The sequence below is a fragment of the Rhinopithecus roxellana genome, chromosome 9 (genome assembly GCF_007565055.1).
Source record: "Rhinopithecus roxellana isolate Shanxi Qingling chromosome 9, ASM756505v1, whole genome shotgun sequence".
NCBI classification, from domain to species: Eukaryota; Metazoa; Chordata; class Mammalia; order Primates; family Cercopithecidae; genus Rhinopithecus; species Rhinopithecus roxellana.
The window spans coordinates 45,400,923-45,545,101 of NC_044557.1; the positions used below are offsets into that span (position 1 = coordinate 45,400,923).

Below are 144,179 nucleotides of genomic sequence, written 5' to 3' on the forward strand. Positions count from 1 at the left end.
CTCTCAGGCCAGTATAAATGGGTTCATTTCCATGGTAATATTTTGCTATGTATTTTATAGTAGTTATTTCCTCAATCATTATATGCTCTATACCATAATTTGCCAGTAACCTAGTGACTTAAGAGTATGATAGCTGTCATTCAGATTTATTAACTTTTCTTTGTATGTTTGAAAGTCATTAGGAGTGTACTGGCTTAAGCTAATAGCAGATTAGTAAAAATTGAAAGAGTCATCTTGCCATTTGAAGTGTTTTCTGGCTAGAATAAATGTTTGTTCAGGTTGTAGCCCTACCCAGGTAATCACCAGGTAAAAATACAGGATCCACTTCCAGTGCTGGAACAAGTAGGAAAAATTACTAGGTGCAGGAATGAGTTTTATGGTGGATCTCGCTTAACCTATTATTTAGGTTTATATTTTAATGGGGAATTATCTATGCCTACTCCTATTACACTGGACAGAGTAAAACAAACTAAAAGGAGGAAACAGAACAGAGGTTATTTCAGGACAATAGTTATAAAAATAAGATCAAACAGGGTGATCCCAAATATCACAAATCGGGAGGCCTAGCCTGTCATCCAAACTTTATTAAAATCACAGGGGTGGTTCTCCTCTCCTTGTTAAGTCTTTTCTGTATGAGGAGTTTTGAAAGATAAATTTGCCAACTGATTCCTTGCAGTTCTTCCTTCATGTCACCTGATTGTTTTCTCCATAGTCCAATTGTGCTCTTAACTGATAACTAGCATCTTAGGTCAAGATATCAGGTCCTGATATCTTTCACTCACTTTGTGTGTGTGTGTGTGTGTGTGTGTGTGTCTGTGTGTGTGTGTGTGATGGAGTCTCTGTTGCTCAGGCTAGAGTGCAGAGGTGGGATCTCGGTTCACTGCAACGTCCACCTCCCAGTTCAAGCAATTTTCCTGCCTCAGGCTCCTGAGTAGCTGGGATTATAGGCACCTGCCACCATCGTCAGCTAATTTTTTGTATTTTTAGTAGAGATGGGGTTTCACCATGTAGGCCGGGTCTGGAACTCCTGACCTCAGGTAATCTGTCCACCTCAGCCTCCCAAAGTGCTGGGATTATAGGAATGAGCCACCGTGCCCAGCCTCAGTCACTATTTTTATTTTATACATAACAACTTCCTTGACAAGCCTTTCTTCAAGCAGATGGATCCACACTAAGATCCTCTAAGGAGGATTTTTACCTCTGATCTCATCCTTTTGCATTTCTGCAATCGCCTCTTTTCCCATAGTGTCAACTATCACCTCAGCAGAAAATCTCATTCTTCCTAATTCTCCCTTCCCAAACTCAGGTGGCGATTCCAGCTGCCCTCTGGGCATCTCTAATTGGACTTCCTACTGTTGCTTGAAGCTCAACATGCCCCCAAAAGAACTCATCCCCAAATCTGCTTCTGTGTCACTGTCTCCCTAATCTTTGCCAAAATCCCATGGATGATATCTCCACCAAGAGTTTTGGATCTGTCCCCATCCTGTGAGTTTCTGCTGCCTACAGTCAGGTTTCCGTCACTCATTCTTTCTTGGACTATCGTAAGTCTTTTAACTGGCTTCAGTCATTTCCAAATATACTCCTGTCTGCATGCTGCTATTCAACAACCTCTAAATCCTGTGTGCTAGCTGCCATCAATCTTTCCACTGCTCCACAACCTTGAACAGTCCCTTGGCAAATTAGAAACTCCTCAGCCCAGCCTGGCATCCAAGACCTTGCACAACAGGTCCCTCCCGAGAGTTGCTTAGATTTACCGTGCATGTCCCTTAAATCGGAGTTCTCACCCTTCCCTAAACTAACCAATCCTTCTCTGTCTCCCAGGGTTTTCTCCTGGTGTTTCCCCTTCATGGTATGCCAATCCCCCTCCAGCTTTCCAGATTTCATCCATTCTTTACGGCCTTAAATTCAAAAACCAACTTTTCTATGAAGTATTTCCAATTCCTCCTGAAAGTTTTCCTTAGAAATCTTTTTTGTTTTGTCTTGTTTTGAGATAGGGTCTCACTCTGTTGGCCAGGCTGGACTACAGTGGTGAGATCACAGCTCACTGCAGCCTCCACTTCGCAGTCTCAGGCAATTCTCCTGCTTAGCATCCTGAGTAGCTGGGACCACAGGCACATACCACCACACCTGGTTAATTTTTAAACTATTTGTAGAAACAGGTGTCTCCCTGTGTTGCCCAGGCTAGTCTCAAACTCCTGGGCTCAATCAATCCTCCTACTTCTGCCTCTCAAAGTGCTCGGATTACAGGTATGAACCACCACACTGGCACCTCCAAATCTTTATAGCACATAATTGGTCTTATTCCATCAAACTTTCCTTATATTCTTCTTCTTAGTATTGTAGCTAATTATATTAAACCATGTATATTAACTGCCAGGTGCTCACTAAATGCTGCTCTTATTAACTATCATTATCCAAAAAGAGAGCACTCAGCCTTCCCATCTCCAGACCCCTGCAGTGCCCTTGCCCACACCTCCAGAAAACAGGTGCTCTGAAGTTTGGTTGAACTGAAGGACCTTGTCTTTACGTAGGTCCCTTTGCTTAGTACTTATCTCAGAATTTAGAAGCAGTTTGACAAGCACTGTGCTGACTGACAGAGCACTAAAGGATATCCCCCATTAGATTAATCAGGCTCTAGGCTTTCAGCTGGACCAAAATAGCCCAATTCTTACCCAATTATTATAAAGCTGTTCTTGGTATGGTGAAGCACAGCCAACAGTGTTTCAGAATGCATGGAACCATGATACAAGCAAGTATCCAAAAAAGTGAAAACCCAGCAAATGCAGTGATACCCAACCTTTTCAATCCTAAATTCCTAAGGCAGAAAGTGGCATCGGGCTACATCCCCTAATGTCTCCCTGAGGTCAGCTGAGAGGTCTCAAATTTTGATCTCACTGGAGCTTCTTCATGGTAATGACTGCGGAGAGTAATACAAGATAAGAAGATCTGGTTTGCCTGGCCTGGCCGTAACACATGACCACTTGTCAGATAGATATATCAAATAGTTTTTCTATGTGGTATTGAGGCAGGAAAATAGGGGCTGGAGGGAGGGAATGTAAGGCCAGTTCACACTTCAGCTATAATAGGAAATATCCTCTCCTTAGGGCATATGCCTAAATGACTTTGTAAGTTTACTTCCTCCTCTCTATTTACATAGGGCTTATGGCAAGTAACAAAGGGAATTATCTCGGGGGTATTTAAACTCCCAAAAATTCTGTAACAGGGCCTTTGAGCCCCTGTGCTCAGGCCTGCTCCCACACTGTGGAGTATATTTTCATTTTTAACTAAAACCCTCCATTCTTTACTTGCTTTGTGCATTTTGTCCAATTCTTTGTTCAAGATGCCAAGAACCTGGACACCCTCTACTGTTACCAGTGTAATTCTCAGGCTCAACCCCATTATGGTGATTCTCACAGGCAGGGTGGTTGTAGTACAGATAGAAAAATGGAAAGTGAATTTCCTTTTATGGAAACATATCAAAACAATCTAGGGGAGGCCTTCACTCTCAGGAATTCTCAGAATTACTCTCTAAAGCTGTTGTAAATTAATGCCTTCGTAGGGATTAGCTAGTAGGTAACAAAGACAACTAAGGTGGAAAGGTTTGTGGCCAAGCAAGAAAGGGCACAAAAGAAGGTAAGGATTTGTTTTATCATCCACATTACTGTTTCACATGAGCTTTCTAGCAAGTACATGTACCATGAATTGAATGAAGAGCAACAAGGAAATACAGTTGTTTCTTTTATTTATATTTTATTTTATTTGAGATGGAGTCTTGCTCTATTGCCCAGGCTGGAGTGCAGTGGCACAATCTCGGCTCACTGCAAGCTCCGCCTCCCTGGTTCACGCCATTCTCCTGCCTCAGCCTCCAAGTAGCTGGGACTATAGGTGCCCACCACCATGCCTGGCTAATTTTTTTTTTTTTTGTCTTTTTAGTAGAAACAAGGTTTTTGGGACAGTGTCTCACTCTGTCACTCAGGCTTGAGTGCAGTGGTGCCATATAAATCACTGTAACCTCCAACTCCTGGGCTCAAGCATGTTCTTTCCTCAGACTCCTTAGCTAGGACTACAGGTGCATGCTACCATACTCATCTAATTTTTAAAATTTCATATAGATGGGGTCTTGCTATGTTGCCCAAGCTGGTCTCAAAATCCTGGCCTCAAGTGACCTTTCTGCCTCAGCCTCCTAAAGTGCTGGCATTACAGGCAGGAACCACTGAACCCAACCAATAGTTGCCTTTTGATGGAAAAGTAAAAAGTCATTCACTAGTCAACAAACACAATAGTTTTCTAATTCACATGTATGACTTCCTCTCACCTACTTCCTCAAACAACACATACACACAATACATGCACACACACACACACATACGCACACACACACACACGCACGACCTTCTCCAGGCTTGCCAAGGGTGCTTACTCTGCACCAGTTGCCAAGAATACCTTGTTCTCTACAGAAGCTGAGTATAATAACTATTTTTCTATTTGGCTATCTACCTGCCTGTTTCTGGCTATGTCTCAAAAAAGACTTAAGATGGCTTATGTGGATATGTCATATGACAAGAACTTAAATTAGAAGTGAAATGAAAATAGAAATAAAAATAAACCAAAGGTAAACCCACAGCAGACAGAGAAATAACTAAAAATCATAATGTTCCACACATCTGCTACCAGTGAACCACAAATTTGCCTCTAAGCTTTCCAGTGGCCAAGTCTGAAGAGAAGCCTAGTCAATTATATAATTCCTCTCTATAAGAGGGATTCCCAAATTTTGTGTGCATCGGAATCACCTGAAGAGTTTATAAAACTAGAATCACTAGGCCCCACTTACAGAATTTCAAATTCTGTAGATCTAGGATGCGATGCTGGAACTTATAATTTCCTCAAGTTCCCACTGATCTTTCAGGTACTAACAAATGAATCACTCAGGATAACAACAGTTATTTCTGATATTAAAATCATATAGGATTTTCTTCTAGGAAGTGACAAAGAGAACCTTGTAAGACACAATGAACAAACATAGAGATGAGTTTCAGAGGTCATGGGCTATTGCTTACAATAAACAATAACTTTCAATAGAGACTTTTACAGAGCTATTTAAAAGTGATTATGTTGAGATTTGGTGAAAGTGGGGCCAAGACAAAAGATATGTTTTACATGAAGTTTTTTATTTTATTTTATTTTTACCAGTTTGTCTTGACCCAAGGTAGGAACTAAAAAGGACTTTATTTAATCTCATTATCTTTCTACCAAGTAGAAACTTAAGAACCCCTTAGTAAATATGATAGCAAGGCATACAAGCTACAGGGCCTTGGCAGCACTGTTTATCTACAAACTATAATATACTGTTGGAAGAATGTAATCTAGTTAATCATATCTTTAAAGTTTATTCTCCCTCAGAGTTTGAATTGTGATGGAGGGAGGAGGCAGAGAGAGCGGGAATGGAAGGGACTGAGTTCATCACCACTATGGCAATTGCTCTTTGCGAAGACCTAAGTCTGTTTTTAGCGGGCCCAAATCATCTAAAGCAAGCTTGGCTATCCTGCTGCCCATAGGCTGCATGTGGCCCAGGATAGCTTTGAATGTGGACCAACACAAATTTGTAAACTTTCTTAAAGCATTAAGACTTTTTTGCTTTTTTTGTTTAAGTTCATCAGCTATCATTTGTGTTAGTGTTAGTGTATGTTATGTGTGGCCCAAGACAATTCTTCTTCCAATGTGGCCCAGGGAGGCCAAAAGATTGGACACCCCTGATACATTCTCAATATGGTGAAGTTCTCGGTATACCTGAATTTTGCATGGTCACGCAAAGTTACATCCATTTTGATTTTAGAGCAGAACGGACAGAAATTTTATTATATTTTTCATATCTCATATCTGTCCCTTTGAATCTGAAGTGAATCCGCAAGACTTTGGGGTTCTTCATAGTTTGGCTTAAAAAAAAAAACAAATCAAGTACTAGATGGGCTGGTCTTTAGCTTTTCTGGGAAAGGGAAAAATTGGGGTGGTTCTAGGCAATCTATTATTTGCAGGCATGCATAAATTATGGTTGTCAAACCTGGGTACAAGATGTCGTAAGAGAGGTGTCGTTAGGTATTGACACCTCAAGTATTCCACAAATATTTATAGAGGGTTTGTTATTAACCAAGCACTGCACCGGATGTTGAGAATATAAGAATGAGCAAAGGAACGCCTCCATCCTCCATGGTGTTCACAGGACCATCTTTACCTACAAGAGGCAGTTATAACAAAGCAGGTAAGCTGTCTGAATGAAGAAATGCAGAGCACTCAGGAGAGGAAATACATCCACACTTCAGTGGTCAAAGGATTTTGCAGGAAACTAAAAGAAAGCTAAAACCAAATATGTGGGTAATATGTAAATAGATATTAAACATGTAAAGGTAGGTTAAGCCTGAGTTAAGATGAGGTTCAAAGGGGAAGGTAAGAGAGAGTATTATGATAAACAAAATAAAGCAAAATGAGCCAGCTTGTTGTGAAGGTTCATAGGCTAGAAGAAGGCATGCTGTGGAAGCTGAAAAAAAATCCAATCTGACCTCTATGTATGTGAGGTTGGAGGTGAAAAGGATCAGAGACAAGGAGCGGGGACCAGATCGTGAATGGCTTCTAATCTAAATTAAGGAATTTAGACTTTATCCCAAGAAAACTGAGAAACCATTAGGCTGGTGATCATGTATTTGCATTTAAAAAGATTACTTGAACCTCTACATCCCTCAAACCTGGCCAGGCCCGGTAGCTCATGCCTGTAACCCCAGGACTTTTCAGGCTGAGGCAGGAGGATTGTTTGAGACTAGGAGTTTGAGATCAGCCTGGGGAACACCGCAAGACCCAGTCTCTACAAAAAATTTAAAAATTAGCCAGATGTTGTGGCATATGCCTATAGTCCCAGCTATTTGGGAGACTGAGAGGGGAAGGTCAATAGGTCAACTGAGTCTATCAATTAGAGGTTACAGTGAGCTATGATGACACCACTGCACTCCAGCCTGAGCAACAGAGCAAGACAGTCATTCATTCATACACACAAAGTACTTTAAAAAAAAAAAAACAAATCCCTCACACCTCACCTTTATGTGTAAGCTCAGAGGAGTGATGTTGCCAACTCTGAGGTAGCTGGACGAGTACTGCCACTTTGAGGTCAGGGATATGAAGGTATTTTACCAGTTATGAGAGACTAAATCAATGACAATGTTATTACACTGTTCCTCAATGTAAGTAATGCATACTTCTCTCATACTGTTTCTCACATACCCCACCTCCATTACTTCATCATCCAAGCAAACAGTTTCTGAGGAAAAAGAACAGGAAAGTGGGCATACAGTAGCATCGAAGCGCCCCCTGCCTTGTATCCCTAGAGATATGACAAGCTCCCTGAAAGTTAAGCAGGTATTTGTAAACGTTTTTATTAGTGAGTCAATTATTTAATAGGGATATTGACATATATTGGCAGAAAAGTGTTCTCAGGAGTGATAAGAATTTTGTTTTCTATATGTTTATGATTAATAAACATCTTTTAACAGTTGAACCTTTAAGACAACTGAAATCCAGGCCATAGTGTATCCAGGGCGCCTATGGCTCTGCTGAAGGGAATGCTAGTTAACCCATGACCTGGAGTAATTAAATTTATGAAGAATTATCTTGGTTTTAATACTATATTACTAAACTCAAATATTGGCTAATGAGGTTATTTGAAGAAAAAATAAAGTGTTTCAGAAATGGAAATGCTTCATATGATTCCCTGTGTGTAGTTTGCCATCTAGTGTTAATTTGTGGAAATAAAAAAGGCAGGTACAATAATTTCCAAGCAGGCTCATCAGGTGGCAAAGGCATGGCTCACAGCAACATTTCCATGTAAAGGTATCAAGTCATACTCTAAGACCCTGTGAGGTTTGTTGAGGTGGGTGAGTGGGTGAGTTGGCTACTTCTAAGAAATCAGTTACTCTTGGAAAACAAAATAATTATCAATCCTGGCTGCCTGATATTGTTACCCGAAAACTTGAAAAAAATACACAGATGGCCAGGCGACCCTCCAAACCTGGTCAGTCAGATCCACTCCGGAGGGACCCCAGCAGTGGATGGTCTGTGTGCTCCCCAGGTGGTTCCCATGTGCAGCTGAAGGGGGAGGATCCCTTGGCAAGGGGGTTAAGATTGCAGACCCTAGCTGTGTCACTGCAAGAGTGTCACCACTTACCTGTGTCACCTTAGCAGGGAAATTGGGCTAAACATGTGCTTTGGTACAATGAAGATAACATCTCCTGGTGTTATTGTGAGGTTTAATTATCATCATGAATATTTAGTGCTTAACACAAGGCATGGTACGGTGCACTCAACAAATGCTAAATATCATAAATGACATTTATTATCAAGGAAAATATTTTAAGAGCCATTTGGAGGAAGAAACTACCTAAGGGATATGAACATATTACATATGACATATTAGAATTTAGAACATATTACCTATGAAATATTCTCATTCTTCTTAAACAGGTAGCCTTGTGGGATTGAATGCTGATACCCAGCTCAATCTGAAGGGTGCCTCCTGAGATGCATGTTACTTCTTATCCAGTGCTGACCTAAAGTGATTCCCAATTATTTCCAATCTCTGTCTTTGGGTTCAAAATTTCCAATACCCTAGCAAATTTCATGTGTCTTCTTGAGTCAGATATCCTCTTCTGAAGTAAACAGAGAACAGTCCCACCAACTACAGACATGGTAACAGTAAGCACAGCCTTTTGTTGGGAGCATTTCCCAGAGAAAGGAGAATCACTGTGACTTTATCTTCACAATTATAAAAAAAATTAACCTACTATTACCGTAAGTTGTTCTGGGGAGAAGGACTATCACCTGAAAAGGTTCAGAGGAGGCCAGTGAAGAGCTACTGGTTCAGTCTGGCAGGAGTATTCAGTGGGAATGTTAGGTGGGGCCAAATGATAAAAAAAACTTGGCTATGAAAAATTGGATGTGAGGACTACGGAAGGAGAAACATCAAATATATCAAATGCTAACTTGAAAGGGCAGAGGAAAATGAAAACAGTTGAGTAGCAGAAAATTCTGAGCAAAAATTCATTTGTTTTATTTGAGACATATTGAAATCAAGAAGAGGGTGGTCAGAAGGGGGCATCCAGGAAGGAGCTGGAGAGGCGGTGGCAGGGAAGGGATGAAATTCAGAAAGAAATTATGGGCTGTAGGTCAATATTTGGGAGTCAGTAGAATGGATGCGATGATAGAAGTCATGGGGCATGCATGAGTTTCCCTACAGTGACTTGATAGAAGAGAAACCACCAGCCCAGCCTGGTAGCGCAGGCTTTGTAATCCAGCACTTGGGAGGCCAAGTGGGGAGGTTCCTTGAGCCCAGGAATTTGAGACCAGCCTCTCAAATTAAGAGGCAACAAAGTGACACCCCATCTCTACAAAAAAAGATTTTGTTTAAATTAGCTGAGTATGGTGGCACCTGCCTGTAAGTCCAGCTACTCAGGAGGCTGAGGTGGGAGGAATGCTGGAACCCAGGAATTCAAGGTTGCAGTGAGCCATGATCAAGCCACTGTGCCCCAGTCTGGGCAACAGAGTGAGACTCCATTTCAAAAAGAAAAAAAAAAAAAAAGAAAAAGAAAATCCATCTGTTACTGGTAGACTTTTGCATTGTTTACCGTTTAGGGCTAAGAGAATGCTACTATGAAAATAGTTGTATGTGCCTTTTGGTGATATGTGTGTGCATGTGTGCTGAATAGGTGCAGAGGAATGAAGCTGCTGGATCCTATGACAAACAGATGATTAGCTTTAGTAGATATCACCAGAGTTTCCTAAAGTAGTTATATCAATGAACATCCCTGGCAATAGCATATGATGTTGGGGGTTTATTATTTAGTTTACGTGTTCACTGGATTTATTATTTGCTCTAGCCATTCTGATGTATGTAGTGGTAAAAGATTGTTTTAATTTACATTTTTTGATGACTAATAACATTGAACACTTTTATATTTGTTTATTGTTTGAACATATAATTTTGTGGAGTATGTAGTAAAATTATTTGCCTATTTTGTAATTGGATTTTTTTTTTTTTTTTTTTTTACTACATAGGAGTTATTTATAGCCTCAATATAATTTCTCAGACAAGATGTATTGCAAACTCTGTGGGTTGCCCTTCTGACTCTCTTAATGGTGTATTTTAATGATAAACCTATTAATGCAGCCCAATTTATCAGTCTTTCTTTAGGGTTAGGGCTTTTTTGTATCCTGTTTTTTGTACCCTGTCTTTGCCTACCAAGGTATCTTCTAGAAGCTTTCTTTCACCTTTTATTTTTTAGGTCTAGGATCATCTGGAATTGATTTGTGTGCATGGCATGATGGGACCAATATTTTATGTTCTCCTTTAATATGGATATCCAACTGCTTCCACACCACTTACTGAAAAGACGATCATTTCCTTACCACATTGCAATGACATCATTTTTATATGTTTGTATAAACGTATAAAACTAGGTAGTTCTATACGTTTGGGTTCATTTCTGGACACTCTGTCCCACTGGTCTATTTGTCTAGCCTTGTGCTAATATCACTGTTGTAATTACAGATCTTTACAAGTCTTGGTATCTAGTGGTCTAGTCTTCTAACATAGCTCTTCAGCTTTAAAATGGTTTTAGCTATTTTGGGCTATGTTTCATATGCATTTCAGTCCTCCCTCTTTACTCCCTCCCCCAAGCATTATTGGGATTTTCTGGAATCTGCAGATAAATTTGGGAAGGATTGCCATCTGAGCAATATTGAGTGTTCCAAACCATAAACATAGTATATTATGCCATTTACTATAATCTTTTACATTTTTCACAGCAATATTTTGGTTTTATAGTTTTTCCTGTGTGGAGCTTTTGCATGTCTGTCAGAACAGAACAATATCTAGGTATCCGATGGCTTTAAAAAACATTACTGTAAATACTATCTTCACCAAATTCTATCTTAAGTATTGCTAGCTTATACAAATGCAGTTGATTTTTGTACACTGACCTTATCTCTAGTGATATCACTAAAGACACTAATTCTAATGGTTTATCTGCAGATTTTTTTTGGATTTTCTAAGTGGACAATCACATGGACTATGAAATATTTTTATTTCTAACAATCAATCCCTCTATTTCCCTAATTTCCAGCTAAGGTTATAGATCTGCCTATCAGCAGTACTTTTACCAGTATCTCATACATTTTAGTACATTTATAAAGCAAAGGACGATTAGATAGTTGAGGATGCTAAAAAATGAAAGAGAACAAATAAAAAAGACAACCAAAGAACAAAAAGCAACTAAAAATTGAGGAACTTGAAAGGGACAATGCAGGACCTAGAATATGTTTTAAAATATATAAAGGAATATCATGAGAAAGATAACATATTTAGTCAATGAAATAAGAATTGAGTGATTTTTTAAAAGTTAATAGGTTGGAAGATAAAGTTATGGAAATCTCCTAGAAGCTAAAGTAAAGAGATGTTTTTTGTTTGTTTGTTTGTTTTGAGATGGAGTTTCACTCTTATTGCCCAGGCTGGAGTGCAGTGGCTTGATCTCGGCTCACTGCAACCTCCACCTCCGGAGTTCATGCGATTCTCCTGCCTCAGCCTCCTGAGTAGCTGGGATTACAGGCACCCGCCACCACGCCCAGCTAATTTTTGTAGTTTTAGTAGAGATGACGTTTTGCCAGTTAGCCAGGCTGGTCTCAAACTCCTGACCTCAGGTGATCCACCCGCCTCAGCCTCCCAAAGTACTGGGATTATAGGCGCAAGCCACTGTGCCCAGCCACAAGAAGATGTTAAACAGAGGAAATAAGTTGATAAATGTAGAGGGTTCAATAACTGAAAAACAGAAATTCTAGAAAGAGAAGAGACTAAGGAAGGGGGAAGTTACCACAGAAACAAAACACTAAAGACTGGATGAATTTCCAGCATAAGAAGACATGAATAATTAACACAAGGAATGAAAAAGATGTAAGTCAGTGATCATCACAGGGAAATCAGAAAACTCCAGATAAGAGAAAATCCTAAGATCTTCAACAGAAAAGAGTACACACAGTGTACTGTGACACTGATGGAGTGACCGTCAGAACAGTGTCTCATCAGCAATGCTGAAAGCTCTGAGAGTGAAGCAATGCTTTAAAAATTCTGAGGGAGGCCGGGCGCGGTGGCTGAAGCCTGTAATCCCAGCACTTTGGGAGGCCGAGACGGGCGGATCACGAGGTCAGGAGATCGAGACCATCCTGGCTAATACGGTGAAACCCCGTCTCTACTAAAGAATACAAAAAACTAGCCGGGCGACGAGGCGGGCGCCTGTAGTCCCAGCTACTTGGGAGGCTGAGGCAGGAGAATGGCGTAAACCTGGGAGGCGGAGCTTGCAGTGAGCTGAGATCCGGCCACCGCACTCCAGCCTGGGCGACAGAGCCAGACTCCGTCTTAACAAAAAAAAAAAAAAAAAAAAAAAATTCTGAGGGAAACATTGCTGCAACCTAGAGTTCTAGACCTAGGCAAACTATGAATGCAGCAAGCAGGAATAGACATCTGCTGATACCAGAGATCACAAGATTTTACCTCCCAAGTACTTTCACAGGAAGTATTTGGAAGATGGGCTCATCAAAATGAGTTAAGAAAGACCCAGGGTATGAAAATTCAGCACAGAAGCAGAGGCAAGCCCTGAAGGACGGTGCAGCACACCTGGCCAGCCACCAGTTGAAACAGAAGAAAAGGAAAAGGGCCCCAAAAGGGCTATCTCCAGAGAGAAAAAAAATAGTTCTCACAGAATAGAATACTTGAGTATGGTAAACAAATAGAAAATAAAGTAGTTTTACAATCCTGGGAGAAATTTGTTAATTTCAGAAAGTATAAAAAGTTGCAAAGAAACTGTTGTCATAAAACACTACTTAGCTAACCAAATAATAAAAGTCGTAAGTTAAACAATGGACATAATATTAACAAAAAAATTTATATATCACTATTGTAGAAGGATGGAAAGGACAAAAAAGTAACTCATGGGGTCTGCTTCCATAATACCAAGTTAACTGAGATGAAGTGAAGCCAATAAATAATGATTTAGCAGAACATATCTATCCTTTTCAAAGATGGAGGTAAATATCAGCAACAACTGCTAGAAGAGTTTAAGGAGATGAACTCAGGTGGGATAGAATGGAACAGGAAAATGCTGGTTTTCATTCTGAACTGTGTAGCAGTATTTGAAATTTTAAACTGTGTGTGTGACTAAATAGTAATAAAAAGTACATATATTTTTCTAAATGAGGCAGGGTAAACATAAGGAACTGAGGTAAAAGGAAAGTTTAAAATAATTATTTTTGTTTTCTTTAAACACGGTATTTTAGGCTCTAGACTAGATCTTAAAATTAAAGACAAATGAGTGGAAATAATACATATCCCAGGAAAACTTCTGATTTAGCATTGTAAACCAATTCTAAGAAAGGCTGGTAATTCATAATAAAGCCAAATAATGCTTCACAAGTATAGGACAGAATGAACATAATTAAGTTAAAAGGCAAATACATATATTTTATGTGTTCAAGTACATATATTTTATGTATCTGTGTATGTATACACATGCAGAAAGATAATATACCCTGACTACAACATATACATGTGAAGTCTAAGAAGTCCTGTTACTCAAAGAAATATTTTCAAATATTATTAGATAATTCACTTGTCAATCATCCTTTTTCAGCATCTAAAGAAATTTCAGACACAAAATATGCAATTGCATTTAGAATAAATAGATGTAAAAGCTATTATAGAAAAAAATGTAGGGTTTTAGAAAAGTTGGAAATATTACAGGCAAAAAATAAGGATGTATATTAAATAATATTTGCAAGTTTCAAATATTTGTAACTTAAGACAAAAACCTCTAAAAGTATGTTGGGCACAATGGCTTACCTCTGTAATTCCAGCACTTTGGAAGGCTGAGGCAGGAGGATCACTTGAGCCCAATGAGACCAGCCTTAGCAACATAGGAAGATTCTGTCTCTACAAAAAATAAAAAATTAGCCAGGCATGGTGGTATGTGCCTGTGGTTCCAGTTACTAGGGAGGCTGAGGTGGGAGGACTGCTTGAGCACAGATGATTGAGACTGCAATGAGTGGTGATCATGCCACTGCATTCCTGTTTGAGCAGAAGAGCAAGACACTGTCTTCAAAAAACAAAAACAAAACAAAGCCTCTAAAAGTAGTTTGAACTATTAACTTTAATAATGTAAATATCATGGCCTGGTTTGGTGGCTCACATCTGTAATCCCAGCACTCTGGGAGGTCAAGGAGCCTGGAAAACATAGGAAGACTTCATCTTTATAAAAATAAAATTAAAACATTAGCAGGGCATTGTGGCATGAACTTATAGTCCCAGCTACTCAGGAGACTGAAAGAGGAGGATCACTTTAGCCCAGGAATTTGAGGATACAGTGAACTATGACTGCACCACAGCAGTCAGAGTGAGACCCTGGGCAACAGAGTGAGATCCTGAATCTAAAAATAATAATAACGATAATGGCAACAATAATACAAATTAATTTAAAGTTTTATTCATGATCATCTTCTTAATTAAAATAAATTTAATTGCAAAAACAACCTGCAACCTTAGAACACAGTATCAGATTTTTTTTTTTTTTTTTTTTTTTTGAGACGGAGTCTCACTCTGTTGCCGAAGCTGCAGTACAGTGGCACGATCTCAGCTCACTGCAAGCTCTACCTCCCGGGTTCATGGCATTCTCCTGCCTCAGCTTCCCAAGTAGCTGGGACTACAAGCACCCGCCTCCATGTTCAGCTAATTTTTTGTATTTTTAGTAGAGACAGGGTTTCACCATGTTAGCCAGGATGGTCTCGATCTCCTGACCTTGTGATCCACCTGCCTCGACCTCCCAAAGTGCTGGGATTATAGGCGTGAGCCACCACGTCCGGCTGAGAATACAGTATCAGATGTTTTAAGTACATGTGATCAACAGTACAAATATAGTAATTATAGCACTTAAACCTTAGTATCACACATCTTTAATATATTAGATATAAACAACAATGAAATCACTCCCTACCTTGAAAACTTTATAGAAGCACTTTTCATTTTACAACACAAAGCTCATATGAACCTACAATAAGTCTAGTAGTCTGTTCACATGCCAAGGGATAAGGCTGAACAATAAATTAACCCTTTAAAAATGTCTATGAACCAGTACAATTTTCTATTTGAGTTCTGCAGAGCAATGACAACTAAGAAATATTTTTAAAGGCTGAAGAGAATCCAGTGGCAATGAAGTTAATTAACTAACAAGACTAAGAGAAAAATAAATAGTTCAATATTAACAATACAGTATATTTGCCAGCACAATCAAATCAGTATAAACACCTACTGAACTTAGTAAAATGTTATATTGTATCTAATTATGTCAGATATCTGATGAGAGTGCTTTGTATTATAGAAATAGTTTCTTCTCTCTTACACAGGACTTTAAAGCAAATCCAAACTGACAATTTAACTGTTTTGGAAAAGGTATTCACTGCAGAAATGCCCACAATAAGCAATGTTATCTGATGGCATGGTAATGTGAAACATAAAAATTTTAACTAGGTAATTTTTATTTCAAACCTGAAGCAAAAATACAGAATGCTGATTTCATTACTTTATGTATCTATTATAACTAGGAATTACTACCTTAAAAATATTCATTCTCACAATGTTTGTTTTTAGTTGCCCAGACATGTAATGGGCCAGGTGCTACATGAACACTGAAGAATAAAACACAAAAGGTTCTCTGCAAAGAAAAAAACGTTGGCTTAGGGTACTTAGTATGTCCTTACAAATTTAATTATATATGGTTTCTGAAACTAAAGAGAAATGTTTTTCCAAACAGTTAACTTTCTAAGTGGGTGTCTCTGCACCTATATAGTAAGTCAAAATTTCAGGGGACCACAGATATTTAGAAACACAAAATTGCTAATTGATTATTTCAGTTGATGTTATATTTATCAACTGTACTTCCTGGGTATGTCTTCTAAAATACATCCTTACATGCAAAATGTTTTAAATCAGTGAAACAAACATTATGTCAATTCTTGCAAACCTAGTCATAGTAAAATAAGGAACAAGTTCCAAATTTTTAACCTGGACGAAGAATCTAAACCAAGAATATCATACATCCAAAACACATATCCATCGATGAGTCACCAAATCTGGGGAAAAGCAACTGGGATTGACTATGAGGCTGCCGTAATTAATCTTCATCGTCTCGTTGCAAAGGTATAACCTGAATTTCTTTGGCTATCCTTTCTGCTAATATTCTATTATTTGCAGCAATTACTCTTCGTGACATCAAATCAAATGGTCCACCTAAGAGCAAACAAGTATGAAAAATAGTTTTATCTGGTACAAAAATAATTCACATAAAACGAGTATAGCAATATGTACTATGGTCACATAACATTTTAATACTTTCAGTTTTTCTTTTTTCTTTTTTTTTTTTTTTGAGATGGAGTCTTGCTGTGTCGCCCAGGCTGGAGTGCAGTGGCGCGATCTCGGCTCACTGCAAGCTCCGCCTCCCGGGTTCACGCCATTCTCCCGCCTCAGCCTCCGAGTAGCTGGGACTACAGGCGTCTGCCACCACGCCCGGCTAGTTTTTTGTATTTTTAGTAGAGACGGGGTTTCACCATGTTAGCCAGGATGGTCTTGATCTCCTGACCTCGTGATCCACCCGCCTCGGCCTCCCAAAGTGCTGGGATTACAGGCTTGAGCCACCGCGCCCGGCCACTTTCAGTTTTCTTAAACAAAAATCTACTCTGTTACATTTCTACAACGTATAAGCTTAGACAATATATAACTAAGTTTCCAAGCATAATGTTTGAGTAAATAATGAAGTCATACCAGTTAGAAAATGTCTTATTTTCTCTATTTCTATTTTTGTACATTCTTATTACCTCTTTATTGTTTAAGAATCTATGGACAGGGCTGGGCGCAGTGGCTCATGCCTGTAATCCCAGTACTTTGGGAGGCCGAGGTGGGTAGATCACAAGGTCAGGAGATCGAGACCATCCTGGCTAACATGGTGCAACCCCGTCTCCACTAAAAATACAAAAAATAAAATTAGCTGGGTGTGGTGGCAGGCACCTGTAGTCCCAGCTACTAGGGAGGCTGAGGCAGGAGAATGGCGTGAACCCGGAAGGCAGAGCTTGCAGTGAGCTGAGATTGCACCACTGCACTCCAGCCTGCGTGACACAGCGAGACTCCATCTCAGAAAAAAGAATCTATGGACAGAAAGTGTGAATCCAATGATTTTCATACCACTGTCCTTCCCAATTCCTTATTTCTTTGTTGCCTTTCTCCCAGATCACTGGTCAATTCTTTCTTTCAACCCAGATTCACACTTTAGTTTAAAATTTTCACGATCAGTTGAAAGCAATTATTTAATTTCTCTAGTCTCAACACAGTGATGATGGAGGAAGTCCATCATCAACTATCACCACTGTCACCATTCAAAGAGCTCTAGGTATAAGCCTCAGACTCAGTGACTGTCTGGGCCAAGGGTGTCCAATATTTTGGTTTCCCTGGGCCACACTGGAAGAATAAGAATTGTCTTGAGTCACACATAACATACACTAGCACTAATGATGCCTGATGAGCTAAAAATAAATTTTAAATTGCAAGAAAACTCATTATGTTTTAAGAAAGTTTACAAAGTTGTGTTGGGCCGCATTCAAAGCCATCTTGAGCCACATGTGGCCCATGGGCTGCAGGTTGGACAAACTTGGTCTAGGCTTTTTCTACAGCCTTTCAGGAGTACCTGAAACTCACACTAGAAAAGGATTAGCCATTTATCATTGTAAGTCTCACATTACCATTACCTCTTATCCTTACCTCTATCTCCTAAAGCTTATTTTGATTTTATACATAATTACATAGCTTGTTTCTGCTTCAAAAGATGCAGTATAATGTATATCAAAAAGCTTTTTAAATTTTACATATGGAGAAAAGTCCAACAGATGTGTGGAGATCTGCTTCACTCTCCATAATTCTACCTGTAACATCCATTAGTACGCCACCAGCTTCAGTCACAATAATGCCAGCTCCTGCAACATCCCAACAGTGAATTCCCATTTCATAATATGCATCTGCTCCACCAGTTGCCACAAGGCACATATTAACAGCTGCTGTTCCAACACTCCGGATCCTAACAAATAGAATTTAGAAATAAAATTGGAAAAAATAATCCATTCAAGTAAGATATTCCTCCTTAACTTCACTTTAAGTGTCAACTGAAGAAACTTGGAACAGTCTAGAGGATAAAGATTTTAAGAGGTGATATCTAATTGTAAAATAAAAATATGTATAAATCTAATTATCATGGTATATAAATCACAAAACCCTCACAAAGCAATACTTTAATAAGATAAACATTAAAACAATAATTTTTCATAAAAATAAAGATAATGGTTAATTCTACAACAATGAAATGCAAGTATATTAATATTTGTCTAAATCCAGTTACTAAAGCTTATATTATTTTACACACATATACACATACCCACAATGCAAACAGTCTCTAGAAGGTGTAAAATATCATGGTATGGGTCATTCTCAACTGGGTGTGCGTCATACATGTGCCTAAAGCAACAACAGCATGCCAGGCTCTGCACAGACCTAAGCCTGCCGTGGAAAATTACTGTAGGTTTGCCCTCTCATAGCACCTCTTCCTTGAATCCAAGTTAAGTTGAATATGACTACACTTGATAGCAATTGTAGAAATAACTTATTTAGTAAAGAATAATCAATGTTAAAATTAATGGGTGAAAGTCTGATATTTATAGAGTGTCAAAGTGTCTCTCCACAAGATACATAATAAGTACAATAGAAAAATAGCATCTTTACAATGGTCTACCATTACCAAGTGATCCAAGTTATATCACTCAAAATGGGACAAAAAGAAATGTGCCTGATAAAATGCACTGAGAAGGACAGAACATTACTTTTGTGGCATTCCTGCCAAAAATCCATGATCCAAACATAATCATAAGGAAACCAGACAAATTCAAATTCAAGAGACAGACTGCAAAATAACTGGCCTATACTTCTGAAAAATGTCAAGGTCATAAAAGACAAAGACTAGGCAAGTTCTAAATTAAAGGAAATTGATGAGAAATGACAACTAAATGCAATCTATGACTCTAGACTGAACGTTGGATTAAAATTTTCAAAATTTGAATAAAGTCTTTATATTAGATTATGTATCCATGTTAATTCTCTTTTATCATTGTACTGTGGCTATGTTACACAATGTCCCTTTTATTAAAGACATACACACTGAAATGTGTATTTAGAAGACAAACGTCATCATGTCTGCTAGTTACTTTCAAGTGGTTTTTACACAAATTCCTTCTGTAACTGTTTAAAGCGATGGTAATAAGGGAGTGAGTTCTGTTCAATGAGATCTTTCACCGTTTACTTATTTAAAAACATGGGAAACTGATGACTAATGTGGCATTTGTTTTATATCTCAAAAATAAAAACAAAAAAATTGCACCTAAGTACATCCTTTACGCCAAAGAAATTTTAAAAAGGATTAGAATAACATGATGTCATTGATTTGACATGTTTTCCATCATATGTTTTTGAAGCACATCAAATCTGAGAAAGTACTAGTAAGTGCACCAAATTTCCACAGATGTTTGTTTCCCAGATAAATAAAATCAAATTAACTTTAGTGGCAGTTTTTTAGTTATAAAGAAAAGTGCATTTCCCCACTTCTCACGAGATATGTGATATTTGATATCTCATATCATAGAATGCAAATACCAAGGTCTTTCATAATTAATTCCCTGGTATTCTATTCAGATATAGAATCCTAGGCTAGCCGAACAACAGTGATACCTACTTGAGGTGCTTCCGTCACTTCTAATGAGCATCATGGGATTTCAAGCAAGCGGTCTTGCAATCAGCAAGAGAATATTCTTTTATGGAAAATATTACGAAAGGATTACCAAATAGATTACTTAACTACCAGGTAATTAAGACTACGGTGTAGATTCTGCACTATGTGTTCCGAATCTTATCTTATGTGGTCCTCCTATACAGCTGTGGTCCACCTATATAGGTAACATGCTATATTGTAAAAAGGATTACATTTGATGTCACAAAGATTTGAGTTTGCTCCCATGTCATGTTATCAAATAAAGATTCCAATTTATTTTAGACAAATGTAGTAATGACTACAGCTAGTATCTGTAAAGCACCTAGCAGAGTGCCTAGCATATAAAATGTCCATAATAAAAATAGCTAATTTTATGACAAAATTATTCTCTAAACCATAATGTCAGAAAATATCATATACCATACATAGTGGATTTCATCTGCATGAATTCCTGAAAATTAAACAAAGGAAATGGATTCAGAATAATGTACTTTGCCTCATAAATATTGGTTCTTAGGAACTTATTAGACTGTTTCTGCTTGTTTAAAGCATTCATTCAGATTATAACTCTCTTTAGTTTAATTGTTTTGTATAAGTAATTCTGAAATCCCATTGTAAAACTGAAGAATCAGCTGAATGCAAAAGATTATAAAAGCAATCAGTAAGTTAGTACTTCTTAGTAATATTTTCCTGGTTATACTTTTGAAAAAAATCTGAAGTAAAAATTAGTTTTTATTTCAGCCAACAGCAAAATTAAAGGTTAAAGTTGTAAACCTCTTGCAGTTTTTTTATGAGTAACATAACCTTTTTATAGCCCGTGGTTACAGTCCTTGCTTCAAGACAGCACAGTGTAGCAGCAAGTTTATTGCCCTTCCCTCAAGGGCATCATTCTGGGAGGTTCTGTAGCTATTTGACAGAGACTCTCTTTTACTTTACTCATTACTATATAGACCACATATGCATAGTACATAATTAGTTTGTACATAGTCAAACTGTATTTTGAAGGGTCTGACTCCCAAGAGAAGTGCAATATTGAAGAAAGAGAAATGATGTGGGAGCCAGGATTCTAGTCACACTTCCATCCAGCTGTGCCATCTCAAGCAGCCACATCACCTACTTGAACCTCAGTCAACTCATCTACAAAATAAGGCTGGATTATTAGATGATCTTTGATCAGTTCTAAGACTCTTATAACTCAGTGATATTTTCACAAAGAAAAAGATAGAAATATTAGGTGGTGAAAATATTACCTGTTGTTATTCACAATCACCATATTTTGTTCAATAAAGGATTTTTATGATTTTTCATATAAACAACTATGGTCAAAGAAATAATATTTAATGGCCGGCTGCGGTGGCTCAAGCCTGTAATCCCAGCACTTTTGGAGGCCAAGGCAAGTGAATTACAAGGTCAAGAGATCGAGACCATCCTGACTAACATGATGAAACCCCATCTCTACTAAAAATACAAAAAAATTAGCTGGGCGTGGTGGTGGGCACCTATAGTCCCAGCTACTCCGGAGACTGAGGCAGAAGAATCACTTGAACCCCCGAGGCAGTGGTTGCAGTGAGCCAAGCTTGCGCCACTGCACTCCAGCCTGGTGACAGAGTGAGACTCTGTCTCAGAAAAAAAATAAAAATAAAAAATAAGATATAGTATTAACTACACTAAAGTGATGGACCTCAAACCTCTAGCTTTTCTTGAAGATTTAAGGATAAAAGTAAGGATAAATATTTCCTTTTAATTTCTTCATTTATGAAACTGTCATTACAGAGGGACTCTGAGGTTTGGAGAATAATAATGGCATGCCAATTTGGAACTCCCTATACATCCTCCTGGAATATAATAAAACGAAATCAACCAGGAGGAAAAATAAAACCCATAGGACCCATTCCATCAGCTAGAAATCAGGAAACACAAACTCTCAAACTACATCTAAGTAGAAGAAAAACAAACATATAAATTCTAACAGAGCACCGGAGGCCCGAACATACACAGAGTAGGGGAGAGAAGGCAGAAAAGACTTTGTGAGGAAGAACAGGGAGGAGCAGAGGACCCACAGGGAACAAAGACAAAACCACCCTCAGAAAAGAGTCAGTGAGACAATAAACACAAAAACAGAAACACCGAGCACAGATCAGCACTTGGTAATTCATAGTCCTGGCTACAGGTAACGGGCTAGAAAACATGCAGAATCTGACCAGGCAGCCTCAGAGAAGCTGTGATTCTGAAGGAGAATCAGATAAGATAGCAGAGATGGTACTCCTTGGAAACAAGTGAAGGAAAAGTAGGAACTAAGAATGAAAACTTAAGGATCCTGCAGAAATGAATGATAAACAAAAGACAAGCCAACTCTATCTACAACCAGTAGATATTCATAAAAGAAAACGCACAGAAGGGCATAACTGGCAAAATAAGAAATTCGGAAAGCAGGAACCCTGATCACAAAATGAAGTGAAAGTAGAAAAAAGTAGACCACATTCACACAAAACTACTGCAAAACATCAGACGCTGTTAATAAAATGGTTTTGTTTTTTTGTTTGTTGTAAAGTCTCTCCCCCAAAACCAACAATGAAGGGGAATAAAATGAGTATCAATCCAGTCCGAATTAAATACTTTCAAACAAAAACTTGTGAATACTGAAAAAAAAGTTACATCAGCAATATAGAAACTAAGAGCAGAAATGGACCAAAATACATACATAAAACAAGATGGCTGAACTCAGGAAAGAAATGGGAGGGGGGGAATAAAAGACAAAATAATGTCAGGAATGAAGAATAAATTACAAGGTGTCAATAAAAGAATAGATGAAAAGAAAACTTAATAAAGAGAAATTAGGAAAAGCAATAAAAGAAGTAAAAAGAAACAGAGAAAATGGCTGAAATGAAGACACAAAGGAGATGGAGCATTCCTACTGGTGTCTTTAAAGAAAAAAATAACAGAAGTGCACTAGTACTTAAACTATATCTTAAGGAAACTTCCCAGAAATTAAAAAGACATGAGCCTATATACTGAAACAGATAACTGACCCAGAATGAGCAATTCTAAGATACATCCTTTAAAAACTGTTAGCCAACAATTAAGGCGGAAAAAAAAAAACAGCCTCCAATTAAAAGATAAAATAATGTAAAAGCCAAGAAAAATTAGATGTGCATCAGATTTCTCAAAAACACTATACAAAGCAAGGCAACAGTGAAAGAACATTTTCAAGAAATTTATACTTTCATTAAGGATACTATATCCAGCCAAGCTGTCCTTCAAGTCTCAAGGCCACAGAAAAGCATTTTGGAAAATACCCAAACTCAGGGAAAACTGTGCACATATCCCCCAAGGAATCTACTAAAGGATGAACTTCATCCAATTAAAAAGGTGGCTGGAACACTTCACAAAAGGACTGCGAACATTTTATAATGTCAAATGAAGAACTAGGATCAAAGAGTGGGGTCATGGGTTGAAGAATATGTAAATATAATATCTTCTGGCAAAGTAGACAGAATGCAACTTTAAAACTGGATAAAGAGAGAGAAAAGGGGACTGGGAGACTGTTACATAGGCAGTAGGTGAAGCCAAAACATTCTAGATAGTAAATAGTCAAGTAAGAAAAGAATATTAAAGGTACTATAAAAGTTTTATTACAAAAGAAACCTGCTGGAATAAAACGTAATCTTTATAAACACAAAAAGAAATTTTAAAAGAGGCAGAGAAGGCACATCAAATGAACACAGTAACTATAACATCATACAGACAGTAATTATAACACACAACAATACAACAGAATTGAGACGAAAGCAGTCATATCAATAAATTAATAGGCCTAACCTATCTGTTAAAAAGATTTCAAATTGACTTATAAAGTGAAATTTCACGCAATGCTGTATACAACTTCAAATGCAGTGGTTCAAAGGACTAAAAATAAAAGGGTGGACAAAGATTTATCGGGCAAACAGGAAAAGTAAGAAAGCAGGGGCCAGGCACAGTGGCTAACGCCTGTAATCCCAGCACTTTGGGAGGCAGAGGTGGGTGGATCACTTGAGGTCAGGAGTTCCAGACCAGCCTGGCCAACATGGCGAAACCCCGTCTTTACTAAAAATACAAAAGCCGGGCATAGTGATGCATACCTGTAATTCCAGCTACTCAGGAGGCTGAGGTAGGAGAATTGCTTGAACTTGGGATGCGGAGGTTGCAGTGAACCGAGACTGTACCACTACACTCCAGCCTGGGTGACAGAGCGAGACTCTGTCTCCAAAAAAAAAAAAAAAAAAGGCAGGAATTGCAATTCTGATGTCAATGTAAAATTCAAGCACAAATGCATGAAACAAGACAAAGAATACATAAAAAGTATACAATAAACTAAGTATGTAACTATTATGAAAAGACATCAAATAACATAGCTTCCACCTACATAAAATAAAAGAGTTGCAAGGAGAAATACAGAGAAACACACTAATAATAAAAGACTGATACATCAGAGACTCTCAGTATAAGACAGGGCAAATAGATCAAAAAAAAATTTAATTAAGTAAATCTTTTGGCTATATATTGAATGTTATACCCTGGAAATAAGGAATTTTACTATTTTTCAGTGCATATGAAACTTATAAAAATTGATCACAGAATAGGGCACAAAGAAAACATCAGGTTTCAGAAAGCAGAATTGTTATAATGTAATAAAACCAGAGATTAAAGATGAAATTTTTAAAAAACCAAAAAGGTGTCTGCTATGGTTGAATGTTTGTTCCCTCCAAAACACATGTTGAAATTTAATCCCCAATGTGGTGGTATTGGTGGGGGTGCCTTTTAAGAGGTATTAGGTTATAAGGGCTTTGCCTTCTAGGTTCATGGCTTACAGGTTAAGGGTGGGGTGATGCTGATAACAAATACTTGAAAATGCAGAAACGACTTTGAAATGAGTAATAGGTAGAAGATAGAAGAATTCAGAGGAGCAGGCTAGAAAATGCCTGCATTTCCGTGAATGAAGCATTAAGGAAAATTTTGGTGAGGGCTTAGAAGACAAGGCCAGGGAAAGTTTGGAATGCCTTAGAGATTGGGTTAAGTGGGTCTGACCAGAATGCTGATAGAAATAGGAACAGTATTCTGATGCGGTCTCAGATAAAACTGAGGAACAAGGTATCGGATCCTGGAGGAAAGGCCATCCTGGTTATAAACTGGCAAAGAACTTGTCTGAACTGTGTCCATGACTGAGGGTTTCTTTTTTTTTTGAGACGGAGTCTCGCTCTGTCGCCCAGGCTGGAGTGCAGCAGCATGATCTCGGCTCACTGCAAGCTTTGCCTCCCAGGTTCACGCCATCCTCCTGCCTCCACCTCCCGAGTCGCTGGGACTACAGGTGCCCGCCACCACGCCTGGCTAATTTTTTGTATTTTTAGTAGAGACAGGGTTTCACCATGTTAGCCAGGATGGTCTCGATCTCCTGATCTCGTGATCCACCCCCCTCGACCTCCCAAAGTGCTGGGATTACAGGTGTGAGCTACCGCGGCCAGCCGACTGAGAGTTTCTTGAAAGCCTAAACTTGAGAGTAATGAATTAGGGTATCTGGCAGAAGAAATTTCTAAACAAATTATAGAAGTAGCTGCATGGTTGCTTTTGGCCACTTTGCTGAGATTTGCAAGCACAGGAGTAATTTAAAGACAAATTTATAACTAAAGGGGAAGCGGAGTGGCCAGATGCAGTGGCTTACACCTATCATCCCAGCATTTTGGGAAGCCAACTTGGGCACATTGCTTGAGCCCAGGAGTTGGAGATCAGGCTGGGCAGCATGGCAAAACCCCATTTCTACATAAAATACCAAAAATACAAAAATTAACTGGATGTGGTGATGCAAATCTGTGGTCCCAGCTACTTGGGAGGCTGAAGTGGGAGGACTGCTTGAGCCCAGGAGGTGAGTCTGCAGTGAGCTATAACTGCACCACTGCAATCCAGCCTGGGCAACAGAGTGAGATCCCATCTCCAAAAAGCAAAGCAAACAAACAAACAACCAAAAAGAAAGGAAGCAGAGCAAAAAAATTTGGAAAACTCTTAGCCTGGCCAAGTAAAGAGTGAAAAGGTGTGTTCAAAGGAGGAAACCAAGAGTTAGCCGGGAACCATTTGCTAAACAGATTAGCACAGCTACACGGGAGCCAGGTGTTATTTCTAAAGACAATGAAAGAAAGGACCTGAAGGCATTTAAGAGATCTTCAAGGCTGCCTCCCTTTACAGGCCCAGAGGAGCGCAGAATGGTTTCACGGCATGGGCCTGGGATACTCTCCAATGCTGGTTGCCCAGGGCCACCCTAGACTGTGCTCCTTGCACCCCAGCCAAGGTCAAGTGACCCTAGGTGTGGCTTATACTACATCTCTACAAGGTATAAGTTGTAAATGTTGGCAGCAAGATACCAATTCTGCAAGCTTGCATAAAGGAAGAGCTGTGGAGGCTTTCCAGCCTCCACTTGGCCTCAAAGATTGTCCTCAGAAGCCTGGGAGCCCAGAAAGAGACTTGTCTGAAGGGCAGAGCCACAGTGGAACTGTGGGGTTACTGGTAGCAGAGACTCTCCACCAAGGTAAAGCCTAGTAGAGCCCAGGAAGTAAGGCCACCACAGAGAGCCCCCAACAGGGTAATGCCTGACTAGTGGAGCCATGAAAGCAGGACCACCACCTGGGCTTCAGAACTATGGAGTCACCAGCAGCATGCAAGGTACACCTTGGAAAGTTTCAGGCACTGGACTCCAACCCATGCCAGTAGCCATACGGGCTATACCCTGCAAAGCCACAGGGGTAGGGCTGCCAGAGGCCTTCACCCAGCCCTCGACCCCCAGTGTCTCCACGAGGTGGTACATGCAGTCAAAAGTGATTATTCTTCGGCTTTAAGATTTCATGTCTGCCCTGCTGGGTTCTGGACTTGCATAGAGCCTGTTCTTTCTTTTTGCCTAATTTTCCCTTTCGGAATGGGAATGTTTGTCTTATGCTTGTGTCATTATTGTATCTTTGAAGCAGATAGCTTGTTTTGATTTCACAGGCTCACAAATGAGACTCTGGACTTTAAACTTTTACGTTTGTGATAGAACAAGTGAAGACTTTGGGACACTGGGATGGAATGAGTGTATTTGTATGGAAAAAGACAAATCTGGGGAGTGTCAGGGGTGGAATGCTGTGGTTTGAATGTTTGTTCCCTCCAAAACTTATGTTGAAACTTAACCCCCAATCTAGCAGTACTGAGAGGTGGGGTCCCTAAGAGGGCTATGCCTTCATGAATGGATTAATCCACTCATGGGTTAATAGATTAATGAGTTATCATAGGACTAGGACGGGTGGCTTCATAAGAAGAACAGAAACCTGAGCTAGTATGCTCAGCCCCACCATGTCACATTCTGTGCTGCCTCAGGACTCTACAAAGAATCCCCACCAGCAAGAAGGCCCTCATCAGATGCAGGCCCTTGACCTTGGACCTCTGAGCCTCTATAACTGTAAGAAATAAATTCCTTTTCTTTATACGTATACATTACCCAGTTTCAGGTATTGTGAGCAACAGAAAATGGACTAAGACAGACCCTAGTTGTGAAAATTTAATATAACTCTTCAGTAAAAGAGGAAATACAAGCAAATTACAGAATTCATGAAAAATAATTATAATGAAAACAGTTAAGTATCAGTATTTATGGGATATAATGAAAACAGTGATCTGATGAAAATTCATAGCCTAAATACCTACATCAATAAACATAAAGGAATTAAAATAAATTTTCTAATCAAAAAGGAAAAAAAAAGGAAACAAAGTAAACCAAAAGAAAGCACGAGGATGAAAATAATTGTGCAGAAAAGAAAAAACCATCTAAAGTTAAAATCCTGATTCTTTGAGAAAAAAGAACAAGGAAAAAAGCACAAATAGACAAAATAGGTGACAAAGGGGAAATAACCACTGATATAGAGAAGCCAGAAATTAATTATAAGAGTCTATCTTACAGACTTCTATGCAAATAATTTGAAAACTTAAAGGAAGTAATTTCATAGGCTGTGGAAATGTTCCAGATCAAATAAGGCTAAGGAGACACGACAACTAAAAGTAATAATGCTGACTCTAGACTGAATCCTACTCTGTTGGAAGACAAATCTATAAAGAACATTAGCAGATTAACTGACAAAACTGAATATGGATGACAAATTAGATTAAAAAGTATATTTATGAAATCAATGTTTTCATGGTTATGGAACAGAATCTCCCTATTCTTCAGAAACCATGATGTATGTAATTCATTCTAAAATGGTACAGGAAAAAAAAAGGTGTGTGTATGCACATACACATTAATACAGAGAGAGAGAGAGAGAGAGAATAATGGTAAAGAGCTTACCCATGAACAGGAATGCAAAAAAGCTTTTCCATATTAGAAAGAACAATTCTTACAGTCTCTGGTGTTCTGGAAGAGCCCAACTCAGTCACCAAGAGTGATTTGGTAATATCTAGAAAGAAAGAGTTAGGTTTCAATATTTAGAATTCTAGAAAATATCTGACACTTGTAATTCAGAAGAGGGCATTTGTATCCCTCTTCCTTGTTTTATCATGTTTCTTTATAAGCGTTTAAATAATAAAATACTGATAAATTAATTATCCCCAAGCGATCCTTTTTATAAGCATCAGAGTCCAGCTGCTTAGGCCCTTCCTGAAAAAGTATATAATGTAACCAGTTTGCCTGCATACATAATACCTTTAGTGGGAAACAGCAAATGCCTTAAATATTTAAAAAGGAAAAAGGAGAGATTAAATTCAATAAGGGATTTATGTATAGATTTGAAAGAAAACAAATTACAGTAAAAGTAAAAATTTTACTTTTACAACAAAAGTAAAATTCTCTGACATCCATTTACAAGACTGACAGGTTATCCAAGGTTTTCCATTTGAAGCTCAGGACACACCCAACACCCCACATCTCACCTCCTCTCAGCAGTTGAGATGTATGTTCACCAGCTGTGTTTGAGCATTTCTGTAACTGTTTTACTACTTTTAATAGTCATATAATTTAGGGCTGGGTACGGTGGTTCACACCTGTAATCCCAGCACTTTGGGAGGCGGAGGTGGGCAGATCACGAGGTCAGGAGTTCGAGACCAGCCTGTCCAACATGGTGAAACCCCGTCTCTACTAAAAATACAAAAAATTAGTTGGGCATGGTGGTGCGTACCTGTACTCCCAGCTACTCCAGCGGCTGAGGCAGGAGAATAGCTTAAACCCAGGAGGCGGAGGTTGCAGTGATCCGAGATCACGCCACTGCACTCCAGCCTGGGTGACAGAGCAACTCTGTCTCGGGGGAAAAAAAAAAAAAGGTTACATAATTTAGTACTTTGTAAAGTGAAGAACGACTATGCAAAGGAAAAGAGTTGTTTCTATGAAAGCTACCATATTCCTTCAGGTCTAAGATTTGTATTTTCTCACATGTTGACATCTAGAAAAATAAGAATGCATCCTCCATTTCATGGGGTCTTAGATTTTAATAAAAAGGAAATAGCCTAAAAATCTGCTCTTAAATTAAGTGTTTGATTGAGGGGAAAAAGTATAAAAGCCTAGAAAGATTCTAAACTCAAATTGTTTTGCAAGTACTTCTAAGTTCTTGCTGCACTGAAAAGAATCTCAAAGTGCAAACTGTGGGAAATGTTTGATGTGGTTTATGGAAGAACAGTAACTCAAAACTTCAATAAGCTGGGAGAAAGAAAAAGAAAAGTTTTAATCTGCAGAATGCCAGTACCTTTAAATTATAAAGCCCAAAGAGGCATTTAAAATATGCCAACACAGAGTCTCACTCCCCTGGAGTTAAATAATTACCACTTGAAGCCGCTTGCTATGTGGGCTCTAGACTCACTGATGCCAAGCAGCCATAAAATGCCATACATCTTACAATTCAACAGTGTATAGCCAATCACTAAGCAATGTTATTTCTGTAAACCAATGAGAATTCCTGAAGTACAACTTTTCTAATCATCCCCTCTCCCAGTGTGTCCCTTTTTCTTTAAAAACCTGAGCCTCTGCTAAGTTCTCTGGAGCACACTCCAAGGTAATCTAGAAGTGTGTCCTGGGCTGCAGTCTTCAACTTTGGCCCAAATAAACTCTCTACATTAATTTTGCCTGTGCTTCCTTTTTTGAGGCCGACAGATGTAATAGAGAAGGAAGAACTTAAATTGCCATTTGGCTCATATAAAATATATGTCTCATTTTCAGTGATTCCCAGCTTTAATGGGCTTCCCCTCCCCCCCCCATTTACTTTGTAGTAATTGGTCCTAGGGGCATCAGATCAGAGGAATTCTATAAAGAATTTTAGATGCAGTAGATAAAACATAAACCATGAACTCCACAAGGACAGTGTGAAAGGAAAATAAATCTGAGGACCCAAAAATCACTGAGCCAGGGGAAAAGTCAAGCCGGGAACTGTGTCAGGCAATCCTGTCTCCCATTTAATTCCTAAATAAGACACCTACAAAGACAAAAGAGCTACATACCTCCCTTACAATTTCCCCAAAAGGAAATTCCTTGTGGACCTCAAGATCTTTACCCTAAAACAGTTCTGGCTGAATTTTGCCCTGGCAATGTAGACTGATAGCTTATCTTCACAGGTGTGGGACAGAAAGTCATCCGTCTGCTCACCTGAGACAAATTCATATCTGATTGCTTCGTCTGCCCTATTGTTTATGTAAAAATGCAGATTCACTGAGCCAGACTCAACTGTGTATTTAAAGGCTGATTACAGACTTAAAAGAATGTAATCATTTGTCATTTATCTACCTATAACCTGAATACCACCCCCTTCCCCACTTCTAGTTGTCCTGTCTTTATGTACATCTTACACATATTGATGTTTCATGACTATAAAAGCAAACTGTACCCCAACCACCTTGGGCACATGTCGTCAGGACCTCCTGAGGCTGTGTCACGAATGCATCCTTAACCTTGGCAAAATAAACTTCTAAACTGATTGAGACCTGTCTCAGATATTTAGGGTTCACAATCGGAAGCCAGTCTTAATCATCTTCCTATCTCTATCACAAAATACAATGTTGAGCCTGAAGTGTTTGCTCAATTACATTTCTTTCCCTACTTCCACTCCACATTCAAAACTGAAGTCAAAAAGAATAAAGAGATAATAAACACAATTTATGAATCAGTTAACACTTGGAGAATTCCACAGGTGAACATTAAAAAACAATAAAATATTGAGTATACAATATGAATAGCACCAAAAATTGGAATTAACCCTACCTTCTTGTTGTGAAACTTGTAGTTTTTGACCATTACAAAAGGCACCTTTTCCTTTTCTGGCAGTGTACATCTTGTCTTCCACACAGCTGTACACAACTCCAAATTCTATCTGCAGAGGAAATCAAGTTTCCTTTACCAAACCTAAGTATTTTTCATATACTTTTTTCTAAGAAAATAACAAGACAAGCTGGTATACTGACTAACAACAATGGACTGAAATGGCTAAACTGTGGGATACTCAAAATGTTAATTTCCAGACTAATTAAGAGAAAGAGGTCACCAGAACTGATATCCTTGACTCTCCTCCCATCCAGGTCCAGATCTAAGAACACCCACCTTACCTCTCTTCCTCCTGCCTCAGAAGACAGGGCTTTCCTATTTTCTAAGTGAACACTTCTCCGGTGTTAGGACTCCTACCCTCACATACATTCTCTCAAAAACTGTTCCATCAGCTGATTCCCTCATCTCTTGGATTTTTCTTCTTATACCTTCTCTTTAAATTTCTCTCCTTCTTACAAAACCTTTGAAATGTTATTCTACCCTTTTCCCTTCACTGCCAATGAGTAACTTTGCATCTCTTATTCTCCTCTTAATATATTACAATGTGGCTTCTGCCCTGATCACTCATTCTTCTGAAAGTCCCACAAAGAGAATATAAACAAACGTTGTTTGTTGCCTCAAATGCCTTGTCTGAAGAATTGGAGCCTGCTGGCTCAACACTTATTCAATACTTAATTTACTACCTCCATGTTCCCAGCATTATTCTCTTAGTTCTACCTCACCTACTAATTTATCTCAGAGTTATGACTTTAGAACATTCTTTTCTGCCTCACCCTGAAAAGTTAGGCACCTCAGGCTTTTTCTTCCTTCTCCCATTGCTTCAATTTCCCTATTAGCTCTCCATATTCACACAGGTTGGTTCTTTCCAGTCCACAAATTCATTTTGGCTCCCATGAATCTCATAATCGGGGGAAGAACCTATGGTTCCAAACCTAGTCTTGCAGAATTTCAAAGACAAAAACACTAATTGCCTGATCACCTCCCATTTCTTACCCATAAATCTCTTTCATATTTAATCTTAAAAATACTTCCCAATTTTGCATTTCCTTGGCTATTCTCACTGCCTCTACTTAGTTCGGAATCACCCACGCCCCAGTATAATCTCTACATTGCCAGAATTATCTGTCACTTTCCACTTCAAAACCTCTACTGGTTCCCAACTACCTAGAAACAAAAACAATTTTCTTGCATGGACTGGCCACAGTGCCTCACAGTAAGGCCAAACTAACCTCTGTCCTGGCCACTTGGAGCACTTCCCTCATCATGAACATCTCACCATTCCCCACACATATCATGGTCTTCAATTTCTCTAAGCTGTTCTTTCTGATTAAAACGCTTTTCTCTTCCCACCCACCCCCACCCCCTTGCCGCCAATCTGGAAAACCCCTAGTTTTCTAAGGGACAACTCACATGACCAATTTCTAAGACCCCTGCTGTTATGAAGATTTTACCAACCCACTCTCAGAAGAACTGGTGACATCATATGTTCCCACAGTATTTTTTTTCATGGTTCCACCACATATCATCTTACCTGTTCACACATCTAACTTTGTGCTGAGCTGTGAGTTCAATGGCAGGAACAGCACATAGCCCAGAGCTGATTATATACTGAATGCTCACTTAGCTTCTTCTGGACATTCTCACTAATTAATACAACCCTGGGGCTAAGCTGTCATTTGTCTAATTTGTGTTTTACGTTCAGAAATGTTATAACAGATTTTATACATGTTGATTTTACATTATGAAAAGTTCCTTGAAGATAGGTAGGTAAAATGTTAGTAACCACTCTTCACTGTTTGACCAAGTAGCCAAACAGCAAGGAAATGCTATAGCTATGTGTTTTATTCTGCCAGACTTTAGACATAAGTATTTGGACATAAGACATAACCTGAACTATGTGTAGGTTCCTAAGGAGAGTCTGTATTTTCCAGCTATGCTTTGGGCCCTGCTACTTGCTGGTTTCTAAACGTATTTCTTCACTAACACCTACTAAAGCATTCCCAGCTCAAATCTCACCTCTTCCATGAAGCTTCCATGAAGCATTTCAGATCACGTATCAACTGCTATCCCATCTGACTCTATCACATATATAATGGTTACTAAATACTGAGTTGTATTTCAGTTACTTGTGTACATTTTCTCCTTACAACTCCTGCTTCTCAGAATACATTAAATTTTATTCAATGGAAATGTACCATGAAAATTTTAACAGTCCTGTAGCTTATATTCAAAATAATGCAGTTATATAAATCAAATATACAGACAAACCTGAATTTATTATGAAAACACATTTACTTTTTCTCAGAAAATGAGAGCAAGACATATAATCAAATATATGTTTAAAAAAAACATACCTTTTTATTTACAGCAAAGCCAATTGAAACAGCTACAAAAGGAAATCTTTTTTTAAAAAAAAGGACAAAACACAAATTAACCAACATAGAACTTTTGCTAATAAAATTAATCTTTTCATAATATAAGTGTTCTTAAAATTTTTCCTATAAAAAGTCTCATCTCCACTCCCCACAAAATCTAAGATGCAGAACAGTTTGTATGGTATACAACCCTTTGTAAATAGGACAAAGTGGAGGTATTATACACACATACCCACACACACACACGTTCACACAGGATGCTTCTACAGGCATGAAACATCTCTGAAAGGATTCACAAGAAACTCGTAACAATGGTCATCTCCAGAGATGGATCCTGGGAAACCCGAAATAGAAGTGCGAAGGGCATTTTGCACTGCGTCTTCTATCTTTTGAAGGTCAAATTCTATGAATATAGTAGCTATGTAAAAATATTTTCTCATGGCCGCACACAGTGGCTCACTCCTCCCAGCACTAATTTAGGAGGCCAAGGCAGGAGGATCATTTGAGCCCAGGAGTTTGAGACTAACCTGGCTGGGCAACATGGCAGGATCCTGTTTCTACAAAAAAAAAATTACAAAATTATCTGAGTGTGGTGGTGCACGCCTATAGTCCAAGCTTCCCCGTTAGGCTGAGGCAGAAGGATCCCTTGAGCTGAGAAGGTCAAGGCTGCAGTGAGCCGTAATCATGCCACTGCACGCCAGCCTGGGTGACAGAGACGCTGTCCCTCTTTAAAAAAAAAAAAAAGTCAAAATTGTAAAAACTTTTAAATCAATTTGGTTAAAAAAGAAAACTGTAAAAACTTTTAAATCGATTTGGTCAAAAAGCATATATTTTAGTGATTTTTTCTTTTTCTTTCTTTCTTTTATCTTCTTTTTGGAGACGAAGTTTAGCTCTTGTTGCCCAGGCTGGAGTGTAATGGCATGATCTCAGCTCACTGCAACCTCCACCTCCCAGGTTCAAGTAATTCTCCTGCCTCAGCCTCCCAAGTAGCTGGGATTGCAAGCACGTGCCACCGTACCCAGCTAATTTTGTATTTTTAGTAGAGATGGGGTTTCTCCATATTGGTCAGGCTGGTCTCGAACTCCTGACCTCAGGTGATCTGCCCGCCTCAGCTTCCCAAAGTGCTGGGATTACAGACATGAGCCACCGCGCCTGGCCTGTGATTTTTTTTTCCTATATCCTAGATCATGATAAACACAAATACCTCACTGGACAAAATAAATGACTGTCACTTTTCTCTACTCCAACAGCAAACTTTAGGCTTGGCCTCTGAAAAGTAGACTTTGAGCCAAAATTTTTCCAGAGCTGCATGACAGTCTGAACACAGGTTGTAACTGCTGACTCACAAGAGAATTAAGATCAAGGAAATAGACAAGATCAAGGTTCAACTCTTGAAACTAAAGCTATTGAAAGTAAAATCTTTTAAATATGTAATAAAGTTTTTAACAAAAATAAGATACTATACACAGTGTGTTGTACAGTCTTCTCTTCTGTGAAAATATATTAGCATCTCTCCACATTTAAAAGATACAACATTCTATCACATATAGATTCTAAACCTTAGCTTTGTAGACTTCAAGGATTGGATATACAGTACAGATGTGTATAACTACATGGGAACTTCAAATATGACATCTATATGTAATCCCACCAGAAGCAGCTACTAATTTTAACTGTCATGGGCAATTTCATCAGGCTTTCTTCTAGTAATATCATATACTTACTCTGTGCCAGGCACTATACTAAGTTCTTATACGAATGTACTACTCATAGAGTTGAGTTACAATTCTATGAGGCAAGTACTATTAATATGGCCTTTTTATAAATGTTTTTTTGATACTGTGGCCTAGAAAGGTTAACTAACTTGCCTAAGGTGAAAAAGCCAGCAAAAAAGCACCAGAATGCAAGTCTATCGATCCTAACACCCCAGCAATTTTTTTTTTTTTTTTTGCCGGCCCCGGCCCCATCCCCATCCCCCTAAGGGCTGAGGGGAGGGGCCTCCCCTGCACTTTTTAACCCTGTTTTTCACTCCTGGACTGAACTCATTCTATATCGACAACACTCTCCAAGAGTGACTGCATTAGTTTTACTAAAATACATTTTTTTTAACATAGTTTAAATTTTTTAAATTTATTTTTATTTTTTGAAAACATATTTTTGGCCAGGTGCAGTGGCTCACGCCTGTAATCCCAGCACTTTGGGAGGCTGAGGCAGGCGATCACCTGAGGTCAGGAGTTCAAGATCAGCCTGGGCAACCTGGTGAAACCCCGCCTCTACTAAAAATAGAAAAATTAGTCGGGCGTGGTGGCAGGTGCCTGTAATCCCACCTACTTGGGAGGCTAAGGCAGAAGAACTGCTTGAACCTGGGAGGTGGAGGTTGCAGTGAGCCGAGACTGTGCCATTGCATGCCAGCCTGGCCAACAAGAGCAAAACTCCATCTCAAAAAACAAAAACAGAAACAAAACATATTTTTACATAGTTACTACAATAGATCCATATTAGTAGATCCATATAAATCTATGGTATGTGCCACTCAAAGAACAGAAAATGGCATTCAGGGCAAAGTGCCCTTCCCACTCTCAAAGCTGCAATGCTGTTTGCTTCCCTTTTTAGATAGCGCCAACAGTGGGAAAAAGAATGGCGAACAGGGCACTTGACACCACAGGATAAGATCACATTACTATTTCTTTACCTCCTCCATATCTGATAAGTCTGCATAATACATTTTGCTCCACTATTACATTTTATCTACACTTTATTAAAGAAGCATAAACAAAGTATACAATTTTCTAAAGTGTACATGTTCCTAAACAGAGTATCTACAGGTCAATCCAGTTAATACGTAAAGAGTAATTATATTAGAAATTTTAAAACATACCTATGTACGAAGTTAGTTGTTCCATCAATAGGGTCAATGATCCATGTGGGGTTGTCAGTTAAGATACTTTTTTCCCCGGCTGCCACAGATTCCTCACCAATGAAACTAAAAGCAAGTGGGACAAACTCTTAATCTTTACATTGATTTCAACAATTTCCATATCATAACATTTCCTTAGCTACACAGAGTACTATAAAACACAGCAGGCCAGGCGTGGGGGGTCACACCTGTAATCTCAGCACTTTGGGAGGCTGGGGTGGGCAGATCACCTGAGGCAGAAGTTCAAGACCAGCCTGGCCAATGTGGTGAAACCCCGTCTCTACTAAAAATACAAAAATTAGCCAGGCATGGTGGCAGGCACCTGTAATCCCAGCAACTTGGAAGGTTGAGGCAGGAGAATAGCTTTAGCCTGGGAGGTGGAGGTTGCAGGGAGCTGAGATCGCGCCACTGCATTCCAGCCTGCGTGACAGAGTGAGACTCTGTCTTAAAAAAGGTCCAGACACTCTCTAATACTCTCCTCCCTTCAAGAGGCAGAGCCTAATATCCCTTCCTTGAGTGTGAGCTACGCACAGATACTTGTTTCTAACCAATAAAGTGTAAGTGACAGTATACAAAACTTTGGAGACTAGTTCACAAAATGCCCCTCTAATTTGCATCTGGTTCAGACTGTTTCTCCCTCCCTGTGCCACCTGCACCGGACTAGATGTCAGCTTCCACGTTGTGAGTTACTCTGTAAAGAGGCTACATGGTAAGGAACTGAGAGAAGCTACCAGCAGACAACTCCCCCAGGAACTGACATCTGCCAACAATCACATGACTGAATGGATCCTTGAGCTCCAGTACAACCTTCAGTTGACTGCAGCCCTGACCAACACTTCGACTGTAACTTCGTGGAAGACCTTGGCAAGAACCATGTAGTCAAGCTACTCTCATATGCAGAACCCCAATGGTGAGATAATAAACATTTCCTATACAGAGTAAATCAAAATACCTGTGAGATGGATACTTTTCCTTTATGGAAGAGATAAGCATTTTTTCAACTTTTTGGTCTGTAGCAGTTACCAAATCAACTGGAGAACTTTTCAGCATAACATTCATTTCATTTTTTAGAGCTTCACAAACTACCTAAAAAGAGGTTTTGGTAAGCAAATAGAAAAGGCATAATTTTAAACAAACAGATAAAATACATAAATGGTTTAAGTCATTCAATCTGTCTTAAATAATATTCTTTAAAGACATTCTTAAAAATATCTTACATCTATAAAATAAGCCTTTAATAGTTACGTCTTTCTAAAAACAAAAATTATATAATCTTATATCTTATTTTAGATTCACAACTGTCATCACAGAAACTCCGATCATATAAAATCAGGGTATACGCTCTATTTAAAGTATTTAGTAAAATGAAAATAAATGTAGATTGATCAAAGTGTGTATTTTATTTAACAAGGCAGGCTGGGTGTGGTGGTTCACACATGTAATCCCAGCACTTTGGGAGGCCAAGGTGGTCCAGGAATTCAAGACCAGCCTGGATCCTCATCTCCAAGCAAAAATTTAAAAAATGAAAAGTAGCTGGACATGGTGGCTCATGCCTGCTGCAGTCCCAGCTACTCAGGAAGCTGAAGTGGGAGGATTGCTTGAGCCCAAGCCTGGGAAGTTGAGACTGGAGTGAGCCATTATCCCGCCACTACATTCCAGCTTGGGTGACAAGCAAGACCGTTTCAAAATGAGAAACCAAACCAAAACAAACAAAACAAGGCAACAACACAGTGTCCCCACCAATCACATTATAACTGACAAAATCTTAGCTCATACCTCTCCAGCTCGTCTTGCTAGAGTTACTGCATAATCCATGCATTCCTGCCAAGGATCAGCCATCTTCTGAAAATATTTGACAAATATCTGTACGAAGTAGTTACAACTGTCTTAGTACTGTTAATTATAGAATAGTTAGTTCACAAAAGCATCTTAATTAGAAACAGACTGTCATTTCAGGATTCACCCCCTGCCCTAGAGTTTTTCCCAAGATTTATGCCTATACCCAGTAAAAAAATTTCTCACCTAAATTACCTCATTTCTATATTAAAATATTTTCATAATAAAGACTATTCTATGAAATTGTTTCCCAGTGTGTCCATACCATATTACACTTAAAAAAAAAAAAAAAAAAACCAAAACATTCGTTTGGAGAATAGAAAAGAAACAACGCAAGAAATACTTTAAAAGTTAGCATAATATTTGGGAGGAGAATAAAGTGAAAACAAGAGAAAGAACACTGGGAATACTAAAAAAGAAGCTTGAAGGGAAACAGCAAAAGGTACTTGAAAAAATTATGTGTAAAGATGAATAACTTAACGCTCAGAGATGAGAAATAATTTGCCCAAAATTACAGGCAACTGACACAGAACTTGAACTCAATTCTGATTTTAAAGTCCATTGTTCTTTGTATTATAACATTCTGAGAAAAGAAAATTCCAGGACAAAAAAAAAAAAAAAAAAAAAAAAACAGTAAAAAAGCAAATTTATTTCCCTGAGTTTCAGAAAGGGGGAAAAAAAAACGAACATATATTTGTGTTCCAAACTGTCCAGCTTTCCACTGACTTCTGAAGACTAAAATAACTCACCACTGGCTTGATCACACTCTGAAGTCTGCATCTAGCACAGTAAAGCTTTTTAAGCTGTCAGACTAAAAACTGTGGCACCATTTAAAAAGCAACCCTGATTTTGTCTCCTTTCCAATAGAAAATAATAGACACAGAGTTACATCTTGAAGACTATTCATCTTGGGGCCCACATTATAGGAAAGAAGACAGGAGTGGAAAGGAAGGGCAAAAGACCCACATGCCGAATTTCTACCTGTTGCTTTTTCTTCCTGATAAAAGCATTTTTTAAAATTTTGTTTTAAAGGAAGCCACTCTGTGAGTCATATAAGCAACTCCTTCAAGCTCTTCACGAATTGTTTCCAAACTTTTTTTTTCACTCTTACTCCCATTCTGCTCTACTAGTCTTAACAGAACTAGATGTTCTCAAGCTGTACGTGCTTTCCTGCCAGAAACAGCTCAAGCCACTCACACTCCCGCCTTCTAACAGCACTAACGTAACTCTACAAATTCTTCAGGACCCATTTCAAAAGCTACTGTCTCTTCTAGGGATTCTCCACCCAGAAGTCACTATGTCCTTCACCCTTCAATAGATGTTTACTGAATACCTATTATATGTTATACACTGCACCATGGAGAGGAAAATCAGGTCCTGTTCACACTTTCTAGGAGGGACTCAATATTAATAAAAAACTAAAGACTACATGCAAAATAACAACTGGAATAATAAAAGTTAAGAAGGAGAAGTGCAATGAGAAGCATCTAAAAGGGAGCTTTCACCTGGACTTAGGCATCAGATCATGTTTCCCTTAAGACAAGATTAAACCAAGAGGAGAACAACAAGTGAACACGCATGAACTCACTCAACTGCAGGATGCCTGGTGCATGAAGACTAACTGAAGGGCCTAAGTGTGACAGCTCAGATTAAGGGAAACAGGAGGAATAAAGCTGGGGAGGTAGTGGGGATCATCCCCTACAGGCAGGCCTTAGGGATAAGACACTGATTGAAGAGGCTTCAGGAATCACTTCATTGTGGTTACTGAACAGAAGCCTAGAAAGTGGATAGAGGGTTAGCAGATTTACATTCAGGATGCAGTAGTGGGAGGACACCTGATGATTGGCTGAAACCTGGAAGGGAAGTTTTGCTGGTAGAGAAGTTAAGAGAGTCAAGAGATACCTGTTTTGAGGGAATCAGTAACAGATTGGCCACAGAGTACCAGGGACAGGAAGAGTCCAGATTTCCCATTCTGGCAACTGTATGGATAACAGTCACAGTCTACTGAAACAGGGAGCAACAAAAAAAGAGTCAAGTTTGGGATATAGGTAGGAGTTTGAGAGATTAGGAGTTTAATTAGCGGAAGATGAGAGGCCTCTGTAAAATCAAAAGATGTCAGTTATGCAGCTGAATCATGGATCCTGAGCTCACAGGTATGGCCTGCAGATAGAAACATGTAAGTTACTTGAGCAGACAGCAACTGAGGTCCTGAGTCTGGACATGGTTGGATAGGCATGATTGACAACTGCGTAGAAATGTGATCCCACAAAATCAGTAGGATCCAAATGGAACAGACTGACTGTGGAAACCCAGCAAGGACTGTCTTCAGATTCATCTTGGCCTCTGTCCAGCATTCCTTTCTCCTGTATATGGGGCAAGACCCCTACTGAAATGGGGGTCTTAAGATCTACAACCAGACAAGGTAGGTCAGAGAATTTCTTCATGGTCAGTTCTAAGACAGAAAGGTGGGCCAAGATTCCTGTCAAGGGCTATGGGAGTTATAAGCCACGAATGGTGGATGAAAACCATACACACACACACACACACACTTATATATATATATACACACTATATATTTATATACTATATACAAGTAAATATACTATACATAAGAATATTTCTATACTATGTATAAAGTATATAAGTACATTTTATATATCTTTTTATATATAGTTATATCTATATAAATCACAGTACATTTATTGATGGGCAGGGTCCGTAGTTTACTCACTTTCATTTTCCCAAAGCCATAAACACCTGAACTGTTTGTGCTGTTTCAGTCCTGGTCCCAGCCTTCCAGCGTGGGAGCCAGGCCACCTGTCCCAGCAGCGCGACTGCGGCAGCACAGGACCTGGGCGCTGCCCCATCACTTAGAGTGACTACCTGGGCCTGGGGATACACCAAGTTTCTCAGAGCTTTTCGGAGTTGGGGACATGAAAAGGGGCAATTATTCCATAGAAGCCGCCACAGAGGTTAAGTGAGGTCGCGTGAGCGAACGGCTACTCCAATATCGGAACTGTTCCTGGTCGCCCAGGGCAGCTCCGCATAACGCGGCAGGCAGGGGTCACCCAAAGGTGGCCTCCGCCCTAGGCGCCTACCGCGCACAGCGCTCGCCCCCGCCCCTGCAGAGGGAAGGGGCCGCCCTGGAAACACAGAGCGCCCGCTGAACCCGGAGGGTGTGGCGAGGGGAGCGTCAGGAAAATAACGGTCTCACCTTGGGTAAGAGCACGTCCGGCTAGCTCTGTGCCCGGTGTTATCACGCTCGGCTCTTCCGGAGGTAGAGGGGCTACTCGCAACAGGAAGTTCCGCCTTTAAAAACTCGGTTCCTGAGGGGGCGTGGTTGCTTTGCTGGGCCCCGCCCCGAGCTGCTCCCTGCGAGCCTCTGCCAGGCCCGGCCGGGTTCTGATCCGCGCTGGAGCATCAGACACTGCCTCTTCTTTATCGCTTCTGGTTCTTTTCTCCTGCTTGCCTTTTCATCTCTCAAGCTTTAAAAATTACTTCTCTATTTTGCCTTTTTCTTCTTTCATCCTCCATTCATTCACAGTTTCCCATTTAGCTTTCTTTCTTCTTTCTCCCATTTACTCTATAGTACTATTTTGACAAAACCCAGATTGCAGATATGATTCCGATTGTGCAGCTTTTAGGTGCTAACCTAAAGCTGATAAACCTATACTAGATTAAAAAATAACAATAAAAATAACTGATCACCAGGATCATCTGCCCAATTATTGATAATTTACTTATATACTGTTTATTGAGGACTTACTATGCTTCAATCAATTGTGTGGGGTTTTTTTTTTTGTTTTTTTGAGACGGAATTTCACTTTTGTCGTCCGGGTTGGCGTGCAATGGCGCGATCTCGGCTCACTGCAACGTCCGCCTAGCGGTTTCAAGCGATTCTCATGCCTCTCAGCCTCCTGAGTAGCTGGGATTACAGACGCCTGCCACAACGCCCGCCTAATTTTTGTTTCTTTTGCAGAGACGGGGTTTCACCATGTTGCTCAAGCTGGTCTCAAACTCCTGGACTCAAGTGATCCGCCTGCCTCGGCCTCCCAAAGATTACAGGCGTGAGCAACCACGCCTGGCCGAATTGTGTTTTTATATGCATTATTTTCCTTAAAGTTTTAACAGTTTCTTGAAAAAGGTATGATTAGCTTTGTCAGACAGATGAGGAAACTGAGGCTCAGGGTAGTTCAGTGATTTGTCCTCAGGTCACACAGCAAGAGCAGAGAGTGAAACACACGGAGTTCAAAGTTTTGGGGTTCAGAAAATGATACCCCACAATGAAGGCCTCAGAAGCAGCCTTAGAAGCAAAACTTTTTCTCTGACTCCTTTTGCTCTCCTGTCTCTGGTCCCACATTCTTCCCCAGACTAGTCACAGAAACTAGAATTCCTCTTTCTCACATCAGGTCCCAGAAATCAGGACCCCTTTTTTATAAAGCCAGCCATAAAACGTTAAAATACTACTCTAGGCCAGGCAAGGTGGCTCACGCCTGTAATCCCAGCACTTTAGGAGGCTGAGGTGGGCGGACCACGAAGTCAGGAGATCGAGACCATCCCGGCTAATACGGTGGAACCGCATCTCTACTAAAAACACAAAAAAATTAGCCAGGCGTGGTGGCGGGCGCCTGTAGTCCCAGCTACTCGGGAGGCTGAGGCAGGAGAATGGCATGAACCTGGTAGGTGGAGCTTGCAGCGAGCCGAGATCACGCCACTGTACTCCAGCCTGGGTGACAGAGCGAGACTCCATCTCAAAAAAAAAAAAAAAAAAAAAAAAAAAAAAAATATATATATATATATATATATATATATATATATATATATATAATATATAAACTGTAGCATTCTCCCTGTGTTTCTATGTAAAATCTGACCACAAAGAAATTATATGACTCACCCTGTCTGAGTTTAGGTCATAAGACCCCCATTCCAAAGAGGGTCCTATGGAGAGAAGCCAAGAAGAATCTAAGCAGACAGGTCTTACTGGATTTCCCCGTCTAATAGCATTAGATTATACTCTGTCCAACCATATTCTACACAGCTGTCCATACATTGTTGAAACTAAGCATAAAATGGACTGCCCCTTTATACCTTTGAGTCTTCATTCTGAAGGCTCCCAAGTCACATAAAACTATGATCAAATAAAATCCTTTTCTTCTATTTATCTGCCTTTGTTGGTTGATGTTCAGCAAACCTTCAGAGGACAAAAGGGAAGTTTTTTCTTTGGCCCTACAAAAGTTTACACACTGGGAATATATGGCACAATCAGATCACATTATATGAGGTACAAGGACTAGTTATGGTCTTAAAATGTTTCTTCTTCTTGAAAGAGTTGGCCAGGTGCAGTGGCTTACACCTGTAATCCCATTAACTTTGGGAGGCCGAGGCAGGCGGATCACCTGAGGTCAGAAGTTCAAGACCAGCCTGGTCAACATGGTGAAACTCTGTCCGTACTAACAATACAAAAATTAGCCCGGCATGGTGGTGGGTGCCTATAATCCCAGCTATGCAGGAGGCTGAGGCAGAAGAATCGCTTGAATCCGGCAGGTGGAGGTTGAAGTGAGCTGAGATAGCACCATTGCACTACAGCCTGGGTAACAAAAGTGAAAACTCCATCTCAAAAAAGAAAGAAAGAGTGGCATCGTGGTACATACATCATCATAGTGCAAAAAGCATCGCACAGATATAAGATGTCCTAGCTACAACTGGACCAGGAAAGTAAGTTAGTTATTTGGCTCTTCGCTTAGGAAGTTAGTGTTTCTCTTTATTTAATCAAAAGACAAAATGTCACCAATATGTTTCAGATGAAATGTCTTAGAGATGAGTGATTTGGACTGGACTCAATTCTCACACCTCACAAGGACCAATACACGTCTTTAATCAAAAAAGAGTGATTCTTTAGGTATCTGGTTTGGATGCCTATCAAATGATACTTTAATTTTCTTAAATTAAAAAAAAAAAAAGGCTTCTAAGGCTAGTTTTTCGGTTCTTCATTGCCAATCTTCTTAAAATAAAAATACTGCCAACTGCATGCTGACAAGTGTTCATTCGTAACCAACTAATATTTCCCAAGTTTTGGCAGAAAAGTCATCAGTCATCTAAGTTTATGTAAATGAATATGGTTTCAGTGACTTGAAAAAACTGCTAAAATCAGCATAAACAGTTTGAAGTAAAATAAACTAAATATCAAATATCTTATCCCTTCAAATTAAAACCTTTCAAGCTTCCTATGTCAGGTGAGCAGGAAGTCCAGTTTTTCCAAGAGGCCTCACTTCAACGTCTACTTCACATTTGTTCTCAGGTAACTCAGTATTTTCCAGTCCAAAGAGGCTGTTCGGCTTCCAAATGCCTTACTGAAAGTGAAGGAAGTAAAAATCTGCTGGTGCACAGGGAAGTCTTAGTGTTCAGGCTCGAATATAGCAGGGCTGGAAACTGGTCTCACAAATCCAAAGGATATTTTCTCTGGTGCTGTGAAGGTAGTTCACATGGCTGCAGAGACCTCAGTACAGGATGCATGGTCCTTGAGTTCCCAAAGGGGCAGTTTTAAAACTACAGTCCCATCTGCAGCCATTGCTCCCAAACCTAAGAATATCTGCTGTGCCCAGGTGGTTGTGTGGAGCAGGGGACAGCAACACAAACTCTGCTTCCTGGCATGATGTCCAGCTCCTCACTCTTCCAACCTTCCCTAAGGGGACTTCCCTCTTGGAGGGAGCAATAGAAAACTTCTTTAGTGATTATGATATATCCTAAGTATTTAAAGAAGGAATATAGCAGACATTTGGTAAATTCTCACTCAGTGAATGAATTTGTAAATTTCTATTTGGAGCTCTCAGTAGCACGTCAAAATGAGTATGTTTTAAAGTAGATGTGGCATCTCTGCCCTCAGAGCTGAGCTTTCTCCTGTCTTCCGTGTAATTTACCAAAGGCGTTACTGTTTACCCTGCAACACAGGGTCAGCTCTTCGACCTCATTTCTCTTCTGTCTTCTTTCTTTCTTTATAGTGAATGTATTTCCTACAGAAACAGCCTATAATTCAATTGCCAGTGCTCTTCTCAATTCTCAGTGCTATCACTTTTTTTTTTTTTTTTTTTTTTGCACTATATTGCTCCTTCCCTAAACCTTTCTAAATTGGCTTCTGGCCTCTCTCTCCACCCTCTACTCACTGTCAGATTAATTCTCCTAAAATCTAACATTGATCATATAGGAGACCACTGAAAGTATCATATTCACATCATAGCCTACAAAACATTCTCAAACCAACACAGTTGCAAAGTTGTCTACTTCCGGCCAGGTGCAGTGGCTCATGCCTGTAATCCCAGCACTTTGGGAGGCTGAGGTGGGTGGATCACCATGTCAGGAGATCGAGATCATCCTGGCTAAGACAGTGAAACCCCGTCTCTACAAAAAAAAAAAAAAAAAAAATTAGCTGGGCGTGGTGGCGGGTGCCTGTAGTCCCAGCTTCATGGGAGGCTGAGGCAGGAGAATGGTGTGAACCTGGGAGGCGGAGCTTGCAGTGAGCCGAGATCGTGCCACTGCACTCCAGCCTGGGCGATAGAGTGAGACTCTGTCTCAAAAAAAAAAAAAAAAAAAAAAAAAGTTGTCTCCTTCCTCTGAACTTTCATGTTATCATCTCCACCACTCATTGAGTACTTAGCATGTATGGATATGTGTGTGTGTGTGTGTGTGTATACACAAATACACCCACATATACATATATGTGTGTGTGTGTGTATTCTCTACCCCCAATGTCAGATTTTTAATTAGATTACAAGTGGCTTAAGAGCAGGTATCATTGTAGTTATTCTTTTACTCTCCCACAGTGCCCTACCCAGAGTAGGAATTCAGTAATGCTTTAATTGTTAGATTAGGGAATTTCTTTTCCTTTTATCTTGTAAGAAAAAGATACATCTTTTCTTAGCCTTGTAAACTAGAATGATCAGTAACATCTCACATCCAGAACACATGGCTACTGTAAAAGGAGCCACAGAAGCTAAATTGGCCTTGGACTGTGGAAAAGACAGCTGAATAATGGCAAGGGCTAAGAAACTATTTAACATCCCACTTTCGATAGCAACAGTTTTACAAACAGGAAGAGGCAGCATACAAACTTTAGCAAAGGAGTACCCAAACAGCAAACCCAAAGCAGGAACTAAGAGACCCAACAGAATCACCTCTAGGTTATCTGTTTTTAAGAACATTAATCCCACTGTGAAAGTCAAATAAATTCCTACGAACATTAAAATAAAACTCAGAGGTCTAATTATTCTCTCTAAGAAGCTTGCTTTTTCAGGTATTCTACGCTTGATGACTATTCCAATTGATACCGGTACAAGTATGAAAAGGAGTGTTGACACAATTTTAGAAACAGGAATATGGAATGTACCTGACAACCCTAATATCTTACTGTATATATAAGAATTGACAGGCATCATGATCAAAGCCAAAAATGTTGATGTGCAAGTCATCAAAATGGCCAATGTGAAATCTCCGTCCAGAAGCAGAGCAAAGAGATAGCCCCCACCCCCTCCTGGACACGTGCAGGTCATTACAACTCCAAACGCTTGCGCCTCACGCAATGCCACAATCTGAGATAAAAGAAATCCACAAAATGGCATCAGAAAAAACTGTGTAACTGCCCCAAGAATTACTGGCAAAGGTCTCTTCCATACTGTTTGAAACACCTGCAATTCAATCTTGCAACCAAATGCACACTTATTCAATAGTATTAGTGGTAATATAAGCATTAGGATATTTCTATCAATATGTATTGATGCCTGGAGAAGACTGTCCTTTTGTTTGAGCACTTTGACTTTCACGTTCTTAATTTCTTCAATGAGTCTTTCTTGCCTACCTTCAGAATCCCAGAGTTGAATAGTCACATTTGTTTCTCCTTCTTCATCTGTCACCAGATTTATGGTAAAGTTTGTAGCATCTGATGAGATCTTCTTGGTCACATTCACCATTTGTAGTATTTTAGGATCTTCTATTTTCACAAAGAGGTGGCTGGAATTAGGCTGTTTATCTTTGTAGCTTGAACTTACAATGATGGTTTCTTCAGTCTTTGTGAAAAATAGTACTTCCGTCTTCTCTATATTCAGAAATCTGAGAGATGACATCCTTGCTTCTTCTATAGTCACAGGCAGCAAAAGTAGAATAAAAAGTTTTCTAATCATTTTGAAAGCTGACATAAATCATATATGCAAAATCTTTTTTAAAAAATGAAAGAACATTCTTTATGCAGGTGTTCCAGTGATAGTCTGAGGGTGAGTTAGATAACAGTTGTTTTTGCAGGATCAAAGTCCAGTAGGAGGGACTGTTGTACTTTTAAACAAATATATAGCCGTCTAGGCAGCAATACAACTGGTTTAACTTGTGATTAAGACAATTAAAAAGCCATGGCATTTAGCAGATTCGATTTATCACAACAGAAATCTAATCTCTTCCTCTTGACTTCCTCATTTCTGCTTATGCAAAAACAAAAAAAACAAAAAAAAACCAAACAACAACAAAAAAACCCAGCCTCCTATTTACTTGAATTTAAAGCTTAGTGTCATCATTCGTTAGTTTCCTTGCTAAAAAAAATTAAAAAATTAAAAATTTAAAAGCAGTCAGGATCAAGAAATCTGTAATAGATACTGAGGACACCTAGAGTTCAAGTGTTACTATTTTCTTCAATCAAGTCAAAGTCAAATAAATACTCACTGAATGTCTGTTTGCCTAGGGCATGGAGTTGGGAGCTGGCCATCCCATAATGATTAAGCCAGATGCAGTTGCTGCTCTCCTGGAACTTAGTGGGGTGACCCAATATCACAAGTTAGAAAACTGCAGAGTCCAGACACTAGCCTTGGCAGCATCGCTTGGCTGCTAATAGTTTTCCTACATCTCTGAAGAATGATTGAATCTGTCAAACAAAAACTGATACTGATTTTTGTTTACTTAAGTAGGAAAATAATTTCCTGAATGGTTACCAGATAACTTGGGAACATAGGGAAAGTAGGTAGTTGGTGCCATGGCCAAAGGTACAAGCTGGTTAAGGGACCACAGCTCCTGGACACTTGGACCCTGACGCGATGGGGCAATGGAAAGACACTGGCATTGATTCCAATCTCTTATTCCTTCTTTGTAACACTAGTCTCTGTTCACAGTTAGGGGCAAGGGCATTCAATTGACCCAATTTGGTCATATCCCTCGGTTGCCAGGAATGAGAAAAAGCATCAGGCTTTTTGGGTTTCAACCCATAGACTCACACAATTGTATATTTCCCACATAAGGAGTGGGTGTCCTGATGCTAAGCAGCAAACCAACCAACCAACCAAACAACTGTTTACTATTAAGCCTACAGATGGGGCCGGGCACGGTGGCTCAAGCCTGTAATCCCAGCACTTTGGGAGGCTGAGACGGGCGGATCACGAGGTCAGGAGATCAAGACCATCCTGGCTAACACGGTGAAACCCCGTCTCTACTAAAAAATACAAAAACCTAGCTGGGCGAGGTGGCGGGTGCCTGTAGTCCCAGCTACTCGGGAGGCTGAGGCAGGAGAATGGCCTGAACCCGGGAGGCGGAGCTTGCAGTGAGCTGAGATCCGGCCACTGCACTCCAGCCTGGGTGACAGAGCAAGACTCCGTCTCAAAAAAAAAAAAAAAAAAAAAAAAAGAAAGAAAGAAAGAAAAAAAAAGCCTACAGATGTAGTAGTCTCCAAACACATGACCGTTTCAGCAGCTGTTTCATGTAATCATGATGCAATGTATTCAAGGTAATGCCAGTTCATATTAAGTATTTTAGATCATTTTGTTTCTCAAAAATGTGAAACCGTTTTTGTCATTTTAACGAGTTTTATAAAAGTGTACTGTTTATGTTGGTTAATCTTTCAAATGCAGTAGACCTTAGATCTCATAAATTTTATTAATATGTACCACATTAAGAAAAACAAGATCCACTGTACCAATGGTGAGAATAGGGAATGGGACTGTTCATTGATATTTCAGTTAAAACCTCCCTATTTTAAAATGACAAAAACAAAACAAAAAACAAAAATGTCATAAAACCTAATTTATCTTTACGGTTATGTGACCAAATATCTTGACTCATAACTTTTGTTGCCCAGGTCGAAGATGTAAGTATATCAATTTTGCTTTCCCTTTAGGACTCTATCTGCAACCCTTTTAGTTCTTCAGTTTCTCCAAGCCCTTTCATTTGAAAACTGTGAAGAATAAAGCCTGACAAATTTAGGAAAACTTTGATAATCTATCATTCATCTATATAAGGATTCTTCAAAATTTTCAAGGAAAATATATATTATAAAAAAGTGTGAATTTCAAATTTTTTTTTGCACCAGAATAAACTGACTTTTTATAACATGTCTCAAGAGGATCTAGTGAGAGACACTAACAAAGATAAGACATTTAGAAAAGAGCTCTTTTATCAGAGAAACATGAATTCTGCTAAAATTGAAACAAGAACACACATCGAATTTATGGTGAGGTTTGGGTGGAAGAATGGTGAAATCACTGATGCTTCACATAAAGGTTATGAGGACAATACCCCAAGGAGATCTGTAGTTTACAAATGGATAACTCATTTTAAGAGATGAGACAATGTTGAAGATGAAGCCCACAGCAGCAGACCATTCACAGCAATTTGTGAAGAAAAAATTAATCTTGTTTGTGCCCTCATTGAAGAGAACCAGCAATTATAGCACAGACAATATCTAATATGGTTTGTCTCTGTGTCCCCACCCAAATCTCGTGTAGAAGTGTAATGAGAGGAAGTGTTGGAGGAGGGACATCGAGGGAGGAGACTGGATCATGTGCATGTTTCTGATGGTTTAGCACCATTGCCCTAGTGCTGTCCCATGATAGAGTTCTCACGAGATCTGGTTGTTTGAAAGTGTGTAGCACCTTCCTCTTCACATGCTATCTCCTGCTGGCCATGTGAAGATGTGCTTTCTTCCCCTGCTGCCATGATTTTAAGTTTCCTGAGGCTCACAGACATGCTTCCTGTACAGCCTGTGGAACTGTGAGTCAAGCTTCTTTTCTTTAAACAATACCCACTCTCAGGTAATTCTTTTTCTTTTTGGACAGAGTTTTGCTCTTGTCGCCCAGACTGGAGTGCAGCGGCACTGTCACGGTTCACTGCAACCTCTGCCTCCCAGGTTCAAGTGATTCTCCTGCCTAAGCCTCGTTGAGTACCTGGGATTACAGGTGTTTGCCACCACTCCCAGAAAGTTTTTATATTTTTAGTAGAAATGGGGCATCACCATGTTGGCTAGGTTTGTCTCGAACTCCTGACCTCAGGTGATCCACCCGCCTTGGCCTCCCAAAGTGCTGGGATTACAGGTATGAGCCACTGTGCCCGACCTCAGGTAGTTCTTTATAGCAGTGCAAGAATGGACTAATACAATATCCAACACCATAGATGTCTCAGTTGGTTCAGCTTACACAATGCTGACAGAAAAATTAAACTTGAGCAAACTTTCCACTTGATGGGTACTGAAACTATTGCACCCAGATCAGCTACAGAGAAGAGTACTTTTGTTCTCTCTGTGGGTTTTCTACTTAAAATTTTAGTTGCCTTTCAATAAAAATTTTAAACAAGTGGGATCAAGATCCTGAAGCATTTCTTCCAAGAATTGTAACAGGAGATGAAACATGGCTTTACCAAAATAATCCTGAAGATAAAGCACAAACAGAGCAATAGCTACCAAGAAGTGGAAGCGGTCCAGTCAAAATAAAAGTGGACTGGACTAGTCAAAAGCAAAGGTCATAGCAACTGTTTTTTGGGATGCTCTTGTTGACTTTCTGGAGAGCCAAATAACAATAACCTGCTTATTATAATGGTGTTTTGAGGCTGGGTACAGTGGCTTATGCCTGTAGTCTCAGCACTTTTGGAGGCCAAGGCAGGAGGATACATTGAGGCCAGGAGTTCAAGACCAGTCTGGGCAACATAGCAAAACCTACCTCTACAAAAAGAAAGAAAGAAAAAAAAAATTATGAGAGTGTTTAGAAACAGGCAAAGTTTTAGCAGAAAAATGCCCAGGTAAGCTTCACCAGAGATTGCTTCTCCGCTAGGACAATGCTCCTGCTTATTCCTCTCATCAAACAAGGGCAATTTTGAATTTTGACGGTAAATCATTAGACTTCCACTTTAGAGTTCTAATTTGGTTTCTTCTGACTTCTTGTTTCCTAATCTTTAAAAAAAAAAAAAAATAACTTCAAAGGGCACCCATTTTTCTTTAGTTAATAAACAGACTGCAGTAACATGATTAAATATCCAGGACCACCATTTATTGTGGAATGGACTAACTAGATGGTATCATTGCTTACAAAAGTGTCTTAAACTCGATGGAAACTGAAAAATAAAGTTTATGTTTTGTATTTTTATCTGTTTTCTTTTTTGAGAAAGGGTCTCACTTTGTTGCCCAGGTTGGAGTACAGTGGCAAGATCATGGCTCACTGTAGCCTCGACCTCCTGGGCTCCAGTGATCCTGTTGCCTTGGCCTCCCAAAGTTTCAGGATTACAGGTGTGAGCCATCACACTTGGCTTTTTTTTTTTTTTTCGAGACGAAGGCTCGCTCTGTCACCCAGGCTGGGGTGCAATGGTATGATCTCGGCTCACTGCAACCTCCGCTTCCTGGGTTCATGTGATTCTCTTGTCTCAGCCTCCCAGGTAGCTGGGATTACAGGCGTGCACCACCATACCTGGCTAGTTTTTTGTATTTTTAGTAGAGATGGGGTTTCACCACATTGGCCAGGCTGGTCTTCAACTCCTGACCTCAAGTGATGGACCCACCTTAGCCTCCCAAAGTGCTGGGATTACAGGCTTGAGCCACTGTGCCCAGCCCTGGTCTATTTTTATCTTTCAGTTTTTCCATGAACTTTTTGAAGTTCCCTAGCATTTGCTGCCTGATTTTTTAAACTAGAACTCATTTGTATTATATTGTTATTTCCACTACTTACGCAAATGTAAAACACTTTTCTTCTCTTTGTGGATTTCCTACTTAAAATTTTGTCTGCAAGCAGGTGGAAAGATGCTAGAGTGGAGTGCAGAGAGTGAATCTTTAAAATTTTTCTAAGCATCCTCAACTGAAAACCCTAATAGAAAGCCTGAGAAAGTTGTCTGCTGAGTAATTTAGAAATAGAGCACTAGAAACTAAATCTTTTCTTTCTCCCACACCTTGTTCTCTTTAGGAGATGGCTCCTGCTGCAGGCACCAGTCCCAGTACTAAGGATGCTAGCTCCTGTCTCCACCAGACAAGTTTGCTCCACTCTCTGGGACCACACCTAACTTACCACCAGTAAGCCTGCTAATATTAATAATATGAGTCCTTCCATCCAGACTGCCTTGCCTTTTTACTATCTAATCATTGATAGGACTTCTTCATTCTCCTTAGGTTTAACTCAAGTCCTGTCAGCCTTACTTCCCCACTTCTCAACCTTGTTATTATTTTTCTGGCATAGTTTTAGTCAACTGCATGACCATGTGTTGATCTTCTCGTATGTGCAAGTAATTGTGATAAACATTACGGTATTAGTTGTCATTAAAACTTATTGATATCTGGGGATATATTTAAGTGTTATACTTTCTTTTTTTTTTTTTTTGAGACAGAGTCTCGCTCTGTCGCCCAGACTGGAGTGCAGTGGCCAGATCTCAGCTCACTGCAAGCTCCGCCTCCCGGGTTTATGCCATTCTCCTGCCTCAGTCTCCCCAGTAGCTGGGGCTATAGGCGCCCGCCACCTCGCCCGGCTAGCTTTTTGTATTTTTTAGTAGAGATGGGGTTTCACCGTGTTAGCCAGGATGGTCCCAATCTCCTGACCTCGTGATCCGCCCGTCTTGGCCTCCCAAAGTGCTGGGATTACAGGCTTGAGCCACCGCGCCCGGCCAAGTGTTATACTTTCTGATAAAAGGGTTATTGGAACATAGCCATACTCATTATCTACTAAATTAGCATCTGCTACACTACTTTGCATATAAGTGCAAGCATAGCACATTTTATGGCGCTTCATTTTATGTTGCATCAGAATAAATCAAATGGTCTTTTTTGCTTTGTCACCCCGGCTGGAGTGCAGTGGCACAATCTTGGCTCACTGCAACCTCCACCTCCCAGGTTCAAGTGATTCTCCTGCCTCAGCCTCCCCAATATCTGGGATTACCGGTGCCCATCACCATGCCCAGCTAATTTTTGTATTTTTAGTAGTGGCGGGGTTTCACCATGGTGGCCAGGCTGGTCTCGAACTCCTGACCTCAAGCGATCCACCCACCTCGGCCTCCCAAGGTGCTGGGATTACAGGTGTGAGCCACCATGCCGGGCCTACCAGAGCCATTTTTCTAATAGCATGCATGAACTTTGTGTATCTGTGTCACAGTCTGGCGATCCTCTCAATATTTCAAACTTTTTCATTATGATTACGTCTGTTATTGTGATCTGCAATTCATGATCTTATACTTGTAGATGTGGTGGAAATGGCAAGAAAACAAGAAGTAGAAGTAGAGTTTGATGATGTGATTGAATTGCTGCAATCTCTTAACAAAAGCTGAATGGATGAGGTGTTGCTTCTTATGGATGAGCAAAGAGTGGTTTCTTAAGAGGGAATCTCGGACAGACATTGTGGCTCATGCCTGTAATCCCAGCACTCTTGGGGGCTGAGGTGGGCGGATCACCTGAGGTGGTGAGTTCGAGACCAGCCTGACCAACATGGAGAAACCCTATCTCTACTACAAATACAAAATTAGCCAGGCGTGGTGGCGCATACCTGTAATCCCAGCTACTCAGGAGGCTGAGGCAGGAGAATTGCTTGAACCTGGGAGGCGGAGGTTGCAGTGAGCCAAGATCACGCCATTGCACTCCAACCTGGGCAACAAGAGCAAAACTCCATCTCAGAAAAAAATAAATAAATAAATAAATAAAATATAAGGGAATCTCCTCCTAGTGAAGATGCTATGAACACTGTTGAAATGATAACAAAAGATGTAGATATTCCATAACCTTAGTTGATAAAGCTGTGGTAGGGTTTAAGAGGATTAACTTCAATTTTGAAAGAAATTCTACTCAGGAAAAAAAATGTTATCAAAAGCATTGCATGCTACACAGAAATTTTCATGAAAGGAAGAGTCAATTGATGTGGCAAACTTCACTGTGGTCTTATTTTAAGAAGTTGTCACAGCCACCCCCGTCTTCTGTAATTACCACCCCAATCAGTCAGTAGCTATTGAAATTAGGCAAGACCCTCCATCAGCAAAAACACTACAAATGGTTGAAGGCTCAGATTATTAGCATTTTGTGTCAATAAAGCATTTTTTATTTAAGGTATATATTTTTTAGACATAATGCTATTGCACATTAAACAGACTATAGTATAGTGTAAACATAATTTAATTTTTATATGCCTTGGGAAACAAAAAAATTGGGCTCAATATACTGTAATATTTGCTTTGTGTGGTAGTCTGAAACTGAACCCACAATATTTCCAAGGTATACCTACCTGTATGTATACACATCTTCATTGTATTAATCATGGCAATTAGAGACAAATCTCTACATTTCATGGGAACTCAAATAACTATGCTAATGAATGAAAGTATAAGAACATAATAAAAGTTGGAAATTATCTCCATTCCTCACATAAAAATATGAAGAATTAGAAAGCAAATAAACCAAATGAGCCATCCAAGTTTATTCCTTTTAAGTAAACCTATAGCCACTACATATGTCCATGACAATTAGAATAGAAAAAAACAAAAGGACAACTAGAAATAATTTCTATTCTGTCCATATAGTAGTAGTTTTGGGGGTATAGATAGTAAACACTAGTCAAGAATACTCATCTAAATTTGTTGGTAAAATGTAGTCATCATTTGGCATGTGTTTTGCTTTGGTATATAATGAAGTTGAGCTATCCCATCTTTCTTCTCATATGTAATATAGTCACACAAACAAAAAAGATGAATCTCACTAGAGGTGAGTCTTTATCAGAAATATGCCCCAATCTAGTTGGGTAATAGAAAGAAAATTATTTTCTTCTCCTAGGTCTAAGATTCTTCATGTAAAAATTATACGACTGAATAAAGATGATCTCTAAGTTTCTATAATTGATGTACATATATCAATTTATACATCATGATGTACATAGACAGCAAGGGTATACTTTCTGGCTCCATGATGCTAGGTTTGGCCACATGACTTGCTTAAAGCAAGTATGATACATGCATCTTTTAAGAGAAAACTGAAGTGTATTTCAATCTCTTTCTCTCTCTGCTCAAACAATGACAGTGTCCCAAAAGAGAGTCCTTCCTGCACCTTTGATCATGGTGAGAAGATGATACAGAGCAGTGCCACAGCCAATTAACAGCTGACATCACCCACCAGGAAATACATCTTTGTTGTTGTCACTACAGCATAACCTAATGAAAGCTAATTAAATATAAGAATTTGCTAATAATTGAGGATCAGTACACAGTTAAACTTAAAACAAAAAAATTCTAATAGAAAACTTATAATTTAAAATGTGACATAAGGAGAAATAAGTTAAAAAGCAACTTTAAAAAATTACAAAAATGGTATCTGTAGTAAAAGAAATGGACTTAAACATATAATAGAATTTTCCCTGTGATTTCTCACTTGAATCGTTGAATGACTATTCCAAGTAAGATTCAACATTTTTACAGAATTGTTCTTCATCATTAAGATATTCCAAGATTATATTTCCACCATTATATAAAGGACAATCCTCCTTAGCAATCCAGGTTTCCAAAGTATGATCCAAGGGTAAGGCTTCTCCTGAAGCAATGTGACACAGCCTTAATTTCTGTGAAGGGAGAAGTAAGTCATACTGTAGTAAATGAACACGCTTGAATGGAATATCATAAAACCTTTATGGAAATATTATTATAACGAGATGTTACCTTAGCTGTTAATTTGTTATTGTCATTTTTAAGACTGGCTAGAGAAGCGGCAAAGTCTATGGCCTTTCCAATGCTCCATCGGTGGCAAAAGAACATTGGTTTGCTCTTCTCTTTGCTCCCTTTAGGTAAGAAAACCTGAAAGTAAATTCTTTCTGTCTGTAAAAAGAAAAAGTTAAAACAACCATTACATAGACAAAATAGACATCAGTTTTTGTCTGGTACCAACCCTTCCTCTCCTCTTCTAGGCAGAGCAGAATTACCCTCTACCAAGGTATCTGCTATTTGGAATACTAATCACAGTAGCCAAAAAGACACATAAATGCATGGGCATAGGACCAAGACTCTGGCCAGGGTGATCTGTGCAAAGACAGGCATGTGGCCTAAGTTAGGCCAATCAGGGTCTGTTCCTGGGATTTTATGTTCAACAGCTTAGGAGACAAAGAGCAGTCTTATTTATTTATTTATTTATGAGACAGAGTTTCACTCTTGTTGCCAAGGCTAGAGTGCAATGGCGCAATCTTGGCTCACTGCAACCTCTGCCTCCAGGGTTCAAGTGATTCTCAAGCCTCAGCCTCTGAGTAGCTGGGATTACAGGCACGCACCACCACACTTGGTTAATTTTTGTACTTTTACTAGAGATGGGGTTTCACCATGTTGGTCAGGCTGGTCTTGAACTCCTGACCTCAGGTGATCCACCTGCCTCGGCCTCTCAGAGTGCTGGGATTATAGGCGTGAGCCACCACACCCGGCCTCTCCTTAATTTTTTTAAGTTTTATCAAATTAAACCTGGAGTTGCCTGCAGTGAACCCTGTCACCTCACAGTCATTCCTGAACCAATGTGGAAAAAGTTTCCTCAAATGGGAAAAAATGAGGTCAATGGAGAAAGAGAAATAACAAGAAAACAGATGAACTCTTTCAACATAATCTGAGTTCCTGAATTTATTCATCCCCTAAGACCAGATCAATTCATTATTCCCCATTACATGAGGGAAAAAGTTTGTTTTGATTTTCCTAGTTGGAATCAAGTTTCTGTCACTTGCAATTCAAAGATTTCTAACACATATAACATTTCTTTTTGTGTGAAAGACCTCACTACGTATTTAGACAGAAGGACTTTTTGGAACAAGGAAACATTAAAAAAAAAAAAAAAAAAAGAAAAAGAAAAAAAGATAGAAAAAGACCTCCAAACTCCAAGCACCTTATCAATAAAAGAAAGGACTTGGAAAGGATTTCTCTAGTGTTCTATATCCTATCTGCCCTCTCCTTATATTGTATTTTCCTGCCTAATTAACAAATGGATGGCTGAGCATGATGGCTCATGCCAATAATCCCAGCACTTTGGGAGGTCAAGGCAAGCAAACTGCTTGAGTCCAGGAGTTCAAGACCAGCCTAGGCAACACGGTAAAACTCCATCTCTACAAAAAGCACAAAAAATTAGCTGGGTATAGTGGTGTGTGCCGGTAGTCCCAGCTACTTTGGAGGCTGAGGTGGGAGGATCACTTGAGCCCAAGAAGGTCGAGGCCACAATGAGTGGTGAACGTGCCACTGTTCTCCAGCCAGGGCAACAGAGTAAGACCCTATTTCAAAAAAAAAAAAAAAAAAAAAAAAAGCAGGAAAGAATGAGTAGGAGCAGAAGTCTTGGCCTTTTGTTCCTCACTGATTCCTAAAAACTGCTTTTTCAAAGTGCTGGCTTTACAGGTCAATTCTTGCTAAAACAAAAATGTTGGCATAACTGGAGCATCTCTAACTTGTGGGGGAAAGATCACAATTATTCTGAGAAATAATAAATTCAACACAATTCCCGTCTCAGCACTAAGGGATTTGGATTTGTTGAAGACAAATCCAACAGTGGGTTGTGTTATTACAGGTAACAAGTATTAAAAGAAAAAACAAGAAATCACTGGAAATTCAAACTATGAGCCACCTCTATAATCAAATATTACTTGCTCTAAAAACAAAGTAGCAAGAAGATAAATACAGAAAGAGAAAATTAATAGGATATAGCCTTATCTTTTTTTTTTTTTTAAAGATAAATATGTATGAGGATCAAAAATGAAACGGAAATGCAAAGTGATAGGCTGGCTGAGTCACAGGCTTTCAGGGCTCCAGAAGAGGAGGAGATCAGCTCATAGGTAAGCAGGAAGTAACAGCACCACAGGGAGATATGTATAAAGCTCCTGGGTCAGGCTCCCTGCTCGGAAGCAGAAGAGTGTGTGGGACCTCTGCTCCAGGAGGGCAGCTAACGTTACTGCTGAATGCTGACTTAAGTATAAAATTGCTAGACAGGGATCTGTGAGTGAGAGGAAGGAGAGATATAGGAAGAACCTCCTATTCAAGATGAACATGTTAAATTCAATAAGTGAAATTTCAAAACAAACTGAAGATTAACTCACTATGGGCAAATGAAGACAGCTGAACTTTAAAAAGACATTAAAAAAAGGTATTTAGGATGCACAATTAGATAAAAAAGGAAACTGGGAAGTTATAAAACCAAAATAGGCACAAATAAAACATAAAAGACATGAAGATCCAAGTCAAAAAATGAAAATTAAAAAATAGTTTCTGGAGTAAAACACTCAAAATTTATTATAGATAAACTTCTATAATCCTCAATAAAAAGGCCTAATGTATTATAAGATGGATACAAGGAAGTCATCCAGAATACCGCATAAAGAGATACAAGATAGAAACAATTACAGGCTGGGCGCAGTGGCTCACAACTGTAATCCCAGCACTTTGGGAGGCTGAGGTGGGCAGATCATCACTTGAGGTCAGGAGTTTGAGGCCAGCCTCGCCAACATGGCAAAACCCTGTCTCTTAAAAATACACAAATTAGCCAGGTGTGGTGGCACATGCCTGTAGTCCCAGCTACTCAGGAGGCTGAGGTGTGAGAATTGCTTGAACTCAGGAAGTGGAGGCTGCAGTGAGCTGAGACTGTGCCACTGCACTCCAGCCTGGGTGACAGAGTGAGACTCCGTCTCAAAAAAAAAAACAAAAACAATTATAGATCCCCAAAGTATGTCAACGAGAGATTCAGAAAAGAAGAAATGAAGTAGCACTATTTAGAGAGAAAATGAGTACAATTTTCCAAAAAGTCAAAATTTACAATGTGTCAAACTGAATAATTAAAATAAATCCACACATAGAAACATTCCACAGAAATTGGAAAATATCACAAGAAATCTTAAAAGCTACCAAAAAAGACAGATTACTCATAGAGTAAGACTGACACAGATGTTCCTCCAATAATACATGACAAAGTATATTTAAAGTGATGAGAAAGTTTAATAGACAATCCAGCTAAAAGTAAGGGCAAAATAAGGGCATGTGCAAACAAAAAAACAAGACTGATAGAGTTTATTACCAGAGACCTTTACTGAATGAACTGCTAAAGAATGTAATTTAGCAAAAATAAAAGTGAGCCCTAAGGAAGGAGAAACAAAAAAAAAAGTGTTGGTAAATTTTAATAACTATTAATTTTTATGTTAAAAAAAGATGATGGGATAGGAGAGAGTCAACTGGATAAAGCATTTCAAGCTCGTATTCAGGAGGATATACTACCAACTAACTTGAGGCTTTGAGAAAAACACTGATATTCAATTATATATGTTAAGAATGTAAGCACATAGCTGTTACCACCATTATCATTTTAGGATATTATATTGGAGATTATAGACAATGTAGTATGAAAAAGGAAATAATGAGTATAATTACTGAAAAAAATTAAAGCTATTTTTATTTGTTAATGAGGTATAATTTTTAACTAGAAAATTGAAAAACACTAGTAAAAAACTTCTAAAACTAATAAAATATTTTGATGATGTGGCTGAATAATATGAGTATACAGAACTCAAGATTTTTTTTTCTCTTTATTAGCAATAAGTACTTGGCAATAGAAGTGGGGAAAATATTCTGTTCCCAACCTAAACAAAAACCATAAAATATGTAGCAATGAAAATAAGGAATACAACATAAAAGAAGAAAAATATTAAATATTACAGAAGGGAATAAAACATCTGAATAAATAAAGACATATAATGTCCTTGAAGAAAGACAATGTCATAAAAATGTCATTTCTTCCAAAACTAATGTATAGCATATAAAGCAAATCCAATGTGAATCCTTCAGGAACGGTTCTGAGTCAGGCCAAAAACCTAGACTTGCTAATAGATACTGCTGGGAATTCGAACTGTACTTCACCTAACTTCATAGAACTAAGACTATGTTGTGTTATCTGTTGCTTTTTATAATCATACTCTCAGTTTCCACATTTTGCTTTTAAAGAGTCTAACTTCTTTAATAGGCTATGTTGAAGTCTGTTATTCACAACCTTGCCCCATTATGGTAACCTAGAAATCCTAAGAGTGTTATTTTTCAAAATCTGGATATAATAATCATAACATTCAGAAGGATAAATAAATGCTAATAAAAATACTAAGAAAAAATGGAAAAATACGGATGGGACTTGCATGATCTGATATAGAACATTCTATAAAGCTATTGCACCAAATCAATTTGGTATTAACTTATGAGTAAAAAATGAGTAGACTGTAATAGAAAATTAAGAAATAAATCCATATACAGAAAATAAAATGTTCAACTTTTAATGAAGGTGATATTTTGGTATTTCAATCCAATAAAACATAGATAACTTATTAAATAATCAGTGATGGCAAAACTACCTAAACAACTGGAAGAAAATAAAATTAAGTCCTTAGCTCACATCATATGCTAACCAAAAAAACAGGTGGATTAAAGATTAATCCAAAACAAGCCAGACTCAGTGGCTCACGCCTATAATCCCAGCATTTTGGGAGGCTGAGGCAGGTGGATCACCTGAGGTCAGGAGTTCGAGATCAGCCTGACCAATATGGTGAAACCCTGTCTCTACTAAAACTACAAAAATTACTTGGGCATGGTGGCACATGCCTGTAATCCTGGCTACTCAGGAGGCTGAGGCAGGAGAACTGCTTAAACTCAGGAGGCAGAGGGTGCAGTGAGCTGAGATCGCACCATTGCGCTCCAGACTGGGCAATAAGAGCAAAACTCCGTCAAAAAAAAAAAAAAAAAAAAAAAAAAAAAAAGGCTAATGCAAAACAAAACCAACATACCCACAAAACCCAAAGGAAAATCACAACAGGAATGAAAGAAAAGACAGAACTTGGAAAATTTAAATGTAAAATGTTGCTATGTCAATTAGAAATGTAAATAATATCAATACACTGATAGATTTGTCAAATAATTTAGAAATAATGATTATAGATAAAGGATTAACATCTTTTATAGTCTGAGAGCTCCTATAAGTTGACCAAACAAAACGAATAGAAAAATATCCCAAAAGAAAAATGACCAAAGGATACTACTCAATAACAATTCAGAGAAGGGCAATTCCAAATGTCTAAAAAACATATTAAAAGTTGTCCAAACTGAATAATAGTCATGAAAATACAAATTAAAGCAATTATGAAATATCTTTTTATAGCCACCAGACTGTAAAATATTAAAAAGAATGCTAACAGTTACTGGAACCCATGGAGAAAAAGGGTACTCTCATGTTTGGCCACAAGAGGCAGTATACGGAACTGGTTAGAATGGCAGGCTCTTACCAAGTTAGAGCTCTTAAAAATACTTAACTCCAGATTACTCATCTGTGAAATTAGGACAAAAATATATCTCAGAAGAGTTGTAAGTACTAAAGGTGATTAAAAAACTAGAGCCACAACACCATGCTTAGTATAGGCAATCCGTCAATGAAGTCTGATTTGAAATGTGAATTGTAATTTCTTTGTAAAGTTGTTTGACAATTTTTATTAAAATTTAAAATATGTATACCATTTGACACAGCAAACACACTCTTGGGAATTTATCTCACAGAAAGAAAAGTACCACACAGGCTACTTAGCACAGTAGCCAAAACTGGAAACAAAGTGAATGCTTATTAACAGGAAAATGACAAAATAAGCCATAGTACACCCACACCAAAGAAGAGGATGCAGTTTGTAAAGAAAATGATTTAGGGCCACACCAACTCACTTGAGGGAATTTCTACTAGGCATTAATGAGAGAAGGATATATAATCTAACCCAAACCTTCTTTAGTTTTATTTATAGCCCTAATGACTACACGAACTATTACATATTTAATATCTGTCTCAGCCCAGTGGCATATAAACTCCAGGAACTCTGGATTCATAAGGGCAGGAGGGATTCTGTTTTATTCACTACTGTATTATCAGGGCTTGGTATATAGAAAGCATTTTTTTTTTAAGTGTGTTGACTAAATGAATGATACCATTCTTATAAAATAATGACAGAAAAATATTCTTTATGCCTTTGCATACATATATAAGTAGAATACATTTTCATTTATGTAAAGTGATATAGACACATATATACACACACACATAATACATACACATATATGTATATACATGGAAATAATACACATGTATATATTATACATGTAAGTATGCATAAACACATAGACACCCACATATATCTCTAGTATGTCTATATTTATACACACACAAACATTAATAATAAAGGGAAAAATTTTTATCTACAAACTTATAGAATGCTTTATGATATATTGTTAAGTGTGTGAAAAAGATGATTTGTGAAACCAGACTGCCTAGTTTCAATTCGTAGTTCTCCACTTACTAGCTATGTTAATAGCATGTTACTCTTTTTGGGTAAGAGTTAATAGTGCATACCTTATAAACCTGTTGCAAGGATGAAATGTTTTAGAAGACTGTCTCAAAGTAAGTCTTGCAGAAGTTTTCCCTGTTATCTTTCAAGTAACAGAAGAATTGCAAAGTAATGTAAGTATTACTGAATACTTAAGAGCAGGTCTTCTCAACTTTGTCACTATTTACATTTTAGGCCAAGAAAAAATTCTGTTGTCGGCCTTGTCCTCTACAATGTATGAATTTAACAGTATCTCTGGCCTCTACCAAATGCCAGGAGCACCCCATTCCCAACTGTGACAACTAAAAATGTCTCCAGACATTGCTGAATGTCCCTTTAGGGAGCAAAACTGCTCTCAGTTAAGAACTGCTGCTTTATGGGATGGAAATGGATGAGAGACACAGGAGTATGTATGCTTTTTCTCCATATGCATCTTTTGATAGTTACACTTGTTAAAAGCTTGTACTACCTTTGCAATTTAAAAAAATCAAATAAAATTTCAAAAAAGGAAAATATCAGGGGTAGTCAATAAAATAAGAAAACTGTAATCAATCATTTCTAAGCCATCAGAATAAATTCAATACAAAAGGAAAGAGAAACAGTCAAAGAAAAAGGGTGATGAGAAGAAAATATATGATGGAAGAAATATGTTCAAATACACCAACGACCACTATAAACAAGAAAGGATTCAACTCATCTACAAAAGAGAGACACTAGCAAACTGGTTTTAAAAAAACAAAGTCCAGCTATATGCTGCTTACAAGAGACACCCTAAAATGAAACAACAAAAAAAGTTGAAATATAAAGGGATGAAAAAATTACGTACTTGTTAAATATTTTCCAGAAGAAAGCTAGTGAAACAATATTATAATTCAAAATAGGATTAAAGGCAAAATTCGTAAAGAACATATAACAATGAAGAAATTATATGCACTTGATAATATATAACTCTACAAACCATTAGTTATATAAAAAAATTAGCAAAACCACATCCATAGTAGATTTTAACCTGAGAAAGTGATAAATCAAGTGGATCAAAAATTAAGTACACACACATACATATGGTACATATAGACAGAGAGAGACAGCAGATGATAAAGCAAACAGGGCAAAATATAAATAATTGGTACATTTGGGTAAAGAATATGGAAAAGTTATTTGTACTATGTTTGTAACTTGCCTGTGTTTGAAATGGTATCAAAATAAAGACACCAAAAAAGTATATTGTTACACCTAAACAAGTATATTAAAAATACTCAAGGCTGTAATCCCAGCACTTTGGGAGGCCGAGACAGGCGGATCACGAGGTCAGGAGATCGAGACCATCCTGGCTAACACGGTGAAACCCCGTCTGACCTAAAAAATACAAAAAAAAAAAAACCTAGCCGGGTGAGGTGGCGGGCGCCTGTAGTCCCAGCTACTCGGGAGGCTGAGGCAGGAGAATGGCATAAACCCAGGAGGCGGAGCTTGCAGTGAGCTGAGATCTGGCCACTGCACTCCAGCCCGGGAGACAGAGTGAGACTCCATCTCAAAAAAAAAAAAAAAAAGTAAACAAACTTGCCAGGCGCAGTGGCTCACACCTGTAATCCCACCATTTTGGGAGGCCAAGGAGGGCGGATCACGAGGTCAGGAGTTCAAGACCAGCCTGACTAACATGGTGAAATCCTGTCTCTACTAAAAATACAAAAATTAGCCGGGTGTGGCAGTGCACACCTGTAATCCCAGCTACTTATGAGGCTGAGGCAGGAGAATCACTTGAACCCAGGAGGCGGAGGTTGCAGTGAGCTGAGATTGCCCCACTGCACTCCAGCCTGGGCGACAGAATGAGACTCTGTCTCAAAACAAAACAAAAATAAAATAAATAAATTACCATTCTACGTGAAAGGCTGGAAAAAGGACATTAGAGAAAAATCTAAACAAAGCAGAAGGAAATAATAAAAAAGCAACAATTAGTGAAACAGAAAACAAAACACAGAGGTCTTTAAATCCAAATCATGGTTCTTTGAAAACACTAAGGAAAAATAAGGATAAACTTGTAGCTATTCTGTCTAAAGGGGAAAGAAGGAAAAGTACAAATGAAAAATATTAAGAAAGAAGTAGAATGACTAAAGACACACAGAGATTCTGAAGTATAACAGAATAACTTGAACAACTTGATAACAATAAACTGAAAAATCTACATCAAATAATTTTTTGGAAAAATATTAACCAAAATTGACTTCAGAAGAAATAGATAATCCAGATAAAGAAAGATGTAACACATTGGAATAGTATTCGAAATTCCCCAAGAGTTACTACAACTGAGTGTTACGAAACCTTCGAGAACAAATGATTCCCACCCTCTACAACTACCTCAAAGAATAGAAGAGAGAAAGCTGCTCAACTAATTTTTGAGCATAATCTTGCTATTAATGTCATGAACACACACTAAATAATATGTTAGTAAATCAATTTATCAGTGCATTTTAAAAGAATTATATACCGGAGTCAAGTGATTTATCCTGGAATATTTGATGATCTAATGACAGAAACCTGATTGATAAAATTTATTACATTGATGAGGAAACAATGATCTTACTAGATGTAAGAAAAAAATTTACAATAAAGTTTAATATCCATTCATAATGTAAATTCCTAGCAAACTAGGAATAGAAAGAAATGATAACATCAAGAAAAAGGCTACTTATACTAACTTATAGTATATCTAATACTTGAGGAAATGTTAGATACATTTGCATTAAAGTCAGAAACATGATGATTCCTTCTATTGCCCATATTATTCAACATTGTTCTGAAGATCTCAACATTAAGACAAGGCAAAAGAGAAGAGAAAGTCTGCAGAAAAAATCCACAAAAATTGGTATTTGGAGAAGATATAACTCCAAAGAAAATAGCTCAGAAAAATCTACAAAATATGGGAACTATTAGGAATTTATTTGCCAGATAGAAAGGCAACATAACATTAACCAACAATAGTTAGGAAAATGTAATTTTTTAAAAAAGGTATTTTTTATAATGACAGCAAAAATTATAAAGAGCCTAAGAATAAAACTAAGAAAAGGTACATAAATATTTATGGTAAGCATTATAGAATGTTACTTCTACAATTACACATAAAAGAAAACCTAAAGAAAAGTTGGAAAGATATACCACAGACATAGATGAGAAGAGTCAAAATTCTAAAGACGTCAACTATCTCTAATCTAAAATTCAGCATAAATCCTATCAAAATCATAATTTCACAGAACAGGGCAAAGTGATCCTAAAATTTTTATGAAGGAATAAATGGCCAAAAATAGACATGGTTGAAAGCACTAATAGAAAGAGTCAAATGAGTACAACCACTGACAACAGGAAGTTGACCTTATCTAGTAAAGCTGAAGATCAGCAAAGCCCATAATCCAGGTTTTCTATTTCCAGGTATATTCCCTAAAGTAGCATTTTTGAAACTGGTAGTCTCAATCCATCAGAGGTTGGAAAATCAACCTAATAGGTTCTGACTAACAATCTTTAAAATAGAATAACATATCATAATAGAACACATATTAAGGGTAAGTACCACTCAACTGAACTGTGTTAAGGTATGCATATATATATTGGGTTGTTATAACTGATATTGTGAAGTTTTAAAGGAACAGTCCTAGAGAAACTCTTCTACATATATACAAGGATGGTCACCACAGTTTATTACAGCAAAAAATTGAAAAAAATCTGAATTTTGTTGACTAAACGTCTCAGCATGGATAAATGTTAATAGCATATCCCAAGTGGGAAAAAAAAACCAACATGAAGAAGGATACATATGGTTCACTGTCATGTCTATACAGTGAAAAGACTCATAAAACTATGTATTATTTATGCTGACATATACCATGCAACATTAAGAGTGATACATACTAGGTCTAGGTAGTTGTTAATTGATGGGAAGGAGGAACACAAAGAGGACTTCAACTATATTTGAAATTTTTGTGTTTTAAAAAATCTCTAAGACCAACCTGTGGTAATGACTTATCGCCATCAGCATGCATCTTTAATTTCATCAATGCAACCTTTGCAGCTGTTTCACTATTTTTGGCACCTTTCCGTCGTTTACTTGCTGTTTCTCCTGTCTTGGAATCTAAGAAGTGTAAGCATGTAATCACATAAAACTTTCACATTACAAATAGAGTTTCATTATAAAACACTTATTAATTATGGCCCTGAAACATATATAAATTACACACAAGGGAGATATACAGAGACCACATTCATTGTATAGGTACTGTATTTACAATGGAAAAATATAATTGAGATTGATCTAAGCAATCTCCACATCAAAAAATTCACTATAATGTGCTTCTTTCCAACTTAAGCCTATTCAACCTAAAGCAGTCATTAATGCTTCTACAGACAACCTTAAGATTTGCATATGCAAAATTTTAATAAAGGTACTATCCTTAATATGGAAGAAAAATTCTGAGCTAACATACTGGCAGAAAGACTGATTTAAGTCACAGATACATTAGTTTCTGGTATCTCTTATTATCAGCAGTATTCACAGCACAGTTGACTAGGTTTAGAGTTTAGTCTGTAGAGAAAGCAGCTGACTACTTCAATCTCATGAATACAATTTCTAGCCCGATGGTTAACTAGCTAATCTAAGTGGCTCAGCAAAAGAGATAAGTACTTATGGTGGAGTACTTTCCAAATAATTTCCAAATTTTCATTGTTCAGGCAGACCTCGTAAGATATACTGTCACAAGAATATCATCAAAATGCAAGTTAATACAAATACCACTAGGGCTATTAATGATGCCTCCCGTAACTGGAAAGTAGACATAAGAAGCAGGAGCTCTGGAACTAGGAAAGCAACAAAACACACTTTCTAGATACTTACCAATAATGTCTTTAACAAGCTTCTGAGTGGCAGCCATTCGAGGCTTTGGGATTTCCAGTTTTTCACACTCATGATCTGACTGATGACGGTGTCTATGAGCAACAGAAGAGTGACACTAGTTCATGTGTTTGTATAGGACTTAAACAGATATACAAAGTGTGAACAGCCTAAGTGATCAATTACCTCAGGCAAAAATTCTTCTCACAATGAGGACATATAACTGCCACAAGTTCTCTCTCAGCACAGTCTTTGAATGAGCATGGGTAAGATGTATGTTGATCTGTCTTCAGTCTCTCATTGATTACAGTCACCTGAAAATGCAAAAAGGACGAAATGTATTACATTTCAGACCTAAACCAAATCAATGTCTCTATTCTAGAAGGCAGCATTCATATTATTTTTGCTTAAACTTATTAGAGCAAGTTATTTACTCTCACATAAAGATTATAATGAATGTTTTATGTGACAAGTGATTACTATGCTGACTGTTTCACATTTTCATAATTTTCCTACTGTGGTATATTTGTCTTCTAAGTCAAGTTGAAATGACTATTTAATTACGCTCTATAATTTTAACCTGCTTTGTAACAGTCTCATACAAAGATGCCCCCATGATATGCTCAGGTAATTATCTCATCAACCCTCAAATGGCAAGTCAACCTAATTTCCACACTAATTTTAGGAGATGAAACACTTAACTCAGAGAATAAAACACTTAAAAATATTTATTTATTCGTGAGATAAAAGGTTAAAGACAGTTTTCGTAATCATATATTATTCTTTATGCCCTATTTCATATTTTTATTACCAGCAAATACTCCACCACAGGAAGAAAAGATTTTATAAGACTAAAAAAAAAAAAAAAAAAGTCTAGATCAGCCAGGCTATTCTGAGCATTAACAAACCAGGTTTCTAAAGATGAGTAAACTCAGGGAAATAATTGCTTGAAAACTACAACCAAAGGGAATTTCTTTTTATAAATAATAGTTACATCTTACTGGAATTAACTTAAGTATCTTTTTGAACTTGTTGCAATGGCCTAATGATGTTTCAGTATTTAATTAATAGAATCCAATTATCTGAGAGACAGTCAGGGAAATCAAATTATATCCTAAGAAAAAAGAAAACACAGGATAGATTTATAAACTGCAAGAAACATCAGTAAGTTTTATTGTATGACTGAATATTTCCTCCAATTAACGCTGCATAAAATCAGCATGCTAGGTAATTTTAATTTTCCTCAAATAGATCAAGTAAACTTCAAAGAATCAAATTTTGACTGATTATTTAAACTCGAAAGAATCAGATTTCAACTGAATCTCATGTAACTTTAATAACTTTCTATAACTGAGAAAATGGATGTGAAAATATTTGGTAAAGCACTTGGTAAATGGTGGGCAGGAATAAATGTCCACTGCAAAGTGTTAGAACACATTGAACATGGTGGGTTTAGCTTTCTCTCTTCCTCTTGGAATTGAACTGCCTTCAGGAGAAAGCCTAACATGGTCCAGTACTGCTGTGATTGCTGGGCAAGTCTCCCTAATTCTGGATTTTCTTTGCAAATCCATTTGGCTCTATGCTGAGCTTCATCATTCAACTTATCTTTACCAGTAATAAGGGTAATATTTTGACCTCAGTATGTCAGACCTTTCTTAACTTATGATTTGTGCAAAATTAGGGTAGGAATTTTATGACTATAGGTTTCTTCCTGGTTGTCTTAGGCCGACTGAGCCAGAATGATTTACTACCACAGATCCTATCAGCAGGCGTCAGTGACAATGAACACAACAGTGAAGGACACAGTGAACTGGAGGGAATATACAAGGAGGACATTAACTTAAGTGTATATTTATAAATATATAGCCTTAGATAGGTGCGGTGGCTAACGCCTGTAATCCCACCATTTTGGGAGGCCAAGGCAGGTAGATCACCTGAGGTCAGGAGTTTCAGACCAGCCTGGCCAACACGGTGAAACCCCATCTCTACTAAAAATACAAAAATCACTCGGGCGTGGTGGCGCATGTATATAATCCCAGCTACTTGGGAGGCTGAGCCAGGAGAATCACTTGAACCCAGGAGGCAGAGGTTGTAGTGAGCCGAGATCGCGCCACTGCACTCCAGCCCGGGCAACAAGAGCAAAACTCCACCTCAAACAAAACAAAACAAAACAAAGAAATAAATACATAGCCTTATGCTGTAAGTGGGCTACCTAAACAAATGTTAAGGAATAAGAATTATGAGGATAAAAATTTACAAATAACAAGTAAAACAATTTTTCTTTCAAACAGAGAAAAATAATGTAAATGAAGCAAAAGCCTGTTTACCTAATCGGTTTAGTGTGCCAAACTTTAATCTCTGTGACACTGACTGGCTTTAACTCTAATCAAATTCGGAATAAAAGTACATAAATACAAATACATTTTATCAGATCGGAAAAATATTAACATACCTCAGGACAACCATGAGACTCCCTGCTTCTGTGTTCAAGGCTTAAATAATAATAGCAGTGTTTATTTAAATAACATACTTAAAGATAACTGCAGTAATTTGCGATATTTTAGTGTTCAGTATTCTTAAGATACATTATGCTCATACTATATTAATAACTTTGAATATGAGAAAAAACTGAAATGTCAGATAAATTAAAGATGGAGCATCTATAGTCTCAAAAGTTTTAAAACACAAATGTTCAATTTCAATGAGTAAAAACAATTCACTACCCTAAATTATGTTTACTTTGAATACTTTTAGGGTACATGAAAATATAAACGTATCCTTCAGCTCTTTTTATTTCTAAAAGATCATCAGTAGTAAAATGTGAAGAGTGTTCTAATTCCAAATAATTTAAAAATATACATTACTTTTATTTACTTCCAACAAATCATTCTGAATTACATTCTGAAAAAAATCATTCTTTCAGTGCTCTATTTTGTAAAACAAATGCTTGACATTTTAAAGTTTAACTGTAAGGAAAATCCATTTTCCAAAATTCTTGATTAATTCTTAGGTTTTACTTGGCATGTAATGTAGTCAAATGCCGTGATTCCTATTTTAAGGCATTTATAGGTTGGGCTCTTTTCATTTTATTATTAAAATAAAGAGTAATAATTATAACTAGATTTTTACCATATTCTTTATATTGTGAATATTATTTTCTCCTTGTAATTAAAAGACAAAAATATAACTTTTATATAAAATTCACATACATAACCCCACTTTTGGAAGTTTAAAAATTAGTCACATATATGAAGAAGTAATCACAGCCTATAACTATACAGAATATCAATAATCAATGGCTAAAGTAACAATTACTTTAAATCATTCTACTTTTCAGAAATAATCTTATATTAATAAACATTAAAATTATTCCCAAATCCTGCATAAAAACTTAACTTACCAAAATATTCCTGAACAATCATCACACACAAATGGAAGAAAATCTAAAATTGAGAGAAAATGTATATACTGGTCAGTATCTGATTTTGATTTAGTTTTCTTAAGCAAGAAAGCAACCTCTATGGAAAAATTTCCCATTTTGATTAATATCCTAGTGTAGCAAGCACTATGTAACCACTCTAACAAAAGTAATCATAACTTCAGTAACTGTGACAGAAAGCAATTGGATTAACAGAAGGTATTAATAGATGTTGCTTGTAACTTTACTAAGTCAGACAAAAATAAGTTCTAGTGGTTTTCTTTTTCTTTTTTGTTTTGTTTCCCAGATTTACTAGGTGTTGTTTTTGATGACTGTATACTGCAAAAATTCCGCATTTGGAGTTAAAAACCTGGGATTCAATTCTGATTCCACTGCTTACTAATCTAACAATGCTAGGCAAGTTACTTAACAGTAAAGCTTTGGATATATATATATATTTATACAAATCCAATATATATTTATATATATATATATCTGTGTACTAATATATATCTGTGTGTGAACAACATATATATATATATCGCCAAAGCGAGGTTGCAGAGAGCCGAGATGGCGCCACTGCACTCCATCCTGGGCCACAGAGCCAGACTCCATCTCAAAACAAAACAAACAAACAAACAAAAAAGAACAATACCGCAGTGACTGGGTGGAGATGCTTAATATTTTGAGACTTTTAATAATGAAGTATTAAATGCAAACCAGAAGGACCCAGGGGAAAGAGTTAAGTCAAGACAATTTCCCAGCACCTGATACCATCCTTCAATCCCTCCAGAAGGGAGATAAAATTTAGGATATACACTTGACATAGTCTAAATCTTAACTGCTTTCCACTAGTCCCAAACAGATAGGCCTGGCCTCATCTCAGTTATTGACACTAAAGAGATAAATAGCTGGAAAGGAAAATGAACTATGTCATGAATGGCATATAATGTGTATTGGACTCACTAGCGGGGGATCAGGCATAGACACACATAATTTACAGTCAAAACCCAAATGGCTAAGCTTCCACATGAAAAAAGTCACACTGTCTTGTTATTACAGCCAGTGGTGAAAGATACATAGATAGAGGGCTATAAGTAACAAGAACCTAGAAGGGATTGTCACCTGTCCTATCACGCACGCCCACAGTAGAAATCACTAATCAATTATGGAACTCCACTGAAACTGGGCTAAATCTCAGAGTCCCTGACACCGTATTCAGGCACTTGATACCAATGACTGAAGTTGCAAGGGGAGATTAAACCTGTTTGCTACCTTATGTAGTGTGTGAAACCTAGTAACAACGACTGAGCAGTCTGTGTGGTTCTAATGCTTCAAAAACTTGCCTTTTCCAGGTGTATGGCATCCTGAAGCCAGTGCCACATTACCTTGGACTAGGTATATCCCAAGGTCTCTCAGTACAGTGGGGAGAGCTCATCGCCATATTATTAATTCTCTCTAACACGCAGCTTACTAGTTGGAAAGGTCTTCTGTGTAAATGACTGTAGTTTACACCCTTATGTGGGCCAAGCACCAAAATCAATAATCTGTAAATGTTTGTTCAAACAATAATAATGAGAATCAGGGAATGACAGAGCTAGGAGAGCATGATGACCATTTGGTGGAATAATCTGAGGATCAGGATGCCTTTGAGAATTTGATAAAAGCTAAGGAAGTACCTTCTTCCGGACACAAATCCACGTGAACACCAGTTGGGCGAGCTGATCTCGCCCAGCTCCTCCTGACAGCTAAGTAACAGATAAGTAAACAAAAAGTTTGGGAAAGTGGCTGGCCGTAGGTCGCAGTGGCAAAGCCAAAAGACAACACTCTCAGACCAATCCTACGCGTCCCATCCCCGCGCTCAGCAGGGTAAGTGTGCGCCACGCGACCCAGCAGTGGGCTTCGTGCACTGCTCGGACACGGCACACTCGAAAACCAAAATGAACACTGCAAGGTAAGTTTTCAGGAATTGAATGGCTTCCTTCCAAGGATACCATAAGTTATTTCAAAGCCTCACGGCCAACAAAAACACGCACCAACTGATCTCACTGCAGCCCCAGAAGAAACGCTCCCACCCCGCTCCTCAGGCTCTGCCCAGCCTTGTGGCCACCCCTCACCCGCCGCCACCATCCGCGGAGCCAAAGCGGAGCCCCGGTATCCCGTGGCCTGGGATGGGGGCTGGGGGCTCCCCGATCACCTCGCCGCCGGCAGTGCTCCACCTGGCAATGCTGCCCAATGTCCAACTCCGCCATCTCTCCGGGGCCGCAAGGGGCGGGACACAGCCACAGGGGCAGGGCAATGAGCGCGCGCGGCGCCTGACGGAAGTGGCGTACCCAGAGGCGGAGTCTACAGGTGGGGGCGGGGCCTGAAAGCCAGCTGTTCGCTGTGTCCTAGGTGCGTTCGCAGTGACCAGGAAAGGCCACTCTTCTGTAAGTGTTCTTCTCGGAGCGGAAGGCCTCTCGCCCAGTCCTTAAAGAAATACCCACCTGCAGCCGGGCGCGGTGGCTCACGCCTGTAATCCCAGCACTTTGTCAGGCCGAGGCGGGCGGATCACCTGAGGTCAGGAGTTCGAGACCAGCCTGACCAGTGTGCAGAAACCCCCATCTCTACTAAACATACAAAATTAGCCGGGCGTGGTGGCGCATGCCTGTAATCCCAGCTACTCGGGAGACTGAGGCAGGAGAATCGCTTGAACCTGGGAGGCGGAGGTTGCAGTGAGCCGAGATTGGACCACTGCACTCCAACCTGGGCAAGAAGAGCGAAATTCCGTCTCAAAAAAAAAAAAAAAAAAGATATGTCCACCTGCCTTTCTGAACGATTGCGTACCGCAGTTCCCTGCGTACAACCACGAAAATCAGCAACGGCTTCACAGAAATTGTCTTTTATTTATTTTTTAAAAAGTTAATATAACTCCAGGAACCAGAACAGTGCCTGGCACACAGTGTTGCAGTCATCAAGCAGAAGAGACAGACACGGGTTATTCAATTCCTGAGCCACCCCTCAACCAGTGTTACTTGATTATATAGTGTAACATACATGCCCCTAGCAAAACAGTCATCAGGCGTTTTTAAAAGTTAATGTTTCTTTTTCTTTATCTTGTCCTTTTTTTTTTTTTTTAAATTCTGTTGGTGGGTGGGTGGGGGGTGGGGAGAAATCTTAACTCCTGAGACCTTGAATGTGTACTGAACCTTACAGAGTTCCTCAGAGAACTCAGACTCATTTAGCACAACTACCTGCAGAAAGCTTATGGGATTCCACTGGGAGGTAGGGGAGTATCAGGTGTCTGGTGAGCCACTGCAAAGGTACTGAAGAAGAGGTACTTCTTGGTGGGTTACATATGAATGCCATTCCACCAGTGTGATGCCAGGCACCACTCAGTGTGGATGGGTGACAATCACCTGCACTTTTGACGGGAACTAGAAAAGTATTCTATGCCTCCTATATACTTTTGGGGATTCCCAATCATTAATCATTGAGGAAGGGGGAAGGGTGACACTAGGAAAGAGTAATCATTACTTCTGCATTTGCTCTTGAGTCAATCTATTTAAGATTTCCATCTCAGAATTGCTTGAGTCTCTGGAGAAACTTTAAATTTTAGAGCTGTAGGTAACCTAAGATGTCATCTGGCTATCCCAGCCTCCATAGCTTTTCTTTTATTAAGATGAGAAAACCAGTTCATAGACGTTAAATGATTGGCTCAATTTAGTGGATGAACCAGGACAAAAAATGCAAGTACTAAAGACTTCTGGTATTCTTGGATCTAGGGATCAGTGGCTTACAAAGATTTTATGTTTAAGTTGATCAGATCAATCAATAACAGGTTTCTTGGAATTTTACTAGGTGTTTGGAATGTTCTGGATAGGTGGCAAATATATGTTTTATCAGTCCAATTAGTCTGGATGTATTTTTATTTTTCCAGTTCTTGGACACCTTATAGAACATCAGATGATTAGAGTAGCCAAGATTGCAGTTGCTGCCTCTGCTTTCTCTATTTAGTCTCCTTTGCTGATTTCTTCTCTAGGTGCTACTTAAACACATCTATTTCACTATGTTTATGTCTTTGGTCCATTTATCAATTTACATCCTCATACAAGTGAAATTCCCATGGCTTTCATATTAAAGCCTCTCATACCCATATTCTCAGTCCTGAGAACATTTTACCAAACGTGAAGTAGCTATTTCCAACTGTCTGATAGATCTATCTATGTGTCGTCATATGTCACGGTGTCTTAAGTCCAAAATGGGATACTTTCCTACCATATCATCCCCTTTCTAACAAAGGCAGCCTACCACATACTTGTTTCATTCAACCAGTCAATCTTGGATTTATTCTCCACCTCTCCTTTCTTACTTCTCGTGGAAGTAGCCATTAAACACTAGCAGTTCTCCCTCAGAAATGTCTCTTAGGCCAGGCGTGGTGGCTCATGCCTGTAATCCCAGCACATTGGGAGGCTGAGGCGGGTGGATCACCTGAGGTCGGGAGTTCAAGATCAGCCTGACCCACATGGAGAAACACTGTTTCTACTAAAAATACAAATATTAGCCAGGCGTGGTGGCATGTGCCTGAATTCCCAGCTACTCGGGAGGCTGAGGCAGGAGAATCGCTTGAACCTGAGAATAAGAGGTTGCAATGAGCCGAGGTCAAGCCATTGCACTCCATCCTGGGCAACGAGAGAGAAACTCCATCTCAAAAAACAAAAAAAAGAACTTAGTCTCTGTAGTTATCCTCAGTGACTACCCTTTAAAAAAAAGTTATGATTACTGAAGAATAACATTTGGAAATTAAAATTAAGAGGGGAAAATGCCTAATGTGTTGTCATATATTTGAAAAGAAGGCAGTGATGTTTATATTAAAATTCCATATTATAGTGATTATTTACCATAAGTTATATTATTATGTATAGATTTTAAATCTGTCATATGAAAAATTTCTGCTAAATATAATATTAATAAATGTGGATAAAACAGAATAGTTGTTAATTGAGGTTATTATCCTTTAATATGAAATTTACAAAGTGTTATAAACTAGCAAGTGTGGCTTTGAATTACGGGTCAGAAAATATCCCTCTTTCCATCCCACTGAGGGCAGGGTGTACTTTACCACCTCCTTAATTTCGAACTTGGCCATGTAACTTGTCTTGGCTTACAGAACATTGGCTGATTTGACCCAGGTAGACGCCTTACATGAAGTTTGGCTTGGCCCTTGTGCTCTAGTGGTCCATCCATAAGAGGAACATGGGACAAGTAGCTACTGCCCTTCAATCTGGGCCCTAGAATGAACACATGTGGAATATACCTGAACCCAGCCCACAAACTGGAAACAAGTTCAGTCAATCCATAAACTGAAGAAGAGCTACCAAGCCAAGTCTTTTTCCAGCCCAGTGAGATCTCATTAGACCTGCAGGTCTGTGAGCATGAGTATAAATCCTTTTGTTGTATGTCCTGAGGTTTTGGGGTGTTTTGTTACACAGCATCATCATGGCAATATCTGACTAATATACAAGTAATGAATAAAACAAATAAAAAGTGAGATATTCCGTAGTTCACATGACAGAATCATTTTTCCTTTCTGGATATCAGTCTATCTTGCACATCATGTTCAAAATCAAATTTTGAAGAGTCTAAATTCAAACTTTAATAATAACAGCTGCAATTATTATTATTTCTTACTATGTACCAGGCACTTAAAAGGATTATTTTATTTAATCTTCACAACAACACTTTTAGATACTATTATCCCCATTCTACAGAATAGCTTATAAAAATGACTCAGCTCCTGCCTCCCTCTCTCCCACATATAAAACTACTCTCTCTTTTCGTGTCTCCACTGACCTCTTACCTATTTGGACTTACTAGTTGTCCTCCTGCCCAACCTCAGGGACCAGTCTCATAGTCTGGAATGCTTTCTTCTTTCCCCACATTTGCCTGGTTATCTTCTCCTCATCTTTCAGCTCTCAAAAGAGGCATCTAGGACCTGCCCCAAGTTGGATCAGGTCTTTTGTTCTATGTACTGATTTCGTATTGTTGCTTTAACAAATTAGCATCTACCTAGTGGCTTAAAACAAGACAAATTTAGGCCAGGTGTGGTGGCTCATGCCTTTAATCCCAGCACTTTGGGAGGCCAAGGTGGGCTTATCACCTGATGTCAGGAGTTTAAGACCAGCCTGGCCAATATGGTGAAACCCTGTCTCTACTAAAATACAAAAGTATTAGCTGGGCATGATGGCAAGTGCCTGTAATCTCAGCTACTCAGGAGGCTGAGGTGGGAGAATCGCTTGAACCCGGGAGGTGGAGGTGCAGTGAGCCAAGATCATGACGTTGCACTCCAGCTTGGGCTAAAGAGCGAGACTCAAAACAAAAAACAAACAAAACAAAACCCACAAATATTATCTTAAAATTCTGGAGGTCAGAAGTCCTAAAATCAGCGTGTTGACAGGGCTGCATTCCTTCTGAAGGCTCTGGGAAGGATCCAATTCCTTGTCTTTTCCAGCTTCTAAAGGTTGCCCAAATTCCTTGACTCATGACTCCTTCCTCAGTCTTCAAAACCAGAAAGAGGCATCCTCAAATCTCTTCCTCTTCCACACCAAACCTTCCCATTTTTTCCTTTTGCCATGTCTATCTCTAACCCTTCTGCCTTCCTCTCTTAAGGACTCTCGTGATCACATTGGACCCACCTAGATATTTCAGGATAATCTCATTTGATGAGCCTTAACTTAATCACACCTACAGAGTCCTTTTTGCTGTGTAAGGTGACAGAGTCACAGGTTCATGGATTATAATGTATACAACTTTGAGGGCCATTGTTTTAACTACCGCAATATATATTCTCAAATTTCTCATAGTATTTCCATAACATTTATCACAATTTCTGAGTTTATTTTTGCATGATTATTGATTAATATTTGTCTCCTCTTTGTCACCTGAGAACAGAGACTGTGTCTTATTTATTATACCTCTATCTGATTGCTCAATGCTTGGCACATGGTAAAACCTCAAAAAATATCTGTCCACTGAATCAATGAATGAACAAGTCAACACTGATATACACCGCCTCCCATGTGGTTATACTTTCAATTGGTATTAATAAAAATACAAAATTCAGAACAAAGAACATGAACATGGTAGTTTGTTCACTGTGGCTGGCCACTCAAAACCACTGGGAATATTTTGCTTGGTTCTGAGAACCATACTTCAAATGTGAAAGAGGCAAATTGGGGCATATATTTAAAGGAGGGCAGCAGGATGGCGAAGGAACTAAAAACTATTATGTAAAACTGAGAGTTTATAATGTTTAGGGCTGAAGCAGTAGAGATGAATAAGGGTGTCAAGCAAAGGAAAACCTATCATCAAAACTGCAATCCCTACTATTATCATGGCAGCAGTTATGTGTGTGAGTTTTGAAAAGCATGGTTTTTTTAAGCAATAGTTTGCCTTAGCAGGTAACTTTGTAACATTTTCTCAGGTAATTATTCTTTAGAGAGATAAATTTAGTAGTCCTGATAAGCATACATAAGATTATTTTGAAATGATGGCTTAAATTGCATTTTGGCACTAATGGGATATTCAAAATAATTAATCTAACTATAGAAAAAAAATTCTGATGTTGCAACAACACCTACTATTAACTTTACTCCTTAAAATTCTCACCAATGAAAAGAATCAAATATTTAAAAATATGAACTAATTTCTCAAGAGTATATTTCCTTCCTCCTCTTCTTCTTCTTCTTTTTTTTTTTTCCGAGACCGAGTCTTACTCTGTTGTCCAGGATGGAGTGCAGTGGCGCGATCTTGCCTCACTGCAACCTCTGCCTCCCGGGTTCAGGTGATTCTCTTGCTTCAGCCTCCTTTCTCCTGCCTCAGCCTCTCGAGTAGCTGGGACTACAGGCTTGTGCCACCACGCCCGGCTAATTTTTTTTTTGTATTTTTGGTGGAGACGGGGTTTTTCCGTGTTGGCCAAGCTGTTCTCAAACTCCTGACCTCAAGTGATCCACCTGCCTTGGCCTCCCAAAGTGCTGGGATTACAGGTGTGAGCCATCTCGCCCAGCCTAGAGAGTATATTTCTTATAAGAGGAAGTGATTGCCTCCTTCTCTAATGCTAGGTGCAATATGTGTCCAAAGTTTTTTGTTTTTTGCCCAAATTAAGATGGGCCAGACATTTTGTGAGAGTCTTTGCATACTGGGTCTGAGATTTGATGCTTTGATTCTTTTTTGTATTATCAGAATGATAACACAGATTCTTGGATCTAGGAAATGTGTTTCCAAATATTTTCATATGCTGTATCATCATTTGGATATTTTATCACTTATGTTGTATTTCTTTATGCATTCATTTATTCAACAAATATTGATAGAGTGTCTACAATGTGCCAGGCTCTGTTGTAGGAATTGGGAAAATACTGGTGAAAATAAAACAAATAAAAATTCCTGCTCTCAGGGCCAGGATTCTGGGGGTGGTAGGGAAGCAATGGAAAATAAAAATTTAAAAATGCAGAACAGTGTAAGATAGATAGTGGTAAGTACTCTGGAGAAAAATAAAGCTGAGAAAGAGGATTAGAGTTCTTTTGGGGTACAGAAGTGAGACAATAGGGTTGAAGTTTCTGATATGGTGGGACAAAAATGTGATAAAGATCTAAAGAAGGTGAAGAAGGGAATGAAATAGGTGTCTGGTGGCAGGTTTCTAGGCAGAGGAGCAGCCTGTGCAATGACAGTATGCTTGGTGTACTCCAGCCAAAGTGAGGACACCGGCGTGGCTGGAGCAGAGTAGATGGGGATGTATGGTTAGGGAGACACAGGTGAAGTAAACTTAGGGATCAGTATTACTTCACGTAGGGGCTTGAAGACATTTGTGAAGACCTTCACTTATAATTGGAGTGAGGTGGGAAGTCACTGGAGGTTTTCATCTCCGTCTCCATCTGTTTGCTATGTAGGGAGACTATAATAGGGTCAAGGTATTTGTAGGAGAGTCAGAAATCTAGTGGGATAATCTGGGTGAGAGATGACAGTGGTTTCAAGCATGGTGCTGATTATATTGATGGTGGCCAGTGGGCAGGTTTCCATCGTAGTTAGAACTTACAGGATCTGTTGATGGATGGGATGTGGGTCAAGGTTGATTCCAAGGTTTTTGGCCTGAGAAAAGGGAAGCCTGGAGTTATTACCTAAGAGGTAGAGGAGCAGGATTGGAGAGATTAGGTGTGTTCCTTGATTAGGTACAAATCTCATGTGATTGTACTCAGGTATAGTGAAACTCTAGAGGTAAAGGAAAGCGTAGAAATCAATTTTAAGTAGGTAATGTAGTAACAGTAACATTGAGGTGGGGGCTATATTTCACTTTATATCCATTAAGTGGTTTGCATTTAAGTCTAATGAAGTTTAGGATTTTTTTTTTTTTTTTTGAGATGGAGTCTTGCTCTGTCACCCAGGCAGGAGTACAGGGGCATGATCTTGGTTCACTGCAACCTCCGCCTCCCAGGTGCAACCATTTCTCTGCCTCAGCTTCCCGAGTAGCTGGGATTACAGGTGCCCGCCACCATGCCCAGCTAATTTTTGTATTTTTAGTAGAGACAGGGCTTCATCATGTTGGCCAGGCTGGTCTCGAATTCGTGACCTCAGGTGATACGCCTGCCTTGGCCTCCCTCCCAAAGTGCTGGGATTACAGGTGTGAGCCACCGTACCCAGCTGAACCTTAGGATCTTTAACTTCTTTCTGATCAAGGATGAACAAAGGTATGAAACACATGAATAAAGAGCTATGCAGGCAAAACCCAGTCATAGGCACCATCTACCTTCATTATGACTTATGATAATCAAACTTTTAATTTTGCAAAATTATAATTTTTTAAATCATAGCGACTTGTGTACTCAAATGTGACTGAGTATTATGTACGATGGACATTTGGTTCTAAGAAACAGAACTGCTGATAAAAAGAATGTGTACATGCTTGTTGAGCTGCTTAATAAATAACTATTTGATGATGATTCTGCAGTATGTTTAAAGGCAATCCTTCTTCTGTTGCTTTAGAGAGTTCATTTGGCATTCTAAAAATGGACGTAATTTCAGGGGGTGGCCAAAATGTATCAATTAGCCTGACAGCTAGGCCTTTTTAACAGATCTATAAATTTCCAATTTCCTTTGCCCTCTTAACCATGGTAAATCATCCTGAACAAGATCATTCTTTTGAACAACAGCCTCCTTATTAGCTGAGATCAATTGAGATTAGAAAATGAAAAATAAACTAGATGCTAAGAACTCTTTATGAAACCACATTTGTAGGATGAGTATTGAATGAAGATTAATGTGTTATTTTTGGCTTCTAAATAACTGATTTAAAATTTATTTTCTACATCCCACTGCTGGATTAAACACTAATATATATATTTAGTTGGTTTACTTGCTTGCAAGTATTATCTTTTCCTCTTTGAGCTTATGTATTAATGGAAGGAAATGATTTTTAATTTAAATGTATCTTGCTTTGCACACCACATGTGTTTCTGAAAGAGCTACACACTAAATTGGTTAAATGGATTATTTTTTCCTATTGAATTACAAATTAATGACTAGCTTCTTTGTTTTAATGTCTGATCGATTTTCATTTGCTTTTTGAATAAAATACAGGATCCTTAGCACATCATGTGGACCTTATGTGATCTGGACTCTGTCTACCTTTGTAGGCGACCTCACCACACTCTCCTACTCTCCTCTTCTGTCTCTAAGCCCCAGTGACACTGACCTTTTCTCAACCCCTAGTACTTCAGACTCAAGATTTTTGCACATATTGTTTAAAAGTTTTAATTCTCCAACATTCTTTGCTTTATTAAAAATATAGTACACATAGTGCATTGCTTTCTTAATTCTCCATCTTCCCTTAGCTAGAAAGTAGCCTCCAAAAATGAATGTATTTTCGTCTTTTTATTCACTGCTGAATCTCTGTGTCTAAAAGTGATGCATAAATGAATGAATAAATTGATAAATGAATAAGGAATTCCTTATAATGGAATAAAAACTTCCCTTCTCTAAAACAAGGTAACTTCTAGTCATCATTCAAATTCTAGCTTAAATGTCACTTTTTCAGGCCACTCTTCTATGACCCTAAGACAAGATCGAGTTCCTCTATTATTTATTCTTATAGATCCTATACTTTTCTATATAGTTTATTAGAACTCCAACTTATAAAGTTTATTATTTGTGAGATAATTTGCTTAATTTCTGTGTTCTCCCCTAAGCTGTAAGCTCTGTTGGGACAGACAATGTTTCTTACTCTTACCTGTATCCCCAACACTAGCACAATGCCTGGATCATACAGACACTCAATAAGCATCAGTTGAATGAAACCATGGATGTGTGGATTAAGCAACTCCTCAGTTATAACTTTGTCTCTCTGTTCTACTGTCCAATGTTCTCACAACAAAAAAAGTAATTAATGAACCCCAAAAGAATGCCTTAGTATTCTGGATAAGTTCTTATTTCAATGTACTCCTCCATGAATTCAGTAATGCTTGGAGGATCCCTTAAAGATAATGCCTAATAATTACCTCTTCACCCCATGCTATTTAATTAAACAAATACTTAATGAGTTTTTCCTCTAGTCCAAGTTGCACAGAGGGAAATAGCATCATGTAAATAGTGAAAAGACCATGTGTTTTCAAACAGAAAGATCTCTTTCACTTTTGCTGCCTGTTAAATTTGGTTATCAACTGAGCCTTGGGTTCTTCATCTGTCAAACAGAAATAGCAATACCTATTTTGCAGGGTTTATGTAAGGATTAGTGATAAGCATATGTATATTGACAAGCCTGACACATAGTCAGTGCTCAAAAGATGGCAGCTGTTATTACTGTCACTGGAAAGTAAGCTCTTAGAGGGCAGACTATACTTGCATTCCCCATACCTTACACTCAATAAAGGCTGGTTAAACTGACTAGCAATGGGAACCATAGCAGAATATGTGCTACTTCTCAACTCTCAAGGCCCTTAAAATTCTAATCAAGAAAATACACTCCAAGACATATTCATGAAATATTTAGATAATAAAGAAAAACAATACTTATTACAACTTATAATACACATGAAATTAGAGCAAAATGTGTGTTATAGACCATACATGCTTTACATGGCCAGCCAGGAAATGATAGGAAGTGGCTGACTGCAGTTACTGTGAAATGATGAGTTCACATGTTTGTGTGTTAGAAGACGTATACCGTAAGCCTCCTATGAAAGTGTTCAATTTGTTTGGCAAAATTTTATGCTATCTATGCCAATGTTGGATAAATAGATTAACTTGCAGTTTTGTGTTTGTATGCTTGCAGACAAAATTGGGTTATCGATCTTGTGTATCAAGGTGAATTTGTCAGAGGAATGGGTGTTTTTTTTTTTTTCTTAGACAGTGGCCGGCTAACAATTGCAAATAGGTTCTGATGATGTTGGGTAATACTGCTCAAATAGGGCTGTATTATGCAGAGCACATGGCAATCCTTGAAAACTAAAACAGACAATTCCACTTCTTTGTAGTGTGCTTGGCACAGGTTTGCAGTTGTATTGCATCATCTATAAGCATTACATATGGCTGTCCTTTCATCTTACCAAATTCTTTGCCAGCAGACCTAATAGATGGGACTGAGATAGCAAGCATGAACAAAAGAATGTTTCTCTTCTCCAGGATATTCTCTACTTTTTGTTCCTTAGGTTTCTATATAATGGCATTTGACACAGACCCAAACACAAAGGCAGCCTCATTTAAGGTTTTTGATAGGTTGGCGATCATTCAGAAAACTTCAGATTCCTAGTTATAGAATTGAATCCAACCACCAACACACTCCAGAAGTCCTGACATTAGGAAAAGAGATGGCCACCATCTTTAACCCACTTCAAGTCCTGTAAGGATGATCTAGAATCTACTTTGTGCCAACTAGCAGCCAGGCACACATCAATCTGCCCAGACTACCAAATGCAGAAACAAGCCCAGTAGGAGTAACTGCTCCTAGGTTGCCCACACACCTGCATCCTAGTGGCATTCAAATATCCTGGAAGCCTTTGTGTCCACACACTCATACCTACATGACAGACACTTAGAGGAAAAGATCTGAATATTCTTATTCACAAGAACAGAGGCCTGAATACAGGAACACTATGCTCACGCACACACAAAAGACACGCATGGAATAAAGCATTTTGCATATCCAGCCTTGCGCACTTACACTTTCAGGTTCTGCACAAGACCCCTGGACATCGGTTTGCTTTTCATTGAGCGGTTCACAAACTAATTCCTCGTTCCTGGGAGAGTACCTAGTGTGGTTTAAGCCAGTTTCCCACGGTCTTTGTCGGTATTTTCAACTTTTCTGTGCTCTCCCTCAACTCCCAGAGGGCCGGGTGGCGCCGGCCAGCCGACGTCCCAGCGGTGCCCTCCCCGCCCAGCCGCTGTGCCGCGGGGCGGGGCCGAGTTGGCAGCCAGGAAATGCCCTGGAGTGTGTGTCACCTGTCCAGGACGACTTGTTGATTCCCAGGAGCGCCGCCTTTCCGGTCTGGGTCCCCGAGAGGACTGCTTTGCTCACCTGTCCCCTCGGCACGGCCCCAGGGAGCTCCCGACAAGCCCCCGGAATCGCTCTCCCTCCCAACTCCACAGCAATGAGCAAGTTGGGCAAGTTCTTTAAAGGGGGCGGCTCTTCTAAGAGCCGAGCCGCTCCCAGTCCCCAGGAGGCCCTGGCCCGACTTCGGGAGACTGAGGAGATGCTGGGCAAGAAACAAGAGTACCTGGAAAATCGAATCCAAAGAGAAATCGCCCTGGCCAAGAAGCACGGCACGCAGAATAAGCGAGGTAGGCTGGGATCTGACCCACAGGCAGAAGCCCATCTGCCTTTAGCCCTTCCCTTGGGGACAATCGGCCCACACCACTGAGGTCCCCAGGTGGCCAGGTTTGCTCTTGCAGTCTTTCCTAGGAACTGGTACTGACTTTTAGGGCCCTGACTAGGGTGAGCTGAGCTAGACGCTGGCACTTATCGCAAAATGTAAGCGGCCGCTAAAAATCTCAGTAATCAAGATGAACAATACTTTAATGCAATACCTAAAGGACTCAGAACCAATGCCAAGAAAGAAATGATGAAGAAGATATCAAAATTTTAAATAAAGATAGGATTGGTATTTTTTTTATTTGCCTCTAGGTCTTATATTGTTATATCCAGTACTTCTTTATTTAAAATTATTTTTTATAATGTGATGATTTGTTCATCGTGGATTTTTTAATATTAATTTTGAATTTTAAAAATTTTGCATTAAAATATTATCTGTCTTGATTACTGAGTGTTTTTGCACCCCTGTAAATTTTGCTCCTGGTTCAGCTTTTTCTAGGCCAGCCTTGCTGACTCCAACACTAACTATCAAGTTTTCTGCTGTATATTTGTATATTAAATTACACATTTTAACTTGCAGGTAAATCTTCAGCAAAGCATATTCTAGTGCATTGTGGTTTACCTTGCTCCTCAGCTGTGGAAAGCTTTAGCTGGATGTTCGGCAGTTGAAGTCTTAAAAAAAAAAAGAGGAATTAAATATTAAATTTGCTATCACTGACTTTTGGCACACACAAGGGACTTTGAGTTAATAATAATTCTTGGTGTTCCTGTTGCACCTTGAACACCTGTTCTTTGCCAGAGTTAACTGATTGCTTCAGTATACACCTCCTTCTATAGGAATACCACTAAACATCACCTGTGGCACAGATAAAAACTCAGTGAGAAGTTGAAGTGATTTGCTCTTGTAACACAGGTTAATGGCAGACCCAGAAAAGGAAGTGGCAATATAGGACTCTGCTTACCACCAAACCCAAATATTTGCATCCTCAAGTTGGGCTTCTTTAGTCATAATGAAGCCTTGGGAAGATTTTGGCTCAAGGATTTGGCTACAGGATGCTGCCACTGTTTAATGCAGGAAAGGAAGGATGTCTCAAGGAGTTGACCTTGAGAACTCTGCCTCTTCCCGTAAAAGTGTGACAGCTGCATTTATGCCCACTTACTACCAACAATAAAAAGACTGTTTTATTGCGTATAACTTTTGCCCATATTATAGCCTGTTTTAGAGGTAAGTACTGATTTCTACTTTTACTTTGTGCCTGAAAATATTCTGGGAAGTTATTCAATGGCAATTTCTAAAGAAAGACCATGTCATTATGGCTTGCTAAAAATGTTGTTGGTCATTTTGTAACTTGGCCCTTCCTCTTCAGTTTGATACACATTCTGACATTTGTTTAGTGTCTCTCAAGGGTTTTCTTCCCTTTGCCATCTGTTTGGATCTGTGTATAGCTTTGTCTACCATGGTTGCTCAGCAAATATTGGTGGTGGTGGTTGTTTTGAGACAGGGTTTAACTCTTGTTCCCCGGGCTGGAGTGCAATGGCGCGATCTCGGCTCACCGCAACCTCTGCCTCCCAGGTTCAAGCGATTCGCCCGCCTTATCCTTCCCAGTAGCTGGGATTACAGGCATGTGCCACCACACCCAGCTAATTTTATATGTTTAGTAGAGATGGATTTTCTCCATGTTGGTGAGATGGGTCTCGAACTCCCGACCTCAGGTGATCCACCTGCCTTGGCCTCCCAAAGGGCTAGGATTACAAGCGTGAGCTACAGCGCTCGGCCGACGTTCATTTTAAAAATCTGGAAAATTGACCATTTCCTTTTAGGAATTGGTAAAAATGTAAATTTGCTTTCAAAGACAGAGTGCAAAATAATGTGGGTTTTACTGATTTTTTTTCAGAAGTACCCTTCAATTGGCAATGCACAAAAAATGAATCTCAATTTGACTTTATGAATAAAGACAAAAAATTTAAAGGCAGTGCTAATTAAGACTACCAATCTAACTTCCTTAAATCAAGAAAGTTATAGATGCAAGTATGAAGAGCAAATAACTTTTTTTTTTTTTTTGAGACAGGATCTTACTGTGTCACCCAGGCTGGAGTACAGTGGCATGATCTCAAGTCACTGCAGCTTCTACCTCCTAGGTTCAAGTGATTCTCCTGCCTCAGCTTCCCGAGGAGCTGGGATTACAGGTGTGCACCACCACGCCCAGCTAATTTTTGTATTTTTAATAGGGACGGGGTTTCACCATGTTGGCCAAGCTGGTCTCAAACTCTGGACCTCAAGTGATTCTCCTGCCTCCGTCTCCCAAAGTGCTGGGATTACAGGTGTGAGACACTGCGCCCAGCCCTAATTTTTAATAGAAAAGTCATTAACTTTGTCCTCGAAAGCTTCACTGGTGTTAGTGTCTGGAAACTTCCAGAGCTTCTAGAGTGACTCTAGGAGTAAGAAGAGGCTGGTTACCATGAGGTCATCTGTAATCTAAGCTATGGAAGGAATTCAATCTTAGGCCCATGCATTGGTAACATGCTCAGTATCAGCACCTTCCAAATAAACCGGATAACTTCATATACTTCATAACTTTGCATACACAGTTACTGTCTTCTATTAGCCACCAAGTGATATAAAATAGTAAAATAAAGCCGGATATACTTAGTACTAAATGGTCCCTGTGTGACACAATGCCGTTGTTAGAATGGCTGTAATTTATATGATAATCAGGGTGACATAATTTATGTGCAATTGAAGTTTTATTATTAGAGATAGGTGGTCAGCTAATATATTCTCTGAATGGCCAGCTAGCATTATATTAGAAAAGGCCACACTCCTAGCCACTTCAGATTCTTCAAAGATCAATTTCTCTACAACAACAGAAGCTTTGACAGCATTCTAAGTGTCAAAATGAGCTTGACTGGTAAAATGAAAAACTTTTAATTGGCATAATAAATGTTAGAAATGGGGTGGGACATGGTGGCTCATTCCTGTAATCTGAGCACTCTGGGGGGCTGAGGTGGGCAGATTACTTGAGGTCAGGAGTTTGAGACCAGATTGGCCAACATGGTGAAACCCCATCTCCACTAAAAGTACAAAATTAGCTGGATGTGGTTGCGTATGTTTGTAAGCCCAGCTACTTGAGAGTCTGAGGCAAAAGAATTGCTTGAACCTGGGAGGTGGAGGTTGCAGTGAGCAGAGATGGCGCCATTGCACTCCAGCCTAGGCGACAGAGTCAGACTATGTCTCAGTAAATAAATAAACAAATAATAAATAAATAGATAAATGTTAGAAATGGGATCTCACTGGTGAATTTTTTTTGAGACAGAGTCTCGCTTTGTCACTTAGGGTGGGCTGCAGTGGTGTGATCAGGGCTCACTGCAGCCTTGACCTCCAGGACCCAATTGATCCTTCCACTTCAGCTTTCTGAGTAGCTAGCACCACAGGCATCCACTACCACACCCAGCTATTTAATTTTTTTTTTTTTTTGTATAGGTGAGGTCTCCCTATGTTGCCCAGGCTGGTCTCAAACTTCTGGGCTCAAACGATTCTCCTGCCTCAGCCTCCCAAGTTGCTGACAAGGCCACTGGGCCTGGCCTCACTGGTGAAATTCTAGGTATTTTAAATATGTGGATTGCTAAAACAGTTTAGAGACACTTCCAATACCCTTGCCACCCCACCCCCAGGTATGAACAGGATGTGAATCTACTAGGTGTATAATTAACACTAGAATGGTGCCTGAAACTAGATCTCAAATCAGTGCAGTGTTCAGTCTTTAGTTTAGGTGGGTTTCCAATGGAGTGCACCTCTAACAGGGCACAGCATCTACCAGGGAACGTTGCTGTCTTCCTCAGTGAGCCTTTCATGCAGGGTGAATGGGAGCACCTAAAACTACCTAGAGTTGGGACTTCATTGAGCTCATGGCACAGGTTGGCAAATTATTGTTATATGCTTGCCAGTGTATGTTTGTTTAATAATGTATATGCAGAATTTAGTCTGAAATTTGCTTTCATTACAACTCATAGCAAGGTAGTACAGGGGTAGCTAATTCTCCTCCCTTCAAATTTTTTTGGCAGTTACCATCATCATCTACCAAAAAGAACCTGAGTAAACATGAACAAATTGATTTTGCAACACTTGCTATCCAAGGCTCTATTGATCCAAAAGAGTAACAGTTGGAGCTTGAGTTATAATTTGGTTAAAAACTCTAGGAGGCCAGAGATTCTTGAATGCAGTTTATTTAGATTACTGTGCTATAACTCTTGCTTTATAGGTAGTAATCTACTTTGTGAAAAAGCAAACTTTTAATATATTATTTAATTTTTGTTCTACTTCTGAGCACTGTATCTTAAAGTCACCTGGATGCATGGAGCCCACCCCCGTTTATTCTGACATAATTGACTGGAGTGGGGATCAGGCATCTGTTTTTTTTTTTTTTTTAAAGTGCCCCCACCTGATTCTGACCTGTGGGCCAGGGTTAAGGATGGGGAACCTAAATCCATAGGAATGTTAATGAGGTGGAAAAACAAGATCTGTTGCTATACCAGTGCTTCTGACCTCAGGGGCTAAAGGGTATCAATATCTCAGCACACTGCAGAACTCTCCTGCCACAATGATCTGGCAATACACACCTTACAGGTCACTATTCCAGCTTTATTTATTTATTTATTTTTTGCTTAAATATAATATCCCTATCTATTTTTTTGCACATTTAATAGAAAGTATCTTGGTGTTGTAGTTAAGAGCCTGGGCTTCAAAGCATACAGCCAAATAAAGTCCTACATTTGATTTCCATCCCTGCCTGGCCACTTAGTAGCTCAATGACCCTAGACCAATAATTTTGCTTGTCTAATCCTGTTTCCTTATCTGCATAATGGCAACGATGACATAAATCCTTGGAGTTGTGGGGATGAATGACATTATTGGATAAAGCATTTAGTGCAGTGCTTTATAAACATTAGCTCTTGGTATAAACTAATTACATTTAAAAAAGGGGTACTTGGCCCAGTTTTTGGCCAAATTTCGTCTTCTGGAATACCATCAAATAAATCTACTTCATCTGTCCTATGAAGGCCTTTCATATATTTGATGACAGAAATCAATTCTTCAAGTCTCCTGTTCCTTGCCTACCTTTTCCACCCTCCTCAATGACCCCTTACCGTGCTGAGGTTTTCTCACTAGGGGCAGGTCAAGGATGAGGCAGGTGAGATGTCTAGGACACAATTGTGTGACCTGAGAGTGAGTGCCTCCTTGCAGTTTGCACACTACATGCCTCTTTTTCCCTCTCATCCTAGTCCTAGCTCTGTTACTTGCCTTATCCCAGGCTTAGCAGCAACTCTAAATATGTAAATATGTGAAAATGAGTGGATCTAGTCTGGCGTTATTTGTGGGCTGATTAGGATTAAGGGTTGAGATGGAGAGAAAGCAAATTTGGCTAAAACCTCTACTCAGTGTCATTACACACAATTCCAGTGAATATTGGGTTTGGAGGCTGTTCTATCTCTTCATCAGGTGTCCATTTGGTGAAGTGAGTTTCCAGGACAGAGTCCTCTATTGAATAAGCACTCTCACTTTGAAGCCTGGGCTGTATTGGTAAGGATGAATTTGCTTTCAGAATGTGATGTGGACTTGATATTCCTTGGAGAGGAGTGTGCACAATCCTACTTTTAGCTCGTGGGAAGAACCTCTTCAGTCTCTTAATTTTGCTTTTTATTGTAGTTGTCATAGAACTCAACTCTGCAGTCCTCAGACACTGCAGATCAGAAGGACATCTGTGTAAAGAGAGTCAGCTAGCTGAATGTCAAACTAGTGATAACAAAACCATGGCTCAGGTAAAACAACACAGCCATAGACTGCAAGAGATGGATGGAAGTTCCCTTGGGAGATATAACTTACCTAGTAACCTCTATTCTTAAGACAGTCTCTCAAAATGTGGTACTCAGATCACCTGCATCAGAATTCCTTCTATATTTCACTCATAAGTATTCACTAAAGATTCTAATTTAGTAGGTTAATTATAGGGTCCAGAAATCTGGACTTTGAACAATTAACTCAATGACTGCTCCCCAGTTTGAGAATCTATGAAGTATTATTCAATGAGCTGTTAAACTGGAAGGGATTACTCTCTATTTATTCTGTTTTCTTCCTCACCCATTCGTATTGTTTCTCCCTTCCTCCATCATCACTCAGATAATTGGATGAAATATTTTTCCATCTTTCCCTCTGCTCACTTTTTTTTTTTTTTTTCTTTTTGAGATGGAGTCTTGTTCTATCACCAGGCTGGAGTACAGTGGCATGATCTCGGCTCACTGCAACCTCTGCATACTGGGTTCAAGTGATTCTCCTGCCTCAGCCTCCCGAGTAACTGGGACTACAGGTGCATGCCACCATGCCCAGCTATTTTTTTTTTGTATTTTTAGTAGAGATGGTTTTCACCCTGTCTCAGACTTATCTAGTATTCAAATTAGAACCAGGCATTAAAATACCTTGTTTTGTGTGCCTTTGATTGTCTGATTATTTTGTACCGTACTCAGTATTCTAGGGCCTGGGGAAAAAAACAAAACAAAACAAAAACCAACGAATGAAAAAAACTCTTATCCCTGGGGCATTAACAACCAATACCTAGGCCAGATCTTACTCCCCAATCACCTATCCCTCTCCTGGAAAAGATAGATCAGTGGAAACATGATCCTCCCCTCAACCTTCATCCCTAATTTCCCTCCCTTACCAGAGGCTCCACTTGGGCTTTCACCCCACAGTGGGGAAACCTGAGACATGGGCACCTAGCCCTGGAGACCGTCTTCACTTAAGCTGTTGTTTTAAACTTTGAGCTTCCCCACTACCTCCCTGTCTTCTCTGAGCTGTTGCAAGGATCCAATATAGACCAACACTGCACTTGCACACTTAGGTACTGGCCAGCACAGAGTGGCCTGGGCTTGTTATTTCTTTTGTTCTGTTAATACAGTCTCAATTGAATATGATTTTTCAGATACCCATTTCACTCGCTTTTTTCCCATTGGATGTGGAAAGAGTTAAAACTCCCAGCCAAATTACTCTCCCATGGAAATCAGTATGTTCAGCTGCATTTCGTATTTGACATTTATTTCTATTAAATATCCTCTTATTTTTAGTTGTTTTAGAATTAAGATTTTAATTCCAATTTTATTGTCTTATATGCAAGCTATTTCTTTGAGTTAAGTTAGCCACAGATTTGATCTGCAGCCTCTATTGTTGTTGTGGAAGTTGTTGTTAAAACATTGAATAAAACAGAACCAAGGACAGAACCTTGGCATGCCACCAGAGACTGCATTTCAGGATGGCCTTTGCATGATAGCAACCGTGTTTCATCAGCTGAGGCGGCAGTCCCCAACCCTTTTGGCACCAGGGACCAGTTTCGTGGAAGACAATTCATCCATGGCTGTTTGGGGGTAGAGGGGATGGTTTTGGAATTAAACCGTTCCACCTCAGATCGTCAGGTATTGGATTATCATAAGAAGTGCACAATCTAGATGCTCGCATGCGCAGTTCACAATAGGGTTCTGTTCCTTTGAGAATGTAATGCTGCTGCTCATGTAACAGAGCGTGGAGCTCAGGCCGTAAGGCTTGCTGCCCTGCCGCTCATTTCCTGCTTTGCAGCCCATTTCCCAATAGGACACGAACCGGGGTTTGGGAACCCCCAGAGCTAAGGTGGAATCCCAGTTAGACAGATCAACACTCAATGAATTCAGGTGTTCATCTAACTATAAATACACCTGACCCACATTTCTAGTCCTTATCATCTTATTTCTGCAGCTTTTTCTCTTTTATTCAGCAATGCCCTCAATATTCCTTGTGAATAATATTCCTAAAACTGAACTATATTTACACACCTGGGGTTCACAAATGTTGGCTTCTGAACTGAGAGTGTGTTACCTTCATCAGATTCTCTGGAGAGCTTTTTAAAAATGCCACACCAGGAGATTCTGTTTGAAGGGATCTGGAATAAGGTTCAGGATCTTGGTATTCAAAGATTGGGTGATTTTGAAGTGTGTAATGTTTGGAGGCTAGTGGATGGTCTACGGTTTTTCCTTGAGTCAGTATCCAGCAACCAAAAGAAAAGAAGCCTATGAAATTATTTTGGTATTTTTCATAGCTGTGAACTCATATTGGCTTAGAGTAATCATCATCTTCTAACTCCTCAGAAACTGGAGTATTTTTGTTCTAGAATTTTGCTTTTAGTGTGTGTGACACAGTTCGCTGATGGATTGTAGCAACTTCTAGAAGAACAATTGCTACTGTTCCTTATGTTATATAACATTATATCTAGTTTTTTTTTTCATGAATTCGGAGCAGTATTGTAAATATTTAAACATTTATTATTATTACTTATTTAAATTCCACAAGGATGAAAGGCACCACATTTGGGGAAATATTTACATCAAGAAAATAATAAAATTCCCTTCATTTATACTATTTTGCAGTTTATTGAGTCAGCCAAAATAAGGTAGAATAAGTTAGAAAAGGTATTACTAACACCATGATTATGCCCAAGTAATGGGATTTACACAGTTTCAAGGAATTACGACAAGAGAGTACTGTGAGCTTACCTAGACATGTGCTTAGTACAACTAGTTTATTTCTCAATATTTAGGACTACTTATTTCAGGTGATTTTTTAAGATAACAGAAAATACCAGATACTCTAACCAGTGATAAATAAGACAAGGGATCTAATACTCAGTTAAATAAAAATTATAAGGTGTGGCTTTGGGGGTCAGCTTTGGAATGGGTAAGAATTATCTATTTTGGCATTCGTTTTTTGTACTATGCCTAAGTACATGTGAATCTATTTGTACTTTTAAGGAATAAAATTATCACAAAACTTAAAATATACAGATGATGTTGTTAATTTGTTTTTAAATATCACATTCTCAATCTGCTTTAGTAAACTTAACTAGTTCCTTTTTTTTTCTTTTTTTTTTTGAGATGGAGTCTCACACTGTCACCCAGGCTGGAGGGCAGGGGCGTGATCTCAGCTCACTGCAAGCTCTGCCTCCCAGGTTCACACCATTCTCCTGCCTCAGCCTCCTGAGTAGCTGGGACTACAGGCGCCCGCCACCACACACGGCTAATTTTTTGTATTTTTAGTACAGATGGGGTTTCACCGTGTTAGCCAGGATGGTCTTGATCTCCTGACCTCATGATCTGCCCGCCTCGGCCTCCCAAAGTGCTGGGATGACAGGTGTGAGCCACGCGGCCGGCCATTTGATAGAAGTTTTAACAAATACACAGTTAGTTTAAAAGTTTGCAGAAGAAGAAAAAATAAAATTAAAAAACCCAAACAAACAAAAGTCTGGATTAAACGTAAAACACACAGTATGCCACTCTGAATAATTGACTTTTCCGGTACTAGACATTTTGATTCTTTACTTCAAGCAGCTGGTGCTGATAGGGAGTTACTTGTTGGAAATATTTAGGACCCTATCCAAAGCTTCTAAGATCATGGTTTAAAGCAGTAAGAGCTATTATACCTAGACCAATGGCTCTTTTAACCACTGCTAAGCCCTTTTTTTCAGGTATTTCTGATTTGTAGGAATTTCCAGGTAGCTAGAAGCCCCCACTACTGTTGCTCTGCACAGCCTCCATCATCTCTTCCCCAATCTATGAATCTAGTGGCTTAAAATACCAACATTGTAATCACTACTTGCCAAAGAAGACAAGCCCCCAAAAGCAAGCAAACGAGAATGGTAATTTTAAAATTACAGGCAAGGAAAAGTAGGTCATTTTCTGTTAACAGTTGGGAAACCTTGCATTAAAAGTTAAATTCTTGATTTGAAAATTAAAATTCAATATCAACTATCTAGCTTAAATGAAATAAAGTTTACATGTGTATGTTTAGCCTAGATGGAAATTTGGAGGAGTAAAATTATGCAACTAAATATTTAACAAGCACTTTGGACATTTTATTCTTTATTTCAATATGAAGTCTTAGTGAATCTTTTTGGCTCTATCACATGGTGTTATATGCTACATAGTCATACTGGGCACATCTCATTTGCTGTAGTGGTAATGTTGTTCAACAGGCCTTGCTCGCTTAGCAGTGCTATTCACATTATCATTTCTTTCCGTATATTTAATGTGCACAAAGTGAAAGCAAATATAACCTTGGAGTTTGAACAAAGATATTACTGTAACTCAAAACTTCTACTGTGTTAACTGTAGAAAAAAATTATGATCATGGTCAACCAATTTTCAAGTATTTCAAAGACCCCATATATAAGAGCCTGTGCTTTATTATTTTGTGAGCAGTTTGAAAATGTTTATTTATGAAAACTATATTGATTTGTTGGTGTTACTTGTATTTGAAAACATTAAAGAATAGTATAGTTCATCATCAATTTCAAGGTGAATCTATTCTTAAAGGAATTCAAATACTAACAGTCAACTTGAGGAGCTATATATTTTTAAAGATTTTTTGACCTTAGGGTCTCAAAGGAATAGTCATAGAACCACAGACAGTGAGACCTGAAAGGGGCTAAAGGAATACAGTTTTCTGGTTCTTGAACTTCAGGTGGTAGAGCACCTGCAAGCCACAGGCACAGTATATGAAATATTGCTGCATCATATGACTAAGGAATACATTTTTGCAAGTAGATAATAGAACCATATTAAATATATACATAATATATTATATATAATAAGTTACATCTATAGGTACACACATCTACTTTGTAAAAGTAAGCATAATCAGCTATTTCTGAGTTTTTTCTGTTAAAATTTGCTGGTTTCATATTTATACTTAAAAAATATTCTAGATGATAGCAGGCCCACAAAGTTTACCAATTTGTGGGGTTATTAATAACACTAGCAGCAAATAAAAAGCTCATTTATTCAATTAGTTATGTATTCTGACTGGTATCAAACAATTGGGTTTTTACAAAGAATATCAAATAGATTTTAATTAATGTATTGGTATGTTCGTCGAATATGTTAATTTCTCTTGCCCAGCAATTGACTTCTGAAGCAATTAATTATAAGAGATGAGAATTTCAGTGAGTATTTAAAATAAGTCTATTATGCAAGCATGTCTTCCTTTTTTGACAACTCAAGGCACTTTTAGATCATGAACTTCCCTTCTCAGATTTACCTTTTTAAATATTCTCTTGCATGATATCCTGGTAGCAAGAATTGCCTCATCTTCAAAAACAACCTCAAGCTCTTTAGAATGAGGAGCATCATTTCTGTTGGAAAATAACCTTAATTTCCTTTGCCCATTTGCTATCTCTCTGGAGAAGAGAGAGGGCACTGATCATCCAGCCTATTTTTCCCCTCTTTTAAACTTTATAGCATTAATCAATCACCTTTTTATAACACATAATTCAGTCCAAAGTTACTAGCTTGCTTATAGCAATATTGAACTTCCAAATGCCCTTATAATATCTCTTATTTACTTTCTGAAATCTCATTCCTTTTTACTGCTTTCTCAGGCATCTGCTTTAGCATTATATAATCCTATATATCACTGTTGTGTGTTGGTCTTCTTCTAGATTGCTATTTACCCTCCATGTGACATTTAATATTGATGAGACCTCCAGAAATATGGAGGTTACATATAAGATTCAGCTGCTGTGGCAAGCTGGAGTGCAAATCTTTAAAACGAAGATGTGCTCTATATTTAAGGGTTTATAGTTCCTAATTTCTAATATATCTCAGTCAGAAACTTTTCATTGGTATGAGATTTGTAGTAGGAGAAAGGGTTGGGGGATGGAAGGAACCTGTTGTGTAATACCTTTTTATCATTCATGTTCTTTATTTACCAGTGTGTTGAGTATACATATAGACAGTCACCGGGGACTTTATCTACATAGAAGACATGTAGCCATATTTCTTTCCATATATGAAAAGAAACGGTAATGTCAATAGAACTGCTCACCAAGTAAGGCCTGTTGAACAAGATTACTGCTACAGCGATTTCTGTGAAGCCTTCCCTAACCCTCCCAAGAGAGCTTGTAAATTATTCTGCATACCTGTTGCACCTTGTACATCTATCTTCTTATTCTCCTCTACATCTTCTCTACTACTTGAGGTGAAGAATGTAACTTACACATGTTAGTATCCCTAGGAACAGTGCCTATAGCATAATAGGTGCTGGATAAATGCTTGCTGAATGATGAATAGGTGATTGCCCATTTCATATTTTGTCTCTCTCTGACTGTAGCCTTATTTCTTTGTCCCTCCAGGGCCTAACACAGTACCAGGCATGTCATAGATCTTTAATACATGCTTGTTAAGTGACTGAAATAAATGAATACAGAGTATTTTTTAAAAGTAAAGAAGTTCAGTGAAATTCATAATAGGACGCCTCTGGCCAAATGTGTGTTAAAATTTTCTAATATTCCCCCAGTTCTTTTCAATCTAACCTGTAACATTGAGCAGATATATTTTGTTTTTATTCCATTTGGGAAATGTTTATGATGATGCTTTTTCAGACTGAGCTTTTTGAAAACCAAAACAATTGCCATAAATAGAAGGTATTGTTTAATTAATGAGGTGATTTGTATATGGGTAAGAACAGGGCTTACACTAAAGTTCCTCAAATAAAACATGATCACGAGCCTTCCCACTTAAAAGCAAAAAACAACATAAGCAATTATGTGTGACATGTCTCTTAAACATTCTCATATCTGGGCTTACTCTTCAGAGCCTCATCTTTTAGCCCTTCTCTATAATGCAGTTTCATATTTCAAAAACAGGTTTGTCTATGTTCACTGGATATAATGGTTCCTAAAAGGTTCTTCCTGTGTGCTGACTAATGGATTAACAGTACACACATTTATGTACCCCAAATGAATGAAGAACAAGTTGACTTTTAAAACCAAAATGCCCTATACATTACATGAGCAATGAAACTGAAACTCTTTTCTGTTAGTTGAAATTATTTGGCATAAGTGACTGAAAGCCTTCCTCCCTTGGCAGCATAGTGGAGTTGCATAGGAATAGTTAAATTTTGGTTCAAATGGGTAATTTTTGCATTTTAGTTCCAATCCCCAGTGGGCTGCTGTAAGGACTCTTCACGTATCCTGTTAGCAATAGTACATAAAGGACATTGTTTTGCAACTCCACTGCTGAAGGAACATCACTATTATGCAAGGAGACAACCCTGGCTGTTTCTCTACCACAGAGGAATACAGTAGATTCCTTTGTCTTAGAAAGAATGTTGTCCAGGTCTCACCAGCTGCCTAAAAGCACATACAGGAGTTTGGAAGATTGAACTACACCTTCTCCACAGGTTAAATTTCACAGCTCTGAAAATGTCCTTTTAGGCCAAATCAGGAACAATGCTTGATTTGCAGCACTTGTTGCATGCCTTTGAAAAAATACAGTTGCTTCTTTCCCAAATTGTTTATTAGGGAACAAGGTTAAGTCCTGTCCGGCTCATGACGTATCAGTGGCATCATCATTTCATATAAGAAACAGCTCACTGAGAGACTCATAATTCTTGGCTATTTGAAACAAAAGCCTCCTGTCTTAATGTTTGGGAGAAGCTTAATGTACCAGGCAGAAATCACAGTAAATGTCAAGTATCCTAGGCTTTGATCCAGCCATGCAGAAGTTACTGGTTTCATTCACACAGGTTTTTAGAAAAATTTAAAATAGCATGTAAAAATTGGGGAATTTTGCATGAAAATCCAGATTTCTTGCTTCTTTTGAACATGTGGTAGGCTGGGACTACAGGTCTACAAGGCAGCCTGGCACTGAATCCCAGCAGTGCTGCTTCCATTAGATCAGGTTTATGATCCCAGGTCACTGGGTTCTCCAGTTCTTCCTCTTGAATCCCTCATACTGAGGCCAGTGTCAGTTGCTCTGTATTGCCACCATTGCACCAGTTTTTATTTTTACAGAAGAGAAACATTTCTGTCTTTTTCTTTCTTTCTCACAGGCAAAAAAACAAAGAAGGCCTTTTCCCTGACCTTCTAGATGCTTCACTTAATTTCATTACCTGCCTGGTTCCCTCTGAGTTTGGGACTCTGGTTGGGCCAATATGTAGTGTGTGATGTGGGAATTACAGTGTAAGTTGAGATCCCAAGTGTTGGTGAATTTTAACATTTTTCCAAAATATTTTGAAAAGCAGAAACCATATGCTGACATAGGTGTTTAAAATTATGCCCAAATCAGAACTTATTATTACTAATGACTAACAATTGTGAGGTTCAGTGTCATACCATGAGAGTCCCACCATGTGGTTCTGACAACCTACAAAGGAAATGATGATGATAAAGATCCCTAATATTTAGTAATCACTCACTATGTGCCACTGCACTAAACAATTTATGAATGCTATTTCATTTACTTCTCAACAACCAAATGAGTTATATCTCCATTTTTCAGCAAGCAACTTATGTAAAGCCACATAGTCTTACATGTGAATGAGGGAGCCTAGATTTGAAGGTAAACAACTCTAGCGCATGATGTTCTATCATTGTCTTCTAGGTACTACTGTTCTTGTCATGCAGGTGAGGGAACGTCACTTAAGATGAGTTCAGGTCATGCATCACGATTATTACACACAGGTATTAAGTGGTTTAGGTAGAATTAAAACATAGGTCTAGAGCTTCAGAGCTCCACCCCCCACCAAATTGCTTTTCTAGATTTTCAGAAGGTTATCTAAAATTAATTTTTACTAAGAAATATGACATATTTTTAAATGGCGAACTTAAAAAATTGCTCAAAAAAAAAAAAAAAATGATGTCTTAGGGTCGATGAGTACCAGTTTGGTTCCAAGTATGTATAGATACTGAACCAGCCTGACAAGATAGGGAGGACATGCACTCTGAACATTCCACTTCCGGGTATGTTGGGTGGAGATGTATATTTGCAGTTTAGCTTCTTAGGATACTCTGTTGAATAATAATGTTGGCTGTACCTATTGAAATGTAGAAATGTTTTGTAATATTATGTTTCTGTTGTAATGAGGTATGGTAAAACAAATGGGTAATTTGTTATGTGGTAGTCTCAGAAATAAGATATGCAAGCTCAGGGCTGGGCGCAGTGGATCACGCCTGTAATCCCAGCACTTTGGGAGGCCGAGGCAGGTGAATCACGAGGTCAGGAGATTGAGACCATCCTGGCTAACACGGTGACACCCTGTCTCTACTAAAAATACAAAAAAGTAGCTGGGCATAGTAGCACATGCCTGTAGTCCCAGCTATTCGGGAGACTGAGGTAGGAGAATTGCTTGAACCAGGGAGTCAGAGGTTGCAGTGAGCCAAGATTGCACCACTGCACTCTAGCCTGGTGACAGAGTGAGACTGTCTTAAAAAAAAAAAAAGCAACCTTAGTAATTATGAATGTTGCATAAATTGCTACTATTTATTTACTTACTACATCCCTGCCATTCACAGGGACTGTATAATATGTTTTCCATAAATTATCACTAGTTCTTGTAATCACCCAGCCTGATATAATCCCCATTTTCAGAACAGCAAACTAAAGCTCAGAGAAGGGATGTGACTTGCCCAAGAACACACATCTGTGAAGTCATGGAAGAGGAATTCGCACTCTGGTGTTGAAAGGCCACACTGTTTCCATTATTCCATGCTGTCCTTATCCTATGTGCAAAATTATCAAATTTATTCACTTACTATCTATTCATTTTATTTCTGTAAAATGGCCAATATCTACTCTTGGGACTCTTGTGAGAATTAAATGTGATAAATCACATAATGCACATAAAGCAGTTATCACCAATTTAACATATGGCAAGTGCTCCATAAGTGTTGATTTTTGTTATGTATTTTGTTGGCCAGGTGCCAGGAACTGGACAAGGTGCTCGGGAAACAGGTAAATAAGATGCTCTTTTCTCCAAGAGTTTATACTTAGGCATAGGAGAGGTGAGGCAGAATAGATTTTAGAAATAATTCTACTATAGTATGATAAATGCAGCAGCAGATACGGATCCACAGGTCAGTTGGTCATTCTCCCTGTGTGGTGGAGAAAACCCTCACACAGCTCTGATTATTAATGTGGTAAGCCTCTTTTTTTTCAGCTTTTAAGTTCAGTAGGTACATGTGCAGGTTTGTTACATGGGTAATCCACATTGTTGGTATTTGGTGTATAAATGATTTTGTCACCCAGGTAGTGATCATAGTACCCAATAGGTAGTTTTTCGATCCTTATCCTCCTCTCACCCTCCCCTCTCAGTTAAGCTCTGGTGTTTACTGTTCTCATCGTTGTGTCCATGGGTACCATTCCCACTTATAAGTGAGAACGTGCAGTGTTTGGTTTTCTGTCGCTACATTACTTCACTTAGGATAATGGCCTTCAGCTGTATCCATGTTGCTGCAAAGACTATAATTTCATTTTTAATGGCTGCGTAGTATTCTGTGGTATATACATACCACATTTTATTTATCCAATTCATGGTTGATGGGCATCTAGGTTGATTCCATGTCTTTGCTATTATGAATAATGCTGTGATGAACATAAGGGTGCATATGTCCTTTTAGTAGAGTGATTTATATTCCTTTGGGTATATACCCAGCAATGGGAGTGCTGGGTTGAATGGTAGTTCTATTTTAAGTTTTTTTGAGAAACCTCCAAGCTACTTTCCACAGGAGAGGAATTGATTTATATTCCTACCAGCTCCGTATAAGCATTATGTTTTTGCCACAATCTTGCCAAAATCTGTTGGCAGATTTTTTTTTTTTTTGACATTTTAATCGTAGTCACTGACTGGTGTGAGATGGTATCTCTCATGATTTTGATTTACATTTTGATTTTGATGTACATTTCTCTACGATTAGTGATGTTGAACTGTTTTAAATATGCTTGTTGGCCACATGTATGCCTTCTTTTGAGAAGTGTCTGTTCATGTCCTTTGCCCACTTTAAAATGAGATTACTTGGGCTGGGCGCGGTGGCTCAAGCCTGTAATCCCAGCACTTTGGGAGGCCGAGACGGGTGGATCATGAGGTCAGGAGATCGAGACCATCCTGGCCCACACGGTGAAACCCCGTCTCTACTAAAAAATACAAAAAACTAGCAGGGCGAGATGGCGGGTGCCGGTAGTCCCAGCTACTCGGGAGGCTGAGGCAGGAGAATGGCATAAACCCGGGAGGCGGAGCTTGCAGTGAGCCGAGATTGCGCCACTGCACTCCAGCCTGGGCGACAGAGCGAGACTCTGTCTCAAAAAAAAAAAAAAAAAAAAAAAAGAGATTACTTGTTTATTACCTGTTGAATTGTTTAAATTCCTTATAGATTCTGTATATTAGAACTTCGCCAGATGCATAGTTTGTTAATATTTTCTCCCATTCTGTAGGTTTCTGCTTACTCTGTTGATGGTTTCTTTTGCCATGCAGAAACTGTTTAATTAGACCCCACTTATCTGTTTTTGTTTTTGTTGCAATTGGTTTTGGAGACTTTATTATGAAAGCTTTTTGCTGAGGCATATGTCCAGAATGGTATTTCCTAGGTTTTCTTCTTGGGTTTTTATAGTTTTAGGTCTTATATTTAACTCTTTAATTCATTTTGTGTTGATTTTTGTATATGATAATAGGAAGCGGTTCAGTTTAAATCTTCCATGAATGACTAGCCAGTTATCACAGTATCATTTATTGATTATGGAGTTATTTTCCCATTGCTTGTTATTGTTAGTTTTGTTAAAGATCAAATGGTTGTAGGTGTGTACTTTTAATTCTGGGTTCTCTATTCTGTTCCATTTGTCTATGTGTTTGTTTCTGTACCAGTACCATGCTGTTTGGGTACTATAGCCTTGTAATATAGTTTAAAGTCAGGCAGTGTGGTACCTTTAGCTTTGTTCTTTTTGCTAAGCATTGCTTTGGCTATTTGGGCTCATTTTTGGTTCCCTATGCATTTTAGTATTTTTTTTCTAATTCTATGAAAAATGATGTTGGTAGTTTAATAGGAATAGTATTGAATCTGTTCATTGTTTTAGGCAGTATGGCCATTTTTTTTAACAATATTGATTCTTCCCATCCATGAACATGGAATTTTTTCCATTTGTTTGTAGAATCTCTGATTTCTTTCAGCAGTGTTTCATAATTCTGTGATATGGTTTGGCTGCGTCCCTACCCAAATCTCACCTTGAATTGTAGTTCCCATAATCTCCACATGTCATGGGAGGGACTAGGTTGAGATAATTGAATCATGTGGGTGGTTCCCCCATCCTGTCTCAATAGTGAGTTAGTTCTCACAAGATCTGATGGTTTAATAAGGGATTTCCCTCTTTGCTGGGCTCTCATTCTTCTCCTTCCTGCCTCCATGTGAAGAACGATGTGTTTGCTTCCCCTTCCACCATGACTGTAAGTTTCCTGAGATTTCCTGAGATCTCCCCAGCCCTGCGGAACTGAGTCCGTTAAACCTCTTTCCTTTATAAATTACCCAGTCTTGGGTATGTCCTTATAGCAGTGGGAGAATGGGCTAATACAGTAAATTGGTACTACAGGGAGTAGGGCACTGCTGTAAAGATACCTGAAAATGTGGACATGTCTTTGGAACTGGGTAACAGGGAGAGATTGGAACAGTTTGGAGGGTTCAGAAGGACAAGAAAATGTGGGAAAGTTTGGAACTTCCCAGAGACTTGTAGAATGGCTTTGACCAAAATGCTGATAGTGATATAGACAATGAAGTCCAGGCTGAGTTGGTCTCAGATGGAGATGAGGAACTTGTTGAATATTGGAGTAAAGGTCACTATTGCTATGCAAAGAGACTGGGGGCATTTTGCCCCTGCCCTAGAGATGTGCGGAATTTTGAACTTGAGAGAGATGATTTAGAGTATCTGGTGGAGGGAATTTCTAAGTGGCAAACTGTTCAAGGGGAAGCAGAGCATAAAAGTTTGGAAAATTTGCAGCCTGATGATGTAGTAGAAAAGAAAACCTCATTTTCTGAGGAGAAATTCAAGCTTGCTGCAGAGATGTGCATAAGTAAGGAGGAGTCCCATGTTAATCACTAAGACAATGGTGAAAATGTCTCCAGGGCATGTCAGACACCTTTGTGGCAGCCCCTCCCATCACAGGCCTGGAGGCCTAGGAGGGAAAAATGGTTTCCTGAGCCTGACCCAGGGCCCCCTACTGTGTGCGGCCTAGGGACTTGGTGCCCTGCATCCCAGCTGCTCCAGTTAAAAGGGGCCAAGGAGGCTGAAAGGGAATCAAAGGGCCCAAGGTACAGATTGGGCCATGGCTTCAGAGGGTGCAAGCCCCAAGCCTTGGCAGCTTCCACATGGTGTTGAGCCTGCAGGTGTATAGTAGTAAAGAATTGAGGTTTGGGAACCTCTGCCTAGGTTTCAGAGGATGTATGGAAACACTTGATGTCCAGGGAGAAGTATGCTGTAGGGGCAGAACCCTCATGGAGAACCTCTGCTATGGCAGTGCAGAAGGGAAATGTGGGGCTGGAGCTCCCACACAGAGTCCCCACTAGGGCACTGTCTAGTGGAGCTGTGAGAACAGGGCTATCATTCTCCACACCCCAGAATGATAGATCCATCAACAGCTTGCACTGTGTGCCTGGAAAAGACACAGACACTCAATGCCAGGTGTGAAGGCAGCCAGAAATGGGGCTATACCCTGTAAAGCTCCAGGGGCAGAGCTTCCCAAGGCTGTGGTAGACCACCTTTTGCATCAGCATAACCTGATGTGAGACATGGAGTCAAAAGAGGTCATTTTGGAACTTTAAGATTTAATGACTGCACTATTGTATTTTGGACTTGCATGGGGCCTGTAGCCCCTTTGTTTTGGCTAATTTCTCCCATTTGGAACAGGTGTATTTACACAATGCTTCTACACCCATTGAACTTGCTTTTGATTTTAGAGGCTCATAGGCAGAAGGGACTTGCCTTGTCTCAGATGAGACTTTGGACTTGAACTTTTAAGTTAATGCTGGAATGAATTAAGACTTTGGGGTCTGTTGGAAGGGCATGATTGTGTTTTGAAATGTGAGGATGTGAAATTTGGGAGGGGCCGGGGGTGGAATGATATGGTTTGGCTGTGTCCCCACCCAAATCTCATCTTGAATTCTAGTCCCCACAATCCCCATGTGTCATGAGGGACCAGGTTGAGATAACCGAATCATGGGGATGGTTTCCCCCATCCTATTCTCATGATAGTGAGTTAGTTCTCACAAGATCTGATGGTTTTATAAGGGGCTTCCCCCTTTGCTAGGCTCTCATCCTTCTCCTTTGGGCTGCCATGTGAAGAAGGACGTGTTTGTTTCCCCTTCCACCATGATTGTAAGTTTCCTGAGGCCTCCCCAGCCCTGCGGAACTGCTAGTCAATTAAACCTCTTTCCTGTATAAATTACCCAATCTCAGGTATGTCTTTATAGCAGCAGGGGAATTGACTAATACATTCTTCTTGTAGCGATCTTTCACCTCCCTGTTTAGCTGTATTCCTAAGTATTTTATTCTTTTTGTTGGTAAGCCTCTGTTGAGTGTGATGTTGTGAAAAGGACTTTAAGCCATTTGACTTACAAAATTATTTCAGTTCTTTCCTAAAAGACAGATTAAACAAATTTTCTTCTATAAAAAAGTTTGTATATAACAAGGAAAAATGAAAAAAAAGAAAAAAATGTAAGTGCTGTTCATCAAGAACTTAAATTGTGGTGTTGTACCTGGAGAGGGAGTTGGAGCAGAGCTTGAGGATCCCCAAACCTCCACAGTGGGCAGGAAGGAGTGAGGAAGGACTGTCACCACTTATAAGAAAAATAAAGATGTCCCACACCCAGAGGCAAGCCTTTCTTTGGTAACCATAGAAATCCTCTGCTTATGTACCTGCCCCACCTTTTTCTTACACAGAGCTATGGGCAACCTTCCCTTTAGGAGAGAGGCCTTGTGGGGAAACACTCTCACATAACGACAAGATGCACAGCCACTTACATGAACTCTTCCAGTCTGTCATAATATTTATAAATATGAACCTATAATAGATCAGAAGAATTTTGAGGAAAGGTAATTGCATGAAAGAGAAGAATCAAGATAAGCAACACAAACGATGGAACCCAGGAGAACAGAGTTAATGTCAGAAATAAAATATGTTACAAATAAAACTAGTGTTAGTATCTTCAGAGAGATTAAAGAGGCAATTACATCTATAAAACAAGAATAGGCTGCCATTAAAAAATGAGTAACTAAAGAACAAGTTTTTAGAAGTTAGAAACATAATTTTTTTTAATAAAAGGTAAAAAAGTAGAATGAATATTGCTGAAGACTAAATTAGTGATCTGAAAATAAAGTCAAGGAATTTTCCCAGAACATAGATCAAAAAGACAAGGAGGGCTGGGTGTGGTGGCTCACACCTGCAATCTCAGCACTTTGGGAGGCCAAGGGGAGTAGGATTGCTTGAGGCCAGGAATTTGAGACCAGCTTGGGCAGTACAGCAAGACCCTGTCTCTACAAAAAAATTTTAAAAAATAGCTGGGTACGGTGACATGTGCCTGTAGTTGCAGGATTGCTTAAGCCAGGAGTTCAAGGCTGCAGTGAGCTGTGATTGTACCACTGCATCCAGCCCGAGTGACAGAGTGACTCCTTGTGTCAAAACAAAAAAATATATAGGATAGAGCCAAAGAATACGATGTTCGTCTTATATTATGGCATTTCAAAAGAGAGAAAACAGAATGTTTTCAGGGTGTGTGTGTAATTGTATATATAATTAAATAAAAATAAATCGAAATTTCAGAAGAGAGTAGACAGAAATACAGGGGAGGAAGGAGTGATTAAAAAAATAATAGGATAAAATTTTTTCAAGCTGAAGGAAGACTTGAGTCTTCAGATTGAAAATACTCACTGAATGCTCAGTTGGAAAAAGCAAAAAACAAAAGACATATACCTAGATGCATACTGGTTAAATTTTGTAACTCCAAAGTGTAAAAGAAAGTCTTTAACATTTTTGGAGAGGAAATAAGAAAAGAGATTATCTGCAAAGGGATGAGAATAATTTTATTATCAAGCTTTTGAAAAGTTAGCTATTCAAAGATAATCTTTTGAAATATTTTGAACCTAGCATTCTGTAAAAATCCAAACTGTCACTCAAGTTTGAGGCAAAATAAAGACATATTCAGACTTACAGGCATTCAAATAATTTATATCTATGCACCTTTTCTGGAAAGTGTAATATTGTAAGTTTTACTCCAGTAAAATAAAGAAGCAATCCAAGAAAGAGGACAATATAGAATACAAGAAGCAATAGTAAGAAATTTATAAATGATTGTTAAAATTGTGTCTACGAAGCTTAGGACAATTGTTAAGAAAGATTTCCTTAACATTGGAAAGTATAATAAAAAAAACTCTGTGAATCATCAGGGACTAATAAAATTGCAGATTATTTCAGTCAAACCTTCCAGAGTTTGGAGTGGGAAGGGAATCTTATTTGGGAACAATAAATTACAGATACTGATTAATTTTCAACATAGAAGAAAACTTGTTTAATTATATGTGTCTTAAGGGTATCCACTAAGAGAATAAATTCAGTATATATAATTGTCCAACAATTAAAGGGAAACAATGAACAAAGAAAATTTAATGAATCTATATAAATACAAGAAAGCAGAAAGAGAACAAAAAGCATAACAAACAGAAAACACAAAAAAGATGACAATAAAGAGACGGTATTAGATAGCATACCAGTTACTACAATAAATAAGACCGAGTGAAAATCTTACATTAAGTAACAGAGACTATCTAAATGGGTCAAAAACAATCATTAAAAGTAAACACCCATGTAGAGTAATATAGATGTCTTTAATATGTATATAAAATCAAATATAAACAATTTTGAAGTAGTGGTCTATGTAAAGATTTTTACAGACAAATTGTAATAAAAAACTGGCATATTAAATTAATAAAACAAAATGGAATTCAAGGCAAAAAAGAATGAATGGGATAGCGAGTAATACTTGATTACAGTAAAAATTCACCAAGAAAGCATAATGGCTATGAGTCTTTGTGCACTGTAGAAAAAGCACTGGAATGAATCAATCAAATTTGTTGCAATTACAAGAATAAATGGGCCAAAACAGAAGAGAGACTTCTCTCCAAAGTCTCTATTGTGATAACTTACCTGCTTTACATTGAAACCATAAAACCATTTGAGTTCTTTTGCCAATTCCATTTAATTATCACTTATTTTCACATTAACATTCTGCTGCTGCTCTTTTTGCGCTCTCTCCCTAAATGCATTATGAAAACAGATATTTTAGGGCCTTTTTTGGTTGCCTTCCAAGGTGCCACAGTCAAGAGGGCTCTACTTGTTTTGTGGTTTCAGAGTGAGGCAAGTTAGGTTATCTTACTAATGTTAATGGGAAGATTATTTGGTTATCATTTCTCTGAAGGCCCTGCTCTTTTCTCTCACCATTGTGCCATCTGATCCTTGAATACAACTCTAGCAGTGCTGAATTCATGGATGCTCACAGTTAGATGTAACCTCAATAGCCATCTCAAAATCATTTCAGACCAAGACATACAGCTCAGCATTCTAAGTTCTTGTTCCAGTTGCCACTGTCTTCCTTTAAGCAAGTCACTTCACTTCTCTGGTCTCAATGAACTTGCCTTTAAGAAAATGGGCCTAGAATCAATCGTCATTAAAGTCTTTACATTCTCTAAAGGTTTGCTTTTCTATTGCTTGATTTTTACTCATATTTTTATCCTTTTTCTAAAATCTGACATTGACAAAACATTTCTATGGCATATGTTTTGGAATAGGAAAACTGACTTTTCATCTGCTTACACTTGCCAGATCTTTGGAAGAAAAGAATAATAAAATGTTGGAGACGGTACTAGTTGGTGTAGGTAATTGAGAGGACAATGTGAGTCATTCATTTTTCAGGTTTATTTTGGTATATTCATTGGCCTTAGGTACAAGCAGGTCTAAGTCCATAGTGGTGCTAAGCAAACATCTCTTGAGTTAGTGTCTCTTTCTCTTTCCTAATAAATGTAGCTTCTCTCTTATTTAGCTGCATTACAGGCACTAAAGAGAAAGAAGAGGTTCGAGAAACAGCTCACTCAGATTGATGGCACACTGTCTACCATTGAGTTCCAGAGAGAAGCCCTGGAGAACTCACACACCAACACTGAGGTGTTGAGGAACATGGGCTTTGCAGCAAAAGCGATGAAATCAGTTCATGAAAACATGTGAGTAACTCTAGTCTTCCTCTGAATCATAAATTCCCTCAGTGTTGGAAAGAACTTTTGGAACCATATGATGATTTTGGCAGGAATGGGTTTACTCATCTGAGGCTCTTTGACATGTTGAATAAAATACTGTCTCAGAGAAAGATTAAAGGTTATAGCAACAACAACAAGAAAGACCATGAAAAAAAAAGGGCATTCATTTTTGCCTGTAATGTTTCCCAGTTACTTTATGATTGCTGGAAACTGTACCTGTAAATATTTTAATTCTAAAGTTTAAAAAAGGCTTCAATTTCAACCTGTGTGAGGGTTTTGGATCTATGGGATAGTGGCTGTCAAACTTTGGAGGGAATCAGAATCACCTGGAGAGTAAATAAAGAGAACACAGATGCCCAGGCTCCTTGAACTGGCAAAGTGTTTGGGTCCATGTGATTCTGATGCTAACCAGCGTCTGAGAACCACTGACACAGAAGAACAGTCATGAGCATGGATTTTGGGGTCAAATTTTCTGGGCTATAATCCCAGGTCAGCTGCTGGCTATCCCTTGGGCAAATTGCCATACCTTATTCAGTTTCCTGATATGTAAACTAGAGATGATAATAGTACTTACTTACCTTATGGTTATTGTGGGATTCGATGAGATACTACATGTAATGCACTTAGTATAGTTCCTGGCACAAAGTGAGCACTCAATAATCAATATTCACAATTTGCTTTACATTCACACTGGGCAATATGTCTGGGACCTGATCCTTTCCTGATACTGGACATGATAGTGGAACCTGGGCCAAGGATGCACAAGAGCAATGAGTGCCTAAGAGATGTAGACAAATTTCCATAGAGTGGGAAAAGGTGAAAAAGGTGGCAGTTGGGGGAAGTGAAGACAACCTTGCCAACATTTTCTTTTCTGAATAATTCATTAACAGTCAACCTTCATTTTGACAGCTTCAGGGAGACATTAGATTCATTATCACAGTCAAAATTCTCTATTGCTTTTGGATACTAAAATGTATTACAAAATCAGCCTTTCTCTCCAGGCAGCTTGGCAGCATCATACCATTGTATTACATTTGAGAAAAATTTGTTCCCAGGCCCAAAGTTTAGCGATACATTTTTTCATACTCCTTTTAGAAATAAATATATTTGTTTTATATTTATTATAAATAGGATAATAAGGTTTAGAGATAAGGGGTGGTCATAGGGAGGTAAAAGTATTCTTTTGGATTATTGCATGAAAATATGTCAAAATAGCTCTTCTAGAGTCAGAGAAAATCACAAAAAAATTACTTCCACTGGGAATCAAACTTTTGATATTTAGGCTGCTTAATAATGAGGGACATTGCCACTTCTCTTATATCCAATCTGTGTGGCCTAGTTTCAGAGTTGGAGGAATTATTCAGAGACAAGCTACTATAGAAACATTCCAGAACCTGGCATGTAGACACCGAGATGCTTAGGCGGGTGTTTAGCAGCCAGTGAAGCTCAGGTGTTGGAAAATGTCTTCAAAGCGGCTATTCATTCTGAGCCAGTGGCCACCTAGATTTATTTGCTGCAGTTGCTAATTCTTCTGAGGGCTGTATAAGTTTAATCCTGCTCTCTTTAGTAGTGTCTCAGGGCATCACCACTATGGGAAAACCTTCAGGGAGCCAGGATCTCAGAGCTGCTAAGTGTTACAGAAAACAGATCTCTAGACCCAGCGTTTAGCTTCAACAAAGGGCTGCTGTCAGATAGGGGCTCCTGAGAGCTGCCAAAACCTCATTTGGTTCCAGTGGTCCTGGTGGTCTGTGGCAGTGTTTCCTGCAGAGTTGATACACAGCAGCATGTATTTAAATTTGTCATATGCCCTACCAGACAAAATTTCAAAATAGGTCTATAAATACTGATAGTTATAAAATACTTTTATTTTTAGTGAGTTCCAAATGTAACAGGAACTTAATGTTTGTAATATATGGATTATTAAGTTTTAAAAATATAAGTTATCTTTAAAGTTTATAGATATCATCAGGAATATATATCCTACTCAAATAACTAAGAACTTATATTAAATAAACTGTCTTTTTTATATAGGATTATATCTAAACTCATAATTATAAGTTAAAATTCTAAAATGTTCAACAAAATATGATTTCCCAGGGATCTGAACAAAATAGATGATTTGATGCAAGAGATCACAGAGCAACAGGATATCGCCCAAGAAATCTCAGAAGCGTTTTCTCAACGGGTTGGATTTGGTGATGACTTTGATGAGGTACGTAAGCCAATATGAAGAATGCAGGATTATGGCTGCTATAAAGAGTAGGTTCCCGTCGTATACAGCAGGCAGCTTCCCTTACTACTGAAAGAACAAGTGATATTTGTCAGAAAGTTACTTCTCTTAAGAGAAAAATAAAGTGTTAGTAGCTCTGATTTAAAGGAAAGATTAATATAGTTTGGCAAACAGCCACCTAGTTAAGTTTTCAGCTATTAAGGAAAGAACAGCATGTGATTATGTAAAGTTAGTGACTTTTGATGGTTGAAGCCTAAACAGCCCTATTACGAGGAACTGAGTGCTCGCACATCTGGGTAAAACAGAGTAGACTTTGTCATTCTGCATGAAACAGATGTATCATGCTCTGTAGCTGTTAAATTAGAGGTTAGGCTGCCTCTGTTTATTACTCAGACTATGAAACCAAATAAATATGGAATGGCATTATTAACACACACATTCCATTTAGATTAATCAGTCCAATAATACAGACAGACTATAATTATAATGATGATGTCTGCACTGTGAATTTCAATTGTTCTGCTCAAAGCACACACAAGTAGGACTACTACAGATTTAGGAATATTTCCAAAGCTTGGATTAGCATGGCAAAGAATCCAGCTTCCTGCATCTATGTGGTATGAAAAATAATACATTTAGCAAGTAAGACCTTGTTCCGTGGAATCCCCAGAAATGAGAATGGGGTATCAACACCTATTAAAAATGGTGTAGACAAGGGGTCGGCAAAAATTTGGCTTGCAGGCCAAATTCTTCCCATGACCTGTTTTTGTACATCCCATAAGCTCAGGATGGGTTTCACAATTTTAAGGTGTTGTAGAAAACGATGACAACAAAGGAGATCATGGGGCAGAAGAAAACATGCAGCCTGCAAAGCCTGCAATATTACTATTTGGGCCTTTACAGAAAAAGTTTTTCAATTCCTGATATAGACTAATAAGCATCTAATGAGTACATTATGATATGGTGGAAAGGACTCTGGGCTTATGTGGACACCTGGGCTCTATCATTTGTTAAAAACTTTGTGTAAGTCCCTTTTACTTTTCTGACTCTTGGTTTTCTTATCTATGATAATGAAGATTATTGGATCACTGGATTATCTCTAAAACATCTTAAGTTCTAAAATTCCTTTCTCAATGGTCTTAGTGTTTGGTACCTAAAAGATGAAAATGGTGGAGGAGACAATTGCTCTGTTGTTAATATATTACTAAAGAAAATATTAATATGTTTCTGCTGCTGTTGATAATGATGACGTATTATTGGCAATTCTGGGCATACATTCTGCATAGGATAGCGTGTTTTGCCATTACTATATTTATGGTATTTGTCCCTAATTGTTTTGTGAGCAGAAATAGGACACCAGGGTATTCATTCTGATGCCATTTTATTCATATAGCCTGTGGAGATCCATCAAGTACACCACTATATTGACTGTGCTATTTCATACGGCCCAATGCTATACACCTTCATATTTTCTTTTCTTTTTATGAGGCGCATTTAATAGAGGTCAGACAATCTTTAGTTTGCTGCAGTTCTGATACCCACTGACCTAATAAAATGTTGTGTTTGGCTTAAATATCTTCTCTCTTTCCCCACATTACCCATTCCCCTTTACTCTTTCCCCACAATACTCTCACATTAATATTGGATAATTATTTGTTTATGTGCCTTCCTCCCACATTTGAGTGTAGGCTTCTTGAATGTAGGGAGTGTTGATTCAACTTTGCATCCCAGCACTGAGTTCAAAACCTGTCCAGGAGTCAGTGCTCAATAAATTTGTTGAATAATCAATGAATGATTCTCTCATTTGTTATTCTTCCATGAAAGAAAAATCTACTTGTTTGAATATAAGGTGTCCCAAGTCATTTCTAATAGTGACGACCTCATAATTCTGTCAATGACAAGTTTAGTTGTGACTCCCAAATGCTCTCTGAGAGAGGTTGGACTCCACTTGAGGACTTATGGAGCCAGTGAGATCTGAACTATCTGAGTCATCTCAGAATTGGCATAAGGTGACTTACATCTTTAAGGTCTCAAACTAGCCTTGTCTCTCAAAAGTTTTTGGAACAGAGAATAATTTAAGATTAAATCAGACTCTCTCAGACTATTGCTAAAAGAAAGAAATACGGTATACCTATCTTGAATTGAACTTTTCTTAACCCAAATGCACAGCATAATTTATATTGGCTTTGGTGATTTGATAAAAGAACCGTAGTATCTTTGATTCTTTTTACTTTCTGTGAGTTATGGTTTTGCTATACCTGTTGTTTTATTTTCTATAGCATTCGCCCGAAGAAAAACATTTATTTCCACCAATTAACATTTTGTGGATTCTAAACAGTAGAAAAGAACACATTGGAAAGATGACAGGCAAGGTGTAAATTTCCCAGAAACTGTGGGGAGGTTATATATTCAGCTAGCACAAATTACTTGAATGGCTGTTTACTGAAGTATTAGAAGATTAACTACAACAAATTTGCACAACTCAGAATATTCATTTTTTAATCATTGTTCAGTGTTGCAAAAAAGACGTAGTTTTAAATAAATATTCCATTTCACTGGGTTCTCACATATCAATTGGGTAGCAGATGTTCTTGTTACTGTGTTTGAGGAAACCCACGTCTTGAAACGTTAACTTCGTAATTCTTCCTTTCTCCTGTGTTCAGGATGAGCTGATGGCAGAACTTGAAGAATTGGAACAGGAGGAATTAAATAAGAAGATGACAAATATCCACCTTCCAAATGTGCCTTCCTCTTCTCTCCCAGCACAGCCAGATAGAAAAGCAGGCATGTCCTCCACTGCACGTCGATCCCGAGCAGGTCTGTGACCCAACTCAACTACATGTGGTCAGATAGTTGCCTAAAATGATAGCCAGGCCCATTCTTTTTAGCACATGTTTTTGATTTCATATTGAACATATTTTTATATGTAATTCATACCTGTTTTCTATGCTGAAAGTGTGAATGTCACCAATTACTAATTTTTATCTATTTTATGTTCCAGCATCTTCCCGGAGGGCAGAAGAAGAGGATGATGATATCAAACAATTGGCAGCTTGGGCTACCTAAACTAAAATGCATTTTTTGATACGTAAAATAATGAGCTATAGATAAAATACAAAAAATGTTTTTGCCAAGTTCAGAAGTTAACAAAGACTCTGTTTTATAATTATACTGAATGAATAATTGTGTTTTAAGCCTCCTAAGTAAAAGTAAAAAACGAGTCATTTGTATACATGTACTCAGTGATGGAGGCTGGGCACGGTGTCTCACGCCTGTAATCCCAGCACTTTGGGAGTCTGAGGCAGGTGGATCACTTGAGTCTAGGAGTTCGAGTCCAGCCTGACCAACATGAAGAAACCCCGTCTCTACTAAAAATACAAAAATTAGCTGGACATGGTAGTGGGCACCTGTAATCTCAGCTACTTGGGAGGCTGAGGCAGGAAAATCGCTTGAGCCCAGGAGATGGAAGTTGCAGTGAGCTGAGATCACGCCACTGCACTCCAGACTGGGCAACAGAGAGAGACTCTGTCTCAAAAAAAAAAAAAAAAAAAAAAGATGCATTTAGTAGAACTGGGAAAAGTAACGTTATTTCCTATGCAAATGATGTGTATCCATGTACCCATGGTAAATGTAAATATACTGTGTCTCTTTTGGGAGCAACTTCTAGTAGAGGAGTCTTTCATGAGTGTCTCTACATAAGTAGTTTCACTTGAGTTTTGCAGTTTGAAATCTTAAAGGAGCTTTAATTGACATTTATTATACCAATTAAGCTTGGAATGGGGCAATAGATGCATTTCCCAAAATGTCTGAAAGCACTAACAGCTTACATTGCTGAGTGAGAATCTCCTGGGTGTAGTTTAGCCACTTAGGGATCTGCGTGAACACTCCCAGGCCTTTATGATGCTGTTATGGCTTCAGTGTATAAATGCATGAGTGTTGTTTCTGTTCTGTTTTATGCTCTCTTGTATATTTATTTACACTTTACAGAATATTCCTTGTAAATACATAAAAATATTGGCAATTACAAGTGTATATTGAACAAAATGTTGGCCATTATTATTTTTAAATGAAAATAAATTACAAAATTATGGATTACCCATAATAGATCATGGACCATCAAATGACAAATATCATTTAATAAGATATTTTAGTATTCTCTACATTTGCTTGCCAACACGGTGGAATGGAAAGAGCAGTAGACCTGATGGTAGGAGTCCTGGGTTTCAGTCCCTGCTCTGACACTAACATGAGCCATAGACTCTCTGAGCCTTTGTTTCTTCACTGGCAAACCTAAGGATTGGACTGGATGATTTCTAATGATTCCATCCTGCCACAGACCTTTTGCATATTCTATTCTCCTTGGCAGTCTTCCTACCCTGCACAGTGCAGGTACCAATCTTACTTATTCCTTAAATCTTAGTTAAAAATATCCTTGTTTTGGGAAACTTTGCTTGATTGCCCAGACTAACTCAGATTTTCCCATTATATGCTGTTGCAGTGCTCTGCCTTCTGTTATTTCTTACCATGGTTTATATTACATATTTACTTGAATGATTCTTTAATTATTGTTGCTCTTCCGTGCTGAGCTGTGCTAACCACGAGGGCAGGGACTGCATTTCTTTTAGTTCAATAGTTGATTCCCAGCATTCTGCAGTTTCTCATCAGCAGGCAATCAGTCAGTATTTATTAAATGAATGGCAATTAACTGTTTATATCTTTCGGGCCATGGTAGAATAACAGGATCTAGATTTACCTTATACTCTTAAACAACTGGAAAACTGGACAAAATACAGGGAACAAAATTTTTTCAGACTTTGGACAACAGGCAGCACTGGACAATGTTTCCTGGGAAGGGAAACCAGTAATGTGAGCACTTCCATGGCCCCAGCCCCTGCCTATACAGGGAAAGGGAAGCCAAGTAGAGCCTGGTGGTCTTGCTGAGTTGAGAAAATTTGTGGGGAAGAGTGCTAGAAAGGAAGTTTCTGCAGAGATTGAGATTGAGAGAGAGAAAGAGAGAGAGAAAGCCGTAAGCTGGAGGGCATGAGGTATCTATGGTCTGAATGTTTGTGCCCCTACCCCCTAAATTCATGCATTGAAATTCTCACCCCTAAAGTGATAGTATTAGGTGTGGGGGATTTTGGCAGTTGGTATTATGAATGATTAATGAGATTAGAGCTTTTATAAAGTAGGCCCAAGGGAGCTCATTCATAATTTTCCTCCATGTGAGGACACAGTAGGACACAATAAAGAAGGTGCCATCAATGAACCAGAGAGTGAGCCCTCACAAGACATCAAATTTGCTGATATCTTGATCTTGGACTTCCCAAACTCCAGAACCATGAGAAATAAATATCTGTTGTTAATAAGCTACCCAGTTGATGGTGTTTTGTTATGGCAATCCCAGCAGACTGAGAGAGAGAGAGAGGGAGACAAAGAGAGAGAGAGAGACAAAGAGGGCAAAGTGGTGGTGGGGGGATGGGGGAAGAGAGAGAGGGAGAGGCCAGAACTCTGGAACTGAGCAGAAGAGCACTTCCAAATCTTCCTCTGAGAACCAATCTGCATACATGTGTGAGGAAACTATTGACATCAAGAAGAACTGCTGGGAAGACAGGCGGATCAATCTCCAGAGCACACACAGGTCCAGGAATAGCTCCATTAGGCAGAGTGGAAAGACCTCCTAATACAGGCGGAATTAGATTCAGTTCTCAGAAGGGTATTGCTTCAGTAGTGGGGCCATATTACCCCTACACTAAAGAGCACACCCCACAAAGCCTGAAAGCAAACCTCAAAAGTATCAAATGATTCCAATGGACTAAATTGCATCCCAGAACAAAGCCCCTAAATACTTAAAGAAATATAAAAACTATCAATGAACAATAACACAATGAATAAAACCTTGGCACCCAATAGCATAAAATTCACAAAGTCCAGCATTGGCTTTGTTCAGTGTTCAAACATGCCAAGAAGCAGGGAAACACAATCCGGAACTAGGAGACAAACAGTAGGAACAGACTGTGAAATGACAAAAGGCAAGATTTTGAAACAGCTGTTACAAATATACTCCATATGTTAATTAAGATAGCTGTAATGAATATACTCCATATGTCCAAGAAAGGAGAGGAAAGATATGATCATGATGAAGAGAAACCTGGAAAATATTTTAAAACACCCAAATTGAAGTTCTGGAGATGAAGAATACATGATCTGAAGTGAAAAATGCAGAATATCATGGACGGCATTAACAGCAGATTGGACACTGCAGAAGAAAAGATGAGTGAACTTGAAGACATAGTAACAGAAACAATTCTAATTAAGACACAGAGAAAGAAACACACACACACACACACACACACACACACACACACACACACACACAAAGCAGAAAAGAATAGAGCAAGATTGAGCTGTGGGACCATATCAATCAACTTAACATGCAGGTAATTGGAGTTCTGAAATGGTGATGGTGGGCTGGGTGGATGAGGGGTGATTTGGCAGAGGAAACAATAGAAAAAAACCTTTGAAGAAATAATGGCCAAAAAATTTCCAAATATGTTCAAAATTATAAACCCACAGTCCAATGAAATTCAACATACCTCAAGCAGAAGTCCCTGTATCCTTCAATAACAAAAGTAATTGTGGAATCTTAAAATGTCCAAATCTCATGAGTGAAGTCTGGGACAAGTCTGAATGTGTCTCCTTACTCTAGTTAAAATACACATGCCTACCCGGTTTAGCTAGACCGGTGAGATCCGAAGAGAATCCATTAACCACGTGAAATGAGACTCAATCAAGGCTAGTACAATTAAGAAACTGAATTTATAATTCCATTTAATTTTCATTAGTTTAAATGTAAAAACTGACACGATTCATTTCTTAAAAAACTTTAAGTATGTTCAGAACACCTTGGGTATGTGAATTGACTTTTTATTTTCTTTCTTTCTTTTCTTTTTTCTTTTTTCTTTTTTTTTTAATTTTTGATAAGAGTTTTCACTGTATTGCCCAGGCTGAACTCAAACTCCTGGGCTCAAGCAATCTTCCAGCCTCAACCTCCCAGGTAGCTGAGAATATAGGCATGTACCATTGAATCTGCTTTTTTTTTTTTGAGATGGAGTCTTGCTCTGTTACCAGGCTGGAGTGCAGTGGCCTGATCTCGGCTCACTGCAACCTCTGCCTTCTGGGTTCAAGAGATTCTCTTGCCTCAGCCTCCTGAGTAGCTGGGACTACAGGCGCATGCCACCACACCCAGCTAATTTTTGTATTTTTAGTAGAGATGGGGTTTCACCATGTTGGCCAGGATGGTCTCGATCTCTTGACTTTGTGATCTGCCCGACTTGGCCTCCCAAAGTCCTGAGATTACAGGCATGAGCCACTGCGCCCAGCTGAATCTACTTTGGTAACTGTAAAATTTATGAAGTCTTTATACAAACCAAATACTTCAAATGGAAATTTGCATCTCATTTAAAATGCACTCTAAGTGTGAAATACATATTGGATTTCAAAGACTTAATATATAAAAAAGAATATAAAATATCTCAAATAATTTTATATTGGTTACATGTTAAAATATTATTTTAGATGTTTTAGGTTAAAAAAATATATTGTTAAAATCTATTTCACCTGGTTTTTAAAACTTTAATGTGGCTCATGGGAAATTTAAAATTACATAAGTGGTTTACATTATTTTTCTATTGCGTATTCCTGGCCGAGACAAAATCCTGGATACCAGAGAGTATACAGATAATGTGTGACTTGAAATACTAAGATGCTAAAATATTAAAAAGAAATGTTTATAAAACATGACATTTTACCATGAAATGGAATGAAAATACTTTGACATAAATCATAATGCTGCTCCTCTGTTGACAATACGAAAGAATTGAAACATGAGAGAATAGTTGTAAAAGTAGATCATCTTTGGACTGAAAGTTATGAAAAAGAATAAAGATATTAATCAGACATCTAAGAGTATTTTTGGTAAAGCATCCTTAGAATGGGTAGACTTGTTTGGAAGTTATAAATTCTGGTATGCTTGCTAACAACTGATCCTACTTCTTACAGGGGCACCTCAGTGGTAGACCTCAGTTTGGGCAGTGCTGGATAACTAGTCTGTTGGTATTCTGCCTTTTTAAATAAAATGTTTTCTGATAAGGAAGGTTTTTTGTTTTTGTTTTTTTCCTTTTTGGTTGTAGAAGTGCATTCAATATAACGTAAGAGAAAAAGTTGCATTTATCGGAAGGGATTTGGATATTCCAGAAATGAAAACAATGTTTAAAATGCAAATCTGAGGAGGGTCACAAACCAGGGAGGCTCTGGAGGTCAGGGTATCTCTGGAGTTACTCCTTCTGAGTATTCAACTGTAGGGAAAGTAAGCTATCACCATTGTGAGTAAGCTGTTCTACTCAAGAGTCAAATTCCAGATGCAGAACATTTGGTTGGCCAAGCTTGGTTTATGTAACTGCCTCTGAAGTCAGTCATCTGAACTCTTATAAACTGAGAAGCAGGAAGGAGGGTGACTAAAGTATAGTGAAGATGATCCCACCTGAAGAAAGGGGAATGGTGTTGGCCACCTAAAACCTAAAAACACCACTTACAACAATAAGTGTCCGTGCAATAACGGAGAATAATTACATCTGAATTGCAGTGTTTCCTCATTCTTGGCAAACATAGAATCTGAGCAAAGACTTCTTTAGCAGAAACTGGGGTAGCAGATAATTTGTACACTGCAATTGTATGTGTCTTACTAAAACAAGATGGACAATGTATTAAAGTTAGCAAGCCTAGCAAAAAGAAAGAAGAAAAAAAGGAAACACCCAAAGAAGCTAGGACTAATAAAGATATCTTAGTACTATTACATTACATACTTAGGGAATAAATTGATAAAGTGTTAGTCAATTTCTAGTTCATCTCTCCACTTCCTTTCTCCCATCTCCTGAATTTAAGATGGACATTAATGTTTCCATTGGAGAAAGTGTTTGTTAAAATAGCTAAAATCCTCTTCTAACTTCAAATTCACTTTGTATCATTTGTTTATTTGTTTACCAGAAGTTTTATTGCACTATATACAGGATACTTGAGCTATTTTTTCAGAAGAAAAACAGTCAGTATACATAAAAGGAGTACAGACTGCAAAGCAATAGAGTTGTTATTTAGAAGAGAGATGTACAAACTATAAGCAAGTAGGCAATGCTTCTGATTACGAACTATTCTTCTGAACATGTCTAGTACTCACAGTCTATTGGAGGCAATATCTACCTTATTTAATTATGATATCAGAAGAATTAAGTGTTGCCTCTCAAAAGTCAGAAAACACTCCAGTTTAGGCTTCTCTGTGGTGCACTGGAAGAGTGACATGTATGTAATTGATTATTTTCATTATATAAATACACACATATACACACATGCATAAATATGTATGTATGTAATGTATGCTTAGATGCAAATTTCATATACTCTGTATATATTGATATAATATGTATGTGTCCTGTGCTCTTTTGATAGTCTGCTGCTCTTTGTCTTCAATTGTTTTCTTGTACTTCCTTACTCCAACACTTGCTTTTCTTTCATTTTCCTCATAAATGCAAATCTTTCCCACATTTTCCATGATTTAGTTATTTGTGGTCTCTCCCTTCTATAGTCTCTGTAGATCTTATTTTAAATTATAGCTTAAACTATCACTTCTATGGGAATGATTTAGAGTTCATATATAATTTCATTCACTCAATCAATATTTATTAAATATCTACTATACCCTGAGATCCAAGCTAAGTATGAGGATTAAAGTTTAATAAAACATGGTCCCTGTCATCATGTATAATTATAGCCATGACCTCTGTCTCAAGCTCCAGTCAATTAGAACTTAGAACTTAGAGGTATCTTCTAGTTTTCCCACCATCTCTTCAATAGCAGTATCTTTGTCTTAAAATCTATTTTGTCTGATATTAGTAGAGCTTCTTTAGTTCTCTATTGGTTAGAGTGTGCATGGAAACTTTTTTCATATTTTTACTCTTAACATATATCTGTGCTTTAATCTTAAGTATCTTGTACACATCTTGTAATGTATCATGGTTTTTTAATCTATTCATCTTCTTCGTTTACTTTCTTTTTTCTCTCTCTTTTTTTTTTTTTTTGTGACATGCAGTTTCACTCTTTTTGCCCAGGCTGGAGTGCAGTGGCGCAACCTTGGCTCACTGCAACCTCTGCCTCCTGGGTTCAAGTGATTATCCTGCCTCAGCCTCCCAAGTAGCTGGGATTACAGGCGCCTGCCACCATACCCGGCTAATTTTTGTATTTTTAGTAGAAATGGGGTTTCACCATGTTGGCCAGGCTGATCTCGAACTGCTGACCTCAGGTGATCCACCCACCTTAGCCTTTCAAAGTACTGGGATTGCGGTGTAAGCCACTTTGCCTGGCCAATTTCTACCTTTTAATTAGGGAGTTTAATGAACTGATATTTAATGAAAGTACTATATCTGCTATTTTCCTTTTTGTTTTCTGTGTGCTTACTGTGGTTTGAATGTTTGAGTTCCTCCAAAATTCATGTTGAAATTTAATCCCCATTGTGGTATGATTAAGACGTATGGTATTTTGGAAAGTGATTAAGTTGTGAGAGCTCTGCCCTTGTGAATGAGATTAATATCCTTATAGAAGAGGCTTCAAAGAGCTGCCTGGCTCTTCAACTCTTCTGCCATGTGATGACACAGCATTTGTCCCAGTTTCCTCTTTTGTTCTTCTGCCATGTGAGGACATTGTGAGTAGATGCCCTCCCCAGACACTGAATCTGCTGGTGCCACGATCTTGGACTTCCCAGCCCTCAGAATTGTGAGAAATAAATTTCTATTGTTTATAAATTATCCAGTCTGAGTTTTTTTGTTATAGCAGCAGAAATGGACTAGAGTGATATGTCTGTTTTGTTCATTAATTCCTCCATTTGTTCCTTCTTTTGTGTTAAATATATTCTGAAATTACATTTTAATTTTTATTTAATTTAGCTGACCACTAATGGAACAGAGACTTCAAGGGGTACACACAATGAAGAGTAAAGACTTACAAAATTAGTTTAGAAAAGTAATTAAATAAACAACTACAACAAGAAGCAACAACAAACACTATGGAATGAGTTATAATATTCAAATATATATTATTCCTAATATTGCTTTCAGCAAAAAAATATGAGACACAGAAAGAAACCCAAGAAAATATGGCTTGGGTACAGAAAATATATTCCACAGGAAAAAGTACTATTTAATTTTTTTCTTTACTACATATTTTTGGGTTATTTTCTTAGTGGTTCCCTTGAAGATTACAATTAACACCTTAATTTGTAAAACACTAGTTTAGATTAATAAAAATAATTTCAATAGTATACAAAAATTTTATTCCTATAGAACTCCATTCTTTCCCTCTTTTATGCTGTGTAAATTACAGATTTATACATTATGTGCCCATCAACTAAGATTTATAATTACTACATTATGCACTTGTTTTTTAAAAAAATTTTAAAAGGAGTTATAAACAAAAAAATGCATCAATACTGTCTTTTATAGTTACTTACGTAGTTACCTTTGGCAGTGTTCTTTATTACTTTGTATGGATTCAAATTACTGTCTAGTGTCCATTTATTTCAGGGTGAAGAACTCCCTTTAACATTTCCTGTAGGGAAAGTCTGCTAGCAATAAACTGCCTCAGCTTTTGTTTATCTGGGAATGCCTTAATTTCTCCTTCATTTTTTTGAAGAACAGTTTGCTGTTTTGGTTGATGAGTTTCTGATGAGTAATCTGTTCATCTTTAAGTATCTCTTGTACATGATGAGTCTTTTTTCTCTTGCTGCTTTCAAGATTGTCTTTGTCATTGGCTTTTGACTGTTCAATTACAATGTATCTGAGTCTCTTTGAGTTCATCTTATTTACAGTTTGTTGAGCATGTGAAATATTTATTTTCATGTCTTTAATTTGGAAGGAGTGTGATCATTATTTCTTCTTTCTGTTCCTTTCTCGCCTCTTTTTGGGGTTCTCATTATGTATACATTGGTAAGCTTGATGGTGTCACATGGGGCTCTTAGGCTCTGTTCACTTTTTCTTCATTTTCCTTCCTTATGCTCCTTACACTGGAAAATCTTAATTGTCCTGTCTTCAAATTCACTGATTCTTTCTCTGCTGGCTCAAATTTTCCATTGAATCCCTCTGCAAATTTTTCATTTCACTTATTATATTTTTCAACTTTGAAATTTCTATTTAGTGCTTTTCAAAAAATTTCTTTCTCTTCATTGGAATTTTCTGCTAGGTAAGAAGTTTTTCTCACACTTTCCTTTAGTTCTTTAGAAATCGTTTTAGCTCTGAATATATTTGAAATCAATTAATTAAAATCTTTGTCTAATATGTCCAACATCTGGTCTTCCTCAGGAGCAGTTTCTATTCATTGCTTTTTTTCATATGTATGGACCATATGCTTTCTTATTTCTTGGTGTGGCTCATACTTTTTGTTGAAAAGGGGATATTTTGAATATTATGTATTTGAATTTTATAACCTATCTCTTAGTGCTTGTTTTTGTTGCTTCTTTTGTAGTTGTTCGTTCAGCAAATTTTCTGAACTAGTTTTATGATATCTGTATTCTTTGTTGTATATTCCCCAGAAGTCTCTCTTCCATTAGTGATCAGCTAATAATTGACAAAGATTTTCTTAAATACCTGGAACTAAAATATATTGTATAAAACAAAATCTGTATAAAGTGGTGAGTAACACTCTCTGCACCTTTTATCAGTTCCCAATGATAATCTAAAGGATTCCTTAACATTTCAGAGAGACTCTTGTTGCCTTGAATGTGACATACAAAGTCTGCACTACGTGGGAAATAAAGCTTATATTTGATTTATGCATTCAGCTGTTCATGTATCCATCAACAAATACTGCTTGATGACAGGTGTTGTGAATTTAAACAAGACACGGATCCTGCTCTTAGACAGATCACAATCTAGTTGTGTGACTCTGGGAAGGTTCCTTAATCTCGCTGAGGCTTCAATCCTTCCATGACATAGTAGGAATATTATTGTCAATCTCATTGGATTGTTATGAGAATTAAACGGGAATATGTATGTAAAGATAGTGCTGTATCCAATATCAAGTTAATGCTTAATAAATGTTTTCTCCCTGCACTTGTCTATTCTCAGTGCAACAGAGGCACTTTAAGTAGCAACTATCATCATCTGTCATGTGTTATTTATATGCCAACTGAGTGCAAGGGGTCTCATTCAATATTTTATTCAGTTTATTTAAAAATAACAATGAAGTAGGTGTTAATATAATAGTTATTAATTGATTAACATAAGTAGTCATTAAAAGAACAAGTGAAAGTGGCTCAAAGACATTAAACAACTTCCTGAGGCCATGCAACTGATAGATTAAGATTAAGAGTTTGAATTCAAGTCTCTTTGAGTCCAATATCTACATTCTTAACCTCTTCCCTACATTTTTGTTGGTACGAGTGCTTTCCTCACAAAATGACACAAACATAAAATTCTTAAGGAAGTAATAGTTCTAGAGTAGTAGTTCCATAGAACCTATGGAAAGAAAGACCTTTTCTTGCCTTTCTTTGGTTGCAGAGGGCAACAGAAAGCCAGAAGGGTCAGCATGGCAGAGAGGTGGAATATGAAAAGAGTGAGTACATCATAGTGTCAGCTTAGATTCTAGTCTCTCTGCTAACATTTCTCCTAGAAGTTTATTTTAATTTGTACAATGAAAAATTATATAGGTTTAACACTGTGCAATAAGCTTCTAGGACACTGAGTCAGACTGACAGGCTCTTGACATTTTAATTAACTAGTTAATTTTTCTGACAGACTTTTTCAAAGAACATTCCTCAATTTTGCAAAGACAGAAAGCAAACCTCAACCAAAAAAATTATGCCATTAACAGTTCAAACACTGGTAAAGAATACTCTCTGTAGCACCTATTTGAAAAGTCAGCCCTTCTGTAGCTTAGTTCTTAATCAAAGTTGAGAGTTCAAGATCAGAAATATTTATGTATGTTTGTATGTATGTATGTACGTACATTTATATAATTTTTATTTACCTTCTGGGGTACATGTGAGGTTTGTTACACAGGTAAACTAGTATCACGGGGGTTTGTTGTACAGATTATTTCATCACCCAGGTATTACACTCAGTATCCAATAGTTATCTTTTCTGATCCTTTCCCTCCTTCTGCCGTCTATCCTTAAGTAGACCCCAGTGTCTGTTGTTCCCCTCTATGGGCCCATAAGTTCTTATCATTTAGCTCTCACTTATAAGTGAGAGGATGCAGTATTTGGTTTTCTGTTCTTACATTAGTTTGCTAAGGATAATAGCCTCCAGCTCCATCCATGTTTACACAAAAGACATTATCTCATTCTTTTTTATGGCTTCATAGTATAGCATGGTGTATATGTGCCACATTTTCTTTATCCAATCTGTCATTGATGGGCATTTAGGTTGATTCCATGTCTTTGCTATTGTGAATAGTGTTGCATTGAACATTTGCTTGCATGTGTCTATATGATAGAATGATTTATATTCTTCTGAGTATATGCCTAGTAATGGGATTGCTGGGTCAAATGGTAGTTCTGCTTTTAGTTCTTTAAGTTCTTTTAGTTCTTTACTACTTTCCACAATGGTTGAATTAATTTACGCTCCCACCAACAGTGTATAAGTGCTCCCTTTTCTCCACAACCACATCAGCATTTTTTTTTTTTTTTACTTTTTAGTAATAGCCATTCTGACTGGTGTGACATAGTATCTTACCGTTGTTTTGATTGGCATTTCTCTAATTATCATTGATATTGGGCTTTTTTTCATATGCTTGTTGGTCACATGCATGTCTTCTTTTTAAAAGTGTCTGTTCATGTTCTCTGATCAGTTTTTAGTGGGGTTGTTTGTTTTTATCTTTTAAATTTGTGTAAGTTCCTTACAGATGCTGGATATTAGACCTTTGTCAGGTGTGTAGTTTGCAAATATTTTCTCCTATTCTATAGGCTGTCTGATTACTCTGTTGATAGTTTCTTTTGCTATGCAGAATGTTGATAGTTTCTTTTGCTGTGCAGAAGCTCTTATGTTTATTTAGGTCCCATTTGTCAATTTTTGCTGTTGTTGCAATTGCAAAAGCACTCCTTAACAAGCCTCATGCACTCTTCTCTCCATCTCAGACTCTGCTCCCCAGGGAATCCTGTGACACTCACACAGCTAGGAAAACATAGGCACTGAGCACAGACACTCAACAAATATTTGTCAAGTCACTGTTTCATCTGTTTTTTTGTTTAGTTGGTTGGTGCCATTTGTTTATAGTACCTGCCCTCAAGAACCTCACAATCTAGTCTATTGGCCATGAAGAGGCAGGAAAATTATACTCTAAAGTGCATGGTTTTAAGATCAAGTCAATAAATCTAAGGTTAATTACTTCAAACAGGACACAAACATTCTCTAAGTTTAAGCTTTGTTTTATTTAACAACACTTTTAGAAACCTAAAAGTTTAGCAATGATATTGTAAACAGAGTAAACACACAGCCTACAGGATGGGAGAAAATTTTCACAAACTATGCATCTGGCAAAGGTCTAATATCCAGCATCTATAAAGAACTTGGCCGGGCGCGGTGGCTCAAGCCTGTAATCCCAGCACTTTGGGAGGCCGAGACTGGTGGATCACGAGGTCAAGAGATCGAGACCATCCTGGCTAACACTGTGAAACCCCGTCTCTACTAAAAAATACAAAAAACTAGCCGGGCGAGGTGGCGGGCGCCTGTAGTCCCAGCTACTCGGGAGGCTGAGGCAGGAGAATGGCGTAAACCCGGGAGGCGGAGCTTGCAGTGAGCTGAGATCCGGCCATTGCACTCCAGCCCGGGCGACAGAGCGAGACTCCGTCTCAAAAAAAAAAAAAAAAAAAGAACTTAAATTTACAAGAAAAAAACACAACTCCATAAAAAAGTGATAAAAGGACATGAACAGACACTTTTCAAAAGAATACATACATGTGGCCAATAATCATATGAAAAAACAGCATGACATCACTGATCATTAGAAAAATGCAAATCAAAACCACAATGAGATACTATCTTATACTAGTCAGAATGACTATTATTAAAAAGTCAAAAAATAGCAGATAATGGTGAGGTTGTGGAGAAAAAAGAACGCTTATTCACTGTTGGTGGGAGTGTAAATTAGGTCAACCATTGTGGAAGACAGTGTGGCAATTCCTCAAAGACCTAAAGACAGAAATACCATTTTACCCAGAAATCCCATTACTGGGTATATACCCAAAGGAGCAAAAATCATTCTGTTATAAATATACATACACGTGTGTGTTCATTGCAACACTATTCACAATAGCAAAGACATAGAATCAACCTAAATGCCCATCAATGATAGACATGATAAAGAAAATGTGGTATATATACCATGGAAAACTATGCAGACATAAAAAAGAGTGAGATTATATCCTTTGCAGGCACATGGATGAAGCTGGAGGCCATTATCCTTAGCAAACTAACACAAGAACAGAAAACTAAATACTGTATGTTCTCATTTATAAGTGTGAGCTAAATGATGAGAACACATGGGCACAGAGAGGGGAACAACACACAATGGGGCCTATTGAAGGGTGGAGGGTTGGAGGAGGGAGAAGATTAGGAAAAATAACTAATGGATACTAGGCTTAATATCTAGGTGATGATATAATCTGTATGACAAACCCCTATGACACGTTTACCCATGTAACAAATCTGCACGTGTACCCTTGAACTTAAAATAAAAGCTAGTAATCCTAGCTACTTGGGAGTAGCTTAAAGAGTGCTTTTAGCATTGGTATCTTTTAAAGAAAGAGAAGAAACTGAGACTGGATAGAGGAAAAGTTGTGTCTCAAAGGAGGCCTCTGAGCTGACTTCATGAGATGCTCTGAATTGGCAACCCAATTGAGGCAATCTCTCATGGGGTCAGTCATTGAACTCGCCTAGAGGGCATAGCCTTGGGTAAAGAGTACCATGGACAACAGTCCACACAGATGAGGCAGTAAGGCTTCTTTTCTTTTCCTTCCCTTTCCCTTTCTTCCTTTCCTTTCTTCCTTCCTTCCTTCCTTCCTTCCTTCCTTCCTTCCTTCCTTCCTTCCTTCCTTCCTTCCTTCCTTCCTTCCTTCCTTCCTTCCTTCCTTCCTTCCTTCCTTTCTTTCTTTCTTTCTTTCTTTCTTTCTTTCTTTCTTTCTTTCTTTCTTTCTTTCTTTCTTTCTTTCTTTCTTTCTTTCTTTCTTCTTTTTGTGAGATGAGGTCTTGCTCTTGTCGCCCAGGCTGGAGTGCTATGGCGTGATCTCGGGTCACTGCAACCTCCGCCTCTCAGGGTCAAGCAATTTTTCTGCCTCAGCCTCCCAAGTAGCTAGGATTACAGGTGCCCACCAAACTCCCAGCTAATTTTGGTATTTTTAGTAGAAATGCGGTTTCACCATGTTGACCAGGCTGCCTCAAACTACTGACTTCAGGTGATCTGTCCACCTCGGCCTCCCACACTGCTGGGATAATGGGCGTGAGCTACCGTGCCTGTCTGGTCTTTTCTTGAAGGAGGATTTGGAAGGTACGTTACAGCTTCCGCCATGGTGACCTCAGATAATTTAACTTTGTTGATCCTTTGTTGACTTTGTTGGCCCTCATTTTCTTCATTTATAAAACAAACGTTAAAAATATCTTCATAGGGTCGGTATGAAGATTAAATATAGCCATACGTGTAACATCTTTGTAGTGCTTAGCAGAGGGTAAGAAGTGTTCTCCATTATCATATTTTCTCAACTTCTCCAACAAATATAACAATCTCTCTGCAGGACATTAGGTTTTCAGAAATGAACATCAACAGTTTCCGCCCTCAAGAAATCTAGTAGGGGAAGAGGCAGACACATAAAGACAATGGAATGCAATGTAATCCGTGTTCTAATGTTGCCCGCATGCCTTAAGCTGACCTTCTGGATGACCTGTTGCCTAAGCTGAGGACTGAAGGAACTAGCCTGAGGAAGTGGTGAGCAGTAGCTAAGGCAGGGAGGTGTGGAAAGGAATGTTGATGTCTAGGATGGCTGGAAGCTTAGGTGAACAATGGCGAGTGGGAAGAGATGAAGCCGGGAGGTTCTAGGAGCCAGATGATAAAGGTCTTGATATCCTCGTGTAGAAGTTTGGATTGAGGTTGAAAGCACTGGGGAGTCAACGATGGATTTTTAGGTAGTGATCGATTTGCATTGTACAGAGCTCAATCTATCACCGAAAAACAGAATTTACTGGAAAGGGACAACAGGGAGAACCACTGAGAAACATGATGTAGAAATCATCATGGCAGAAGATGAGGAAAGGGTGAACTGAGAGTGGCAATAGGATTTGGGGGAGGTCAACGCGGAGGGAAGAATTATAGTTATCCCCCAATTCCGGCTTGGGTGGTGCAGCAGATGGTGGTACCATTTTCTATGAGATAAAGGATTTTAGGAGGAGGAGCAGATGTAGGTGGGAGGAAGAGGATCCGTTTGGTTTTCAACATTGAAGTGGAGATGTTTAATGCCAGTTTATTACTGTAGGGCTGGCATTCAGGGGATAATCTGTAGAACAGACAGGGTTTGGAGTCAGCAAATTATTTCTGTGTAGAGAAGAGGATAGAGTGGAGGGGGATGGCTAACATCCAGTTACTGGAAATTGCAACCAAGGAAGAGAAGTTGGATAAATAGTATAAAATCCAGCAAGTTTCTCAGTTTCTATGATGTGTTTTGACATTATAGAAAAATGTCCAGTTTTCAGCTAGTCAAGTAGCAGCTTTCTATATTTAATTTCTTTGAGCAAAACCACTTCTTTCAATATACTCTTCCTCTAAAGAAAGGTACGGAGTAAATAAGAGAGATTTTATTTTTCCAAAATAAGGTGACAAAAAGTTATTAAATATAACCCTTTCAGAAAACTAGTTGAAGTAAAAAAAATTGAGCTAAAGAATAAGGAAAATTTTCAGAAATTAAACAGAATGCGAGAAAATAGAAAAGGGTAATATAGGGAATAGTTCTGCTATAGAATTATTAAAATCTGTTTGAAACAAACATATCTCAATGGTGTGTAGCTGGATTCCTAGTGAAAAATAGATAAAACAATAGAAATAAATAAACTGAAAGTTTATTAAAATTCAACATTCTCAGTAATAACCTTTAATATTTCGAATATGAAAATTTCTAAGGAAAAGGTCAATTTCATATTTCTGCCTTATGAAAATAAAGGGGAAAATTTACCTAAATATTCTACAGTAAATGAAATACACTACTATTTAGGATGTTTGAGACCTAGATAAGGTGAATACCCTGATGCAGCTAGGACGCCTTTTTAGATGAGCTAGTCACCTTGGGATATGGCTCATTTAGGTCAAGCAAGCGCATAAAACAGCCGCCCATCACCAGGACCTTGGGACTTTCTATTTATAACGTTCCCGACGTCCCCCTTGATAGTTTTTTCCTCTACAAAATGTTGTCACTGCTGCCTCTCATTGTTCCCACTAGGCGGCACTCTAAACTCATCGTCAATGCGAGGACCAAGCGCCAGCTAAAACCGGCTGCAGGCATCTCCGTTGTGCAAAATTGGTTTTATTCATCGAAACTTTAGAATGGAAAATGACTATTTCTAAACGGGGCAACAAGGCAGGCCATATGGTTTAACTGAGTCTGAGAGTATATGGTCTTCTCCTTCTAGGGTGTATCATCTCAGACCAGACCCTAGAGGGAGAGGTCGTCTCCCTCTAGGGTGTATCATCTCAGACAAGGAAGGCAAAGCTGCAGGGGCCAATAACAGGGTTGCAGTTACACCTGGGAGCGGCCCTCTCCTCCTCAGTGCTGGTGCCTTGGGACTACAGGACATGGGAGATGCCTTGGTCGCCTGGGAAGTCTACTATTGCTTCTCAAGCAGTTTATGAGACCCAAGGATCTTGCCCAGCCTTGCGCATGCGAATAGAGGTGACTTCTCTAACCAGCATCCTCAGAAGGAACGCTTTTCACCCCAGGAGAACAGAGGGGAGGCCAACTATGGGACTGTAAGTGGCCGTGGGGCTCACATCCCAGTTAATTCAGAGAACAGCTCCCCTCACTTCGGAGGTTGCCGGCACTGAATTAAGCTTTCTGCGTTCTAAATGCATTTCATCTTCACAGGAGTCTTTTAGCGTGTATTATCTCTACTTTTATAAATGAGGAAATGCAAGTTCAGAGAGCTTCCCTCTAGCGTGTGAGTTGCTAGGGTTTGGGCTGTGTATTGTTTTTCTGTTGTTGCTATAACCAATTACCACAGACATAGTGGCTTAAAACGACACCAATACATTATCTTACATCTCTGTAGATCCGGGTTCCCTTGGCTAAAATCAAGGTCCGGTAGCATGCATTCCCTAGGGGAGGATCTGTTTCCTAGGGCAGGATCTGTTTCCTGGCCTTTTCCAGCTTGTGGAGGACATCCGCATTCCTTGGCTCATGGCTGCTTCCTCCCATGTTCAAAGCCAGCAGCTCTCTGACCCTCCTTCCATGGTCATATCGCTCCACGACCATAGCTGGGAAATGTTCTCTGCTTTTAAAGACCTATACAGTTTAATGAGGCCCACCCAGTTAATCCAGAATAATCTCTCAATCTCAAAGTCCTTAACTTTTATCAAATTGTCCAAGTTCCTTTTGGCAAGTAAAGCCACATATTTACAGGTTCTGGGGATAAGGATGTGAACGTCTATGGCGGGGAGGAGACATTATTCTGTCTACCATAAGCAGGAACTTTTTTTTTTTTTTTAATTTTAGAACTTCTTAAAGCATATAAACATTAAAATCGAGTCATAGAAGGAAAACCCATAGGGTCAAATCTTTTATGCCAACGATGTAGTGTGAACAAATAAAAAGGAAACTTACAGGATCCTATAAGTAAAATACATGATAGGACTTGAGTACAAATCATAAAAATTTGAAGCAAGAATAGGATAGCCAGGAAAAACTGAATTCATTTGTGATTTAATGCTCAGTCAAATGTGGAGGAATTGACTGTGAAGACAAAAACAATTATTCTCCCAATTTAAATATATTTAAAGACGAGGTCCATGCAGAGAATAACACATACTGGTCTTTAATCTTTCTTTCTTCTCTCTCTCTCTCTTTCTCTTTGTTTCTCTTTCCCTTTCTTTCTTTCTTTCTTTCTTTCTTTCTTTCTTTCTTTCTTCCTTCCTTCCCCTTCCTTCCTTCCTCTTCCTTCCTTCCTTCCTTCCTTTTCTTCTTCTTTCTCTTCCCCTTCTTCTTCCTTCCTTCCTGCTTTCCTTCTCTCTCCTCTCCTTCTCCTTCCTTCCTTTCCTTCCTCTCCTTCCTTTCCTTCCTTCCTTCCTTCCTTCCTTCCTTCCTTCCTTCTCTTCTTCTTCCTTCCTGCTTTCTCTCTCTCCTTCCTTCCTTCCTTCCTCCTTCCTTCCTTCTTTCCTTCCTTCCTTCCTTCCTTCCTTCCTTCTTCTTCCTTCCTTCCTTCCTTCCTCTTCCTTCCTTCCTTCCTTCCTTCTTTCCTTCCTTCCTGCTTTCTCTTCTCTCCTTCCTTCCTTCCTTCCTCCTTCTTCCTCCTTCCTTCCTTCCTTTCCTTCCTGCTTCTCTCTCTCTCTCCTCCTTCCTTCCTTCCTTCCTTCCTTCCTTCCTTCTTTTCCTTCCTTCCTGCTTTCTCTCTCCTTCATTATCCTTCCTTCCTTCCTACTTCCTTTCCTTCATTCTTCTTCCTTACCTTCCTTCCTTCCATTCTCCTTTTCCTGCTTCTCTCTCTTCTCCTTCCTTCCTTCTTCCTTCCTCCTTTCTTCCTTCCTCCTTCCTTCCTCCTTCCTCCTTTTCTTCTTCCTCCTCTTTCCTTCCTTCCGCTTTCTCTCTCTCTCTCCTTCCTTCCTTCCTTCCTTCCTTCCTTCCTTCCTTCCTTCCTTCCTTCTTTCCTTCCTTCCTGCTTTCTCTCTCTCTCTCCTTCCTTCCTTCCTTCCTTCCTTCCTTCCTTCCTTCCTTCCTTCCTTACCCTTCCTTCCTTCTTTCTTTCACGTTCAGAGGGTACATGCGGAGGCTTATTTTATGGGTGAGTTGTGTGTCTCAAGGATTTGGTGTACAGAGTATTTCATCACCCAGGTAATAAGCATAGTACTGACTGGTAGTTTGTTTATCCTCACCCTTCTTCCGCCCTCCACCTTCAAGCAAGCCCTGGTGTCTGTTGATCCTCCCCACCTTTTTTTTTTTGTCCTTGTGTACTCAATGTTTAGCTCCCATTTGGAATTGAAAACATAGGTACTTAGTTTTCTGTTCCAAGCAGTGAAGTTTAAACAGACAATTGTAGTTTATTTTCATGAGTTGTAGTCAGTTTATGAGAGTAAGATTCTGTTTAGTATTTTGATTTTATATAAATATGGAGATAAGATGTAAGACTTATTTCTTGTTAACATGAAAGCTTCTAACTAATCTGTATAGTACCTTCTGAAAATCTAGCTAAATGTGATTATACGAGATTTATTTATTAAACTCCTACTGTCTCTCAGGTGTATTAATTAGGTGGTGGTCATGCAATGGTAAAAAGATAAGGTTGAAAAAAAGGGAATTATATAAACAAATAAGTATAATGAAGTAATATTGGTGCCACAAGAGAAACCTGCACTGAAGAAAGTTACATTGAAGGAGAGTTTAAAACTAATATTCTACAAGTTCTCACCCAACCATCTTCTCACTGTGCTTAGTCAACGTCTCACTTGTAGACCCCAGTGACAAGGAGGAATAAACCTTCCCTAAAATGTGTTATATCTACATTAAACTATCATAACCTTTGATTACCATGTCTCTGTTCTAAATGTTGAATGTCCTGTCTGAATTTGGAAGGAATCTCTGCAGATTGATAAGAGGGTGGAAGGTTCATCTTCTGGTTTGTCTGCAGGAGGAAAACAATTCTTAAATGAAGATTCCTTCACTGAGATAAGTCATGATCCACCCATGGTGTGCCTCCCTGCATTTGTGCCTGTTAGGTCTTTGTTCTTCAGCTGAGGCTATGACGTGCTCATGGGGCAACCACTACATTGGCTCATTAACCGTCTCGTAAGACCTGGCACAGAGAGGGTGAAGAACACTGGGTCACTCTCTGCTGCTAAACCTGAAGAGCAGGGGCCTCAATCCTTCTTCAGGAACATGTCCTAGAAGTGAATGTTGAGTCTGGGGACAGAAGTGGGGAGTTGTGAAGAGAGAGACCTTTTTAAGAGTGGCTGTGATGTCAAGGGAGGGTGCTGGATATTGTCTTGTCCCACCTTTTTCCTATGTCTGGTGGAGTTTCCTAAGTAGCCATTTTATTCTGCTGACTCACCCTCTAACTCCTGGCCTTATTCCATCCTGGCTTAGGGTCCGTGGTGTACTCATAGCACCTAATGCGGTAGCGTTTGTTTGAGTGAGATCAGGATGACTCTTCATTCAAAAGCTTTTGGGCCAGTGTGTGCATGAATGGCATTGGAATGGGCAGCAGTTTCACTGTAGGGAGGTGGGTATGATGCCTGCAGCTACCTCAGGCTGGGTGGAAGTTGTTGACCCTTGGTTGATGGTATTAAAATGTGACTCACCAATCTCCTTCATCATCCCAGGCCCAAGAGGTAGAACTGGAACCTGGAATCAGGGACAAGACTGAGAACTCTCCTTCCACTGGCTGTGGTGGGAGTATAATTCACAGATAACTGCCCTGATCCATCATCCATGAAATGTTCACAGATATAACCAAATACAGGAGACATTTGTATGAAACAAAGTATCATTAGGCTGGGAGCCAGAGAGCTTTGTTTTCCACTCACTGTGTTCATGTCACCTTGCTGGTTTGTGATTTCATCTGTAAAATGAGCGGTTTGGAGCAGAAGACTTGGCAGGCTCCTCAGGCATGAACGTTCTAGGGTTTGGATCTGGCAAGGTAGATGGTGTCGGCAAACTGTCACCCTACAGCCACTTCAGGAGAACTTTCCAAATCACAGTTACTTCTGCGGAAATGGCAGGTTTGCTATGAAAGGAATTTTTGCCCTGAGGGTCAGTGTTGACATCTACTTTCTAAAGCATCTCTAGTTATGAGAGCCCCTAGATCCATGTTACTTGAGAGCAGATTATAAAGTATTAATTGACTGGGATCTAAGACTTCCATATACCCTATTTTGAAATATTGGATACTGGTCACAATCTGCTTGTGTAACAAATATCTATTGAGCCTCTGTGGTGTACACGCCAGCACTGTGATGTAATAAGCAGTGAAGGGTTACTCAAGAGTCAGCCTTCAGTGTTAATGGACTCAAGATAAATGAGTTCAGCCCAAGGTGGTAAGTGGTCCACCACAGGAGGAGGTTATGGGTGCTACAGGGCTAACTTCCTGGTTATTATGGAGTGAACAGAGCATGCAGCACTGGGATACAGCATGTCCTGAGCTGGGGCTCTGGGTGAGGATTGGTTGGCAGAGGCGACTGGAGAAGTAGCAGGTTAACAAAGGGCCTTGTTCATCACAGCAAATGTCAAGCCCATGCCCTACCATGCAGTAGATGGTCAGTAATGTTTGCTGATTGAATGCCTGAATGTATACAGGTTATAGAGTGTTGAGTAATTGAAAGCAATGCCTAAAATGTTTCTGAGGTCTTTGTAGACAGAACCCAAGGTCAGCAGACATTGTGTTTTTGTTGCCATCATTTTTCTAGAAACTCCATGCACATGAACAGTAATCTCAACATGTACAGGTATATTGATTGAATTGAAGGGAATTCTTATTTCAATATCTTTAAATTCAATTAACTTTCTTAGAGTGTACCTTTCCACTTCAACAGAAGCTAGTGACCAAAAAAGTGGAATCAAGTATACTCAAATAATATTTACTTTTTAACATTTTAAAGTTTAAATCTCCTGATGTAATTGGGTGAGGAACCAACTAATGCAGAAAGGCACACCATATGTTTAGTCACAGTGACCATTTTGTATCTTGAAAATAAATTTAGAAAGTGCCTTCCATATCAGCTTTCTATGCCTTGACAATACATAAAATCAATATCATTTTTCTGATATGTTTGAAAGGTGAGACTGAGCCAAAAGAAAAATGTTTCCAAGAAAAAGCTTGAGGGAATTTGTTACCTGACCTTAAATAGATCAACTTCCTTAATTTTACTATTTCGTTATGTCCTTAAATACCATTCTTACTTGTTTGATGCATTTACATAGGAAGTTTCATTTTAACTTTCAGTTAAATAAAATAATTATTAAGCATCGCTTAATAAAACAAGATTTACTGGAAAGCCTTCAGAACCAGGAAGTCGAGATTTCCCTAGCTAAGGTTTGACTTTCTTCTTCTACAGAAAGAAAACATACAGCAAATGCTGTGTTTGAGGGTCTTGAGGTGGGAAAATGTTTGGAACACTCATTGAACTGAAAAAGACTAGTATGGCCAGTGAATCAGAAAAAGCATGACAGGAGATGAGATTGAAAAGATGAGCTCCAATGTATTGTCAACATGGGTGCAATGAAAATGTATTTCTGTGAAGTTATCTATTCAAACGCAGAGCCCATGATCACCAAGTAGGTCTACAAGCTACTGTAGGACTGTGGATAATTTAGCATTGCAGGTAGCTTTTTCTTGTTTTCAGACTGTGAATGAATTGTTATCTTTTCATAGCAGCTTAGCAGGCACTGGATGAGGCATAAATCTCTGACTGGCAAACATTTTTATGTGGGCATGGAAAACACACACTGCCTCACTTAGCACATGCACAACGTCCACACTGACCTGTGGCTACAGTGCTGTTTCCTGAGCCACAGCAGATGCCAAGTGCTCTGTTGAATACTTTACATTCTCTTTACCTGTTCTTCTTTCAATAAACCAGACTGGTGGGCACTAGTATTGCCTCCTTTTAAATGAGGACGGAGGCTCAGAAATGCAAAGGAATTTGCCCCACCTGTTAGAAAACTTGAAGTCTGTGGAATTTTAAAGTATACTCCGAACTAGAACTGGACTAAGAGGCAGGTGCGCTTGGAAGGTTGTGGGCTGTTAAGAACTGGGGAAAATCAGAAAACAGTTTACAGACATAAAATGCTTAAAAAAGTAAAGAAAACTCAACAGATTTTTCTTTCTTTCTTTTTTATTTATTTATTTATTTTTGAGACGAAATCTTGCTCTGTCACCCAGGCTGGAGTGCAGTGGAGCAATCTCGGCTCACTGCAACTTCCGCCTCCCGGGTTCAAGTGATTCTCCTGCCTCAGCCTCTCGAGTAGTTGGGACTACAGGCCTGTGCCACCATGCCCGACTAATATATAAATATATATACATATTTTTGTATTTTTAGTAGAGACAGAATTTCATCATGTTGGCCAGACTGGTCTCGAACTCCTAACCTCAAGTGATCTGCCCTCCTCGGCCTCCCAAAGTGCTGGGATTACAGGCGTGAGCCACCAAGCCCGGCCTCAAAAGATTTTTTAAAAAGGTGTTGAACAAGGTATTGTAAATATATCCATGTAAGCAACATCAACCCTTAATGAGTAATTATCATCTAGCTGAAAAAGAAAAGGCAACTGTCTTTTATTTATATATTTTAGTACATACAATAAAGGTCTTATTTAGAACGTAAAGTTGTTATACTACAAAAGCAATTTCTCTAAGATCCTACTAAATAAATCCCTGACACACCAAGTGGAAGGATAGAGGGCTGGCACGTACCAGATTATAAACCTTCCGGACTGAATGAGTGCTCTCTTGCTTTTGTCTGGCTCAGTTTTATCTGCCATGTTCTCCTGGTCATCTTTCTTTTCTCTCAGCTGCTTGAGTACATGTGATATTGTAACTTTTGTCTTATTTTACCATGCATACTTTTATTCATTCAATCGGAGGCAAACTCTCATTTCTTCCTCTGTCTTCTAACTCCTCTTCAGCCACCACAGGAATATTTTTATTCCATTTTAAGTAAAAGCACAGTCCTCATTTTGATTAACAAGCATAAAATTAAAGCTAGAGATTGATAGACTTATGCAAAAAAAAAAAAAAAAAAAAATTAAAACCCCGTGCAATGTTTTTATAAGCCCCTGTGCAGCAGACCATGATATAAAAGAAGCCCTTACAAGACACTAGATCAGCCCTTTAGGGTTGATATACTTCACCCCAGGCTCATTATACAAAAGGCAGGGAAGGACGCAGTGGTTGCGTTGCTTCTGTGCACTGTGGGAACCACCAAACTTGCAGTCAGCTTCCATGAGGAACCAGGAAGGATTTGGGAAGCTATCTCTGCTTACTTGTATCCTCAAGGCCTAAATCTTTTGCCTTGTTTGTTGAACTATTAAGTTGAGGTGGACAACTCTGCCCTACTGTGAAAGCTCTTTGTGTTTGACGTACATTACTCTGAAATCCCCCATTAAATTCTTCACAAAAGTCTCCACTTACCTTTTAGTTCAAATTAAACTGCTTTTTCCAAGCCCCATGCATCTAGATAAATATCTGTAACTGTTATTTCATTTTTCTTGTTTAATTGCTAGTTCAAAGCCATTGTGTCCTATTGAAAACATTACACAGATTTCCAGTATTTCATAGATTAAAAAGGTATTTTAAGTTTAGTTTGAGAAAGCACTATTTACTAACGTGTAACTTGGAAATGAAGTCAGAACAAAAGTCATTTGTAACCTGGGTAGACCCTGTTTAAGCCTTCAAAATTTAAGATTAGGGTGAACAACTGAAATAAAATGGTTAGTTAATGAATGACATTAGGTCTGTTCACCAATATCAGTTTAATGAAATATTTATGCCATGTAGTTTAGGCATATAGATGGACTCTTCTTAATGGCCAAAGATAATGGTAGTCAGGACAGGCTGAATGTCAGATTCTACCCATTCATGAGTGCCTACATGAGACAGGCTGGGTTTAGCATATTCATACTTTATTTAGGCCATAGCAATGTTATAGCTTGGATGGCATTATCTTCCTTTTATAGGAAACAGACATGTTGAGGAATTTGCCATAAGTCATCAGATGGTGGGGCAATATACATATTAGTTTTTATTAGTTTAAAAGTAATTTTACAAATTACAAACATGCATATTATAGAAATTGAGAAAATACAGATTTATGAAAAGAAGAAAATAAAACTTCATAATTTCATCAAGTGGAGATAACCACAGGTATTATTATATTTATTCTTTCTGTATACAAATATATACATGTATATCTTTTTACTTGTAAAACTGAAATTACAGTTTTGTAACTTGCTTCTTTAATTTAATGGTTGTCTTAGTCTATTTTCTGTTGCTACAACAGAATACCACAGACTGGGTAACTTATAATGGAAAGAAATTTATTTGGCTCATGGTACTGGGTACTAGAGGCTGGGAAGCCCAAGAGCATGGCACTGGCATCTAGTGAGAACCTTCTTGCTGCATCACAACAGGGCAAAAGACATCACATGGCAAGAGAGAGCAAGGAATTAAATTCAACCTCAAGTCCTTTTGTAATCAGCATTAATCTATCAATGAGGGTGAAGCCCTCTTGACCTAAACACCTCCCATTAGGCCCCACCTCCTAACACCATTGCAGTGAGGATTAAATGTCCAATGCCTGCTTCTTTGGGGACACATTGAAACCACAGAAGTAGTGTATTGTGAATATCTTTAATCCTCCTTTTTTATTTTTTAAACTTTTATTTTAGGTTCGGGGGTACATGTGCAGGTTTCATGTATAAGTAAACTTGTGTCATGGAGGTTTGTTTTACAGATTATTTTGTCATCCAGGTACTAAGCCTAGTACCCATCGTTATTTTTTCTAATCCTCCCTCTGCTCACCCTCCACCCACAAGTAGGACCCAGTGTCTGTTGTTTTTCTCTTTGGGTCCATGTGTTTTCATTTTTTAGCTCCCAGTTAAAACTGAGAACATGCAGTATTTGGTTTTCTGTTCCTGTGTTAGCTTGCTAAGGATAATGGCCGCCAGTTCCATCTGTGTTCCTGCAAAGGATATGATCTTATTCTTTTTTATGGCTGCATAGTATTCCATGGTGTAAATGGACCACACTTTCTTTATCCAATCTGCCATCAATGAATATTTAGGTTGATTCTATGTCTTTGCTATTGTAAATAGTGCTGCAGTGAACATACACGTGGTATGTCTTTATGGCAGAATGATTTATATTCCTTTGGGTATACACCCAGTAATGGGATTGCTGGGTTGAATGGTATTTCTGTTTTTTCTTTGAGGAATCTTCACACTACTTTCCACAGTGGCTGAACTAATTTACACTCCCAACAACAGTGTATAAGCATTCCCTTTGCTCTGCAATTTTGCCATCATCTGTTGTTTTTTGACTTTTTAATTATAGCCATTCTGACTGGTTGAGATGATATCTCATTGTGGTTTTAATTTGCATTTCTCTAATGATCAGCAATATTGAGCTTTTTTTCATCTGTTGGCTATATGTAAGTCTTCATTTTATTGGGTACAAAAGAGTTTGCAATTTTATATGCCATGCAGTATTTAACAAATCCTCTAAATACTTACAACTTTTTAGTTGAAGTATTTGTGATTAATGTAATGCACATCCTTTGAATTAAATCTTTACACATCACATATATGTCGTTAGTTTAAGTTCATAGAAATGTAATTGCTATGTTAAGGCTATGAATGTTTTTAATGGTTTTGCTACATATTGCTAAATCAGCTCCAGAAATATACTTAAAGAAATTTGCACTCCCATCAGCAATGCACAGAGTTCATTTCCACATACTCTAGTGAGAACACTGTTTTCACAACACATTCTTGCCAATGTAGTGTCTTCTTGTAGTTGCAATTACATTTATTTGATTGCTAGTGAGATCAGTTTTTTTCATTCTTTAAATTTCCTCTTTAAAGTTTGCTTTATTTCTTTATTGATACATTGCAATTATACATATTCATGGAGTAAAATTTGATGTTTTGGTACATATATGTTATATAATAATCAAAACAGAGTATTTAGCATATTCATTATTACCTCATACATTTATCATGTCTTTGTGGTGAGAACATTCAAAAGCTTCTCTTATAGTTATTTTATAATATACATTGACTTACTCTTAACTATTGTTAACTATTGTCACCCCATTTGCAATAAAACTCCACAACATATTGCTTCTATCTAATTGTAACTTTCTCCCAGTTGACCAACAGTCTTCTGTCTTCCCTTGCTTCCTCTCCTCCTCAGTCTCTGCTTCTAGGATATCAACTCCTTTTTTTTTCAGATTCCACATATGGTGAAACCCCTTCTCTTCTAAAAATACAAAAATTAACTGAGCATGGTGGTGTGTGCCTGTAGTCCCAGCTACTCAAAGACTGAGACAGGAGAAGAGCCTGAACCAGGGAGTCGGAGGTTGCAGTGAGCCGAGATCATGCCACAGCACTCCAGCCTGGCGACAGAGCCAGACTCTGTCTCAAAAAAAGAAAAAAAAGGAAAAAAAAAAAAAAAAAAAAAAAAAGAAAAAGAAAAAAGAAAAAGGAAAAGACTATTGTAATGGTTCATTTGAGATAGTTTTGTGACAGTGGAGATGAAAAGAAATGGATAGATTTAAGGTATAAGGGAAATAATCCCCACACTCTCCAACCCTGAAATACACACATAATAGGCCTGCCACAGTTCTCCCTTTCTCTATAAAATGTGCTGCTCACACTCATGGCACCCTGAATGCTTGTGACTAGTAGCATCCTTTTTAGGACACCTAGGTATTCCTATTCCCCCCAAGAGACATGGATAATTACCAAGAATTAGTTTTGTTTCCAAATTTGTGCATATCAGCTGTATTTTAAACATTTTAAATAAGTTTATTAATAGTATATGAACAATACTACTTGAGTAGACTGGAGCCAAACTTTCTGCGGGGTGTGGTCTTCTATCTTTTAAGAAAGCAACTAAAATGTGCTAGAATTCTGCTTTTTGACAATCTTTGTCCTCCTTTTTGGCCCTCACATCTCTATAGTTTACCAAGCTTACCTCTATGAATTTACCATGAATATCTGTACCACATTAACCACAGTGATGCACAGTCATGCACAGTCATAATGTGGTTTGCTGGAAAGACTCTCAGAAGTTAAGGCACCTCTGATTAGTCTAAAAGATATTTTGCTCTCCTTTGGCTTTCAAGAGAAACAACTTTTCTCCTTCACTAACAAAATGTAAAATATTTTCCCAGATAGATGTTTCTTGTTTCACACAGATTATCCTGTAGAAAGAGCCATATCTGAACTCCTTGAAGGGATCATGTGTTTCTTAATAATTTTTATTAAGTTGTGCCAAAACATGTTTGTTGAATGAACAAATAAAAGAATAAACTAATCTTCGGAGCTGAGAAACATCTTTGTAAACATTTAATGATGCTATATGCATACTCTACTGTTACGGACTGTTTATGTCTCCTCTCCAATTTTATGTTAAAGCACTAACCCCCAGTGTGGCTGTATTGTAGATAGGGCCACTAAGGAGATAAATAATTAAGGTTAAATGAAGTAATAAGGGTGGGTCCCTGATCTGATAGGAACCATCTAATTATAAGAAACGCAAAAATGTTTGTTCAAAGCTTCACTCACACAAAGAATAGATTATTTGAATGCGCAGTAAAATGGTGGCAGCCTACAAGCTAGGAGAAGATAGTTCAGAATGAAACCTACCTTGCCATCACCTTGATCTTGGACTTCCCAATCTTTAGAACTATGAGAAAATAGATTTCTGTTGTATAATCCACTCAGAATGTGGCATTTTGTTATAGCCATCTGAGCAGACTAATACACACACACACATACATACACACACACACACACACACACAGAAAATACAATAGACTGCTTTCTGTTTCATACATATTTTGTTTATTGAAAGGAACCTCAGAGGTAAGGGACTTTGATAGATATTTTCTCCTCTTTAGCTTTCAAGAAAACCATTTTTTTTTCTCCTATTGTCTTTGCTAACAAAATGTCATAGACATTTGTCATAGACAAAATAGACTTTTGAAAACTTTTTTTTTCTGAAGCTTTAATCAAAAATACAATTTTAAGATAGTCTTTATCTTGGTACAATTAACAAAAAACCTACACCTTCCAGCTGCTTGGCAAGTGGCCAGAATCTTTGTGATTCTCTTACCCTTCCCTCAGACTTGTCACACTCATGTTTGCAGATGGTTGCCATAGGAGCTCTGCACATTATCTGAGATCAAAATGAGAGGAAGGGGGAAAGGCTGTATCAGCAGCATGCTTGCCTTATGGGAACAGACTTCCCAGAAGCTACCAGCAGACTTCCATTTATCTCATTGGTCGTAACTGTGACAGGCTCAAAGCTAACTGCAAGTGCAGCTGCAAAAACAAGTATTTAGTTTTTCTCATTTCTATCTAAGAGGTGGCAAAGCAGAAGAGGAGTATAAGTATCCGTAGTGTTAGCCAGTGAACAGTCTGCTATTCAAAGGAACTGTTATAGAAGCATGGACTAGCAGATCAGCTAATTCGAGAGTCCACCAGAGTTATAGGCTTAATAACCCAAATGTAGGGCTTTACATTTCACACCTTAATCACTATTTGACTACTGCTAATGTCTTTGATTACAATTAGCTAGGCTGCAAACATTATTTAAGGTCTATGCTTACTCTCACCATGTCTACTATAATAAAACATTATTGAGTATACATTGGTTGCATTGCTTATTATTTTATGTTGAGATGACACTGATCTAATTTTCTCTAATTATATACATAAGAAAGTGACAAGTGAGGTCTGTTCTAATTTGAGGCTG

The 144,179-nt window shown here is 38.5% G+C and overlaps 4 protein-coding genes across 7 annotated transcripts; 1 reads left to right on the plus strand and 3 right to left on the minus strand.

Annotated features, from left to right (window-relative positions):
* Window positions 1–15,015: 15,015 nt before the first annotated feature.
* IMPA1 (inositol monophosphatase 1) lies at window positions 15,016–41,669 on the minus strand. 2 transcript variants are annotated; one of them, XM_010378472.2, is made up of 9 exons: window positions 41,567–41,669; window positions 38,293–38,379; window positions 37,469–37,602; window positions 36,478–36,582; window positions 33,579–33,624; window positions 31,165–31,273; window positions 28,273–28,381; window positions 18,046–18,197; window positions 15,016–16,363 (listed from the first exon to the last, which is right to left on the minus strand). In XM_010378472.2, the coding sequence occupies exons 2-9, from the start codon at window positions 38,353–38,355 to the stop codon at window positions 16,248–16,250; spliced, it is 834 nt and encodes a 277-aa protein (XP_010376774.1). In that variant the 5' UTR covers window positions 38,356–38,379; window positions 41,567–41,669; the 3' UTR covers window positions 15,016–16,247. The 2 variants fall into 2 exon arrangements, with proteins under 2 accessions (XP_010376774.1, XP_010376775.1); XM_010378473.2 differs by having other exon boundaries at window positions 38,293–38,358; window positions 41,567–41,602.
* A 4,499-nt stretch (window positions 41,670–46,168) lies between these two features.
* Window positions 46,169–47,605, minus strand: SLC10A5 (solute carrier family 10 member 5). Its single transcript, XM_010378470.2, has one exon. The coding sequence runs from the start codon at window positions 47,538–47,540 to the stop codon at window positions 46,212–46,214; it is 1,329 nt and encodes a 442-aa protein (XP_010376772.1). The 5' UTR covers window positions 47,541–47,605; the 3' UTR covers window positions 46,169–46,211.
* Window positions 47,606–54,632: 7,027 nt separating this feature from the next.
* On the minus strand, window positions 54,633–73,506 carry ZFAND1 (zinc finger AN1-type containing 1). 3 transcript variants are annotated; one of them, XM_010378467.2, is made up of 8 exons: window positions 73,425–73,506; window positions 71,210–71,252; window positions 70,262–70,301; window positions 67,996–68,123; window positions 67,813–67,904; window positions 66,932–67,053; window positions 56,251–56,406; window positions 54,633–56,153 (listed from the first exon to the last, which is right to left on the minus strand). In XM_010378467.2, the coding sequence occupies exons 1-8, from the start codon at window positions 73,477–73,479 to the stop codon at window positions 55,983–55,985; spliced, it is 807 nt and encodes a 268-aa protein (XP_010376769.1). In that variant the 5' UTR covers window positions 73,480–73,506; the 3' UTR covers window positions 54,633–55,982. The 3 variants fall into 3 exon arrangements, with proteins under 3 accessions (XP_010376769.1, XP_010376771.1, XP_010376770.1); XM_010378469.2 differs by having other exon boundaries at window positions 73,447–73,490; XM_010378468.2 differs by lacking the exon at window positions 73,425–73,506 and adding an exon at window positions 73,345–73,372.
* An 11,150-nt stretch (window positions 73,507–84,656) lies between these two features.
* Window positions 84,657–115,465, plus strand: CHMP4C (charged multivesicular body protein 4C). The gene is made up of 5 exons (XM_010378466.2): window positions 84,657–85,033; window positions 108,986–109,163; window positions 111,294–111,408; window positions 114,090–114,243; window positions 114,428–115,465. Exons 1-5 carry the CDS (start codon window positions 84,844–84,846, stop codon window positions 114,490–114,492), a joined length of 702 nt encoding a protein of 233 aa, XP_010376768.2. The 5' UTR covers window positions 84,657–84,843; the 3' UTR covers window positions 114,493–115,465.
* The last annotated feature ends 28,714 nt before the right edge of the window (window positions 115,466–144,179 follow it).

Excerpts from the sequence above, each read along its gene's own strand:
- ZFAND1 (XM_010378467.2), bottom strand. The coding sequence starts at position 73,479 with ATGGCGGAGTTGGACATTGGGCAGCATTGCCAGGTGGAGCACTGCCGG. Across the intron at positions 70,302-71,209 it reads GATTGTTCAGGAATATTTTG|CCTTGAACACAGAAGCAGGG; the intron begins GTAAGTTAAGTT and ends TTATTATTTAAG. Across the intron at positions 56,407-66,931 it reads GCGATAAGTCATTACCACAG|ACAGAAAGAATTTACTTTCA; the intron begins GTTGGTCTTAGA and ends TTCTTTTTACAG.
- CHMP4C (XM_010378466.2), top strand. The coding sequence starts at position 84,844 with ATGAGCAAGTTGGGCAAGTTCTTTAAAGGGGGCGGCTCTTCTAAGAGC. Across the intron at positions 85,034-108,985 it reads CGGCACGCAGAATAAGCGAG|CTGCATTACAGGCACTAAAG; the intron begins GTAGGCTGGGAT and ends TCTCTTATTTAG. Across the intron at positions 114,244-114,427 it reads TGCACGTCGATCCCGAGCAG|CATCTTCCCGGAGGGCAGAA; the intron begins GTCTGTGACCCA and ends TTTATGTTCCAG.
- IMPA1 (XM_010378472.2), bottom strand. The coding sequence starts at position 38,355 with ATGGCTGATCCTTGGCAGGAATGCATGGATTATGCAGTAACTCTAGCA. Across the intron at positions 37,603-38,292 it reads TAGCAAGACGAGCTGGAGAG|GTAGTTTGTGAAGCTCTAAA; the intron begins GTATGAGCTAAG and ends ACCTCTTTTTAG. Across the intron at positions 31,274-33,578 it reads GCTTTGCTGTAAATAAAAAG|ATAGAATTTGGAGTTGTGTA; the intron begins GTATGTTTTTTT and ends TTTCCTCTGCAG.
- SLC10A5 (XM_010378470.2), bottom strand. The coding sequence starts at position 47,540 with ATGTCAGCTTTCAAAATGATTAGAAAACTTTTTATTCTACTTTTGCTG.